Here is a 136576-nt window from a genome sequence, read left to right on the forward strand (position 1 = left end):
AATATAACTAAGAAAATACTTCTATCAACTTAACATAGCCTTGCTAAATATTCAATGGCTCTTCCATTCACTTAACTTTGTTGCCTGAGACATGGAACTAGAAAAGGAATAAAATAATCATAATTTAATTCATGGGTGTTGTTTCAATAACATCTTTTCAAATGAGTCACACATTTCACAATGCATTCTTACAAATGGGTTTGTAAATTTTTCAGCTTGCCCTGATTTTAATTTAAAAAATCAATTAACTGAGTGAAAAAATTGAGTTGTCAAGCTCAATTATCCGTAAACAATTATGTGCTATTTGTATTTTATAAGGGTTAAAGGATAAATCAAGAGGACGAATTCTGCTAACAGTACAGTTTACATTTTTAATGCTACTGAGTGACATTGTGCTGAAAGCAGAGGGCTCCATTCTACAGACTGTAGGAGACACATGGGATGGACAGGCATCCCGGTAGGAAGTTCCCTTACCCAGAAAGGAGTCCCTGAGAGTACAGAAAGGCACCCCGGGCAAAAGAGAGATGTAGGTCACATCCAGACAAACCTGCCCTAAGGGATGGATGGACATTCCAGCCGGAGAAGATTCCCTTCCCGGACGGGAGGCTTTGGGCAAATGGACAGATGTAATAGCCAGACATGATTCCAGTACTTTCCCTGGCCAGGGTAAAAGAAGAGGACAGGAAAGGGAGGACTGTCACAGGCAATAGATGGCAGCAGCCTTCTGTATTGTTGTCTATTCGGGAACCAGATGGGAATGCCGGGAGTTGTAGTCCAGCAGCACAGCCCTGCTGGGGTCCTGGGGCCTCATGTATAAATGGTGCATACACGCAAAAATGTTGCATACGCCCGTTTCCACGCTCACATTACAATGTATAAAAACTAAACTTGGTGTAAAGCCACGCACATTTTCATGCTAGCTCAATCCCTGGTGTACGCATGTTTTCCATTTGGTTTTCCAAATTGGCGGCACCCAGCATCTAAGCAGTGCTTTTGTTCCAGTCTGGTTTCCCTTTCTATTTTAGATCCACATCCCTGACACGGCTTTATCAAATACACTGAAATTAACCGCATATTGTTTATTAGTTTAAGGCATCTGTAATTAACCTGTAACAGTATAATGGTCCACGGAATGGCCAAACTATTCCAAATACCATAGCTGCTTTAGCGTTGTTACTCTCACTGCACCACTCGGAGTATTTATCCCACTGCAAATGAGTGTGGTATCACAGCTGTACAGCAGCTGATCGGAAAGACAATTATTGGGATACAGCATCTAGTACACGCTGCCTCAGCCATGCGCAGAGTCTATTTGAACACTCTCTCATACGACAAACGTTTCAGAGCCTTTCCTGTACGGACCTCGTGGTTCAGAAACAGTTTCATCCCAAGAACTATAAATGCACTCAATCTGTTCAAGTGCTCCTTGTAGAACTGTTTGTACTTATAAGTACAATCACCTCACTGTAAACGTGTGATACAGTTATAATATTGCACAACCTAATCCACTTTATAAATCACGTATTTACACAGTGTTCTCCCCAGAAATTTTTCCAGCCGGGTGGCATGAAAAAGTAGCTGGGTGGGGCGGGACAAGGAAATTTGGTGGTGGGGAAAATTAAATGTGCACTATTTTTATTAGTTAATTATTATTAATTATTTTCCAATGCTCAATATGACTTCCTTTTTTATGTTTTGACACTTTTGCCAGAATATTTTGCCAGAATATTTTTATTAAATTTAAGAAGTATCCAATTCAGGATCCTGCAACCCTAACAATAATTTTAAATAACAATTGTTATGACATAAACCAAGTTATTGTTAAGTTATTGGACTTCTGTGCTCGTCACGGATTGTCCATAACGAACACCATGTTCAAGCATAGGGGTGTTCATATGTGCACTTGGCACCAGGACACCCTAGGCCTCAGTTCGATGATCGACTTTGTGGTCGTGTCGTCGGACTTGCGGCCACATGTCTTGGACACTCGGGTGAAGAGAGGGGCGGAGCTGTCAACTGATCACCACCTGGTGGTGAGTTGGCTTCGATGGTGGGGGAGGATGCCGGTCAGGTGTGGTAGGCCCAAACGTGTTGTGAGGGTCTGCTGGGAACGTCTGGCAGAGCCCCCTGTCAGAAGTAGCTTCAACTCCCACCTCCGGCAGAACTTCAACCACATCCCGAGGGAGGTGGGGGACATTGAGTCCGAATGGGCCATGTTCCGTGCCTCTATTGTTGAGGCAGCTGACCGGAGCTGTGGCCGTAAGGTGGTCGGTGCCTGTCGTGGCGGCAATCCCCGAACCCGCTGGTGGACACCGGCGGTGAAGGATGCCGTCAAGCTGAAGAAGGAGTCCTACGGGACCCTTTTGTCCTGTGGGACCCCGGAGGCAGCTGATAGGTACCGGCAGGCCAAGCGGAATGCGGCTTTGGTGGTTGCTGAGGCAAAAACTCGGGCGTGGGAGGAGTTTGGGGAGGCCATGGAGAATGACTTTCGGACGGTTTCGAGGAGATTCTGGTCCACCATCCGGCGTCTCAGGAAGGGGAAGCAGTGCAGTGTCAACACTGTATATGGTGGGGATGGTGCACTGCTGACCTCGACTCGGGACGTTGTGGGTCGGTGGGGGGAATACTTCGAAGACCTCCTCAATCCCATTAACATGCCTTCCAATGAGGAAGCAGAGCCTGGGGACTCAGAGGTGGGCTCCCCCATCTCTGGGACTGAGGTCACCGAGGTGGTCAAAAAACTCCTTGGTGGCAGGGCCCCGAGGGTGGATGAGATACGCCCGGAGTTCCTCAAGGCTCTGGATGTTGTAGGACTGTCTTGGCTGACACGCCTCTGCAACATCGCATGGACATCAGGGACAGTGCCTCTGGATTGGCAGACCGGGGTGGTGGTCCCCCTCTTTAAGAAGGGGGATCGGAGGGTGTGTTCCAACTACAGAGGGATCACACTCCTCAGCCTCCCTGGAAAAGTCTATTCAGGGGTCCTGGAGAGGAGGGTCCATCGGATAGTCGAGCCTCGGATTCAGGAGGAACAGTGTGGTTTTCGTCCTGGTCGCGGAACAGTGGACCAGCTCTATACCCTTAGCAGGGTCCTGGAGGGTGCATGGGAGTTTGCCCAACCAGTCTACATGTGTTTTGTGGACTTAGAAAAGGCATTCGACCGTGTCCCTCGGGGAATCCTGTGGGGGGTACTCTGAGAGTATGGGGTACCGGCCCCCCTGATAAGGGCTGTTCAGTCCCTGTACGATCGGTGCCAGAGCTTGGTCCGCATTGCCGGCAGTAAGTCGAACCCGTTTCCAGTGAGAGTTGGACTCCGCCAGGGCTGCCCTTTGTCACCGATTCTGTTCATAACTTTTATGGACAGAATTTCTAGGCGCAGCCAGGGTGTTGAGGGGGTCCGGTTTGGTGGGCTCAGGATTGGGTCACTGCTTTTTGCAGATGATGTTGTCCTGTTTGCTTCATCAGGCCGTGATCTTCAGCTCTCTCTGGATCGGTTCGCAGCCGAGTGTGAAGCGGCTGGGATGAGAATCAGCACCTCCAAATCCGAGACCATGGTCCTCAGCCGGAAAAGGGTGGAGTGCCCTCTCAGGGTTGGTAGCGAGATCCTGCCCCAAGTGGAGGAGTTCAAGTATCTCGGGGTCTTGTTCACGAGTGAGGGAAGAATGGAGCGTGAGATCGACAGGCGGATCGGTGCGGCATCCGCAGTAATGCGGGCATTGCATCGGTCTGTCGTGGTGAAAAAGGAGCTGAGCCGCAAGGCGAAGCTCTCAATTTACCAGTCGATCTATGTTCCTACCCTCACCTATGGTCATGAGCTATGGGTAGTGACCGAAAGAACGAGATCGCGAATACAAGCGGCTGAAATGAGTTTCCTCCGCAGGGTGTCTGGGCTTTCCCTTAAAGATAGGGTGAGAAGCTCAGTCATCCGGGAGGGGCTCAGAGTAGAGCCGCTGCTCCTCCGCATCGAGAGGAGTCAGATGAGGTGGCTCGGGCATCTGATCAGGATGCCTCCTGGACGCCTCCCTGGTGAGGTGTTCCGGGCACGTCCAACCGGGAGGAGGCCCCGGGGAAGACCCAGGACACGCTGGAGGGACTATGTCTCTCGACTGGCCTGGGAACGCCTTGGGATTCTCCCGGAAGAGCTAGAAGAAGTGGCCGGGGAGAGGGAAGTCTGGGCATCTCTGCTCAAGCTGCTGCCCCAGCGACCCGACCTCGGATAAGCGGGAGACAATGGATGGATGGATGGATGACATAAACCAAGATGCACAAGTATTGTCGCAGTTGGGAAGAAAAGTGAAAACAATGGGAAAAAAGTGTGGGAAACCTAATGAAGAAAAATTTTAAAATATTCTTCAAAGCCAACTTGCATATGCAGAAGGTGTCTTCAGTTAAATATTTATTCTTCTTTTCTTCCTAGAGGCCCAGTTGTCTGCAGCTTTCCCATAATCAAAGTCCCCAGGATCTGGGCCCTCCAAGGAGATCAGCATGAGATTATTTAGCGTGCTTTGATTCATGCAATTTCTCAAACATGTCTTGATCCTTTTAAGGGCAGAAAACCCCCTTCCCCTTTTTACATTCTGCTGTGCTTACTGGGATCACTAGCCCAACATGAGCTGGTTTGGCTAAATTTGGAAACGACTCTTAGAGCTCTGATGTCGTTGCCATTTTTAGTAAAATCTTTTTTGGACTGAAGTCTTTGTATGATTGACTTCTGATAATTTTTGATGCAACTGTCCATTCTTGCCTGTTACTTTCATATTTTAAAATTGGAGGGCTACCATTTTTGGAGTAATGATCGAAAAGAATTTCAGCAGACTCACTTGAATTGTAAGTTTCTGCATTGAAAACTTTTGAAAAGCTGGAAATAATTGGCATGTCAGGGAATCTTGCATCTAGGTGCTTGACATCTGTCTCTAGGTATTTATCATATATTGCAGTTTTGAATGACATTACATCACTCTGTGTATAAACAATGCGGAGATCTGACCATTCTTCTGACAGACAATGATGAAGGCTTTGAAAATATCTCACAGGAGTGTCTTTCAACTCCATGATGGACAATTTTGTGGTGAGCAAAATTGGCTCAATTTCGGTAAGATTGACATCTTGCCTTTGCCAAGCCTTAGATAAGTTGGACAACAAAGGTAATACATCTGAAAGCATCATCAGAGAGGAAACAAAATTGTATGTTTTAATACATCTGCTTAATCCTTCAGCTGTGATGTCATTTCATTCAGTGGCCTCAGCTATGACACTCCGCATACACTGTCGTAGCGACTGTACTGCAGAGTCATGAGACATCCATCTAGTGTCACTGGTCATTTTCAGCTCAATCTGGGGAATGTTCAGAATATTCTGGATTTCTGTTAAACCAGCCATCCTAACTGAAGAATTTTGGAAGAAATAGAACAGCTGCCTTAAGATGTCATTCAGTTTGGTTAAATAAGGTACAGCAGCTGCTGCTTGGGCACTTGCAAGGGCCAATTGGTGGTTTACACAGTGGCAGTTGACCAAGAGTCCAGATGTTTTATCTTTAAGCAGTTTTCCCACACCTTTCTGTTATCCCAATCATAACAGTCACTCCATCTGACCCTGGTCCAACCAGATTAGCAGTTTTCAGTCCTAGAGTGTCCACAGTCTCACTCAGTTTGTTGGTTATAGTCTCCGCTTTGCCATCAATCATATTGCGGGTTGATACAAAACTAATTCTGACCTCTTTAGTGACCTGGCAAACATATTTAATGTAAATAATTGTTTTACAACTGAGATGTCTATAGTTTCATCACACAGAATACTGAAAAAATTTTCAGCATGTATATTTTTCAGTATGTTGGACTTTATTTCTGATGCTAAGACATCCAGCAGCTCTTGCATTATTCTTTCAGAGGTGTAATGTGCATTTTTACCAACATCGAGATGTTGTAAAAAGGAACAACCCATTTCTTTACAGTGTTCCAACAACTTTTCAAACAACGTTGTATGTGGCAACTCATTTTTTTCCAATCAATACATGGATCTTAGACCTCCCCCAAAGGCATCTCTCTGTAAGTTATTTAACACAGATAGAGATCTTTCAATTTGACCGATTCCAGTTTGCTCTAGTACACGCTTTCTTAAAAGGTCAGCAGAAGATTCAATGTGTGTTTTACTTTTTTCATGGTCCAGCAAGTTTTCTTTTCGAATTCTTGTGCATGGCACATTTACCCAAGGTAACTCCCTCCTTGGTTTGAATATTTCATGCACAATGAGCACCACATACCATTTTCTTTGATCATTAGCCAATCAAAATCTTTAAACCATTGTTTGTTTATGCCGGATAAACGGTGCTTAGATTTATCAATTGGCAGAGTGTGTGCTGAAGAGATTTCCAGTGATGGACCAGCTTCTGCAATGTCTTTGTCTGAAATTGCCACATCAGGAGTTGACACCACACCTTCATTAGTTTGTGGCGTCTCTTTTCTGAAGTAACTGAGCAGTGTTGTTTTCTGAACACTTTGGTAAAACATTTGGAAAAAATTAAAAGTACCAATGAATAAGACTTTTGAGTGAGAAAGTGGGAGCCTGTTGGATATTCAATGCACACTTGCACTACGACAGGGCAAGATATGAACAATAAATGGAATGGCAGATGGGTCACTTTAACAAAACACTCAGCAATTCAGTGACAAAAACTTTCCTCAGGAAACAGTGTGTGCTGCAAGGATTTCTGCGCACTTGCAATATAGATGCAGGTCCGAATATGAGAAAATATAAGAACGGCAGATGGGGTCACTTTAACAAAACCCTCAGTATGAGCAAATATAAAAACAGCAGAGGGAGTCACTTTAGCAAGAACCACAGTGAGTGCTACAAGGATTTTTACACGCAGAGCACACCTAATGCTTAAACAACTGTATATATTGTGACAGATAGGGGGCACTATCGCTCCCTTGAACCCTCAGATCAGATGCCAAACACCAGATAAAAGTCCAATAATAATATTTATTTAAACAATAATGTGCACCAAGCACCCTCCACTTCACAATATTCAATAATTAAACAATACACAATCAATAATCAATTCTCCACTCCCAGACGCGTTGCCACCCTTCCTCCCGATTCAGCTCGCCCGTCTGGGATTTCCCAGAGTCCTTTATAGTCTTTGACCTGGGAGTGCTTCTGAACCCTCAGCCCATGTGACTTTCTAGCACTTCCGGGTCAGATCAAAACCCTTCTTTTTCATCCCGGAAGTACGTCATTTCTTCTGTCCATGTGACTGGGACGTACGTCCGGGGTGTAGGGAAAATAGTCCTTGATTCTCCCTGCAGCGTCCTTTGGCGGCCCCCATGGTATCCAGCAGGGCTGTGAATAAACACTCCATTGTCCATGATTCCCTGCTGGCATTCGGGGCACTTCCACGCTACAGGGAGGGCTCCATCTGGCGGCCTGGGGGTATTGGCCGGGATGAATAGCTGGCCATATCCCACAATATATATTGGTTTGCTATGTATTGAACAAGAAGAGAGCAGCTGTACACTACACAGACTGCACTGATACTGCGAACAGAGACGTCACTTCCTGACGCCCTTTTTCTGATATCTGGCAGGCTGGTTCCACAAGTCTTTTTTTTATTTTATCAGTCCTCCTCTCACCTGCCCACCTCCACATCCTCTTTGCTTGTGAACTGCCGCTCCGTCCCCGCTATTAGCATGTACAGCCCCCTCTCGCCCGTCCACCTCCCCATACTCCTTGCTGCTGTATTAAGCTGCTACACCCCCTCTATTACCATGTACAACCCCCTCTCGAAAGCCCACCTCCCAATACTCTTTGCTTGTGAACTCCACTCCTCCTTGTCCCTGCTATTAGCTTGTTCAGCATCGAGTGATCGGCAATATCCCGCTCTGCACCTCTCCCCTTGCCACTTGTGATCCTGCTTGTAAAGTATTTGCCCACCCGCCTGCTCGTCCCTTGCCATCTCTGCAGATCATTAGATCTGCCTGTGCCTGTAGATCTGCGGCTGTCATCTCACAATGTCATGAAAGATGACAGCCGGGCGCTCAACTAAATTAGCCAGGCGGAGCGCCCGGCTAAAAGACGCTTGGGAAAGCACTGTTAAATATAATGACAATATCATTTTTAAGATGAAATGCAGCAAAATATGTTTATTACATTATATAGATAAAATGTTAACATCATTTAAATAATCTATATTGTTAATAATTAAACATGTGAGGACACAGTGATGCAGTGCTAGCAATGAGCTGGTGCCTCGTTCAGGGATTGTTCCTGCCTCGCGCTGTATTCTTGCTGGGATTGGCGTGACCCTGGATGGATAGATGGATAGAATAATTAAACATGTACTACAAAGATATTTCAATGTTCCTTAAAAGTTTTGAAGAATCGGCGTTCTAAGCTTACAGATGGGTTGACAACTATTACAGAGATGATTGTGTGGCGATTGGGTACTTGGAGAAAGAAAAGGAAGGACAGGAATTGTGGTTAGTACGTTTGAAAGAGACAGTACTGCTGCGATAAATTATTTCATCGAAGGTTGTGCACGGCGCCGCAAGCATCTTGCGTGAGGCATGAACAATCTCTGGACAGGGCGCCAGCTCGTCACTATCACTGCGCCACCGTGTTCCCATGTTTAATAACATGCTTTAACTTCTATCATCATGAAAATGATATCAAGTATACATCTCAGTATTTAAAGTATTCAGAGAGCTGTAATATCATGAATGTAATGGATTCTGTGTCCCGTCGGAGGAAGAGAAAGCCTGTTTAAAGAAGCACGTAATGATTCACACACATAGAGCACATAGAAGAACACATACAACACAAAGCATTTAATGTGCTACTTTAGTTACGATGGTATTTGAGAAACTAGTAAATTAAACGATTTTAAGATGAACTTTATGATGTTCTACTTTAATGACAAAATAAACTACGATTAAAGTTGACATTTCGAGCTTTTTTCCCACTGTGTCCCTATTTTTTTTTTCTTTTCTCTGTACCCTAATTAGCTTTCATATGACACTCAGACAGTGGGCTACAACTCGCCTTTTCACGGCGACTTTGATATCTGACAACTTCTTTTTTATTTTGGGCACTGTGCGACTTTGTGAACTTGAGCTTTCAAGTTTCATCGACACTCTATGCCACTCGATCAACTTCCTTTGTTGTTTATATTACTGTTTAAACCAACAAATAGTACAGTATGTTTTTCCTTGCCTCCACCTGGTATTCGCTGAAATTCTTCTATTTCCCCCCATGTTTTTGCCATTGTTTTTTCACAGAACACTGAGCTTAAGGGCTATTTATATTGATTTGCATATTCAAAGAAGCATAATTTTGGGAGGAGTCGGGGAGTGGCAGCAGGCACGTGCATGTGCGTTACTTTTCACGCTGATCAGAATTTATGGTGCAGAAGAACGTGAAAATTGGTGCATGCACCGATTTATTCATCTGGATTTTTTTATGCGTACACACATTTCCGGTTTTGTCTGTACGCCATGTTTTAGTGTGAATTTCATACACGGCATTATACATAAGTCCCCAGGGGTGCTGCATGGTGGCACTGCTAAGAGATGTGCTGCCCAATTCATGGGACTTCTCTATGGACCTGGAAATATTTACACTGGGCAGTGGCCCTGGCACTGGAAGTACTACTGGGTCCTCAGTAAAAGTGAACACACTCTCTTATACAGGCAAGTTGGAGCTAGGAGGAAGGAAGACAACACTTGACCAGGGAAGGGCAGTGAAGTACAGTGATGAGAGGAGAGATGAGAGTATTGTGGAGAGACAGAAAGAAAACCTGTGTTTTGTCAAGTATTGTATTGAATAAACACATATTTATTTGAACCCAGGACTGAGTTTGTGAGATTGTGTTTGGGGCTCACTGACGGCCCTGTTTCCATCAGAAGATGTTCTCAACTTTTTGATCTTTTTTGGGGTCTTAACAGTTCTTGGTGGTCTTACAAACATGTGTTTCATATGATCAGTGGATTGAAATTTATCAAACTTTTTAAAAATATTGGTAAGAGAGGGAATACTTTCTTCAAATCTGTCCTGGCATGTCAAATGTAATACAAAATCTTGTTTGCAACTCAGATTCAGGTTTTGATTCAATGTAATAATAAGGTATGTCTCAGATCCCTTAATACCACAATGAATGGTATATTAAACAGAGGGCAGTAGATCCCTTGCCACAGAATTTGCACTTGGACAAACTCAACTAATTAAACTACACAGTCATGTGGTGACCCATCACAAACATGTGTCCTCCACCTGTTGCTTTACAGGAGACCAGAAGTGATCCTGGAACATTCCTAAGATCAGTCTTAAAAAGGACTACTGGCCAAGGATCCTGTGAACTTGGAGTCGGCTAACCTTGCACAGTAAAAGAAATCAACTTTCTGATTTGTTCTTGTTTGTGAAAACTCTCAAGTGTTATGGAATGGTTTCATTCTTTAATTTTACTTCATCTTAATAATTCATATTTTACCTTTATCAAAGGCATTCAAAAGTTTATAGGCTCCCAGAATAAGGCTGGAATGCTGGGTACTGCTGACTTCAGATATCCACAAACATGTAGAGCCATCAGCTTTGCTGGTGACTCCTCCCACCCCTTACACTCCCTTTTTAGCCTCCTCCCCTCAGGGAAAAGGTACCAGAGCCTCCGGGCCCGCTCCACAAGACTGTCTAACAGCTTCATCCACCAAGCTGTCAGGATGCTGAACTCTGTCCACTACCTTCCCCCCTTGCCCCCTGCCCCCTGCCCCTGGACCATAATAAGAGTCACTATCTACCAAATACCCTACCTCAGCTGATATTATATAAAGACTCAATATTACATCTGCTGCTGTCTGTCTTTTTGTACATCTTATAAGCTACTCTATAATTCACCTTCTCATTTTTTACCATAATTGGCTTTTGCACTACTGACTATTGCACATTGTACACAGGTCTACTTTACAAGTTCTAATGTTATTTATGTTATACTTTTTATTTTTTTTATATATTCTATTGTAATACAAAGATGAGAGAGAAACAGTATTTTGATTCACCTGTATGTTCTGCATATATAGTGAATTAACAATAAAAGACTATTTGATTTGATTTGAATCTTTAATGTTACGTTTCTTTTTTCTTTTTTTTTTTAAACTTGCTCCACCTAAAATGCCAGGCCAAACCAGAAGAGGGCGCTAGTCGATTACATGGCACACTCATGTGCAAAGCCTTATTCAGGAGGTCATCCTGTTACATGTCTTTTGGATGTGTTTCTTTCATTATTTACTGTTAGTTTGTCAGTGTCACTTTATTAAAGAAACATTTGAGCTTGAGTTACTAGATAATTGGTAAAAACTGTTCTTGATAAAACCAAAAGGGCACTTTGCTATTTTAATTTGCTCCAGCACTCCATTAGTAGATGTCAAGTTTTGCAGAGCAGACTTGTGCCACCAGTAGAATCCCTGCCAGGTAATTACACATTTTACAGGCCACTGGCAGATATTTACATATCGTCTGTTTGCATGGCTATGTTAATTATGTGGTGAGTTGTCTGTTTCCATAGAAACCAAAAAGTGGCAGCGAAGATCCCTCTGCAGGCTGCCAAAGGCTGAAAGCTAAACTTTTTAAAATCTTTTTTGTATGCTTCATTTAAAAGTAGAAAATATATCAGTAAATAGTGATTAAGAATGACATTGTTAGCTGTGTCACAGGTACGTAACATTACTACAACAGCAGATAAGTGAAAATGTGTTACCACTGTTAGTATGGCCCAGGGTGCCAGCGTTTTTGACTGGTTTAAAAGCCCTGTGTATGGATTGCTGCTTCATCAGAATGACAACTGTATACTGTACTAGAAAGAAAAAAGAGAATTTCTGTGCTGAAAAAAGAAGGTTAGAAGAAGAAGTTTTTGCTGTTGAGCCTTCATCAGATGTCTGCAAGATATGGAGTAAGCAGATTAAGGAAACATGGAAAAGAAGGGAAATAACAATGAATTGGGAAAGGTAGCCATTAGTAATAATGAAGGGAGACATTAAAAAGGTAGTTGGCTCTTCAAATTTGGAGGAATTTGTGATTTGAGTGTGAGGATGAGTGCAGCTTCTTCTTCTTTTTTGATTGGTATCATTGAAAACTTGTTAAAATGCATAACCAGAAAGAGCAGAGTAACTGTAGTAATGAGACAAATAGATAGATAGACAGAAAAGGCACTATGTTATAGATAGATAGATAGATAGATAGATAGATAGATAGATAGATAGATAGATAGATAGATAGATAGATAGATAGATAGATAGATAGATAGATAGATAGATAGATAGTGTCACACGCATGCACATGGGAAACAACTAAAGGGCCTAAATAGTAGTAATTCTACGCCAGACAAGGGGGCAGCAGAGTGTGCTAACTTTCTCTCTCAGTCTCTTGCAGACCTTTCTTGGGAAATTCCACTTGGTTTTGACGCAGGTGATAATGTCACTTCCGGTCATGAGGCCCTGATGAAATCATCTGTTCTGGACTCTGATGTATGCACATCATGTTACTTCAAATCACCTTTTTGCAGTTGGGAAACAATATACAGGTGGCTGCCCCAAACCTTTATGATGTCTATGACTCATTCTTACGACGATAGATAGATAGATAGATAGATAGATAGATAGATAGATAGATAGATAGATAGATAGATAGATAGATAGATAGATAGATAGATAGATAGATAGATAGATAGATAGATAGATAGATAGATAGATAGATAGATAGATAATTTTTCCACTGAAATTGTACTGTCTTTGTCCAGTTTTGATGCTTCTGTTATTAAGTGCTTTTGATTATCGGAAGTGGAAGAAGAGAAGTGGAATACACACCCATCCATTGCTGGCAAACTGACGTTTGACCCATCAATGTATCACTTCTGAATTTGGTGAAAAGGGTTAATTAGATAGATAGATAGATAGATAGATAGATAGATAGATAGATAGATAGATAGATAGATAGATAGATAGATAGATAGATAGATAGATATGAAAGGCACTATATAATAGATAGATAGATAGATAGATAGATAGATAGATAGATAGATAGATAGATAGATAGATAGATAGATAGATAGATAGATAGATAGATAGATAGATAGATAGATAGATAGATAGATAGATAGATAGATAGATAGGTAATTCATCCCCTCTTATTCCCTCAGTGAAATTCAGGTGTCCAGTAGCTCAAACACATCAGTAAGAAGTGTTACTAATTATTAAACCAAAACAAGGAGAATAAAACATAAATATAGTAGTAAAAAAGTACAAATGGTCAATTGTTACAATGTCGGAAGGTAGAGTGGTGACAAGGTCATGAATCACTTGGGTTGACAACAGAGTTATAAAATCTTACAGCAGTAGGAACAGATGATCTTCTAAAATGTTCCATTCTACAGCGTATTGAGAGAAGATGACCTAATCCACAAAAATGTTGTGGAGAGGGTGACTGCTATTGTCAAGGATGGCCTGTACATTTCTCCCCATATACTTTTCCACCACCATTGCCACTGAGTCCATAGTCCTAACCAGCATGGAGCCACTGTTTGACAGGAAGACAGCCTGTAGACATAGCTAGATAAATTAGAGAGTTTATCAATCCTGAAGGAGAGTGCAGTGATACCATCATCAATTATGATGGTTCTGATGTGATCCCTGAAAGGTCCTTCAAGCTTTATTCATGTTTAGTCTTTGCAGATACTAGACACTTTAAAGGAAACTCAATAAATGAAGTTCTTGTACAGGTATCATTGTTTAATTAGAATATATTTGTATGCGTTGTGGAAGACTCTGTTGCAATGAAAAATCTGTGATGGAGGAAGTCACTCTGAATTGTGAAATTAGCTGCAGCTTTGTGTATCTTGTGGTCAGTGCTGTTATTGTCTTTGTGTTTTTGAACCATTTTCTGTTTTTTTAATACATAATTATTTACAATTAACATTCTTTATTCCGTATTAACATTCTTTATTCTGTATTTATTTACAGTTGGCAATCACAATGACATGGGTATAAAACAGCCTGTTTTTGAATTCATGACCAGTCTCTCCAACAGTTTTAAGAAAGAATAACAAGTACAACAAGGGCACCAAGATTATGGATTGAGCACATATTTATCATTAACTTGGATGTATAAAAATTTAAGTCAGCATTGAAGAATCCCTAACAGACAGTGGACTTGTACTGGAGCCTTTCAGGGAGAAATCTTGCGTGATCCAAGACTGATAGTGCGCTGGGGCTTATATTTCTGTTTCTTTTTATAGTCCTGTTCAGATTGCCTTTCCCACCTTTTTTGGGTGGGGGCTGCACTCCCTACATGGCAGCTGTGTGGCTTCTGAATTTACTAGTGTAGAAGAAGAATGTTCTCCTCAGCACCATGTATTTTGTGTGTTTAGTAAATTAGAATCTTTATAATAACTATTTTGTAACTTGCCAGTGAGAGACGCTTTGGCTTATGAACTAACAAAAATATGTTATTCCAGGGTTCAGGAGAAATAGTGTCCACATGAATAAAATGTAAGCTGTTTCTTGTTTTTCCCTTTCTCAGAGTGAATGTTTCAGGGACAAGGTCACAAGGCTGCAGAAAATACATGTAGTTTATGCAAGGCGTCTCTCCTGTGCTTAGCTTCCAAAACACAGATAATGCTTAGCTCAACAGACATATTGTTTAACTTTACTGTTTTGATAAGGATGTTCTTTCTGTCTTATTAATCATGAGATGCTGAAGTATAAAAAACCCCTCCTGGCTTTTGATCAGGGTTCAATTGAGCTTTGCGGCAATAAGTTATGCTCTTTTGAATCTCTACTTACTGCGACTCCGAATGAATAAATAAAGTGAATTGAGAAAATATTATCTGTCTGCTTTCCAGTGTGCCTTTTTCGTCCACAGTTTTTGGCGCCCAACGTGGGGCAGGAGACGGGCAGACGACTCCCTGGGCGGGTTCGTCCAAGTGGACCGATTTCCGCGGATCGAGGACCAGCTCCGGTAAAAGTTAGGACTGGCCAACCTCGGGCGTTTTCCTGCGTGGGGAGTCGCTGACCTCCTCCTGACCGAAACGAAAAGCAACTGGATGGGATTTTTCCAGGCAGGCAGAAGGAGTCGCGGTGAGTAGATTCGGGGGATTCCCGTTGGTTTGACTGGTGTGCTGGAAGAAATAGAAGTATACGGGGAAAAGAAAAAAGAAAATAATAATAAAAGAGAATAAAAAATAAAAGCATGCTGAAAGAATAGAGAATCATACCGTATCGACCTAGAAGGGTTTTAGGGATTCATAGAGAGTGACGGCACAGTGTGAATGCTAGTAAGTCATCCCTTAAGAATTCGAGTAGAAAGGACCGAGTGGCACGTTCCTATATGAAGAGGAATAGGGGTGAAAGGGGCAGTTAGAGTACGTGTGAAATTTGGAAGAGGGGAGGTTGATTTCCACTTGTCGACTGGTTGATTCCGGGGACGACAAGTGGGACGAGAAATAATCGGAGATTGAGTTGCTCTCTGTTGAAGGCCTGCCGCTTACTATGGGAAATTATAATGGCACGCCAGTCAAACAGGTCCCCCAGGGTCCTCAAAACTTAATGTTAGAAGGATTATTTTCTGAGAATCACCAGGCTCCTAGTACACCGTCGGGATTGAAAGCGGGTCCCCTAAACAGTTAATAGAGAAGCAGACTGGGTTGGATTTTAAAAGGCATGTAAGAAGTGAAATAAGCAGAGGCGTAACAACCTGCTGGCTGCTGAAGTCAAAACACAAAAAAGACAAGGAAGAATTATTGCTAGCGTTGCAGAAAGTGAAGATAGAGACAGCGCCCAAGCCTGAAAGTAAAAGAAAGCAGACCGAAAAGAAAGACCCCCTATACCCCATAATCTGTCCACCCCCTCCTTACCAAAACTCCCCCGCTTCCACCTCCTGCACCCTCTTCTCCAACAACACCCCTGTTAACAGACGAACCGTCTGGAGCAGGTTTTTACGATGAACAATATCTTTATGACCCATCCTCACATTTTGACCCTGAGGAAGATAATTCAGATCATTCACAAGATGCTACTGGATTGTAATGGCAGAAATTAAAAGAGTCTCCCAGAGCACGAGCAGTCGGTGGACTGCAATTTGTGGAGCTGTTACAGCAGCTGGATAACATATATGAAACAAATGCTGCACAGTGGACACAGGTGCTCCGTCAACAGCTGAGCACCACATGGGCAACTGTAAATCACGGTGATCATACCGGTGTCCCTTGGCATTGGAATGAAGGTCCTTTCCTCGCCCAGTGAGAGTCTTTGAAAGGAGCCCTGGCAGAAAAATATAAAAAGGGCACAAACTGGTCACTAATTTCAGCCGGCTCACCGATTGCAAGATCTGATGGCTAATCACTCTGGGCTAGACAATATAAACGATAGAACTCATGCTGCAGTGCCTCCTTTCATCTCGGGACTGAGAAGTGACATTCAAAGCAAAGTCTGCACGTCCTGCAAAAGGCTGGAAGACCGCAACGTTCGAGGAAGACAAGCGTCATGCAGAGCATGCTGACAGACAGACTAAATTAAAAGAGTCAGAGACACAGACCAAACTTTTGGCTGCACAAATAAATTATTATACTGGAAGAACTGACCTGGCTAGGGGGAGAGGACGTGGAAAATTCTTTGGAGGTCGAGGGCGAGGGCACGGAAGAGGACGCGGGTTCCATTTATCAAACCCTAATAATCCTTTTGCTCAGATGCCTAACCCTTCGGAGCAGACGCCAGCGTCATATGCCTGTTACGGCTGCGGTGAACTTGGACATTTCAGACGCAACTGCTCACACAAGCGCCTCCGTCACCCCCTCTCCCTGAGCCTAATGACATTCCTTGGTCCTAAGAAATATCAGGGACCCCAGCCACTTTTTCCAGTTTCCTTTGCTTACTCGTCATGCTGAAACTGATCTTTTATTGACTTTAATGGCAAAGAAACTGCCTTTGAAATGGACACAGGAGCCATGCGCTGAAGGAGGTTCCTGTGCAATTACAGCTCAGCATTAACAGTTTCATTATTGACTCGTTCCTTTCTGTTAAATCATTTGTGTCCTGTGAAACTGCTGGGATGGGATCTTATGACTTAATTGTCAGTCTCAATTTTCTTTAACTGAACAAGGATTTTTGCTGCTCCATTCCTAAGCTCCTGTGCCACACTTCACACCCCAAGCCCTCTTTTACAGCCTGGACCCTGAACATCTCCCCGCACACCTTCCTCTTGAAAGCCCTTCATTCTTTCCCCTCATGCCTATTTTCCTCACTTACAAGTCCCGGACACCCTGCCTTATACTGCCCAGTATTTTCCCTACTGAAGTGGACACACCTTGGTTAGAATCTTTTCTTTCCTCCAGCACATGCCCTGAAACTTTGCACATTCCATGTATTTTTGTTGTCTACTAAAGCAGTTGCTTCAGTGCACCTCACATATTCACAAAGCGTTTTCTATTTAGGAGATTTGGTTCCCCATGTTTCCTTAGCACTGTGGTCCCAAGGGAAAAAATTGATTATGGAAGGATAGCACACTGAGCCACTGGTGATTTTCTCAAAATCTTCTTTCTGCCCGTACCGTGTCCAGGATCCTCTGTCTCCAGAGGCAGAGGCTGGCATCGCCGCCTTACATTCTGATCTCGTGAGGCGAGGAGCGATTATTCCAATTACATACTTTCCAGTCAACTCCCCCATTTTTTCCTGTAAAAAAAAGGCTGACGGGTCCTATGACAAGTTAACTCTGCGGTTTTTTTCCTAGAACACCTATTGTTCCTAATCCTTCCACTATTCTTTCCACGATGCCCCCGTCCGACCGGTACTTCTCTGTTATTGACCTTGCTAACGCTTTCTTTTCCATTCCCGTGCACCCTGATTCTCAATCCTGGTTTGCTTTTACCTTTCAAAACCGCCGATGGACCTGGACCGTCATGCCTCAGGGATATACTGAAGCCCCTTGTGTTTATGGTTTTGGCCAGAAAAAGATAATAAATTGATACAGTATATAGATAAGAAAAAAGAAAAGAAAAATAAATAAACAACAAGTGCACATGATACTCAGAAAATTGCTATTCTTTTTAGGTGAAAATGGCCATAAAAAAATTGTAGAAGAAAGAAAAAAAAAAAAAAAACTGCAGTTACTTCAAGCTATCGTTAAATATTTAGGTCATGACATTTCTTGCGATACAAGAGCTCTCTCTAGCGGCCGTTTAACCATCATTCAAAACTTTCCAAGACCGGTCACAAAACAACAGGTTAAGTCAGCATATTTCTCTGTGGCTGCATAGCTTTTGGTGGGAATGTTTTCTTGTTGTGGAGTTGTGCTGTGTGTTTCCCGAGATGGATTATTTTTGTTTGCAGTTGGCATTTGGGTCGCCACGGAAATTAGTGTTTCCTTGTTGTCGCTGACCCAGTTCCGCCTCAGACTTTTCCATGATCTGGAGGCTAGCATGTATGGCACCATGGTAGGATGAATTCCTTATTTAAAAGTAGTACCAGCTTGCGGCCTGAGAAGTTGTTTGATTGTAAGTTTTTCAGGAGGAGCACAGCCTTTACAAAATCTAGCTAACACTGCGATCTGGCTGCATGTAGTGATATAGCAGGCTGACAAGGCTCTATGTGATTAAAAAAAATAAATAAATCAATAATTAAATAATAATAAAAATGCATTACTCTCACTGACCATATTCTCGTCCATTCACTGTGTTCGTGGACGAAAAAGGGGGGATTAATGAATGCAGTTTTAACGCAACCACATACAGACAAACAAAGTGCTCATGAGCCCCTAACAGTAAAGGTACCTCACGCCGTTCATTCTATTTTAGTAGAGGATTTAAGACCAGCGCTGGCAAACCGATCCAACATCAAAAACTGATTGAATCCCTCTTAATAGCTATAACTAAACCATCAAAGTTAGCGATCGTTAAATGTCAAGCTCACATAGGAAAACAAGATCCTGTCAGCAAAGGAAACGAATTAGCTGATCACTTTGCTAAACAGGCTGCATATAATAACACACCAATTTCTTTATTCCAACAGAGAAATAACCAGGACCCTGATAATCAACTTGTTTCTTTACAGAGTGCAGCCACGGACAGAGAAAAAAAGAAAATAGTCCAAAGAATGGTCCCTCTCTTATGGAGTCTGGACCCATAGGCAAACTAACAAACCTTTCCTCCCAAAGGCTTCTTTCCCAGGTATGGCAAAAATCGCTCATGGTCTAGACCATGCTGGAAGGGACGCCATGATTCAGGATGTTGAAAAACACTGGGAAGCTGCAGGCTTTTCTACATATGCAGAGCAGTTCTGCAGATGCTGTGCATTATGTCAAAAGTCTAATGTAGGAAAGGGCACCCAGGTAAGTCCAGGTAAGTCCCGCCGTTACACCTAATCCAATGGGTCCGTTTGAACACCTCCAAATGGATTTCATTGAACTAACTCCGTCTAAAGGTTATCGTTATTGTCTAGTAATTGTTGATGTGTTCTCCCGATGGGTAGAACTTTTTCCTGCTAAACACGCTGATGCTAAAACTGTAGCCAAAGCTTTAATCAAAGAAATTATTCCTAGGTGGGGCATACCACAGAAATTGCAAATTGATAATGGCACCCTAAAATCTAAATTAGCAAAAAAATCTGTGAGCAGACAAATTTATCCTGGCCAGACACTTTGCCTCTGGCCTTAATGAGATTGAGGGCAAGAACACACCGGCAATTAGGACTGTCGCCGTTTGAAATTCTGACCGGACACCCATGCCTGTGGGCATGGTTATGTGAAATGTTAACCTGCATACTGTGGACAATGATCTTCTCTCTTGTCTTACAGGTCTCCGAGCTTCTCTGAAAGAAGTCCACGAGCAGGTTAACCAGGCCTGGAGGACTAATCTTCCATCTAAAGACACGCCGATTCCCTTAGGCACTTGGATCCTCGTCCATGACACTCGGAGGAAACATTGGCATCAGCCGAGGTGGAGAGGACCGTTCCAAGTTCTTCTATCCACACCACATGCAGTGAAAATGAAAGGATTGCCCGCCTGGATTCACGCCTCACATTGCAAGAGATGGCACCCTTGATTGCTGTGCTACTATGCTTTCTTTTCCCTTGTCTACTGCCCTGGTCACCTTGACTTTCCTGTTAGGAATCACCACATCAGTACAGGTTGATTTCTGCTCTATTATCAACTGTGGGACTGGTCGACAAGCCCAGTGGACCTGGTCTGACAAATACGTGTGTATGACTGTTACGAAGTATTATTGGGGAAGTAACTGCGACACCTGGCAATGGGTTTTTGCTAACACTGGAACTGAGGACTGGGGTTCTCAACCTTTTGAGGCCCAAAAATACGGTTTGAAAAATCGATTTTCTATCATAAAAGGACATGCTTCTCATAAATGTGTTGACAACCATTGTAACCCCTTGATCATCATTTTGAAGAACTCCTCTTTACATGACTCAGGAACCTATATATTAGGGGCATATGTATCTGGAACAGACCCTTTAGGGAGATTTCTAATTAAGATTGACAATCCTGTTACTAACACCTCATTCTCCTGCACGCACACCCGTCTCCCCAACTTCTGGTTCAGACTTTTCTTCTGTTAAGATTATGAATATTTCCACCCTTTCATCCACTTTTTCAATTGAAACTGGCTATGGCGATCAGAATCGTTGGTTACAGTGGGTATTATATTCGGCTAAGCAAGTAAATCAATCTGATTGCTACGCCTGTGCTACGGCCAGGCCACATTTGGCTACCGTCCCTTTCCCTCTTTCTAATATTTCTGACCCTGTTGGTCTTCCTTGTCTCCTTGCCCTTTTTACCTCTCCGTCCACACCAAAAGACTCTAACTGCATTACACTTTCTCTCCTCTCCCCCCCCCCCCCCCCTCAAATGACTCCCCTGATGTTCCAGTCTCATGAAGGCAATTATACCTGCTTCTCTAGTAATTATAGTTCCCCCTTCCGAGGTACTAATGTTGGTCATATCCCTTCTTCCTTCTGTTCCCAGACTTTCCAGGTTAACTCCACCTCATTTAATTCTACATTATCACTTTTCCTGTTGACACAGTCCACTCCACGTGCTGATGTTTGGTGGATGTGCAGTACATTAAAATTACTTGATATTCTTCCCCCTGTTTGGACTGGCACATGCGCATTAACCCAACTTGATATGCCTTTCCGCCTCCTCCCTTTGAATTCTCCTCGCATGTCGTCCAGCTCTGGCCGACGTCGTCGACCCCGCTCTGCTGACCCCTCCACATTCTCTCTTCACGGCCCTGGCGTTTACTTTGATTCCATTGGTGTCCCTTGTGGAGTCCCTGATAAATTTCAAGCGCGAGATCAAGTTGCTGCCGGATTTGAGTCTATTTTCCCCCAAGTTACAATAAATAAAAATGTAGATTGGATTAATTACTTATATTACAACCAACAGCGTTTCCTGAATTTTACTAAAGAGGCTGTTGAAGGGATACATGAACAGGTTGATAGAACATCTCTTATGACTTGGCAAAATTGATTAGCATTAGATATGCTCCTTGCTGAAAAGGGGGGTGTATGTACTATGTTTGGTGATGCGTGCTGCATTTGCATCCCTAATAATACGGCTCCCGATGTATCAATCACCGTGCTTTGCCAGGTTTAACTGCCCTTTCAAATAAATTAGCTACCACTTCTGGCATTTCTAGCCCCTGGGGCTGATGGCTCAGGTCAGTTTTTATTTCACTGGCCGTTGCTTTTATCATTCTGTTGCTTATGGCCTGCTGTATAGTCCCCCTAATTAGATATATTGTGTCCCAGTATTTCACTGCCTCCGTGGCCAAGGCTTATATGTTACACGAAGAATGCATGCTTCCCATTTCTTCCTCCTTTCCTTCCACTCCTTCCCCTTCTCCTACTCTCTCCCTTGTTACTCCTATGTCACCCATATTTTTGTTGGTTCAAAAAGGGGGGAATGTAGAAGAAGAATGTTCTCCTCAGCACCATGTATTTTGTGTGTTTAGTAAATTAGAATCTTTATAATAACTATTTTGTAACTTGCCAGTGAGAGACGCTTTGGCTTATGAACTAACAAAAATATGTTATTCCAGGGTTCAGGAGAAATAGTGTCCACATGAATAAAATGTAAGCTGTTTCTTGTTTTTCCCTTTCTCAGAGTGAATGTTTCAGGGACAAGGTCACAAGGCTGCAGAAAATACATGTAGTTTATGCAAGGCGTCTCTCCTGTGCTTAGCTTCCAAAACACAGATAATGCTTAGCTCAACAGACATATTGTTTAACTTTACTGTTTTGATAAGGATGTTCTTTCTGTCTTATTAATCATGAGATGCTGAAGTATAAAAAACCCCTCCTGGCTTTTGATCAGGGTTCAATTGAGCTTTGCGGCAATAAGTTATGCTCTTTTGAATCTCTACTTACTGCGACTCCGAATGAATAAATAAAGTGAATTGAGAAAATATTATCTGTCTGCTTTCCAGTGTGCCTTTTTCGTCCACAGTTGTCATTCCTCTATGATATGCTGTGAGCTCCCACAGGAAATTGCGGGGACGATTGTAATTTTCATTTTATTTCATCTGCCAATGCTGCATGTAAATATAATGTGACTAGCTGGTGACCACATTTGGCCAATCTTTATTAATTAGACAACTTTTTAATTTAGGCAATCTTCAGGTCTGAGGATAAAAGGACAAGAGGGGCAGTAAGTGACAGTGCCACACCCTTGACAGATCTTACAAAAAAACATGTATCTAATATTATGGTATGTGATGAAAAAGTGTTGGCTGCATTCCGTGACCATAAGCAGGCCCTCATGTTAGCACCCATATTAATATCTCCTGATTTCCCTTTGCTTTTCATCCTCCAGATTGATGCTTCAGAAACAAGCTGGAGCGGGAGTTCATTCCAATCGGCCCGATCAGAATATCGATCTGAGGCAAGAGATAAGAACTACAAAACCAGTGGACCTCCTCATTTATTCCTATCCAATAGAAATGGAGCTGAATTCGCTCCAGCATTTTGTCAGAGTCAAGATGGGCTCCTAAGGGGTGTATGTGCGCTAGCTCACAAAACTGCTGCCAGTAGGCTTTCTGAACTAGAAGCAATGTCCTTACCTCTACCTCATGTTCTGTTACCTGATACAGTAGAAGAGGAATATTGGGCAGGTTCAGTTTAGCAAAGTTTCTGACTTAAAAATAGTGGATAAATTGGAAAAATTGTTATAATAGTGATATTTTTGGCTCTTTTTTACATTTTTGTTTTGTTGCAGGTGGTGCCACATTGTTTGTAACAATTACATTCATTTGCCAGTCTGTGATTGCCAGCACTGTAATGCATGATATTGTTACACCAGCCTTTTAAAAGTTGGTGACTCATATACACTTTTATCTATGCATCGTCTTATTGCTAGTGGAAGCTAAAAGGCACTTCCATGAAGACATTAATGTTAGGACTTTGTTTTTTCCTGTGTGACAATGATTTGGGTTTTCTTTTTTTGCTTTGCTTTAAGATTCTCTGATTCTTTGACTCTGAGTTCTGTGACTACTTTTTGACTACACCTTTAAATATTTTACATTTCCTGGTTATTTTTTCCTGCCATTTTTTTTTACTTTTGACAGTTCCTGGCGCCATAACAGCATTTGAGTTTATTTTGGTTTTGAAAGTGGCTGCCAAGCCCCCATTACCAATGCATTATAGGACCATGCCCTATTACATTGAATGTCAGCAATTTTGGCTTTAAGGAATAGATAATTATTACAAAAAAACAGTTTTCTTATTAATCTGTTAGAAATGAAAACCTGGACATTATAATTTTTCTCAAATGAAAGGCCAGAATTGTCAAAATACTTCAACCAATGCAAAGTTTAATACTATTCAGTTATTTTATCATATGAATAATTAAAAATCAAAAACTGGAAACAAAATGCTAATTTTAAAACAGAAAAATAAAAGAACAAATTAGCTGAAATTAATAAACAATAACTACAACAAAATTAATTATTCATTTTATGCCACAAGCAGAAAGGGAGGCCTGAAAACCCCAAAAAGCCAAATGTTCTAAGACTGCAAACTTTACAAAAGAGATCTGAAGAACAAAGCAAACTAATGCCTTGGCAAGATGGCTGGGGCAGCAGGGTTCTTGAACAGCCCTGTCAGGTAGCTGTGGCCCTGATGAGTGCAGCATGTTAGAGGTGCAATTAAATAAAAGGCCCCTCTCCTGCATTATAGGGAAAGGGACTGGGAGAAAAAAAATATAATATCACAATGTCAAAAACAGAAAATTGAGGGAGTGGTGGAAAAAAATGCTAAACACAAAGAAAAATGCTATGAAAGAGAAAACAAAAGTAAAATCCTAACACTATGTGGCTACACAGGCTTTATAGTTCTGGATGATAAGGCCAGCTAGATGAACTGATGGTACATGGTGATTGAAAACATTAGTTTAGAAAACTAGAGGAAAGCTTGGGGTTCAGTGTTGAGACTAATAGAGCTTCATGGAAATTCACTTTGAGAAAAATGTGCTGTTAAGGGTAGTGCAGCAAAACTAGTGAATGGTGAGCAGAGCTGGTCACTAACCATCGTAGAAAAGTTTAAAGGATAATCGTATAAACTTCTACTGTAGTTATTTTTTTACTTCCACAAGTTTGGAGGAAACTAGTATCATATTAAGAATGATTTAAAAGCAAAAGCACAATGGTCACCATTGTAGTTGAACTAATTGGAAAATTACACTATTATATATAGATCATGCTATTTGGTGTGTGTCCATAATTCTGTGCTCTGGTAATGAATGAAATCTTGATGGAATTCTATTTATTAATAGGGTACAAAAGAGACATAGAGAACTCTGGTAGCATTCCACCAAAATTGTTGATACCAGCCTAGACCTTGGTATACTATGCGATACAGTAGACCCCCACGAAGTCACACTTCAGAGTTCGTGGCCTCAGTCGTTCACAAATTTTTCCTTAGAACCTAACTAGTAATTGTTAGCAAAAACCGCAAATATCCTCCGCAATTTTTTATGGCTTTTTTTGTGGCAGTACTGCAATGTACAGAGAACACAAAGGAACTGTAAGCACATCTTGGGATGGTGAAAGTAGCCAATCCAAAAGTGTTATTCATTTCTCCTTGCTGCTGATTGGTTGCTGCCCTGTGATGCATCTCCGCCAGATGCAGCTCAGCATTCCCGCATCATTACAGTTTACTGTGTGTAGCTATCTCGAGTGTTTTGCTGAGTGTTCTCATGTTTTCTGTTTTGTTCTTCTTAAAGCCCTAAGATGCCGCCCAAACACCCTGAACCTTCTAAGACATCTGGTAATGAACCTAAGCGCCAGAAGATACGACTCCTCCTTAAGCGCCTGAAGAAGAGGCACAGCCCAAGGAGCTGTAAATCCTCTGCTTTGCTGTGCAGTCATTATCTTCATTACATACCTTCATTGTACTGCACAGCTAATTCATCATCATCATCTTCAATCAATATCATTCATTATTGGTGAGTACCCATACATTTTACTGTATTTTTATTAAATTAAATTAAATTATTATGTATTTACCCTACTTATACCAAAGAAAATGTGCTTGCGTGAATTACAGTACATATAGGGGTAACATCTGTATTTTACATTCTGGTACTGCGGGAAACATAGCAGTACAGTACTGTACAGTATACGGATTTATCTTTGCATTCTTTTTTTAGGGTAATGTATTAAGCTGAGTTTGAAATGAAACTAAAGTGTTTTGGGGGCATATTTAGGGTTTAAACTATAAAAATAGGCATTTATAGGCATTTTTTGACCACATCCAAAATTTGCGGTTTCTCACAAATCGCGGGTGCTCTAGGAACATAACCCCCACAGATTTCAGGGGTCGTCTATACTCAGAAACTAAATGGGCGTTCTGTTCTCCTAAGTTAAGAGATATTTTGGGAGAGTTCTTAGAAGGATCATATTCTCATGGAATTATGTGAATGGTAGTTATGCTTTCTTCTTGGTTGCCAGGTGACAGTAGTTTAGTTAATTACATTTTAGAACATTAGAAAAAATGTGACGAGAACAGGCCATTCAATCCAATAAAGCTTGCCAATCCTATCCTACCACTTTACTTTGTAACTTTGTCCATGTGTTTGTGTGAAGAAAAACTTTATGCTTGTGTGAAATTTACCCTTAACAAGTTTCCAACTGTGTCCCCTTGTTCTTCATGAACTCATTTTAAAGCAACAGTCTTGATCCACTGTACTAATTTCCTTCATAATTATAAACACTTCAATCATTTCAGCTCTTAATCTCTTTTCGCTTAAACAGAAAAGGCTCAACTCTTTTGATCTTTCCTCACAATTAATTCCTTGTAGGCCTGGAATCAGTCAGTTGCTCTTTTTTTTCGTATCCTAAAGACCAAAACTGTACACAGTACTCTGGATGATTCCTCACCAATGCATTATAAAGCTTCAGCATAATCTCTTTTAATTTGTCAGATTTGTTTTTATTATTACTGTTAGGAAGATGAACAGATGTGCTGCCTCACAGCTCTAGGAGAAAGGGTTCAAGACCAGACCTGCTTTCTGTCTGTGTGAAATTTGCACATTCTCCTCTCTGTCTATGTGAGTGTTCCAATTTACTGCTAAATCCCAAAGACACTCACTCCAGTCATGTTAAACGGAGCGTGTGAGCTTCAGTGTACTCTGTAATCAATACTAACAGGAACATACATTTTCATCAGCTATGACTCTGATTGGAAATGCTACATTCAGAAATGAAAGAATGCATCCTTTGTAGAATTCTTCAGATCCTATATGAAATAAAATTCAGTGAAATCATCTCTAGCAAGATTGAGGGTCAGGAGAGGTTGAGCATACCACAATCTAGAGGTTGAAACCAATGGATCACAAAATGCCCAAAAGCATGAAACAGGGTCTCACATGAGTCGTTACATTGTTACAATTACAATGCAGCCAGTGGACATTTCTAGTAGAGAATGTGCCACCCCTTACCAACAGCCATGCCCTAAGGAAACTGCCAGAAAAAATGGCAGAGCTTAAGTCCTTAGTATATGATACAGATAATTGTTTAAGATTATTCTACAATTAACTGGGGAAAGTCTTGGAGAGCAGCTCATGTCAATGAGCTAAGGAGACCTTTGCTTAGTTATATCAAAGTGACTCACACCTACACATTTCTTTGCCACATTGATATGAAACCTGTTATACATCAATTTTCCAACCTGCTGAATCCGAACACAGGGTCACGGGGGACTGCCGGAGCCAATCCCAGCCAACACAGGGCACAAGGCAGGAACCAATCCCGGGCAGGGTGCCAACCCACCGCAGGACACACACAAACACACCCACACACCAAGCACACACTAGGGCTAATTTAGAATCGCCAATCCACCTAACCTGCATGTCTGTGGACTGTGGGAGGAAACTGGAGCGCCCAGAGGAAACCCACTACGCCACCGTGCCGCCCCCAAAACCTGTTATTATAAAACAAATTTTTCCACTTATAATAAGTTTCCAGCGGCACGGTGGCACAGTAGTAGCACTGCTGCCTCGCAGTTAGGAGACCCAGGTTCGCTTCCCGGGTCCTCCCTGCGTGGAGTTTGCATGTTCTCCCCGTGTCTGCGTGGGTTTCCTACGGGTGCTCCAGTTTCCTCCCACAGTCCAAAGACATGCAGGTTAGGTGGATTGGCGATTCTAAAGTGGCCTTAGCGTGTGCTTGGTGTGTGGGTGTGTTTGTGTGTGTCCTGCGGTGGGTTGGCACCCTGCCTGGGATTGGTTCCTGCCTTGTGCCCTGTGTTGGCTGGGATTGGCTCCAGCAGACCCCCGTGACCCTGTGTTCGGATTCAGCGGGTTGGAAAATGGATGGATGGATGGATAAGTTTCCAAATTGCAGCGCCCTAGCAATATAATTTCTTAAGGGCCAAATAAACAAAAATCAGTGGTTGTCATTAGTTTACCTTATGATGGCTTTGCAAGCTTCGTTGAGAAATTTTTGAGACCTGTCTTCCAAATAATGGAGCTACAGGCTTCAGTACACCAAGTATGAATATGAGATGTGGCATGTGCCTACCATTACAGGCATGAAGGCAAGTGGATAATTAAGGAGCTGCAGCCAGCCATACTGTTGAGTGGTGCTGAGCCTGAACCATCTGCTCTGACATAAGGTAGCTCTCATCTTAGACTGCGAGCAGAGAGGCTTAGTGACAAGTGCAGAAAAATGTGGCAAACACACCTGCCACATCTGAAGGAGGAATCCATCGAGCCTACATAATTACAATGGCTGCCTCACTCCCACCAAAGTGAGAAGACAAAAAGCAGTCCCCTATAATAAAGTCGGCTCATGAGAACACGCATATGGATGGATTTGTTTTCTGCACCGCAGGACCGTAAAGCAAATGGCTGATAGTTCAAAGAGTACCACTAGCCCATGGAGCGAGCTTGCATTGTAACTGAAAACATGTATATATGTATGTATGTGTAAACCGTATATTTACTATTCTGCTACAACTTTGTGCTTGTGGAGCTATAAAGTAAAATCTTCTTGCTCAAAATGCTTCACGTATGGTGTAGTTTTAATCTACAGCTATTGTCACATAAGTTTACATTCATTTACAAATGCAGCTCCAAAGGCCAGGACAACATCTGACCATCCTCTTGGTTTGAAACCCACCCCTTCTGGGACATTTCCTATATATTCCCACCCATTCCACCAGCCAAGGACAGGCAATTCATTTACGGACCCAATCCAAAGACAGATGAAGCTCTATGGGTCTGTTTTTATGTACAAGAAGAAAAGAACGTTGAATGGTGTCATTTTGGTGGAATTTGATTTCTTTTTGCTATTTTTATTAAAATTAGATTTTTGCCAGGCTGGTACCCTAACCCTTTAATCCATCTCCAACTCTTTGACAACATATATATATATATATATATATATATATATATATATATATATATATATATATATATATATATATATATATATATATTTTACTGCAAGCTGAAACCAAAAAAAAAATTCAATTTTAAAGTCAAAAGTGGACTGCTTGTTGACTTAGTGTACCCCATATACAATGAATATGAAAGGTCCATAGACTCTTGTTCAAGTATTAGCTTTTGTTGGTTTAAAGACTGACTTCAAGAAAAAACATGGCAGACCTTTTTGACTTTTATTAAGAACTATTAGCCAATAACACTAAAAGAGAAAAATATGCATTTCTAAAAATAAAAAAATAAAAATAAATTTTAATACTTTACATAAGTATGTGCAGCCATGTAACTGAGTTCATATTTAAGCTGTGTGAGCACTGGGGGCACTCAAGCAACCATAACATGCCTTGCCAGTTGAACCAAAGGAAAGTGGACCATAATGGTACAGCGGTGCCAGTATTCTGTCTTCACTTCTTGGCCTGGTCCTTGTCTGTATGGCGTAGTGAATATAGACTGGGGTGGGATACACTGGACAGCTCATGATTAAATACGAGTACGACTCAGTGTGCCACAATACAATTATAAAATGATTCTTGGTACATCTCGATTTTTGACATACAGTATATACAGTAAGTAATGATTTTTTTTCTTACTTTTAAATGCAAAATCATTATTATTCATCATGGAGAATAATACACTTAATTTAATTCCAGTAATACGTTTATAAGCACCAAAATAACAAATGGAAATGCTATTTGTAGATTGCATGATTTGTTGGCTTATTTTCCAGCATTGTGTAGTGTCAGTATGAAACAGGCGTGTGTGCCAATGTTATCTCTCTATTATAAAAAAAAAAAATCCTGGAAGAGAAAGACTAGGGAGACGAGACGTGATCTTCATGTAAAGATCACGGAAGACACTTAAAAGACCCATGAGATGAAAGAGATTGGCCACGGAGCGTCTCGCGGGGACCTTAAACATGAGACTTTGTGCCAAGAGATTGACCCAGGACTGTCTTGCAGGGACGTAGAACATGAGATTCTTGCAAGACACGCCCTGCTTACAACCAATATCAAATAAGACACTCAGTTGTGTCAAGGTTTTGAGCACACACAGATCCAGGGCTCTCAGTGCATACAGTATAAAGCGTATGAGGACAATACGTTATAGATAAAACGTCGACAACTAAGCGAAGAAGAAAGAGCAGCGTGGAGAAAAGAGACTCAAAAGCACTGGAGAGAAAAAAATGCAAAAAAGAAAAAATAATCGAGGTGCAAATTCAGAAAATAAGGAAAATAATAATCAGTCTGGAACAAGTGGAATTTAAAAAAAGCATGTTCAATTGGGTTCAGAATTAAAAGAAAGAGTAAAAGACAAAGTAGAACTTCATAAAGATGTTCAAAAACGTTGTCGCTATACACATGCAGAGCAGGTTAGAGGTTATGAAGCAGCGGAATTCGAAAAGGTCAAAAAAACGATGGCGCGATACACATGCAGAGAAAGTTAAAGAATATGAAAGCAGGAAAAATTTGAAAGTATTGTAGAGTCCCAGGCAGGTTGAAGCCTTTTTTTATTTTGAGTGACTGTTAGGTTCTATTGAGGGAGGGCGGAGTACTGCACGGAAGACTTACAGCGGGGTATTGATTGATGCGGTAAGGGTGTGGGGGGGCTGGGACAGAAGGAGGGGTTGGAGAGGGTGCTAGAAGGTTGTGTTTGGGGTTACAAAGTCGGTGTTCTTTTTCTTGATTGTTCAAGTAAAGCTTTTGTGGGACTTTACTACGTCTGTCTGTTTTTTTTTTTTACTTCTTCTCTTTTCAAGCTGGACGCAGAGGTCGCTACAGTATCATAAAAAGATAGTAAAGATCGCATTAGCACAAACAAAAGGAAATTATTACTCAAAAAAATGGAAAATAATCACCACGGACCAGGTGTAATTGAAAAAACAGCAGGACAAAGAGAGGTCAGAAATAAAAGACAAAGAGTAGAAAACAAAGTAAAACGTCATAAAGAGGTTCAAAAACGAGGAGGCCAAACACATGCAGAGCAGGTTATAGATAATGAAAACAGTGGAATTCAAAAGACACAAAAAAAACATAGGTGCTAAACACATGCAGAGTAAGATACAGAATATGAAAGCAGAAAAAAACATAAACAAAGAAAATAAACATCGCATTAACGCAAACAAAGAGAAATTATTACTCAGAGAAATAACAAAAAGGCGAATAGAGATCAAATATATGGACATAGGTGATATGTCTGAAGTATGTAAATACTGTATCGTAAGGCTTTGAAGTTTAAGTCAGAGAATTTCAAAAACGGGGTTTACCTCACATGCGTTTATTGGTTGCTTTGCAAAAAAAATTCTTAACTGCTGATGATGTGGATCGTTTTGTCTGTGCTGAAATTCCAAACACAGAAACCTGTCCTGAATTATGGTACAAAGACATTAAACACATGTCTCACTGACCTCATTTAAAAGATTCAGCATGTTGGGACTCTAAAGATTCCAAATATTGTTTTTAAAGAAGTTCTGAAATAAAATTGAAACTAATGAAATAGCAGCAATTCAAAGAAAACAAAAATCTTTAAGGTGTTTATCTGGAAAACTAAACACGGGGGTTGGCGAGTGAAGTGAGCAGGGGGCAAAGCCCCCTAGTAGTATTTTATGATGAATTTCAGTGTGTCCTAAACCATTTAATCTAACATAAAGGTGTCCCTATTACTACTGTGTTTCACTTCACCTTTCTCCTCGGTATCACATATTTTCTATCTGGTTTATATCTTGATATAATTTACTTGAATTAACATATTCATATGAAGATGTGTCTCCAGTGTCCACATCATGCCTGGAGGGTGATCACAGTGAGACCTGCACACGTTACTCTTACGATGTAAGTTTTGGGGGTTTAATCGTTTGTCACATTTATCATCTCTCAACCGGACACTGCTATTCGTTAGTCACCACCTCAGCATGTGGTTTAATCGACCCTATCCCAAGTGAATTCACACCTTGTTTTTAATGTGGTCACCTGCTGTCTGAACATGTGAAAGTGGGAGACTCTGAGTCGCATGCTAGGCTTGTTAGGTCTGCTCTGTTTGACTAGCAATTATGCCAGCTGCATTATATGAGATGGGCTACATTTTGTTTTTATTAAGGCATTTTTATTGCTACAGTATAATACCCACTTTGAGTGACTGGTTGTTTTTTACGATAATCGTTTGAAATTTATCGAAGAAAAATGTTATGGATATGCAAGGTAGGAAGACAGATGGATGCATGAATATTACAGTATATTTTTTCTATATTCTTCCCAAACTCCTGTGGTTGTGTGAGTTATAACACTGGATACAGATAAATGTTACAGCACCAACCAGGTCACCCAGTTTTATTGATTTAAAAATAAACAGGGCATGAAGACATATATAAATCAAAACGAGGGGATGATGCCAATCTCATAAAGACTTTCAGATCTGAACTGGAACTTTCTCCCTGTCGAGTGTCAGTCCTCAATGAGATGGCATCTCCAAATATATAGTCCTCTGTCCTGAAGAAGCTGAGTCAGTTGCAGTCATTGGGCATCTTCTCTGTGCTGTGGAAACAGAAAGAGATGCTGCTGTTTGCAACAGCGCCCCCTCTAGTCCAGAAGTGTATCCTCAGACACGCATGCATGACAGTTCATTGTTCTGAGGTCTGTTGCTCCAAAGATGTGCTATGTTGTTATATTTATCCTTTTGTTCACATTGTCCTGTTTTTTATCTGAAATATTTTGTACTATGAATATTTTTCAGTTCATTCATATGCCTATGTAGAAGTCCAGTTATACAGTTTTGTGCATCATCTAAGAAAGAATCATGATGCATCTAAAATTTTAATTCCCACTGCACTAAATATACAGGAGGTCATGTGTCCCCCTACACTGCCACTGCTACTGTTACTATGATAGTGATGCAAAGCACACAGCCAAAGGACAAGAAGGTGACTGTCCTTGAGTGGCCTCATCAGAACTTCATCCCAAATCCAATTCAAAACTCTTTGGAATTACTTGAAATGAGAAAACCATCACCGGTCAGCGTTCAGTTTGACTGAGCGGGAACAGGTCAGGTGAGCAGGGTCATGAAGCTGAAGCAACAGAACTAGAATTCCATATAAAACATGTGTAAATGAATGTTTGTCATTGTCATTTGCATGTGGTACTCTTTTACATCTCCAGATGGCCTGGGAACACCTTGGGATCTCTCAGTATGAGTAGGCAAGTGTGGCTGGGGAAAGGGACATATGGGCCTCAATGCTATGACTGTTGCCTCTGCAACTCTGTTTTAGATAAGCAGTGGAAAATGAGATAAAATGAAATGAAACTGTGTGAGACATGGGGTCAGGCTGAAGCAACCTGGACTGTCATGGAATGGTATTGGGTTTCTTGAACCCTTATGTACTGGAGCTAATGATCAAGTGATTAACACTGGAAAGGAAATGAGAAGGTATTCACAAGTGGAACATTGGTGGATCCATTATGTGTTTAATTTAGTAAAATTCTTACTTAATGCAGGGGGGGCACCCTCCTCGGCTGCTTGTTAGAGCTGTGACTGTGATGAGACATGAAGGAAATCCTATTATTAATTTAAAAAAAAAAAAACACGAAAACTGTAGGGAGTTGGAGTTTGAATAGAGTTTATTGTAGTGAAGTTTTTGGTGGTAGTGTGTGAAGTCATTCCATCTGGTAGAGCTGGTGAATCTAATATAAATGTGGACCAGTGAATGGCAGGTAAGTGGAGGAGTAGGCAGTCAAGTTGTAGGTCACTGATCTCTATCCAGGTCAGCCACATCAGAGCTTCGGAGGAAACAGACTGACAAATTATCATACTGGAATTTTCAGGAACCGTTTTCTATGTTCCTTTAAATTTGATTCCTATAACCTCAGTTGAATGGTTACAATCATGACACCATCATTAAACTTTTTAGAGTAGGACATTTTCCAGTCCTGAGTATATCTCCAGAAAACACCTTGTGTTGCTGTTACTCTTCCCTGAGTAAGTGTGTCTGGGATAGATAGATAGATAGATAGATAGATAGATAGATAGATAGATAGATAGATAGATAGATAGATAGATAGATAGATAGATAGATAGATAGATAGATAGATAGATAGATAGATAGATAGATAGATAGATAGATAGATAGATAGATAGATAGATAGATAGATAGATAGATAGATATTTTATTAATCCCAAGGGGAAATTCACATACTCCATCAGCAGCATACTGATAAAAAACAATATTAAATTAAAGAGTGATAAAAATGCAGGTATAATAGACAATAACTTTGTATAATGTTAACGTTTACCCCCCCGGGTGGAACTGAAGAGTCGCATATTGTGGGGGAGGAACGATCTCCTCAGCCTGTCACTGGAGCAGAACAGTGACAGCAGTCTGTCGCTGAAGCTGCTCCTCTGTCTGGAGATGATACTGTTTAGTGGATGCAGTGGATTCTCCATGATTGACAGGAGCCTGCTCAGCGCCCATCGCTCTGCCACGGATGTCAAACTTTCCAGCTCCGTACCTACAATAGAGCCTGCCATTCTTACCAGTTTGTCCAGGCATGAGACGTTCCTCTTCTTTATACTGCCTCCCCAGCACACCACTGCGTAGAAGAGGGCACTTGACACAATCGTCTGATAGAACATCTGCAGCATCTTATTGCAGATGTTGAAGGACACCAGCAGGGCCGGATTTATATGAAAAGAGGCCCTAGGCTATTCCACTTATGAGGCCCTTTCACCTTCCATTTTTAAGTTTGTAAATTACATGAGAGATAATAAAATACATCATTACTGTGATATATATCAATAAGTTAAATGAAACATGTTGTGCTTGGTACTAACCTATGTGGAAAATTAATGCGTTGATCTTAACCAATACATTTTTATATTTGTTTATTAGTCATATGCGTAGAATTTCTCCTTATTTTCGGTTCAGTGTTTTAGTGTTCACTGTTTTTAGAATAGTGTAATTTTAATTTTGCTAACAATTTGAATGTAGGCCCCTCTTGATCTTGAGGCCCTAGGCTGAAGCCTAGTTAGCCTATAGGAAAATCCGGCCCTGGACACCAGCCTTCTAAGGAAGTATAGTCTGCTCTGTCCTCTCTTGCAAAGAGCATCAGTATTGGCAGTCCAGTCCAACTTATCATCCAGCTGCACTCCCAGATATTTATAGGTCTGCACCCTCTGCACAGTCACCTCTGATGATCACGGGGTCCATGAGGGGCCTGGTCCTCCTAAAACCCACCACCAGCTCCTTGGTTTTGCTGGCGTTCAGTTGTAGGTGGTTTGAGTCGCACCATTTAACAAAGTCCTTGATTAGGTTCCTATACTCCTCCTCTTGCCCACTCCTGATATAGCCCATGATAGCAGTGTCATCAGTGAACTTTTGCACGTGGCAGGACTCTGAGTTGTATTGGAAGTCCGATGTATATAAGCTAAACAGGACCGGAGAAAGTACAGTCCCCTGCGGCGCTCCTGTGTTGCTGACCACAATGTCAGACCTGCAGTTCCCGAGCCACACATACTGAGGTCTGTCTGTAAGATAGTCCACGATCCATGCCACCAGGTATGAATCTACTCCCATCTCTGTCAGCTTGTCCCTAAGGAGCAGAGGTTGGATGGTGTCTATTTAAAAGCAGTCTTCTCCACCACACTGTAGGAACAGCTAAAAATTCTTGATTGTACGGCTGTAATCTGCTACAGGACACCTTCTCTAACACATGGCACAACTAATAACCCTATGTGTTGCATTATTGTGGAGCAATAAATCAATTACTTTGCTGCTGTTTTGAAATTATCTATTGTCTATCAACAGTCATATGTCACCTATTCTGCACACTGGTTTTCATCCATATTGACTCACTACTTCTGACGGCAACAATTTTCTGTCACAGAGTTAATACATGTAAGAATTAATCATGTACAACACAGCTCACAATATGAAAAGATGATTCTCAATTCTCCTTTGTGATTATGAAATATGGCAGGAATAAAAACATAATCTTCTCCTATAATACAACACTAACTTGCCATCTCTCCTGGGAGTGAATCCAATCATTAATATTCTGTGGGGTAAGCAGGAAGTTCTTTGCAGCTGTCATTGCTAGTGGGAGACGCTCTCTGTGCTTCACTCTCATTCTCACCATTGAGAGCACACACGTTAAGGACGGCATTTCTCAAGAATGGCCTCACTGGGTTGAATCTGAGTTTTGTGTTCATTGAAATTTTTAGATTTATTTTTCTTGTTCTTTTATTATTTTGGTGATGCCATTTTGTTTCTAGCCTTGGTATAGTTGAGGCCATTTTGTGTTTTTCTTTGTGTTGCCACAACAATATTGCGTAGTTACTATACCTGTTACCAGTCAATTGAAATATTATGTAATCTTCTCCTGCCTATGTAAGATGGTGGCACACACCCTCTGGCATTAATTCATTAAAACAAGCTACAAAGTTAGTAGAGATCATTAAGATGAACTGTTGAAAGAATATTTCAACATTTCTGTTAAACTATCATTTTTGTTTCAGTGTATTGACTTTGCTGGACTCTTTTTCAGAGTTTGGCATCAATTCTGCAAGCTCCTGTTTATTTCTTTCACCTTCTTGGCATTTCTCTGTGGTGTCTATTATTCTCAGTACATCAGTTCCTTTGCAGGGAGTTGTAACACTCATTAACTGTGCCACTCAGTATTGTACCCAAACCTCTGTCTGTTAGGTAGCAAAATGTCCCTACTTTTCTCCAAAACACCCTTATCACTGATGCCTAACTTTATATTTGCCACATCACCATTTTACACCCTTCTCACACACTTTGTTCGAAAGTCGCACTTCCCACCTTCAGACATCTCTTCACTTCTCTTCATCTTTTATGCACTCACTCAGTTGGTCAGGTTTCTCCCAACACTTCTATGGTATATATCATGTGGCCTTGTACTCATCTTTTCCACTCTGCCTGACACTTCACCTCCAACATTTTCCTTGAGGCCTTTTGCTTCCAATTTAGCTTTCCACTCAGTATCCTCTCCTTTAATTCCACCTCACTCGTTGCTGTCCAAATTAGCTTAAACAAGAGCTTCAATGCCAATCCTTCATGCACTTTTCTTGTCACCATTTTCATCAGTATAACAAAAAGCAATAGACTCAGAGTAGATCACTGGTTTAGCCTCACCATTGCCAGAAAATTTTAACTATCCTTCATCTGCCAGCCTGACCACCATTGATACTTCCTCCTACATTGACATCACCGAAGACATCAACCATTCCTCCACCCCTAACTAACTTTCTCAGCTCTTTCCCACTTGTGTGTAGTTATGGTTACTAAAGGAGGTTGGTGTCAGGAAGGGCATCCAGTCTTCGATGTTTCTGCTTCAATACCCACTTGATGATGAGACACAAAGATGATAGTTGTTCAGTTCAAGCATGAAGTGTGAAGTCATTTACATATACAACACACTGCCTTGGCACTGATATGGCAGAGGACTCCTGCCAGCATTCCCATTGCCATGGAGCTTTGCCAACAACAGCGTCTTTCTGTTTGTATTTTTAGGAGCCTGCTACTAACTAAAATGCTCTGGTCTGGCCAGCACCAGGTTCTGTCCTTTGAATGTTTTAGTATATTTATTCTGTTGTACCGTTCTTTCTGTTGATGACTCTTCTGGATATTCTATTTATTGCATTACAGTAAGCTTAGTAGCTCTTCCATTGGCAAGTCAGTGCCAGTTTCCAGTTCAATAGCCATCCATTGACTGAGCAGGTCACTGATTGATCACTTTATCCAAATGTAAAAACAAATCTTACATAGCCCTATATATAGAATGGTAAAGGTTTGTATAAAGTAAAATATGTCTTCACATTTTCACTTGATGTCTGGACACTTCAGAGCTTTCTTTCCCTGTAAATTATCTCTTATTTTGCCTTTTCCTTTGATTTAAATTTGGAAATGAAACAGCTAAAGGTGAATTCCTGAAACAGCATGGTGAGGCTGAGTGTGCAGTTATTGTATTAGGATAAACTCCCTTCAGTGCTGTGACTGCTGGAGGGCAATGCTATGGTGTGGTGAGTAGTCGGCAGGCAGAATGCAACCTAATCTGGAAACATACATAGAGAAATTGTTACATCTGAAAGAAAACTTGCTAGACACCTCTTTCCAACCAAATGCTCTCTCTTTTGTTTTTTAACAGCACCCTTTTCTCCTCTAGCCTCACCCACAATCCCACCAGGCTCCCCTCATACATGACCAACTATGTATACACCCCATAACTAGGAAAAAAAAACAGGATGCAGTTCTGGAAATAACAGCAATGTTGTGCAATGTATGCAAAAATATATACAGCATATATATATATATATACAATGGAACCTCGGTTTGCGAGCATAATTCGTTCCGGAAATGTGCTCGTAGTCCAAAGCACTCGTATATCAAAGTGAATTTCCCCATAAGAAATAATGGAAACTCAGATGATTTGTTCCACAACCCAAAACTATTCATATAAAAATGATTAATACAAAATATAAAGTAAAATTACATAAAACAAATTAACTTGCACTTTACCTTTGAAAAGAATCATGGCTGGTGTGAGTTAGTTTCTAAACTCTTGTGGGATTGCACCCAACGGGACGACACGCGGAAGAGCGTCCCAAAGCAATCGCAGTCTCCCAGCGCTGTAGCAGTTCTCCGTAAAAGCGATTTCGAAAAGATCGCGGACACACTATAAGCGCCTGCCGTCAATGGGTGATACAAGGAACAAGGAACATTATAAATGTGCAGGGCCCTGCCTGACTGCTGTGTCTGTGTATAAATAACCACACTGTTGCTGTTTCAAGCTGAATAAAGCTTGTGTTGCTAAAGTACTGAGACTCAGCTTCGTGTTTTAGGGTGCAAGACGGGGACTCGCACGTCACAGCACACACACACACACACAAGCGCGCGCAAGCACACGTACACACACACACACACACACACACACACGTGCGCACACAGTCACAATGCTAATGCTGTAGTAAACACTATACGCTCGTACGGATGTTGACTATATGAGTGAGGCACGCTGACTCAGACGGAGAATAGGAGACGATTGCCCCCAATCCCGCAGTGAGAGAGAGAAGAACCATCAGCTCAGTTGTGATCACATGACGCTCAGCAAACTACTCATACTGCAAGACCTCGCTCGTTTATCAAGTGAAAATTTATTAAAAATTTTTGCTCGTCTTGCAAAACACTCATAAACCAAGTTACTTGCAAACTGAGGTTCCACTGTATGTATATATATATATATATATATATATATATATATATATATATATATATATATATATATATATATATACATATATAGTGGAAAGAAGCCCGAACACAGACAGGCAGACATCGTTTCAAGCACCACAACACGTTTATTTACAATACTATGTACAAGTGAATCACACACAACTCCAGTACTCCCCCAAAGTTCAGGCCTCTCTCACTGATGCCACTCTCTCTTCAGGACACCTCCTTTCCTCTCCTCCCGATCTCCATCCTTGTCCGCTCTCGACTCAAGCCACTGAATGGAGGGAGGCGGCCCCTTTTATAATCACCCAGATGTGCTCCAGGTGCCTCCCGATAATCTTCCACCTGCACTCCCCAGTGTGGCGGAAGTACCGGCTGCGCACCCAGAAGCACTCTGGGTGTCCCTGGTCATCTTCCCTCCAGCACTTCCGGGTGTGGCGGAAGTGCTGAGGACCAGGGCTTTCCAGGCATTGGGGAGCCCCCTGGCGGTGACCACGGGCCCCTATAGGGTTGAGCATCCAAGCTCAGTTTCAGTTCACGTGATCCCCACAGCCACCAGGGCGGTCGCCCCCTTGAGGTCTGGAGGAGACATAATCCCTCCTCTGGTCCTTCCGGGCATCCCAGCTGGGTGCCACACCCAGCCTCTTGCCACAATATATATATACATCCATCCATTATCCAACCCGCTATATCCTAACTACAGGGTCACAGGGGTCTGCTGGAGCCAGTGCCAGCCAACACAGGGCACAAGGCAGGAAACAATCCCCGGGCAGGGCGCCAGCCCACCACAGGCACACACACACACACACCCACACACCAAGCACACACTAGGGACAATTTAGAATTGCCAATGCACCTAACCTGCATGTCTTTGGACTGTAGGTGGAAACCGGAGCACCCAGAGGAAATCCACACAGACACGGGAAGAACATGCAAAGTCCAAGCAGGGTGGACCCGGGAGGCAAATATATATATATATATATATATATATATATATATATATATATATATATATACAGTATATATATATATATATATATATATATATATATATATATATATATATATATATATATATATATATATATATACAGTAATCCCTCCTCCATCGCGGCGGTTGCGTTCCAGAGCCACCCGCGAAATAAGAAAGTCCGCGAAGTAGAAACCATATGTTTATATGGTTATTTTTATATTGTCATGCTTGGGTCACAGATTTGCGCAGAAACACAGGAGGTTGTAGAGAGACAGGAACGTTATTCAAACACTGCAAACAAACATTTGTCTCTTTTTTAAAAGTTTAAACTGTGCTCCATGACAAGACAGAGATGACAGCTCTGTCTCACAATTAAAAGAATGCAAACATATCTTCCTCTTCAAAGGAAACAGAGAGTAAAGCAAACAAATCAATAGGGCTTTTTGGCTTTTAAGTATGCGAAGCACCGCCGGTACAAAGCTGTTGAAGGCGGCAGCTCACACCCCCTCCGTCAGGAGCAGAGAGAGAGAGAGAGTTAGAGAGAGATAGAGAGAGACAGATAAAAAAATCAATACGTGCCCTTTGAGCTTTTAAGTATGCGAAGCACCGTGCAGCATACTTAAAAGCTGCACACAGAAGGTAGCAACGTGAAGATAATCTTTCAGCATTTTTAGACGAGCGTCTGTATCGTCTAGGTGTGCGAACAGCACCCCTGCTCACACCCCCTACGTCAGGATCACAGGTAGTCAGCGCAAGAGAGAGAGAAAGAAAAGTAAGTTGGGTAGCTTCTCAGCCATCTGCCAATAGCGTCCCTTGTATGAAATCAACTGGGCAAACCAACTGAGGAAGCATGTACCAGAAATTAAAAGACCCATTGTCCTCAGAAACCCGCGAAGCAGCGAAAAATCCGCGATATATATTTAAATATGCTTACATATAAAATCCGCGATAGAGTGAAGCCGCGAAAGGCGAAGCGCGATATAGCGAGGGATTACTGTATATATATATATATATATATATATATATATATATATATTGTCACAAACTCGAGACAGAGTCATATAAAGGTTTGGGGCAGCGACCTGTATAATTTGGTATCCTGCCTGCAAAGTTGCTTTCTTAAAATATACAGCACTGATGTGCATACAACCGAGTCCAAAACAAGACTGAGGGAATAGGGAAAAGGTGCAGGCTATTAAACGGGGAGACAGGAAGTGAGATCATAAGGATCGGGCTCATGTTCTTCATCCATTGGTTCAAGCCCGGACGTGACATCCCAGGGGCCGGAGCCGGCAAGATCTCCTTCCATTGGCTCTGTCCCGGAAGTGACGTCAAGAGAGCCAGGTGGAATTTCCCGTGAATGGTCTACAGGGAAGGGAGAAAAACAGTCAGTGCACTCTGCCACATCCCGGCATGCCTCAGAACTGCCTTCACTCAAGCCCTTTAGCTACCTCCCATGTGCACGTGTGTGACAATATATATATATATATATATATATATATATATATATATATATATATATATATAAATATATATATATATATATATATATATATATATATATATATATATATATATATATATATATATATATATATATATATATATATATATATTTGCAGCTGGAGATCCACAAAGGGAGAAAAAATGAATAAAGTAGTTTTTATTCCTGAGCTTTCAACCCCTGCCAGGGGTGATGGTTTATAATGCAGGGCGGCACGGTGGTGCAGTGGTAGCGCTGCTGCCTCGCAGTAAGGAGACCCGGGTTCATTTCCTGGGTTTTCCCTGCGTGGACTTTGCATGTTCTCTCCGTGTCTGCATGGGTTTCCTCCAGGCGCTCCGGTTTCCTCCCACAGTCCAAAGACATGCAGGTTAGGTGCATTGGCGATTCTAAATTGTCCTTAGTGTGTGTGTGTGTGTGTGTGCCCTGCGGTGGGCTGGTGCCCTGCCCAGGGTTTGTTTCCTGCCTTGCGCCCTGTGTTGGCTGGGATTGGCTCCAGCAGCGGGTTGGATAATGGATGGATGGATGGTTTATAATTCACAATTTTACTGCCTCGGGGGTTAGTAGATTTATTTTACTTCAATTGTGCCACACCTACTTTTTGTAATCTATAGCAGAGGCCCTCAAAATTTGTTAACATTGTGGCCACATTTTCAAATTAGTAAATAAATAAATGGCGGCTCCATCAGCTTTTTATTTTATGCAACAGACTCCCACCTCAGGATTCTGTAATGCTGTAAACCATCCTTATGAATATTCAAAATTGCACATTGGACATGTGCATAGAATAATATTACTTGGATCAAGACTGAGAAGTGCGTCCTGAAGTTTTGCCTTGCCACATGAGATGCTCAGCAGTCCATCTTTCATTTTATTGGCATTTTTCTGTCACTTTAATAATTATATAGTGTCTTTCACCTCTGTCTATATAATGGCACCATACCCATCATGTACCACATATTTATAGTTTTCTTTCCAACTCCCATCACATGGTGACTTTTTATGTCAGTCATGTTGCTCCATTTCTAACTGGTGTGAAACTGCCAACAACTTTCAGTTTTCTTTTATCTCTGAAATTTCTGTCTGTGCTATGCAAGGTGTTTTATGGGACACCATCAAAATGAAAGAGCAGATCCAGTAGCTGATGCAAACACACACACACACATATTAGTAATTATAACTCCTTCACTGACTTAAACGCTGTTCAAATTATGGACAGCGATAAAGGGAACCTGTTAGATGCAACTTGCTTATTGGCTAGCCCTCCTTCATAGAAGTATAACAGGACAGTAAGGAGGGCCCTGCCTGGCTCCCTACACCTGACATCACTCTTCCCCCTCCCCTCAGCCTGCAGCCTCTGTCTCGGATTAGCTCGAATATATCGCGCCTGCAAGCGAACTATGATTCTTAGCGCAATGAGAGAAGTCGCAAAATCAAGCAAATTCTAGAAAAAAGCCTGATCTAAATCCATTAAGTAGTTCTCTCGTGAAAAGCAGACAGACATACAGTTAGACAGATAGACATACACTGGATTATATATATAGAGAGAGTTTCTCAAAACCAATATGAATGCAAATTAATATTAATATTTCACATGTGTTTTTCACCAAAATAATTTTGTTGTCAAATGTTTACAATAATTACCTGTCCCCATGCACTTTTTAGATGTGTCCATTCCAGTCTATTTCTTTCATGGCTTCCATTTTATTTACTACTGCTTTTGAAGCCCACTAGGTTTAATGACTTGGGATCATCTACTGGAGGCTGAAATGAGGCAGCTGGAGACTTCAAAGCCCACTACAACGTCTGCCTAAAATAATAAACATGTATGTTGAGTTCATGCCAATAGATGAGTTGTCCATGAGCAAGGCGTCCCAAACCTTAATGGAGCCTCACGCTAGTTCAGTTGGGGCCACTAAAACTTCTGTGTGCATTTGCAGATTTTTAGGTTTGTTGTTAATTATTTTTTTCTATGTAATTTATTTCAATATAAATCAACAATCAAATATATACAAATCTGAAATTTAAAAAAGACAAAAAATATTTTTTTATTCCACCCAATTACTGTCCAATGTGACTCGACACCAGTCATGCCAGATGGTGTGCAAATGCACTCAGATGCCTTTCAACTTCAAGTTTGGGAGTGTAAGCACGGTCTACATGATTTTAACTCACATTTTAGTTGTTAAACCAAAAAAACGTAAAGCTATTGAAGTCACTAGATAGGTTTGGAAGGCATTACTGTACATAATACGGTGATAGGAAATGTGCTATATAAAAGATATTAAGGGCACTAGAGAATATATAGGAATAGATGGATATGAAAGGTGCTCTGTAATACACGTACATATGAATGGCACTTTATGTAATATTACAGATAGATTGGAAAGGCATAATAGATGTGAAAGACGCTGAATAACTGATGTATCTTTGAGGTGGTGCGAGAGCAAGGCATCGGAGACCTTCAGATCTGGAGGTGGTGTTATTTTGGACAATCGAGGTAAACAGCATGGCCGAGCATGTTGGGCTGAGTGGCTTGTTCTTGTCACAGCTTTTTTCTAATGTTGTAATGTATCGATGGTAAAGAAACTATATAATAGATACAGAGAAGGTTCTGATATGCAGTGTAAATATACCCTTAGAGGATCGTTTTCTGTTCATGTAAACCCCTCATAACGGAGTGAGGTAAAGCCCCGGCTCCTGACTGAGCGCCATGCGATAAACTTGAACTTGACCCCAAAGCAGCCGGCACTACTGCCAATACGGGGCTCTCGTGTAAGACCACCGCCGCTCGTTCAGCTATGATCTATATGGAGGAGTATTTGGGACATACATACAGAACATACGGTACATATATACGGTACATACATACATATAAGTGCCGTGAAATAAAGAAATAAATGAATAAATGAATAAATAAATAATGTGTCACCATAGATCTACAGTAGAAAGCTCCAGATTTGCAGATCCTCGCCTCTCTCAGGCAGATAGACGAATCAGTGAAGTTCCGCCCGCTAGGTGGCGTGTGACTCCGTCTGGGCGCGGAGGCGGAGGCAGAGGCGGCGTTGAGCTCGCTCAGCATTCGTTGCGAGAGCACGCAGTAGCAGCACCAGCAGCAGCAGTAGCCGATGGAGGAGCGATTTGGATTTCTCTGCGGGGTCGTGGAAGGCCAGTTTGTCTTTCAGTTTACGAATAATGGGATGGCGGGTTGGGAAAGACGCGGTGCAGGTTTTATAAAGTGGTATGTCAGTATTGGCGGGCAGGGTGTGGAGGACACGCAAGTGAGCCTTTAGGTGAGCCGAGAGTCACTGGGTGCACGCCGGAGAGGGACAGTGGTGGGATGTGTGCCAGGCGAAGGGGAGCAAGTAGAAGAAGAGATCAGTGCTGCCCTACTCGGGTGTCGCATCCCTACGCGAAGGAGGAAAAGGCGCAGCCCCGCTGTGGTCATTTAAAGGGACGGATTCGCCTAATGGTCGTGTCAGCCCTTCGACTTGCAGGTGACCTGCTAGTGACAGTGGAGAGTGGGAGTCACAGAGAGCACAGGCCTGGGCAATCTGATGGCTGAAAACTGGCCGAAGGAGCCCATGTCCAAGACATGCGATCCGTCCACTACACGAAGCCAACGGCCTCTTGCCCTCGCTAATGCGTGGCATTGTGCTCGTTAATATACCGCTCTACTCCCATCTTGAACTATCTGATCTGTCCGATGTGTGTGTGTGTGTGTGCGCACGCATTTGTTATTAAGGTAACACAGTCAACCAAAGGAGTTCGCGATCGGGTGTGCCGTTTAATCAAGGAATATGTAGGGCACCGAGGCTGCCTTCACTGCTCTACAATTAATAAAAACAGAAAAAAAACTTCCCCACAAAAACAGTAGAAAGTACAGAAATGAGCATGCAAGATACACGTTTAAAACGCAAAGTGCTAAGAGCCTGCTCTCTTCTAGAGACTGGAATTAGTCGAAGTAATCTGTGCAGGTGTTAAGAAGGAGCTTCACGTTTTAGGGTACACTGGTTTGAGTACAGTTTGGGGGTACAGAAGTGACCCCGATGAATGGACTGGCCCCCTGCTTAATGCCTAGAGTTGTCTATGGTCCTCCTGACCCTAAATTGGTTTGAGCAGGTTTAAAAGTGGATGAATGGTTCTGTATTTGTCTTTGTCAGTCCTGACTGCAGCGGTTCAGCTCCCCTGTTGTGCAATTTACAGTCTGCACATTTCTCAGAACATTTGTTTGCTTTGCTTGCCATTCAGTAAGATTTTTGCTTTACTCACAGGCTGAAGGTAAAAAGAACCATTTCTTTAAGACAAAAGCATGAGTTTATTTGAATGTTTGATACAGATATGCGTCATAATAATCCATAACACCCAGTTAAAAATAAGGTTGGTTAACATTAAGGTCTGCCACGTAATAACTCTGTAAACTTTAAGTCCAAATTTATCATCATATGTACTCAGTGTAGTGAAACAATTACAGCACTTGCATCAGGCCCGGCTCCAGGAGGTCAGGGAGCTGTCTGTGCTAAGCACCCTAAATATCACATTGAAACACCCCACCCACCATCCACGCTGCTGTCTATACTGTTACATGTTGGATTTTTGAGACTTTATGGCACCCCGCCTTCTAGTAGCTCAGATACCCTCGTGATATTTTGGTCTGTAGCTGGGGACGAGCGACAAGCACCACTCAGCCAATGCCAGCATCATGACTGTCTAATATTGTAGTGCCATTCACAATTTAGATGAGCTGTTCATTTAATTAATCAACATGTACTAAATTAACAAGACATCATAAACATATCTAATGACAAATATACAATTAAGATAAATGCAAAACAGAAGACATATCTAATGTAAAAAAATCAATCTCCACAACACTATATTAAATGTGTTCATCTAGTTTGGAGGGTTAAAGTTTGACAGGTAATTCCAGAAAGAGCTGCCACATTTCTCTCATTACCATCCGTTAACCTTGAGCCTGATACTAGGGAGCTGGACCTCCCAAATATTCCAAAGTCCACCTCATTGAAGCTATTCACCAACTGTTCCTGTCGATAAAACTCCTCATTTTAACAATTATAATATCTGGACAACTACTGTTATGACCCATCTCATCTGTTCTATCAAAATCCCCTGCTTGTACTGAAGCTCCAGGTTTGAATATCCCTTATAGTGGTTACTGATTTACTGATTTAATCTCAAAGAATAATTTAATTAATTGTAATTTTGTTGCAAAGTGGCCATTCAGTGTTTATATATGCATAATGTACTCATTTCTATCCATGTATTACATAGTTTATAATGTCCATCTATAAATAGTGCCTATAATATAGTGCCATCACATCTAGCTAGTCTGTCTATCATATAGGGCCTTTTCTATCTATCTATCTATCTATCTATCTATCTATCTATCTATCTATCTATCTATCTATCTATCTATCTATCTATCTATCTATCTATCTGTCTGTCTGTCTGTCTGTCTGTCTGTCTGTCTGTCTATATTAATTTTTCTTTATCTGCTTTGTCGGTGAGGGTGTCAACATATCATAATTCTCTGTGCAAATGACAGTTGGGGTTGTTTTTTTATTTTAAGGACCAGGAGAAAGCTGTAACTAGAGACGGACGTGCAAGGATCAACAAGGGTGAAACAAGAATCGCACTCGAGAGTTCAGTAAAATAAGTTTCCAACCTGAAAAGTGCTACGAAACGATCGCAAGTATTCTTCACAAATGTAGCTGCGTCATTGACATCACACACTACAACCCTGGAGGATTCTGGGTCCTGTTTCTCTGGCAGCCATCAACACCGTTGCCAGAATACAGTGTTGTCCGCAAGAATAAAAGATCGGTGTTGTGATATTCAGGTAAAAATAAGTATGCTTTTCATGCAAGACTTGGATCACAAAATATTTGCCAAAAATGAATTTCTCAGATATTAAAACTCTATAAATGATATGTAAATTGACCCAGACGTTATTCCATCCATCCATTTTCCAACCCGCTGAATCCGAACACAGGGCCACGGGTGTCTGCTGGAGCCAATCCCAGCCAACACAGGGCACAATGCAGGAACCAATCCTGGGCAGGGTGCCAACCTACCGCAGACCCAGACGTTATTGTGCTTGAGAAATTAAACAATTAAATTAATCACAATATTTACTCTATATTTAATTTTTCAAATGCTCCATACCTTGCATACTTTTTTCAGTTGGAAGAAAACTCTGCCTTAAAGGTTTCCATAAACTCCCTTGACTGTCACCCTGTTTCTCCAGATTCATAATTTCCTGTATGATTTGCCGAAGACGTCTACTAAATTGCAATGCTTTTTGTGTACCATCTCACATCAAAATACATAGTGAGGTATTTCAATAACATAAACTCTCATAGATTTAGTCAAACATAACTTTAATTTCCCTTTCCAAGCCCATTAAACCGAATCTTTCCTGTTGTTCTGTTGTAAATAAATAAATGCAACCACAGTGATTGTTTTAAACTTCTTCTGTGTGTCCCTATTTAAATAGCTTAAACTTTCTCCAGAGCTTTGAGATGGTCTTGTAATTTGTTTAAAGCAGGGTTTGGTGTTAGTCCTCCTGACTGCTGAGCAATTAGCGGGGTCCTGGGGCTCAGTGCTGTCCTGTGTCTTTTCTCATCCACACCTCCTTGTGAATTTAGCGTCATACAGGTGGCATTGTGATTTGTAGACATTAAGATCATATCATTATTGCCTGCATATTATTTAGAGCCTTGGGTTTCATTTTAACTTTAATTGTTTTTCTATTAGCTGTCTGAGAAATATAATTTGACACAATAAATATTCTTTAGACTATTCTTTCCGTAACAGTGCAGGAGATGATTGTACCTTGGTGATGTTGAAATCTTGACTTGATTGTTTTCCGAAAGGTCAACACACTGATGGGCTAAGTTGGGCTCAACAGAATGGCCTGTTCTTGTCTAAACTCTCTTCTGCTGTGGGTTAGAACTTATTGTACATATTTAGCTTTCATTTTCTGTGGGACCACCTTTGTTTCCTGTAATGACACTGCTGTTTAACAACCTCAGGAATTTACAAGCACACTTAGAATTTCACTCTTCAAAACATGAGGACGTAAAGCAGCATTGGGTGGAGGACGTCACAATTACACTCTCCGTTTGACGCGATGAAAGCCGCACTCCAAAGACTGCCACTAAACACAATTTCAAATTATGCACCTTATGCATCTGTCAGGATCAGACCCATTCTGTGAGAGATGCAGCCAGCTTAACCTTGTCCACACTTTGTAGCAGACCTCCCAACTCAGATCTTATTGGTGGCATAAATTTTACACTTTGGTTTTGTTTTAGTTTATATGAATTATTTTTATGATATTATTTTTAAGCTGAGATGCCATTTTTTTCTGTGTTCTTACAGACACATCCATGTTACTGACAATTAGGATGTGGATTCCTCTCATGTGTCCAATGAGCTGTTGTGTGTTTGTGTCATTTTGCTGCCACTGTATAACACTGTCAGTTATCCTAATCATTGTATAAACAAACAAAAATTTCTTTGAAATTCTAAAAGTCCTATCAGGGAATCTTGTTTACCCAGTCTTTACTTAACCCTCTTGGTTTTGGCATTCGACCTCAGTTTGCCTTTTTGAAATTCATTTCCCCTCATCAGTTTTTCAGCCCGCACCGTACACATAACATTTTCTGCTTTGTTTTCAGATGCTCAGTGAAGTCCCCTTAAGATGATGTTACGCTACTTGAGTTTTCTAGCCATCATTTAGAGAATTTGAGTAGATTATGCCAGGGTGTGATAACCACCCGTCAGTCAGTCAGTCATTATCCAACCCGCTAATTCCTTACACAGGGTCACGTGGGTCTGCTGGAGCCAATCCCAGCTAACACAGGGCGCAAGGCAGGAACAAATCCCGGGCAGGGTGCCAGCCTACCGGAGAACCACCAGTCATGTCGTTTGAAATACCCAGCAACACAGTCATGAGCAGGTTTTGTTTTGTCTTAAGTTTTTCATTGGACCCCTATGTGTGTGAAAGCTCAGCTGGATGTGCTGTATATTGCATACAATGCAGACAGAAGGATAGAATGTCAGTGGGTGTTTGGGATTACGCAAACAGATTAGAGGTTTGTATATCTGATGTCTCATGTTTGTTATACCAAGACTGAATGTGAAATGGAGAAAGATGGGCCAGGACTACGACTTAACTCTCCATACCTGGGAAACATTTGTACAGCTTGTGGCACTGTTGCTGTCAAAATGTGATACCTTGGAAGCAGGGTTGGGCAATATGGAAAAAAAAATTATCAGAATAATTTTTTTCATATCAGTCAATATTAATATATACCTATATTCTATATATATATATATATATATATATATATATATATAGAATAGAATAGAATAGAATATATACATATATATATATATATATATATATATATATATATATATATATTGTGGAACACGGCCCGGACACAGACAGGCAGACATCGTTAGTACACCCAATGCACATTTATTTACAATATTTAGAACAATAAAGTGCCGCACACAACCCCAGTACTCCCCCAAAGTCCAGACCTTTTCCAAATGCCTTTCTCAGGTCCGCCTCCACTCCTCTCTACCAAGACTTCATCTTCTACACTCCTGACTCCAGCCGGAGGGAAGCGGCCCCTTTTATAATCACCCGGATGTGCTCCAGGTGCCTCCCGATAATCTTCCGCCAGAAGTACCAGCTGCACACCTGGAAGCACTCCGGGTGTCCCTGGTCGTCTTCCCCTCAGCACTTCCGGGTGTGGCAGAAGTGCTGTGGGCCAGGGCTCCATAGGCATTGGGTGCCCCCTGGCGGTGACCATGGGCCCCTCTATGGTTGAGCTTCCTGTGGTCCCCAAAGCCACCAGGGCAGTCGCCCCCTCGTGGTTTGGAGGAGGTGTAATCCCCAGCATTTTGCCACAATATATATATATATATATATATATATATATATATATATATATATATATATATATATATATATATATATATATATATATATATATATATATATATACATACATACATATAAAATCCAACATTTGCGTGTCTGGTCTGTCTGTATGTCTCTCCGCTTTTCACGGATTTAGATGTTTTTTTTCTATAATTTGCTTGAACATTTCGGCTGATTTTGCGACTTCTCACCGCACTAAGTATCATAGTTTGCTTGCAGCAGAGATGTATTTGCGCAAATCCAAGGCCAAGGGCAGGGTGGCAGGGCCCTCTTCACTCACACGCCAGCCACCGTTCGCCACGTGTTGGAGCGTGCTTTACCTCTGCTTATCTAGTGATACCAGTTTGTTCAACAGATATTATCATCTACAGATTGTTAAGGAGTAACATTTGACGTTTTTGAGAGAGAGTTCAGAGCTCTGTGTGTTTTAGAGGGTAGCTGCTGATTGCCAGAGATATCACGGCCACTTGCTCTTCTCTCCCGTCAGAGCTGAACATGAGCAGATACAGTGCCAGCGCTTGATGTTGGAGCGTACCTTCCTTCCACTTTGCTAGAATTACATTTCTTTTTTTTATTGATTTTTAAAGTTTATCATGTTTCAGCAGGGCGGCATGGTGGCGCAGTGGGTAGTGCTGCTGCCTCGCAGTTGGGAGACCTGGGGACCTAGGTTCGCTTCCCAGGTCCTCCCTGCGTGGAGTTTGCATGTTCTCCCCGTGTCTGCGTGGGTTTCCTCCGGGCGCTCCGGTTTCCTCCCACAGTCCAAAGACATGCTGGTTAGGTGGATTGGCGATTCTAAATTGGCCCTAGTGTGTGCTCGGTGTGTGTTTGTGTATGTACTGCGGTGGGTTGGCACCCTGCCCAGGATTGGTTCCTGCCTTGTGCCCTGTGTTGGCTGGGATTGGCTCCAGCAGACCCCCATGACCCTGTGTTCAGATTCAGCGGGTTGGAAAATGGATGGATGGATGTTTCAGCAGTGGGAGACAGTTAGTCACAATATAAATCAAATCACTATTTCTGACAAGTTTAAAGATTCCTCTTTATTCCTAAGCGAGATGTGAAGATATCATAAGGTTAATTTTGGTTTACATATTTATTTATTTCCTTTCAGAAGTTGAACATGACAAATGTACCGTTGAACACTGTACAACTGTTTTTCAAATAAATAAAATAGGTATATATAATAAACTGCGGTAGGCTGGCACCCTGCCCGGGGTTTGTTTCCTGCCTTGTGCCCCATGTTGGCTGGGATTGGCTCTAGCAGACCCCCGTGACCCTGTGTTCGGATTCAGCGGGTTGGAAAATGGATGGATGGATGGATGGATGGATGGATATATAATAAACCAAATCTTAATTCTGACCTGTCAAAAGCTTAAAGTGTTACAGGAGAACATAAACAAAATGCATAACAAAGTTCTTAGGTCAATTCCAAATAGATAGATAGATAGATAGATAGATAGATAGATAGATAGATAGATAGATAGATAGATAGATAGATAGATAGATAGATAGATAGATACTTTATTAATCCCAATGGGAAATTCACATCATACATATACAGTCATACACGGAGCTGCTGAAAAGGCTGCCACTCACGGCGGCGCCGGATGCAAATAAATAAAATAAGTAATACAAAATAAATAAAGTCTCAATTCTGACCAGTCAAAAGCATTCAAAATTTACAGGAGAACACACTAAATTTGTTGGTCAGCTCTAAATTAGTAAAAAAAAAAAGTCTTAATTCTAAAATCTTAAATCTAAAACTAAAATCTTAAAGCTTTCTGGTTTTACAGGAGATCACAAAGTAAATTCTTTGATCAGTTCCAAATAAATAAAGTAGGTATTAATACAAAATCAAATCTAAAAAAAAAATACCTCTATATTGTATGCTTTCCTTTGTATAGATATTTCAGACGGTTGGGAAATAAACCCACAAATAAATAGACTAAAAACATTCTGCATATATCCTTAGTAAAAATTCAAGCAGCTTTCAAATGTAAATGACAGAGAACATAAACAAAATTGACACATTCATTCAATTGTGGCCATTTAATGCTCCAAGGCAAAAAAAAAAAAGAAAGGCACAAGAAGTCCTCTTTAGTGCAGCACTTGCTTGGCTCTGGGACTGTAAAGTTCTGCATTGTGTGCGCTCTGAAGGATGGCACTGCTTCATATGGTACAAAAGATTAGTGGTATTACCTGTCTTTCCTTTCAACACAATTTGTAGTACACACTACTCTGTTTCTTTTTGGACTTTAAATATCCAAAATATCTCCCCACTACCGAATTCTTCTGACCCTTCTCTTCAACAGTGTCATCATCATTTAAGCCTTGGGCTGTGTCCATTGGGGTGTCTTCTTCAGTAACACTGATTTTGTTTGGGTTTTCTGTCGTAATTTTCTCTTTTATCTCGCTCCCACTCCTGACGTAATGCCCTACACGGCTGCTGCAAACCAAACATTAGCACGTGTGCTGCTGCCAGCTCCGTGCTGTTTGTGTCAACCTAACCTGATGTTGCCTGTCAAATCATGGATGGAATGAGTTCTATTGACATTCTATCGATCATGTCTTAAGTTATTGAGGAAAAGTTATTTTATGATAATTATGTTTATTGTTTTATCGCTCAGCCCTACTTGGAAGTTTGAAAATATACTTTAAAGGTATCACAGAGTCCTTTGATTTGAAGTTTTAAAGGTTTAATCTGACATCTTAAGTCAACAAGATCTAGCAACTGCAGTTGTTAGATTTGATGTATTCTCTGACTCAAAGTCAAGTAGGAGTTATTCAGCCTTCCTCATTATCCAGTCATATGACATTGCCTTTGTTGCTGTGGCACTTATTTAGCCATCTTTCATTTTTCAGGCCTTTTCAGGTATGCATTCAGAGGCCAACCCAGCACTTGGTGGTAGTCCATTTCAGGGCACAATCTCATTCACTCATATGGGGTCGATTTAGAGCCATCAGTTAACCTAAGAGTTACATTTGTTAGTCGCTTTCACAGTCATAGTCTGTTTTCTTTGAGCTGAATCAGGAGATGATTAGTTACTTTATTTCAATCTCCAGTTTGTTTGGCTGCGTTTAACACAGCAGTCTTTCAAGTGAACCAGAAGTAACAATGAACACCCCATGGAGATGTCAAGAACTTCTGCATTTGTGCACAGCTGCAGTAATTGGGGAGTTTCTTTACCAAACATGGCTCTGTTCTCAGAATGCCACCTATCTGATATCTGGAAGCAGACATGAAACTGAGGTGCTGTTATAGTAGGTTTTGTTATTTTTAATGTCACTGTTCTCTGTGCCCGCTGTTATGGACTCATTCATATGGGCAGACCAAGTATGGTACACAGGGGCACCGCATCTTCATTTAGTATTGCTGAGCCAAGCACAGGACTAGAGAGCCTAAAGACGGACTAGTATATTTCTGTCTTCTGTCAGCACACTTTCCTTGTTGGGAGAAAGAGAACCGTATATAGGCAGTGTGCTATTCCTGTATTTTTGAAGGTGGGGTTTGAATCCTTTCCTGTCCTTGTTTGGATCCAAGAGAAGGAGCCTGCAAATGGAGCAACCAGAATATTAGGATGGACCTACGACCAACACTTTGAAGCTGCCGGGGGGAAGATTATGTCTTCTGTCCGAGGCCAGGTGGAAGATTATGTCTTCCGTCCGGTTAAAATCCTTTCAGCATGGCAAACAAAAGATGGCAGACTGCGTAGGTCAAGATACCCACAGGCTTGATATGTCTGTCATAAGCTTCCCATTTGTAATACCGCATGAACCCGTAAATAAAGAGCTATATTATCCTTTATGCTTCTCGTGTAATCTTGTAACCGTCATATTGCATGAGGGGTGGGGATAATACCTTTTTTATAATTATTTAAATTTAGGTTAATTAAAATGTCGCAATTCAAAGGAACACATTTCCAGAGAGCTAATGCCTCTTAAGGAAACAGGTGCTGCCTCGCATGTTACAGAAAGGACATGTCTCATCTAGGAGACCATAGAGAAGATGGCAGACAATGGTGAGGCCATACAGTGATGTGCTTCAATTTCACTTAGACAGTAGGCGTATTAGATGCATTTCATTTTACCGTATGAGGTTGTGTATTAACTCTCTAGTAGCCTGCTCTGTGAACGTCACCTCTATTTAGTTTATCTTAAATCACGTCTGCTGTCTTTCGGGCTGCTATGATTTGTTAATAATTTTCATTTTGGAATGTTACTTTCAAATTGATTACATAGCATCTCTGTTAATGTGTCTCCAGTCTCCATATTGTACCTGAACAGTGATCACTTGCAGTGTAAGTTAGGGAATTGGATTTTCAACCATACGGGACACTCACCACCTCTATGTGTGGTTTGATTGACAAGTGAATTTACAGTTTTTGTAATGTAGCCAAGTAATGTATTTGATGGCATATGAGATCAGGTGCTATGCTTGCTGTGAATGACTGGTTCTCATGCAAGCTGTTTTTTAGGAATTGTGTTACATTTTTGTGCATATGTGTATTTATTGGATATTTGAAAGGGCGGTTAGAGTACTGATGCTGCTGTGAGGTTGCCTAATTAGTGGAAGAAATGGTGTAGCGTAACTATCATTCAAAAAATTTACCCATAATGCTTAGTATTTCCTGTAGTGTATTTAGATCGGTCACATGTTGGGTGACATTCATACCTCATGTGAACCGTGCCAGGGTTTGCTTGCTACCGCACTGAGAACATCACTTTTAAAGGGCCATGGTCTTGTTATTTTGGTCCACTCCATAGTGCAACTGCCTTGTTCACATTCTACCTCAACAAACCGCACTATAGGGTAAATCATTCCAAAGTCCAAAATACAATACAATACAATACAATTTATTTTTTGTATAGCCCAAAATCACACAAGAAGTGCCGCAATGGGTTTTAACAGGCCTCTGCCTCTTGACAGCCCCCCAGCCTTGACTCTCTAAGAAGACAAGGAAAAACTACCAAAAAAAAACCCAGTAGGGAAAAAATGGAAGAAACCTTGGGAAAGGCAGTTCAAAGAGATACCCCCTTTCCAGGTAGGTTGGGTGTGCAGTGGGAGTCAAAAAGAAAGGGGGTCAATACAATACAATACACAAAACAGCACACAAGTAATCCTCAATACAGTATATTAGTAAAATAAAAATATTACAAGTACAAAGCAGAATTTAACAGTAGATGATATCACATCATAAGATTTGGATTTGTTCAGAGTCCTGGAGACCTTGGCCATCAAGCTGCCTCCACCATTTGGCCATTCCACAGCTGAGACAGCGCTGGGCCAGCCAATCCGATGAAAGGACCCCTCTACCCGACAATTCCTGTGATCCTCCATCAGAGACGACTTTATCTTAGGCAGGCAAAACAACTTGGTAGGTGGGCCGTGGCACAAAGTGCCACATTTGAGTACTGACAAGAGAAACAGAATAGGTGAGGGTTAGTAACAAATTATAACAATCATATTACTTATGTTTTAGTCCTAATGACCCACAACAGAGGTATGTACAGTTAATCAGCAGCTCTAGTCAGGATATGCTAAACTGAAGTAGTGATTCCTCAGCCCAGGACTGAAAGGGCATCTTTTATAGTAACAGGCAGACCATTCCACCGTTTAGGGGCCCTGTAACTAAAAGCTCGACCTCCCACTGTTATTTTATTCATTCTTGGAATCATAAACAGAATGACATCTTGAGATCTTAATGTGCATTCTGGTTTGTAAGTCATAAGTTTAGACAAGTAACCTTGGCCATTTAAGGCTTTATATGTTAAATGGAGGATTTTGAAGTCCGCCCTAAACTTAACTGGGAGCCAGTGTAAGGATTTAAGAACTGGAGTTATGTGTTCATATTTTCTTGTTCTTGTAATACAACAAAACAATTATAGCACAATTCAAAACAATTGCTCCTAACAAACTAGATTTGAAAATAACTGTGCTGCCTAATGTTGTTTAACTGGAATGGCAGCCTTTCCAAGATTCAATTCTTCTCTTTAAACCTCTGGAGCAGGCGTGGACCCTTAACTTTTACTGTCATGGCTTTTCATGTCACCTCTGCATATTCAGTCATCACCACATCACTACTGATCCCTTTGTCGTTATTATTACCTGTTCTGATATGCTTCCATTAAATTTAAGAGTCGCTGATTACAGACCACTGGACTCAAGTGTAAATGTGCAGTTTGCACTTTTAATTAGTAACAACTATTAAAATATAGGTTCTTCTCTTTTTCAGGGTTTTATGGCCGTCCATGGTCTATGGAGCAGAGGAAAGTACTTTTCAAATGGTAAGTACAGCCATGACACATTTTCTGGGATCGCTCAAGTTCCACTACATACATTTGCTTTCCGATCTGCTTCTCCAGTTTTGGGCCTCAGGAGCCTATTACAGGCCAACTGGTGCAAGCAGGAACTCCACATGGAATGCCAGTCGCACTGAACACTCAAACACATTTAAACATTTTGGACAACCTGCGTGTGGACCCAAACAGGAGGCACAAGCAAAACTCCAAAAATGTATCAACCTGCTTAAAAGAGCAGTGCAGATGTGCAGCACAGTCCAGTTGACTGTAAAGTTTTAAACAGTTTCAGTGGCAGCAAAGAAGTTTGATACCAACACTTCCTTATTTTTGTTCAAACATAAAATTTATGATTCACCACAGGTTATCAATATTTTGTATCAAATAACTGTATTATAAAGAGTGACATGTTTAGCTTAAAGTTACTGTACTGCTAGAACTTGGAATGCTTTTCTACTTGAGAAAGACTGATGTGCTGTGACTATGTGATCATTTGTGATCATTTCAATAATTGGGAGATAAGATGAACAAATAAAGGGGCTTGCAGAATCATAGTCTGGGTCAAAATGAAGGACAGAAAACGGGCAGGATGAGAGCTAAACTACAGGTATAAGTGGCAAAGTTCTAAACTAGAATCACAGTTGAGACAAAAGATGAGGTCAAAACCAACAGGAATAGAAAATTGACTTGAGACTGTCATTCCTAAATTGATAAACTTTTGTATTTTTTGAAAGAGTCCTTGATTCAATTGGCAGATTACTGCAAAAAATTAGATCTAAAGAAGTGAAGAGTATTTATATCAAAATATTAAATCTCCTTTTCCTTATTGTAAGAATGATTGACTTACCAAAAAATTTATATTTACAATTTTTTAGCTTTCTTTAAGAAAGTAAATTTGCTTACCCCAGTGACAGGAATTTTTGCTAAACAAAAGCAAATCAACTCCCATTTAATTTTTTTTGTCTACTTTTTATATATGCATTTTTGCAGCGTACCTGGGAATATGCACTGCCACCTTTAAAAAGATACTGCGTGCCAAAGTGGCATGTTGTGAATCCGTGTCCAGCAGGGAGCGATAATTTGACTGAAGCACCAGGTTCAAAGGTGGGAATCCCACAGTGAAAAGGTTGTTTTGCTTATAGTGCTGTTTCAAAGACACAGCAACAACACAAATCAATCACGACACACGTAATTAGTTTAGTCTTAGCTTGTATTAAAGACTCTTTCAAAGCCACGATCAGCTTCTGTCAGGATACCCGTGTTCAAAGTTGACAGAGGTAAACAACAACAGTTATTTATATAGCACATTTTCATACAAATTATGTAGCTCAAAGTGCTGTACAAGATAAAGAAGGAAAAAAGAAAAATATAAAAATAAGATTAGGCAATATTAAGTAACAAAGAATAAAGTAAGGTCCAATTGTCAAGAGGACAGAAAAAAACAAAAACAGAAAAAACTCCAGAAGGCTGATGAAAAAAAACAAAATCTGCAGGGGTTCCAAGGCCACAAGACCACCCATCCACCACTGGGCATTCTGCCTAACATAAATGATCTCAATCAGTCCTCATGGTTTTCAGGCTTCATGTGGAAGAATCAGATGATGATGATGGTCATGTGGACCTCTGGCCTTCGATCCATCAATGTAGGGACTGCACAGTGCTTTGATTGGGTGGTGGTGGTGCAGATCGCCACCACAGAACAACTGAAAAAACAACAGCAGATAAAGTAGGGGTTAGTACGGATTTTGGAGCCATGAAAACAAATGTATGTACAGAATATCAGTGTTACACTAAAATGAAACTATGAGAAAGCCATGTTGTGGCTGAAAAATGATGAGCTTTTAGCAATTTTTTAAAGTGCTCCACCGTATTAGACTGGCGAATTTCTATCAGTAAGCTATTCCAGATTTTAGGTGCATAACATCAGAAGGCTTCTTCATCACTTCTTTTAAGTTTAGCTCTTGGAATTATAAGCAGACTCTCATTCTCATATGTAAGGTTATGATTTAGAGTGTAAGGTGAGAGGCATTCTGAAATATAGGATGGAATGCAGTGGTTAGCTGTAGCCATTATCTTCTTCTGGTGCTGTCACAGTATGTAGATGTTTAGGTGGTGAAAGGTTTTACAGTGCCGCAATTCAAAAGTCCCAAGGCTGAGCAGTGGTGCTACAACATGTCTGGGATCCAGCTATTGTAGGACCTCAAATGCTAATGTGTGGTTGCATGTTTTAAGGTAATGCTGATAAAATAAACCAACCAGTGTTTAACTCACCCTCCTCCCCATGCAAGAAATTTCTGGGAACAAAGGATAATATTAGTAGGGGCAAGGTAATATTTTCTTATCTCTCTATTATAATAAAAAATCCTGGGACGAGACGAGACTTTTTAGCCTGGGAAGAGACGTGACTTTTTCAGAGAGATACTTTCACATCCTGCAAGGCAAGACTGTGCCAAGAGATTTAAACACGCCCGGGCTGGAACTAAAAGACAAAGAGTAGATGACAAAGTAGAACGTCGTAAAGAATTCAAAAATGTTGGCGTGATACACATGTAGAGCAGGTTAGAGATGATGAAAGTACTAAAATTTGAAAGTCTCAAAAAAATGATAGTAAAGATCGCCTTAGTGCTTACACACGGAAATTATTACTCGGTGAAATAACGAAAGAGCAAAAAGAGATCGAATATATTGTTCGGATTTAAAGTTTAAGTCTAATTCGTGTTGCCATCAGGGAAAAGTAGTGTTTATTCCCAATGAAGAGGCATATCCACGAGAATTAAAAGATTTGTTGTTTGGTGAAAGTGAAATCCACATACGTAAGCGGCAGAGATGCGAAGTGGCTGGCGTATAGCGGAGGCTGGTGGGTTGGCGAGCGAAGTGAGCAAGGGGCAAAGCCCCCTAGTTTGGTAATAATGAAAACAAAAGCATTGGACGTGGTGGTAGCATAATAGGAATAAGCAGAAAAGCTTAAACTTATTTCATATTCAGGTTATAAGAATGAAAAGTGTATAAATACACTCACCACAGTGACACATTGAATATCAACTGAACTTTATGGCTGCCTACTTCAGCCAGCAGTCACATACCTGGCAACAAAGCACAGTAGCCATAAATACAGCCATGAAAAATATGCATCAAATACTGCATCCATAAATAAGTTGCCACCAATATGATGACATCAGCAAAAGGATAAAATATTCTAATTAATCCATATACACAGTATATATGCAAAATACACAAAATGTAAAGTAATGTCTTAAGAAGGCTCTAACTTTCTGATTATTGTTATGTTGTGGCCAGGTTTTATGTGTATTTTCTGTTTTATTGTCATTTTTGTTAATTTTAAATTATTCTTTTTGTTATTTGATGTAATTTCTGCTAAGCTTGTTTATCATTTATAAAGATTCATGTTTGGATTGTCTCTGTAAGTCAGTTTTTCCTCTCCCTTGGTAGACATTTTTGATTTATTTTGGGACTTTGATTACACTTTGAAATCTGCATGTAGGAAGATTTGGGTTGTGGCTCACTTCTTAGGCTGGAGGCTACATTAAAACAGGGTCCTGGCTTACTTTTGTGGTTTATTTTGGAGGCCTCACACTCCCTTTTCACCATGCCCTTGACTTCCAATTAGAGCAAAATGATCCACTCTCAAATTAACAAAAACAACAATAAAATACACATAAATCCTATCTGAAACATAACATGTATAGCACTGGGCTCACATCATTGTTACAAGTGTCTGATTTGGTGTGCAGGGCTGGCAGACACAAAACTACTATGCCTTACCTTACCTCCCAATAGTCCACTTCAGCCTCTAGCTGCTCATGTTTTTGACATTCATATTTAATATTTCCAGAATGGTGGAGGCAGGTGGGTACACTTGCACCTCAACATGCTTATAGCCTGGCTAGATTCTCATTTGCAATACCATCTTTGTGGAGGTCTTCAACTTTTCATGTGGGTTTTCTCTGATTCTCTAGTTTTTTTAGTATAGTTTTTACCATGATCTCGCTGGGTGATGGATTAAAAAGAATATTTTTTCTTTTATGCCATTTGCATTGATAATGTAGTTTTTGAGTTGCAGAGGTCAATAATATAATTGCAAGGAAGAATCACAGTTAAGTAAAACGAAAACAGGGTGTACCCATAAAATATTAATTTAATAAGAACAACCAGCATTCAGAGGTCAAACCCAGGATTGTTGATTGATGTAAAATCATCTAAAACCGAGATTGTCAGGGCTAAACTACCTTACGTGTTTTTTGCTTTATTTTATTAATTTTTTTCCTTTTTCTTTAGTAATTGTTTTTTGTGTTTGTTATTGTTGATTTTTCATTAGTTTGTTAATTGTTTTGATTTAGTCAATTATGTTTCCTTAGTTCTAATGTTCTTTGTTGTTAATTATTATTGGGGTGTTTCATTTTATTATGTTATAGCCCTCATTCAGAAGTATAATGATGATACAGCTATTGTGGTATGTATAAGGAATGAGCAGGAAGGGGAATATAGGAATCTGATTGGAGCTTTCAGTGACTTGAGCCATATGAACTGCCTGGTTCAGCACACAATAAGGACCATGGAGATGATTGTTGATTTCCACAGGTCTAAGCTGACCCTTCAGCTTGTTAACATCCGAGGGGAGGACATTGAGATGATGCAAACTTATAAATATCTAGATGTCCACCTTGATGACAGAATGGACTGTGAAAACAGGTGTCCTCTACAGGAAGGTGCAGAGCAAGCTCTTTTTCCTCAGAAGACTCAGATCATTCAGCATATGTAGTGAAATGTTGTCTTTGTTCTACCAGACAGTTGTTGCCAGTGTCCGCTTTTTTGCTGTTGAAGAAGCTGGACAAGTTGATGAGGAAAGTGGCTCCATGATGGTTAGGCCAGTGGACTCAGTGGCAATGGTGGTGGAAAAGTGTATGGAGAGAAAGGTACAGGCCATCCTTGACAATAGCAGTCACCCTCTCCACAACATTTTTGTAGGTTAGAGAAGTAAACATAGCTGGCATCTTCTCTCACTGCGCTGTAGAATGGAACACTTTAGAAGATCATCTGTTCCTACTGTTGTGAGACTTTATAACTCTGTTGTCAACCCAAGTGATTCATGACCTGGGGCATCGTGCATAATGGTGTTCATAGAATTCACACTAAAACATGGCGTAAAGACAAAAGCGGAAATGTGCGTATGCACAAAAAAATCCAGATGCATAAATCTGTGCATTCGCCAACTTCCATGTTCTTCCGCTCCATAAATCCCGGTCAGCATGAAAAGTAATGCACGTGCACGCCCCGGTTGCCCCACCTCAAGAATTATGCCTCTTTGAATATGCAAATCAATATAAATAGCCCTGAAGCTCAGTGTTCTGTGAAAAAGCAATGGCAAAAGCACAGGGGAAAATAGAAGAATTTCAGCGAATACCAAGTGGAAGCAAGGAAAAACGTACTATTTGTTGGTTTGAACAGTGGTATAAACAACAAAAGAAAGTTGATCGAGTGACAGAGTGTCGGAGAAACTCGAAAGCTCAAGTTCACAAAGTCGCACAGTGCCCAACATAAAAAAGAAGTCACCATGAAAAGGTGAGCATAGCCCACCGTCTGAGTGTCATATGGAAGCGTATTAGGGTACAAAGAAAAGATAAAAAATAGGGACACAGTGGGGAAAAAAGCTCAAAATGTCAGCTTTAATCTCGAAATTTCCACTTTAATCATGTAGTTTATTTTGTCATTAAAGTAGAACATCATAAACTTCATCTTAAAATCGTTTAATTTACTAGTTTCTCAAATCCCATCGTAACTAAAGTAGCACATTAAATGCTTTGTTTTTTATGTGTTCTTCTATGTGCTCTATGTGTGTGAATCACTATGTGCTTCTTAAACGGGCTTACTCTTCCTCCAACAGGACACAGAATCCATTACATTCGTGATATTACAGCTCTCTGAATAATTAAAATACTGAGATGTATACTTGACATCATTTTCATGATGATAGAAGTTAAAGCATGTTATTAAACATGGGAACACGATGACGCAGTGATATTGATGAGCTGGCGCCCTGTCCAGAGATTGTTCCTGCCTCCCGCATGATGCTTGCGGCGCCGTGCGTGACCTTTGATGAAATAATTTATTGCTGCAGTACTGTCTCTTTCAAACGTACTAACCTCCAATTCCTGTCCTTCCTTTTCTTTCTCCAAGTAACCAATCGCCACACAATCAGCTCTGTAATAGATGTTAAGCCATCTGTAAGCTTAGAACACTGATTCTTCAAAACCTTTAAGGAACATTGAAATTTCTTTGTAGTACATGTTTAATTATTCTATCCATCTATCCTTCCAGTGTCACGCCAGCCCCAGCAAGAATACAGTGCGAGGCAGGAACAATCCCTAAATAAGCTAGCACTGTGCCACCGTGTCCTCAGATGTTTAATTATTAACAATATAGATTATTTAAATGATGTTAACATTTTATCTGTATAATGTAATAAACATATTTTGCTCCATTTCATCTTAAAAATGATATTGTCGTCATATGTAAATACACTCTTTATAAAGTGGCTCAGGTTGTGCAATATTATAACTGTATTGCAAGTTTACAGTAAGGTGATTGTACTAATAAGTACAAACAGTTCTACAAGGAGCACTTGATGGACTGATTGAGTGCGTTTATAGTTCTTGGGATGAAACTGTTTCTGAACTGCGAGGTCAGTACAGGAAAGGCTCTGAAGCGTTTTCTGTATGAGAGCAGTTCAATAGACAACATGGCTGAGGCAGCATGTGCTTGATGCTGTATACCGATAATTCTCTTTCTGATCAGCAGCTGTAGAGCTGTGATTCCACACTTAGATACAGTAATATAAATACTCTGAGTGGTGCAGTGAGAGTAATATGGAAAAAGATGATCCAGTGTGGCAACCCCTAACTGGAGCAGCTGAAAGAAGAAGAAGAAGGTGCAGTGAGAGTAACAACGCTAAAGCAGCTATGGTATTTGGAATAGTCTGGCCATTCCGTGGAACATTATATTGTTACAGGTTAATTACAATAAGATGCCTTAAACTAATAAACAATCTGTGGTTAATTTCAGTGTATATGATAAAGCCGCATCAGGGATGTGGATCTAAAAAAGAAAGGGAAACCACACTGGAACAAAAGCACTGCTTTGATGCTGGGTGTTGCCAGTTTGTAAAACCGAGCAGAGAACTTGCATATGCCAGGGTTTGAGCTGCCGTGAAAATAATAATAATAATAATACATTTTATTTATATAGCGCCTTTCCCATGCTCAAGGCACTTACAGAATATAATAAAGAACGGCAGAATGTACAGTATATAGCATTGTACAAACCAGATAATAAATAAAGAAGATTAAGACAGTAAATTCTGAAAAAAAAAAAACCAGACAACATAATTGATGGTCTCGCACACACACACACAGGTTACATGAGCATCTTGACAGAGAAGTAAACTGAGAGAAGGGTAATAAAGTCAAGTAGAGCTAAAAGCCTTAATGAACAGATGAGTTTTGAGTTGTTTTTTAAAAGAATTCATGGAGTCAGCTGACCTGATTAATTTCGGTAGGTCATTCCAGAGTCTGGGTGCTATACAGCTGAAGACCCTGTCACCCATGGAGTGTAGAGATTGCCATGTATAGCATGGCAAGATTGCCAGAATCAGAGGACCTTAGTGGGCGGGCAGGCACATAGTGATGGAGAAGGTCACTGATGTAGTTTGGCGCGAGGTTATTTAAAGCTTTGTAGGTTATTAGTAGGATTTTATATTCAATTCTGTAGGACACAGGGAGCCAGTGAAGACGGAGCAGGATGGGTGTGATGTGCTCGCTGCTGCTGGTTCGAGTAAGGAGTGAGTGGTTTTACCCCAAGTTTTAGGTTTTATACATCGCGATTTCAGCATGGAAACGGGAGACGCAACATTTTTGTGCGTACGCACCGTTTATACATGAGGCCCCTGGTCACCGCTCTACACTGTAACAATTGACCATTTGTACTTTTTACTACTATATTTATGTTTTATACTCCTTGTTGTTTTTAATAATTTGTAACAATTCTTACTGATGTGTTTGAGCTACCGGACACCTGAATTTCAATGAGGGGATCTATCTATCTATCTATCTATCTATCTATCTATCTATCTATCTATCTATCTATCTATCTATCTATCTATCTATCTATCTATCTATCTATCTATCTATCTATGGTCTAGTAGTCTAGGTGCATGGCCAAAGTTAGAGCAAGTAATTTAAGTCCAGACATTTGAGGTTTACAGTTTCCTAAGGTGTGTAATTGGAAGCTGAGGCTCATTGGTGTGGTGTTGCTGTTTCTCAATTGTTCATTTGTGTCACAGGTTACAGCGATGGGGCCTCAACACTTACCTTTATGGTCCAAAGGATGACCTGAAGCACCGGATGCTCTGGAGGGAGATGTACTTGGAAGAGGAAGCAGGTATATTGGATCTGTGTGACACCTTTGCTCTTAATCCCTAGAGACCATGAGTTAGGTAAATGCACTTTTCTAGGCCTTCTTGTAAATTATGCATAAGAAGCTCCAGTCTGTGATTTATGGGGTGCTGTGAAGCTTATCTCTTCATGCATGAAAATCCTGAGGAGAGTAAACAGATAAAAGGTTTTTTTTTTTGGGAGTTTTTCCTTGTCTTCTTAGAGAGTCAAGGCTGGGGGGCTGTCAAGAGGCAGGGCCTGTTAAAGCCCATTGTTGCACTTCCTGTGTGATTTTGGGCTATACAAAAATAAACTGTATTGTATTATATAAACACAAGAGAGCCCATGTGAGCAACAAGGTCCTGCTGTTGCCCTCACCCTCCGTAGGCTGGCCTTTCTTTTTTAGAGAAAAGTCACATTCATTTTTTTTTTCTGTTTTCATCATAATGCTTCTGTAAACATGCTGACTTGTCTTCACACAAATTCCAAGCCGCACAGTACAGAAGCTTTATTCAACAGCTTTCAATCAAGCCTTCCTTGCTAATTAGAGCTTCCCCCCTTTGCCATACAGCCTGACAGCCATTCTGGAGTTCCGACACATACGCACAAATGAGACTATTACAGCTTCACATTATTAAATGTGTCGGCAGGAAGGCTCACCTGAGATGACTTCTTATCTGCCATCATCCTTTCAATTTTTCTGTCCCTAAGAAACCTTGTCTGGTTTCGATGTGATGTGAGCCCAGTGCTGACCTGCAGGAAATAATTAGCAGTCCAGCTCAAGTCTCAGGCTAAAAATGACATGGAACCAGAGAGGGGGCAGGGTGGGCAGCTGCGAAGGCGATTTGTTAAGAGGAGGAAAGGAAGATGTGTCTGTTGCCCTCCAGTGGATATATCATGTATTGCACTTACAGCACAAACACTGTATTTTTTTGATTTCTGGGCCAAACCCTATCCAAGTGTCCATTTTCTCTGGTCTGCTGTGACCACAGTGGTCACTCTTGTGGCATCCCTCTACCCCCAGAATAATACAAAGGAAACCACAAATTTACAAAAATATATTTATTAAATCAATTTGGAGAAGGGAGAACTGAAAAGTGCAACATTTACAAAACCCAGTAATAACAGCCACTGCTCTGTGCCTAACTTTATGGTTTGTCAATTTTGTCTGCCTATTGGGGTTAAATTTTCCACTTGCCCAGCTCCAAATACCACTTCAAACATTTCCCATCTCTGTGATCTCTCTCTTGCTAGTCCAGCCTCTCCAGCTCCCAATAATCAAGCAACTTTCTTGATCACTAAATTCAACGATTATTGGGCATCTAACTGCGAGGAAGCTTTAAACCCTGATTCTAAAGTCATATAGGCCCATAATTAGCTCTTCAGTGAGAGGTGTCCATAATTCTGTGTTAGTGACATCAGACTGCAACTCTTTTTAGCAGATCCTAGTATTCCAGCACACCCTGAGCCGAGTATACTTTATAGGTCCTAGTCTCCAAAGAAGTGTCTCACAAGTTCCAATATAAAACACGGTCTTGGACCATGGTGGCCAGGGGGTTATTGCCACCTCTGCCATTCTCTTCCACACCTTATTTTCTTTGTAAGGAGAAAGTCATGAATGTCTGGCATGGTAGTCTTACCTCTGGTGTCCCAAGGGAAAACTGCATATCTTGATTGAATTCATAAAGTTTCAATTATCATGGTTACAGAGAGTGGAGATGTGCTACATGTTGGTCAGACATGCAAATGAGAATTTTTCTGTACTCTGTACACATGATAATACTGCTACTATGACTACTTGTGCCCAGGCTATATTTCATTCTTTTTGTTGGTAGGGCACACAGCACACATAATTGGTGAACTTACCATCAAGTTGTTTCCATCTTCCATGCTATTGGAGTTTTCTTTTTGCTGTTAGGGCCATGCTGGTCCCTGTCCTTATCTTTTTGAGTACCCACAACCCATCACACTGATTATTTCTTTTTAGAGAAGCAAAGATCTGAATCTTACCTCCAACAGACTTAGAGAAGATGTCAGTAGCTGCAAGGCACAGCAAGCTAGAGTTGCCAACCAAGATCAACCCATGATGCTGCCACCACTTTGCTTCACCATAGGGATGACATTAGGCAGACAATAAGCAGGTCTTCTCCAGATTTAGTGCTTTGAGTTCTGACTAAAGATTTCAATTTTTGTCTCGATCAGACCAGAGAATCCTTTTCTTCATGCCTCCCGCGTCCTTTAAATGTTATTTGGCAAACTATGAGCAGACATTTTACTCAAGAGTGCCTTCCATCCAGCCACTCTGCTATAAATGCCTGATTGGTGGAGTTCTGCTGAGATAGGCATCCTTACAGTAGCAGACTACTCCTCTGTTAAAGTGACCATTAAGTTCTTGGTCACCTCCTTGGCCAAGGCCCTTTTTGCCTGGTTACTCAGTTTGGGCAACTCTAGAAAGGGTCCTGGTGGTTCCAAACTTCTTCCATATCACAATTACAATTTCACTGTGCTCCTGGGAACACTGTAAAGCTTTAAAAATGGTTTTATCCTTATGTACTGACCTGTGTCACACCAGAATTTTATTTTGGGAGTCTATAGAGAGTTCCATGAACTTCATAGCTTGTTTTCGTCATGACATGCAGTGTGAATTGTGGGCCCTTCTATACACAGGTGTGTGCCTTAATAAATGATGTCCAGTCAACTTAATTTGCCATATGTGGCCTGCAAGAAAGAGATTTCAGATTTTGATTGTTAATTAATCTGCAGACTTTTCTGAAAACATGTTTTCACTTTGTCATTATGAGTTATGTTGATTAACTGGGCAAAAACTGCAAATTCATCCATTTAAAAGTAAACATACAATACAATAAAGTGCAAAGAAAGTAAACAGGTCTGAACTTTAGGAATCCACTGTGTGTCCAGTAAGAAAGGAGCCTCACCCAGCAAATGTGAATTAGTCATTTGATAATAATAATAATAATAAATTTTATTTATATTGCACTTTATATTTTAGCAATCCCAAAGTGCTGATGTCAGGATGAGACTGTAAAGTGGGATTGGAGGACCACCCAAATTGTTGCAACACTTTTGTAGATGTTTTAGATAAATAATGGCGTCAAAGCTGCCAAACCATATCACATTTATGGAATGTGTTTGGGAATCTCACTCCCATGGCACTGAATTTACCTTCAACTGCTTGGCTGGGAGTCTGCCTCCCACTGCTATTTTTGATTGTAGTATGTTCATGTCGCCTCACAGTTCACCCACCAGTTCTGTGGAGTTGTATCTTTGCGCTTCTTTCGAATCAAATAGAGAGGTGTTGCAAGTTTTATTTGGTATTGTGGTTCCATCCACTGGTGGATTGCACTTGCCTAGTCTGTGTCCACCATTGTTGTCCATTACTGTACAGTGGAGATCATACAAGTATTCAATTCTTTTCTTTTTTTCTTGCAGTTCACCTCAAGGCCCTTATACAAGCTGCTCATGCCTGTGGCCTGCAGTTCATCTATGCCCTTTCACCTGGCCAGGACATCATCTTCTCCAACTCCTATGATGTGGTGCTGCTGAAACGCAAGCTGAGGCAGGTAGTGTGAAAGGGTGCCTTACATGTCAGCTACTAACCAAATTCATTCCCATGCCAGGGTGTGCCTCTAGCATAGAAAAGCTTACAGGAGTCTTACATCGGAGTGCATCAGCCATTTGTTTTTCATTGCAATAGCAATTATTACACGTGTGATGAATCCACTCCTTTTGTATCATACACAACCAGTATTGGGTCTGGCACCTTTACATCTGTAAGTGCATTTATTGGATTTAAACTAGATGCATGTTTCTGATTTGGGCATATGGGTCAAATCAAACCTCATAGTAAATTCAGCTATTTAAGTTTGCTGTTTTATTTGCCTCCTGACATGCCGAAAATTCATCTGGAGAGATTATTGGGCAGGTAGAGTACCTCAAACCTAGGCGGATGGTGGAAGGTTAAATGTTAACAGTGCTGGATGAGTAGACAATCAACTAATTTTTAGAAAGAGATTTGGCTTATCCTATGTGCACACCTACCCTTCCTCAAGAAAAAAGTGTGTGGAGGACAATCTCCAAATATGATGATGGGTTCATGACCAAGAATTACCTGTAGTAAAGCCCATTACAGCAAGTTGCCCACATCTGGTGGACCAATACACTTATGTGTAAGATCAGCTGCTTGGTGGGAGCTAAAAGGATGTTAGACAGTAATATATGGCTTGTGACATCTGATACTGTACAAATATGGCAGCATCCTCACAATAGTCCATCATTGAAATACAAAAGCAATTGTATAAAAAGAAGGAAATTGTAAAGTCAGCATTGAGAGGTGTGTAGTTATTGATTGTTGAGCTACATAAATAAGTTTAAAGCTCAGTAGACTGTTGCATATCAGAATATCAGAAAAACCACTAGTGAAGCTTGCGAGGGTTTTGCTATACAGTGGAACCTCGGTTCACGACCATAATTCGTTCCAAATCTCTGGCCGTAAACCGATTTGGTCGTGAACCGAAGCAATTTCCCCCATAGGATTGTATGTAAATACAATTAATCCGTTCCAGACCATACAAACTGTATATAAATATATATATTTTTTAAGTTTTTAAGCACAAATATAGTTAACTAAACCATACAATGCACAGCGTAATAGTAAACTAAATGTTAAAACATTGAATAACACTGAGAAAACCTTGAACAACAGAGAGAACTAACACTGCAATAGTTCGCGCTATAGCGCTACCAACCGCCGGCTAAAAACACTTTTTTTAATGAGTTTTAAGCACAGGGAAAAAAATGAACATTTGAAAAAATCCGTAATTTAATAAACCACCAAGAAAAGTAACATTGCAACAATGCACGCTACGAACCGATCGCTGTAAACAGAAGTGAAAACAAAATCAAGCCCAGTGCATTCTTTAACTGCCTTCACTACCTTATGAGTCCAGCCCCCTCTCTCTCTCTCTCGTGCTGCCTCTGTGTGTGTGTGTGTGTGTGTGTGTGTCACGCTCTCTCGCTCTCTCTCTTGCTCGCTGCACAGGAAATGCACAGGGAGAGACTGAACATGTACAAACTGAAAGGGAAACTGGCTTGTTCGTATACCGAGTGTGTGGTCGTGAACCAAGGCAAACGTTTGGCAAACTTTTTGGTCGTTAACCGATTTGTATGTGTACCGAGACGTTTGTGAACCGAGGTTCCACGAGTTTTATTTTTTAAACTCAAAATAAAAGATATTAGAAAGAATATAGTACCCCCCCCCCCCCCCCATAGTTAATCCAATTGAATCCCAGCATTCCCTTTTAAATGAGTTAAATTCTTTCACTGGAATAGATCTACCCAAACTACATAGAAAAATCTTTCTACTGAAACCCTCCACCTGCACCCTTAACCCTATACCAACAAGCTTTTTCAAAGAAGGCTCAGGTGTGTTACTTGCTAGTGTACTTGGCATGGCAAACTCATCCGACATTTGTCGACATCCTGTAGTAGAGGGCAATAATCAGCTGACAACGTCAACAAAACTCATCGCTATGTTATCGGTAGACTGTTTTTGTTAGGAGGAATTTAAGACTTGTTGACTTCATGTCTGACTCCTGTGTGTACGTGAGTACCGAAGAGCAGACAACTGCAAAAATGGTGTTGACATCTGGTGAGAGAGCAAAGAAAATGCGCAAAGCAAAATACTCAGTGGGTGACAGTTTGCATATTATAGCTGCGTTGCTCCGATTTTGATGCAAGTGATCAGGACATTGAACTGGAGATCGAGGAACCGACATCAGCTGATCGAACCCTAGCCGATCGTTCCCCTGCTGATTGGCCCTGAGCTGAGCATGTTCGTGCAGCTGATGCACCTCTGGCAAGGTTTGCCTGGGAAGAATACCCAGACATTGATCCATGAGAGGCAGGCTGACTACTGGACTTCACAAGATGAAGTGGCTTGCTGGTGGACTCAATGGATTACCAGCGGCTTGACAGCTACTTCTGGCTGTTCTTTCCTGAGGCTGCCTTTCAGCTAATGTCTGACAAGACACACAGTTACACCTAGAAATTGTTTTGATTCCCATTAGCTTGCATTACATCCTTGCTTTTTAAAGTGGAAGCCCACAAGAAAATATAAGATAATGGGCTATGTGGGATTGCAAATAGAGATGGGACTGGACTGGTGCTGTAACTTTAGGGAGCACTGTTCCAAATGTGCTCTGTCTCCTGGTGGCTTTGGGTGGATTATGTCACATGACACATGTGTGCTTCTGCAAAGTTTTATGCAGATGTTGTTGCACACAACACCTGATTGTGCTGTGTGCAGCAACAGGTAACTGAAAAAGAGGCACCAGTGCAATACATAGCAGTGCGATATGGCAATGCATGCAATTCTATGCTTTGAACATTACCATATTCTGCAGGACCATACCATGTAACAGATGTGTAATATGTATGTGACATCACATAGTATAGGTTCATACGACATACAACACAGTGACATTTGTCATATCTAAATACTAGGGGCTTAGCCCCCTGCTCGCTTTGCTCGCCAAATTTTCCTACTTCCATTATCTCTAACCTGCTCTGCATTTGTATCGCGCCAACGATTTTGAATTCTTTACGACGTTGTACTTTGTCTTTTTCCAGCCCAGGGCATGATTACATTTCTTGGCACAAAGTCTAGTGTCACTTAAGAGCTGAGAGCACAGGAAGTGTGTTTGCCAAAAGCATTCCAACAACTGAGAGGTTAGATGACCGTGGTTTTGTTTGAAAATGGTTGTAAGTAGGGCGTGACTTGCAAAAGTCATCATCTCACGGGATTTACTTCCTAAAGTTGTAAGTATGACGTGACTTGACCATCTCACGGGACATGAAAGTGTCTCTGTGTCCCTCTTCAAAAGATCTCGTCTCGTCGCAGGAAAAAAAGTCTTGTCTTGTTCAAAGCCTTTTTTTTATAATAGGGAGATGTTTTCTTGATTGATATGTTAAACCATTGCTTTGTGTGCTTTTTAGAAAACTGAGTTTTTTGGAAATATATTCAGCCCTGGGACAAAAGGAAAAAAACAAAATCAGCCCTAAAAGAGTTACAACATTCTATTGTTGCCAACTTTCAGTCAAATTGTACTGATCAGGCTGTACTAATCACAGCTATTCTCTGCTGTATTTTCTGGTTCTTCTGTGGTGGTGATTTGTGCCACCACCACCTGATCAAGGTGCCATGCAGCCCCCAGCATTGATGGAATGAAGGGGGGTGTCTCATCTGTCCACAAGACCAACTTCATCAAATACTGTCCTGTGAAGCATGAAAACAAAGAGCACTGGTTTAGGAACATTTGTTAGGTAGGTCTTTTGGCATTGGAACCCCTGCAGATTTTTTTTTCCTCTGGCCTAACTGGACCTTACCTTCTTAGTTACTTATTCTTTAATATTATTGCCTAATCTTTTTTGTTTTCTTTTCAAGTAACGTTTTCTTTTTTGCCTTGTAAAGTACGTGGAGCTACATTGTTTGTATGAAAAGGTGCTATTTAAATAAATGTTGTTTTTGTTGTTGTTGTATTGTATAGACAGAGCTACATAACTAGTTTTGGCTCCCTGGGTACTTACTCAAGTTTACTTACTCAAGACCTGTGTTAGAAGGTAGACTTTATGTTAACTGTAAATCTCTGACTTTATTAATTCATTTTGTTTGGTAACATCAACAGCAAAACAGGCTTTCAGGATTCTGTTGGTACTCATGGACTTGACAGTTCCATTCATCTTCTTCCATCCTGTGCTGCACATTGTCTAAAATTGTCAGGATTATATTTCAATAGGAGGAGAACATGTTGAGACATTTGGCTCACCAATGGCACATTTTACATTTTAACCAGTACCTTCACAATTACCCCTGGATTATCACTGGTCTTTGGAGAAAAGTGGGGCATTTTTGGCCTACAGTAAAAACGCCATTCTAGTTAAATGATTTGAAAACATTTCAAAAGTAAAAGACTTAAAAGTCTTATGGCATTAAAGAAGAATTAAAATAAATTCTGGGGTCACTCAAACATTGATGTTAAGCAATAGAACAGCCTTTCACTCGAGTCTACAGTGCTTCGTAGTATCAGTAATTTGAGATGCAGAGTCTTCATCTTCCTACATTTTTCCCAATTTTATATGGGGTCGCTATTTTTGACTAGACTTCTCCACACTCTGTAATCTTCATACCCACTCCCATTTAATCCTTTCTCCCTCAGAGATTTACTTATACAATCCATCCATCTCTGCTTTGGTTTCCCCTTTCTCCTTCTTCTCTCAATATCCAGTCTCATGACCCTCTTGCCTACACAGTTGTCGTCTCTTTTTATAACATGGACATACCACTGAAGTCAGTTCTCTTGGATCTTCTTCGAGATTTTCACAACTTTTGCTGTTTTCTTTATCCTCTCATTTTTACTCTTATCCATTTTGGTCACTCTACACATCCATCTCAACATCCTCATCTTAGCTACTTCTAGATTTCTCACTTGGGAACCCTTAAGGGGCCATGTTTCAGTTCCATAGATCATAGCTGGTCTGACTACCATCTTTTATCACATAACACATTAGACAGCTGTTTCCAGTTGTTCCAGCCTGTCTGGACTCTCTGGTGTACCTCACTACCTAATCCACCATCTGCTGTCACATAGAAACCAAGGTATTTAAATTACTTTACCCTTTTTAATCTCTCTGACAACAACTGAGTGCCTCTTTCTCGAAGTTCTCCTTTAAGCAGCGTATAATCCTTCTTCATTCTACTAATTTTAAATAGATAGATAGATAGATAGATAGATAGATAGATAGATAGATAGATAGATAGATAGATAGATAGATAGATAGATAGATAGATAGATAGATAGATAGATAGATAGATAGATAGATAGATAGATAGATAGATAGATAGATAGATAGATAGATAGATAGATAGATAGATAGATAGATAGATACTTTATTAATCCCAATGGGAAATTCACATTCTCCAGCAGCAGCATACTGATACAATAAATAATATTAAATTAAAGATTGATAATAATGCAGGTGAAAAACAGACAATAACTTTGTATAATGTTAAATGTTAACGTTTACCTCCCCGGGTGGAATTGAACAGTCGCATAGTTTGGGGGAGGAACGATCTCCTCAATCTGTCAGTGGAGCAGGACAGTGACAGCAGTCTGTCGCTGAAGCTGCTCTTCTGTCTGGAGATGATACTATTTAGTGGATGCAGTGGATTCTCAATAATTGATAGGAGCCTGCTGAGCGCCCTTCGCTCTGCCACAGATGTTAAACTGTCCAGCTCCATGGCAACAATAGAGCCTGCCTTCCTCACCAGTTTGTCCAGGCGTGAGGCGTCTTTCTTCTTAATGCTGCCTCCCCAGCACACCACCGCGTAGAAGAGGGTGCTCGCCACAACCGTCTGATAGAACATCTGCAGCATCTTATTGCAGATGTTGAAGGACGCCAGCCTTCTAAGGAAGTATAGTCGGCTCTGTCCTTTCTTACACAGAGCATCAGTATTGGCAGTCCAGTCTAATTTTCATCCTAATTAATTAATTAATCTATTTAATTAATCTATTAATCTATTTAATTATTAATCTAATTAATATCCATCCATACTAGCATTTTTGCATTGTTTACAAAAGTATCTCTTCTCACACTAAAATGACTGGAAACGCATATGACATAGACATTGGAACGTACTGAGCATGCACGCATCGGCAGAAAAATACTTGAATGTCAGAAATGTAGCATTCTGTAAATGGTTTGCCTTGTGCACACATATGCAGCACTCAAACTATATAAAACACATTTTAGATACATACAGGTAAGCAACACAGTAGGGTCCATGGAAAGCATCTCCTCTGTGTCTGCTATGTTGGAGTGAGGTTTTCTTTAATAACAGGGTAACCAATCAGGGAATGAGATGCTGCAATGAGCCAGATCCAATCAGTGGACAAAAGGTGAAAATGGAAACCAATGTCTGCATTTTTAAATGAAAAAGTAGTGTGGATATAGTCTTAGATTTGAATCCATGTGACATTAATAATGTCCATGGTAAATATACCTTGTATATAAGTCTAAACATTTTCTGCAAATGTAAGCAGGTTTAAAGTCAGATGGATGAATGGATAGAATGATTTGTAGTTCTTTTATAAGTGTGTATTTTTACTTTCTCGTATACAAAGTATAGGGAAAATATTGCAATCGTTCAAAAATTTGATTTCAAGATTTTGATGAATCTCGATGTTTTACACCTCCCTGAATCCGAAAATACCATTTTTAGAATTATGTCTGTGTGTCTGTCTGTGTGTGTGTGTGAGTGTATATATGTAAACACGATAACTTGAGTACGCTTTCACTTAGGTCAACCAAATTTTGCATACAAATATTAGGTACAAAACATAGATTTCTATCATTTTTTGAGCTATTTCCGCTAACCGGAAGTGGTACTTTTTATTCATGCACCTGCAGAGTCTGCTTTATTCAACTTTACTTTTATAATATATATTATATTATTAATTTGATTTGATTTGTTGTTGATGGTTCTTTAATGTACATAATATAAAAATATAATTATTGTCTTGCAGTTCACTCCTCAAATATCCATCCTCATATCTGAGTATACGAGAAAGTCTAGGGGAGACCACTCCCGATTTTTTATTACATAAACATTAAGCCATTTTCTGATTCCACTTATATGTGTGTTTTTTTCAAGAATACTGTTTTGTATAAATATGAATTTTCTGGGGTGATGCTTTTGATGTAATCTAGCCCTAATTGTGTGACATAACCTCCTCACGGACAAGCCACTCATCACAGGCATTGATTCCCCATCTCATGTTGCACTTTACAGGTGGCAGGCCTCGGGTGTAAGGCCTTTGCCATATTATTTGATGACATTGACCATACCCTCTGCCAGGTGGACAAGGATGTCTTCTCGTCATTTGCTCATGCACAGGTCTCAGTGGCCAATGAGATTTTCCAGTACCTGGAGGAGCCTTGCACGTTTCTCTTTTGTCCAACAGGTATGGGAGACTTTTACCTTCTGATAGCCTGTTAGGTATGATGAGAATCATTCAAAAACAGCTTACGCGTGGGTGTTTGATATGAATTTCTTAATTCTTTACTTGTTGGAAATGTGAAGCGTGCTGTTAAGATTCTACAAGTGACACAAACATATAATCCTTGTCACATATTCTATTTGTACTTAATGAATGCAGTTTTACACTAACTTGAGTCAGGCTTTTGGTTTTTAAGTAATTTTATTTCATGGTCTGTCTCCTGCCCCCATGATAAGTTTATTGGTTGAACTGCTGTTTGATAGATTCTTCAACACTGTTTTACAATGGATTCCCACTTCTTCTGGAATGCTTTATAATTGAAAGGCTCCACTTTCACAAGTACTCATTGTCCTGGAAAGGACTGATGACATACTTATTGTTCTAAACCTTCTATGTTCTTCCTTGTAGAGTACTGTAACTCCCTGTGCTATCCCTGTCTGGCCAAGTCGGCATACCTCAAGACCATTGGGGAGGAACTTCTGCCAGGGATTGGTGTCATATGGACTGGTGAGTTTATGTTTGTGTCTAACAAAAAACGATGGCACTAATGAAAGTGAAACACATTCCTTGAGTGAAGCTTAGAACCAGTCGCCACAACTGATGTATCTGGACTGTCACTCAATAAGAAGGCGCCAGCAACACATCTGTTCAAATCAAAGCTTGCTAATTCCCATATGACTGCTCAGTATGCTGAAACTCTTTTCCTGCCATTGTTGATTTTAAACCCTTAAATGTTGTCTCCTTTACACAATGATTTTGTTGTGTACAATTGGTCAGCCCAAAGTACCTGACTTTTAATCTTAGAGCAGGGGTTTCAAATGCAAAGCCCACTTATCAGTGTTCAAAATGCTTTGCATACTGCACCTGGTGAACATTAAGTTTTCTGAAAGACCACCCTTAACTTGTGTTTCATATATGGATTCTATCCATATTAAATTGTATCTCCAGTTACAATGATATTAATCTGCAGAACACAGCACTCCACAGCTACAAACCTGTAGTTAAAATAAAAATGGTCTGCTCATAATGACACAAGAAAAAATGGAGAAGAAGATTACATGCCTCAGTGCTGAAAATAACTTTTAATTTTTAGCATAATGCCAAAGATGTGACTGTTTCATGGAGGAGATGGTAGCTCAACTTCAGACACATTGCTATTGCCACTACTGTTACTTTTTAAAGTTGCACAATTTCCAGGGTTGGCCCCCTTACTTCAGCCATCTCCCCACACGATTCTTTTAATGTTGCTGTTGATTTTGTGGCTGTTGTTATATGTGGCTAGAAAATGCATTTGTATTTCCACCCAAATTAAATTAGTTCACTCTCCGTTCTATTTCTGACCAACTCAGAATGTGGCTTGTGTGAACCATCACTATCACATTTACGCCTGCCTTTTAATGTGGTCAAGTACCATCATGTTGACATAAATGTCAGGTGTAAGCAAATATTCTTTGCTTTAGCTACAAATTCTTGCCTGTGTTCTGACTGCTGCTGTCACTCAGCTTTATGCACTGACATCATGTCTTCGCTCCATGCTAATTTTGGCCCTATAGCTGCTGGTAACTTTCCTAACCCACTGCAAGGACCAAGACAAGAGAAACTGATAAGATGAGAAGACTGTTTGAAGAGAGACGTGAGGCAGAACATATGATTGTGATGAGCAGATGTGCCCGTGTGTCTTCTTTGTAAAGAAAATGTGGCGGGAAAGATGTTTGTTGATATGTTCCTGACCACGATGGGTATTTAAAGGGTTATTTTTGGCCCTCAATAAACTCGAGTTTAACACCACTGCCTTAGAGTGTTTATCTGACTTTTTTAATGGTGTTGACCTACATAATACTTTCTGGCCTTTTGTTCCATAGGAACAAAGGTGATCTCCAAAGAGCTGACAGAGGAGTCTATCAAGGAAGTGCAAGAGGTGCTGCAACGACGACCACTGATCTGGGACAACCTTCACGCCAATGACTATGACTCGAAGATTGTCTTCCTCGGCCCCTTCAAAGGTCGCCCCATTGGACTTGGGCCACACCTTCAGGGTCTATTGCTGAATCCCAACTGCGAGTTTGAGGCCAACTTCATTCCTATACACACCCTGGGCTCATGGTTTAGATCAATTCACCGGATGAGGAAACACTCAGCCAGGTCAGGTGAGGAATCCAAACTCATACAGAAAGGAAACTAAATTTTCTAATGATGTGAACTTTGAGGCCTGAGAAGGTAGTGTGCATTTCCAAGCATCCGCTTTCTGAACACTCTTAGCTAGTATGGAATTTAAGTTCCATAGTGGTGGATTTCCACTGGTGGATTTAAGTTGAATAGTGAAAAACTGGGCGGCACGGTGGCGCAGTGGTAGCGCTGCTGCCTCGCAGTTAGGAGACCCGGGTTCGCTTCTTGGGTCCTCCCTGCGTGGAGTTTGCATGTTCTCCCCGTGTTTGCGTGGGTTTCCTCCGGGCGCTCCGGTTTCCTCCCACAGTCCAAAGACATGCAGGTTAGGTGGATTGGCAATTCTAAATTGTCCCTAGTGTGTGCTTGGTGTTTGTGTGTGTCCTGCGGTGGGTTGGCACCCTGCCCAGGATTGGTTCCTGCCTTGTGCCCTGTGTTGGCTGGGATTGGCTCCAGCAGACCCCCGTGACCCTGTGTTCGGATTCAGCGGGTTGGAAAATGGATGGATGGATAGTGAAAAACTGCTTATGGGAACACTTGCTTATGCCTGAACAAATGCTTATGAGAATGATTACATCTGAATGTACTAAAGTGGAATGGCAAATCTCCATGAGCTAACAAGCCAAGTATATTTATTTTGTTATATGGAGTCTTTTATTTAGTCTTTATCTCTGTGTACAGCTCACAGATTTAACAAATTTGAAATTATGTATTTATTCCCAAGCAGCGTAGAGCATAAAGCTAAGAAGCATGCGGAAATGAATACAGTGAATATATAGATAATAATAAACACACACCAGAAATTCTAATTTGGACAACCATGGAATAAAAAAATACAGATTTTAAGGCTGATGTAGATGTGTGTGTTTATAACCATATTACTACATTTATTATCGTACTACATTTTGGGGTATAAGAATATGTGCCATTTCTTCCATCTCCACAGTCCAGCAAGCTTCACATATTTTTTGATATTTATTTATCTTTGCCAGTTTTTACACATGGTCAATCTGTGTATAAGGAAGTATTTTCTGCTTAAATATTTTATTTAATTCAATAAGGTGCTACTTAAGCATTCTAGTATATATTCATAAGGCATTTACGAGAATCAGTTACAAGTATACATAGGAACATGAAAGTGAACAAGTTATTTATTCTTTGAATCAAGTGCTATCATCAGACTGCTGGATGATATTTCATTCGGGGTTGACTGCTATCCACTTGCAAAGCTGCCACTGTGCATCGAGCATGATTGCCAGAGTGGCGGAGGTGCAGGGTTTCATCATGTCCACAGGTTGGAAAATATTGGCCTAGATTATCTGGAAATATTAATACATAAGTGCTGTGCACCCCTTCAATATTATAGCTTTTTTTTCATGTGCGGTAAGATGTGTTGTTATAGCTTGTTTAGGGAAAAGCAGGAAGTAAAGATGCTATGGTCAAAATTTTGTATTTAAGAAAGCAATGCTGTATATTGTTGAGAAGATTAGGCTGACATTGAAGAGGGTGAGGCTTAGACAATGCAAAGGGGACAATAGAGACAAAAAGGAGGGAGTCAAATTTGTGGTCTGATTGGTCGGTTGATTGTTGTGAGATAACATGTAATACTTTACATTTATGTCTACCATTTCACTGTATATTGTGTGAGAAAATTATTTGGAGGTAACAATGGTTACGTATTTTGGTATGTTTCCCATATTAAAATATAGCATCTATTTAAGATGTATAAAAGGGTTAATAAATGTCAGTAACCTGTTCAAGCATATCAGGTGAAGGTTAAGTGAATAACAACGACAAAGATGTACTAGGATGTAATGCACAAAATGTACATGGAGTTGATTTAGAAATCAACATATGTCATGTAAACAACAAGACTGGACAGTTGTCATATACAAAGAGATTTCAGGGGTAATAGCTGAACATTATACATATGAGAAGAGCAAGAGTATGGTAGAACAGACTTTTATTTCAATAAGTCACTTGGGGGTAAACCAACCAACCAATCAGAGTAAATGTATGCATTAATCAGCACTGTTATGTTAATTCAGTTGCTTATAAAGTAGAACTCTGCCCTTATTTCTTTGACCATTCTGATAATTTTGTAACAGGCTGTTGTGGTGTATGCTTATTCTTCAAACATTTGCTGAAGACATAATTAAAGACTCGATGGACAGGTTTTCTCCTGCCTGGTTTCTGAATCGAAGAGATTTTATCAAACTTGTCCCAGCAGAGGCTACATTTCTTTCTTTAATTAATATGTTGATTTCTACCAGAATATTACAATATCAGTTATTATCTTAAGGTGATTCCTTGTTTACTGTTATTGCTTGACAAGCTATGGGGATCTGGGTTCAAATCTGAATGAGAATTTCCCCTTGGGATTAATAAAATATCCATCTATCTATCTATCTATCTATCTATCTATCTATCTATCTATCTATCTATCTATCTATCTATCTATCTATCTATCTATCTATCTGTCTGTCTGTCTGTCTGTCTGTCTGTCTGTCTGTCTGTCTGTCTGTCTGTCTAAATCTTGGTGTAGCTTATCCATTTCCTAAACCGTTTTTCCTTTTGGTAGCTGCAGCCTTAGCCCAAGACTGTTCCAGCACCATTGGCAACAAAACAGAATTCTTTCCAGGATTGGAGACCAAATCATTATAAGGAAAACCCGAGCAGGCCTTCACTTGGGAACAATTCAGAGTCTACAGTTAATTTAACATACATGTCTTTGAGATGTGAGAAGAGAACAGAGAAAACTTACATGGACACAAAGATCAGATAGTCACCAGGCTGAGGGTGACACTCGGACACAGACTGTTTCATGTTTAGAATCCAAATACCTGCGCTTCTCTGGAAATTGAAGAACCTCCAAGCTGAAGGAGGCACTGATGGACATTTTTTTCCTTCACTGCTTAAGTAGATACCAACTTGACAAACATCTTACAAAGTTGTAATAGTCCAGCTGCCTGTATAGGGACTGGGAGACACACACATGGAAATGAGCTGCTTAGAGTTTAGAAGCTGTGCCAACTACAGAATGCGGTCCGGTCCTCAATGTGTAACATGAAATTCTCTGATTAATGGCTGACATAGTCACAATTCACAGAGCAGTTTCCCAGCCTGAAACAAAAGTGTGAACCAACCTCCTGACCAGATTAATGGTTCTAGCTTTAGACCAAAGGATAAAATTTGACAAGCTGGCTTTTTACTTTAAGATTGTTTTTTACTAATGCTGTGAAAGGCATTATATACAGTAACATAAAGAAGATTGATATACTGATGGTACTTTTATTTTTGCATTTTTCTACAGATGGCAGTGCCAGTAAAGAGGAGTCTGGTGCATATTGTCCAGAGGAGGCCCTGAGCAGAGCTTTGCAGGACTGGACTGAGGAGATTGGCAAATCTGTACTTCCAGGTACTTAATGTGTGATCCCCAACACTCAGGGAGGTAGACTTGAACATCCCTGTGATGTCATGCTGTGTGAAATTCACTACATAAAGTAAAGTTTAGTCAGTTGCTCCACAAGAGGGCCAGCAGGTGACCATCACTCTGTGACTCAGTATGTCTCAGCCAACACGTGAGACAGTTTAGACATAAGAAGGTGTCATTTTATTGAGCGGTTTTGTCGTGACAACACTTCCAGACATCTAAGCTGAAAATGTGTGACAAAAAGAAAAAAAAAAGCGAGTGGGTGGCATCCAGCCAGGCACACGATTCGATGCCTCCCAGGATAAATGGCAATGCTGGCACTTGAAGACAGGAGGTTGAGTGTATGGTACCAGATGAGGAATAGATTAGTGTTTAATTATAGGCAGGACACGCTTCAGGACTCCTGGTGGGCCAAGATTACACACAGAAGGCAGGAGGGGCCACATGCCTCTGCATGTTCAGAGGAGAGCCAACAGTTTCCTAAATACTGTACAAAGAAGTGATTTAACTATTTGTCAGATACATTTCACCCCTCTTCCTGTGCCCATATAGTATGAATGGTCAAAAGAAGATGAAGATGCCATCCTGTAAATTCAGGCCTCCTTTCTAATTGAAGGTGGTAGATGCACAAATATGCAATATGGCGCCCTCCATGGCAGACGTGTTTGCTCGCTCCACTCCATTTCGTTTTTTGTTTTGTTTTGTGTTTTTGTTTTTTGCCTTCTCCACAACGCACAAATGCCTTGCACTACTATTGTGCAGCAGACAGGCATTGCTGGACATTGCTAACTCACACAGTCCCCTGGAATTTACAGTTTTTTTTACCATCTGAGCTACAGTTCATTGTTCGCTCCCGCAGCCAACATCACAACCACATCCAGGAAGACCCTGTAGCACTGAGCTCGAGTGACCAAGCTGACCCCAGGAGAGTGCTCTGGAGACGGTGACGCAAGCGAGGCAAGAGGGGAGGGCTCCATGCTAGGCTGAAAGCCCGCGCTAGCCGACCACCTCTACCCAGCCTCTTGCTAGCCAACGTGCGGTCTCTGGAAAACAAACTGGATGAGCTAAGAACCAGGATTATAGCGCAGCAGGAAATAAGAGAGTGCTGCGCTCTAATTTTCACCAAGACCTGGCTTTCAGACCAAGTCCCAGAATGCGCCGTTCAGCTACAGACTCATTCCATGCACCGAGGAGATTGCACCGCAGCCTCCGGTAAGACTAAAAGGGGAGGTGTGTGTGTGTTTATTAACAACTCGTAGTGTGGAGATGTACGGACTGTTTATAAGCACTGCTTACAAGATGGGGAGAGTTTACTGCTGAAATGCCGACCCTATTATCTACCAAGGGAATTCACCGCTGTGTTTTTGCCCGCTGTTTACATCCCACCGGCAAACATCAGAGACTTAGAGACGGCTCACCCAGATGCTGTTTTTATTGCAGCTTGCAACTTTAATCAGTGCAATTTACCACCAACACGTGAACATTCCCACCCGTGAGAAGAACACACTGGATCATGTTTACAGCAACATACGCAGTGCATACAGGGCTGCACCCTGCCCCCACTTCGGACAATCAGACCATGTCACTTGTACCTGTACCCAGCCTACAGACAAAGGCCGAAACAAACAAACCCTATCATTAAGCAAGTTAAACTCTGGACCCCAGAGACTGAGAGCACCCTGCAGGACTGTTTTGCTCAGACAGACTGGGATGTGTTTAGGGTTGCAGCCACTCTAGAGGACTCTTCTATCAGCATACAGGACTATGCTGAGTACGTGACTGGGTACATTAGAAAAGAAAAGCCATCACAGCAGCCAAGAGGCAGTACAGAGAGAAGCTGGAGGGCTTCTATTCTACTACTGACTCTGGAAGTATATGGCAGGGCCTAAAGCATATCACAGACTACAGGACCACTACCAGCACAATCAGCTCCATAGACAGTCTGCTGGATGATCTCAACACTTTCTACACCCGCTTTGAGACATGCAGCAACAGCACAGAGTGGAGGCACACACACACCTGGACCACACAATCCCCCTCCCCTCCCTAAATGGTCTCTTCAGGTCAGGTACACAAAGCACTTAGGAAGATCAACCCCTGTAAGGCAGCTGGACCAGCCCTGGGCGGGCTTTCAAAGCATGTGCCAACGAGCTGGCTGATGTTCTCTGCTCCATCTTCAACTATTCCCTCAGTCAGCGCATCGTTCCGTCCTGCTTTAAGACTACGATCATTGTCTCCCTTGCTAAAAAACACCACACACCTGCCTGAATGATTACAGGCTGATAGCACTCACTCCAAACATCATGAAGTGTTTTGAGAGAGTGGTGCCAGCCCACATTCAGAACAGCATACCGGACACTCTGGACCCCCTGCAGTATGCCTACTGGCCCAACAGGTCCACCTCAGATACCATCTCGGTCGTACTACATCATTCCCTCTCCCATCTGGAGAACAATGACTCCTACATCAGGATGCTCTTTGTTGACTACAGCTCCGCCTTTAACATGGTTATCCCCCATAAACTCACCCGTAAACTGTCTGCACTTGGCCTGCACCCCACCCTCTGTGACTGGCTCCTAGACTTTCTGACTGGCAGGCCCCAGTCTGTCAGGATTGGTAATAGGATTTCAGCCCCCATTATCAAAAACACAGGTACGCCACAGGTATGTGTCCCCATCCTCTACACCCTGTTCACCCACGGCTGTGTCACCTCCCACAAAGATAACATCATCCTAAAGTTCTCAGACAACACCGCAGTGATAGGATGCATCACTGGTGGGTATGAGGTGGCCTACAGGAGTGAGGTGGACAGTCTGGCGTCATGGTGTGAGGACAACAACCTCACCCTCAACACAGACAAGACAAAGAAGATGATAGTGGACATGAGAAAGGGGAGGAGACCTCACCGGCCACTGTTCATCCGAGGGCTTGAAGTGGAGAAGGTGAGCAGCATTAAATACCTGGGTGTCTACATCAGTGAGGACCTCACTTGGACACTTACTGTAACACCACACAGCTGGTCAAGAGGGTTCAACAGCGGCTGTACTTTCTGAGGAGGCTGAGAAAGTTTGGTATGTCAACTAAGATCCTCGGCAACTTTTACAGCTGCATTGTTGAGAGCATCTTGACCAGCTGCATCACCGTGTGGTACGGCAACACTACTACTATGGACCGCAAACACCTGCCGATAGTGGTAAAGACTGCTGAGAAGATCACCAGGACCCCACTGCCCTCTCTGCAGAGCATCTACAACTGTAGAGTCTGCAGGAGAACTGCCTCGATCCTTAGGGACCCCACCCACCCCCAACATGAATTCTTCACACTTCTACCCTCAGGCAGGAGGTATAGAAGTATGAAATGCAGGACTTCCAGGCTAAAGAACTCTTTCTTTCCCAAGGCCATTAGACTCCTAAATAACTGACTGGAGTTTATAACCATGGTTCACCTCATTCTATCACACACCTACCTGCACATTACACTTGATACTTCTGTTCTGTTTTTATACTTTATGCTGCCTCTGTTACTTATTATCTATCTGCTACTTATTATGTATGTTTATCTTTATACGTTGGTTTTATCATTTGGTGTGGACAGCAAAGAAAGAATTTCATTGTACAGGGAAACATGTTTCCTTACTGTGCATATGACAAAAAACTTTGAACTGAACTGAACTGAAATGAAATGAAAGGGGGTAATAATAATAATAATAATAATAATAATAATACATTTTATTTATATAGCGCCTTTCCCATGCTCAAGGCACTTACAGAATAAATAAAGAACGGCAGAATATACAGTATATAGCATTGTACAAACCAGATAAATAAACAAAGAAGATTAAGACAGTAAATTCTGAAAAAAAAACAGACAACATAATTGATGGTCTCGCACACACATACAGGTTACATGAGCATCTTGACAGAGAAGTAAACTGAGAGAAAGGTAATAAAGTCAAGTAGAGCTAAAAGCCTTCCTGAACAGATGAGTTTTGAGTTGTTTTTTAAAAGAATTCATGGAGTCAGCTGACCTGATTAATTTTGGTAGGTCATTCCAGAGTCTGGGCGCTATACAGCTGAAGGCCCTGTCACCCATGGAGTGTAGATTAGTGACGGGCACAACAAGATTACCAGAATCAGAGGACCTTAGTGGGCGGGCAGGCACATAGTGATGGAGAAGGTCACTGATGTAGTTTGGCGCGAGGTTATTTAAAGCTTTGTAGGTTATTAGTAGGATTTTATATTCGATTCTGTAGGACACAGGGAGCCAGTGAAGGCGGAGCAGGATGGGTGTGATGTGCTCGCTGCTGCTGGCTCGAGTAAGGACTCTTGCAGCTGAGTTTTGAATAAGCTGGAGCTGTGATATAAGATTAGAAGGGGCACCTGCCAGTAGGGAATTACAATAATCGATGCGGGATGTGATAAAAGCATGGACAAGTTTCTCAGCATTAGAGAAGGAGAGGAAGGAGCGAACACGGGATATGTTACGGAGGTGAAAGTAAGAAAGTTTCTTAATGTGATTTATGTGGGCAGAATAAGTGAGGGAGGAGTCAAAAATGACACCAAGATTTTTTACAGTAGAGGCAGGTCTGATGAGATCACTGCCAAGATGGACTGGGAAGGAGCTCATTTTATTAAGTTGCATTTTAGTCCCAATTTGCAGGAGTTCAGTTTTATTGCAATTTAATTTTAAAGAGTTCTGCTCCATCCAGGTTTTAATTTCACTAAGGCAGGTTGTGAGCTGAGAAAGCTCTGATGAAGTTCCACTTTTAACATTGAAGTAGAGCTGAGTATCATCTGCATAAAAATGATAACCCAATCCATAACTACGGATAATATGGCCAAGGGGAAGCATATAAATACAGAAAAGCAGAGGACCGAGGACAGAGCCCTGAGGGACTCCTTGTGTGACTGGCGCTGAGCTGGATCTACTGTTGCCAAGACTAACAAACTCTTGCCTATCAGTCAGATAGGACTTGAACCACTGGAGGGTAGAAGGAAGATGCTGAAGATGGCAGAATGCAGTCCACATTATTTTGATCTGAGAGAGCTATCAGATTTAGTTTTATGTATCACACCTAAAGAAGAGTGTATGGTGAGGCTAAAGTGACCTACTCATAACCGAAACCCTCAATCTGCCCCCCCAACATGCCAAAGCTGTTTCGTCTCAGAATGATGGCTCAGAATGGCAGTGAATGCCTGAAAGTGAAAAACAGCAGAGTGTGGGATTCAGAACTCTGCCTTTTGCAGTTAGTAGCCATGATACTGTGCTGTCTTGTCAGAATTTTAATTGAAATGAATATCATTTGGGGCAGCATGGTGGAACTGGTCACCTCACAGCTTCAGAGTTCAGGATTCAAATCCTAGCCTTGGTGCTGAATGTGTGGACTTGGCATTTTGTCCCTTTGGGATTCCAACATCACAGAAATGTACAATTTAGGTGAAATGATCACTCTCAATGTTCTGGGTCTTTGTGTGGTGTAGTGGTGAAGACTTTGGACTTCAAACCCTGAGGTTGTGGGTTCAAATCCTGCTACTTACACTGTGTGACAATGAGCAAGTCACTTGACCTGCCTGCGCTCCAATTGGGAAAAACAAAAAAAAAGAAATGTAACCAATTGCATTATAAATGTTGTAAGTCACCTTGAATAAAGGCGTCAGCTAAAAAAGTAAAGATAAATGCAAAAACTGGCTACATCACATCAGAGCAAAGACAGGTAAAGTGGCCTGGTCGTGGTCACACAGTGAATCAGAGGTGGGATTGAATCGAGAACAGTTGTGGGCCAGTTGGGGGAACTCAAGCTTTCTCCAAACCCAATTAACATTCACAAAATGGTGGATTTCTTGTAAAAACATATGGCTTATGCGAAATATAATATGGGTATGAAATATATATGGCTTGTGGAGAAATATAGCACCAAATATTTTCAATAAAGCGAAAGCAAATAACCTGCTGCTGATTAAGCCTTCTTATGCTGTCTCCATCCCATCAATTGTTTGGGTACCCAGCGCACTTACCCATATTATTTCATACAAAGCACTCCTCCAGACTGCTCCCAGCCTTTCTTAATATCTCTGACCTTTCTTCCTTCTGCTAGCTGGACTCTTGCCATCATCTCTTCTGACTCTCGGCTAAATGAAATTAAAATCAGAGTGAGCTTTTCATCTTTATCATGGAATTTCTTCAGGGTTGAATCCCTGGACCACTTCCCTGGTCTGAGAAGACCTCTGAAACTCCTAGAGCCACCTTCCTTTAACTGTCCATGTTGGCCCCAGGTCTCTCAACACTCTTGAAAGCCGTAGAGGCCTGCCCGCCATAATATGCAGCAGAATGATGAGGCTACCACTGCCCACTGCTGCCCTGGATCTGACAGGTATAAATTCTGGTGTCCTCTGGATCACTAAACCTGTGTGAGTGAGTGTCATTGTGATGGACTAGGGCCCTGTACAAAGTTGTTTCCTGCCAATCTGGGATACTGTGTAGCCCCATATAACTTCAAAATTGAGCTGGATGGGTCCGGTAGATGGATGGATATTCAGGAGGTCTATAAGGTGACTTTGATAGTTTGTTAATTTCCTTGTACTAGGGCTGTCAAACAATTACAAGTTTTAACTTCAATTAATCCTCATTATCATGACTTTAATTCTGCTTTCCAGATGTTCTGATTATTTGATAAATTCTTTTACTAATGAGCACGTTAGTGCGCCTGACTCTGAAGCATACACTATCATTTGTCAAGGTGTCTACTCTAATATTCATTAATTATGGGAGCAAACTCCACCAAAAGAGCTGAATTAACAGGAAAGTGGTGAGAGTTAAGCATTTAATGTTATAAATACAAATATTACATATAATGCAAACAGATATAAACATTATAAATATTTCTAGATTTTTTCTAAATGTATTCACCTTAATATAGGACAAGTGTTTGTGCATCTGTGTGTCCATCTGGTTGGTATAGTTAGAGAAAAAAATTTAAAAAGGCAAAATCTGCATAAGAAGTGTAAAGAAAATTAGAAATGAAACTAAAAATACCAAATGAGGGTTTAAAAATAAAAAAATTCTGTTGTCCAATGTTATATGTTGGCCACAATAGCATGGTAGAGACTTTCTTGCACCCACTTGATCCACGTGAACAAGGTGTGATGCTACAATGCTAATGACTGATAAATTTGCAAGGTGGGCAATGGATAAGCAAATATGACAAAAATTCAATATGAACATCGCAAAGCCCTGACATGACTAGTCTAGGGTTGCTAAAACAGGCCAATATGGTAGCATCTACTGCCACATTTTCCTAATGTAACACTTCCAGTAAAACTGTGGTCAGTTTGATGAGCGACATTGAGAGAAAGTGTCAAAAATGGGCGGCTCTATCCAAAGAGGAAAAGGCTACCACAAGGGAAAGGGATCAGGTGAGTATTATTACAGTGATCCCTTGCTATATCGCGTTTCGCCTTTCGCGGCTTCACTCTATCGTGTATTTTATATGTAAGCATATTTAAATATATATCGCGGATTTTTTGCTGGTTCACGGATTTCTGAGGACAATGGGTCTTTTAATTTCTGGTACATGCTTCCTCAGTTGGTTTGACCAGTTGATTTCATACAAGGGACGCTATTGGCAGATGGCTCAGAAGCTACCCAACTTACTTTTCTCTCTCTCTCTCTTGCGCTGACTTTCTCTGATCCTGACGTAGGGGGTGTGAGCAGAGGGGCTGTTCGTACACCTAGACGATACGGACGCTCGTCTAAAAATGCTGAAAGATTATCTTTACGTTGCTACCTTCTGTGCAGCTGCTTCATGAAGCGACATGCTGCACGGTGCTTCGCATACTTAAAAGCTCGAAGGGCACGTATTGATTTCTGACTGTTTGTTTTTCTCTGTCTCTCTCTCTCTCTCTCTCTCTCTCTCTCTCTCTTTGTCTGCTCCTGACGGAGGGGGTGTGAGCTGCCGCCTTCAACAGCTTTGTGCCGCGGTGCTTCGCATACTTAAAAGCCAAACAGCCCTATTGATTTGTTTCTGACTCTTTCTGACAGTCTGTGCTCCTGACGCGCACTCCTTTGAAGAGGAAGATATGTTTGCATTCTTTTAATTGTGAGACAGAACTGTCATCTCTGTCTTGTCATGGAGCACAGTTTAAACTTTTGAAAAAGAGACAAATGTTTGTTTGCAGTGTTTGAATAACGTTCCTGTCTCTCTACAACCTCCTGTGTTTCTGCGCAAATCTGTGACCCAAGCATGACAATATAAAAATAACCATATAAACATATGGTTTCTACTTCGCGGATTTTCTTATTTCGCAGGTGGCTCTGGAACGCAACCCCCGCAATAGAGGAGGGATTACTGTACACCAGACCAAATGGAAACCCTATATATGAAACAAAAAAGCATGAGGACTATATCCATCCATCCATTATCCAACCCGCTATATCCTAACTACAGGATCATGGGGGTCTGCTGGAGCCAATCCCAGCCAACACAAGGCACAAGGCAGGAAACAAACCCCAGGCAGGGCGGGCGCACACACACACACACACACCAAACACACACGAGTGACAATTTAGGATCGCCAATGCACCTAACCTGCATGTATTTGGACTGTGAGAGAAAACCGGAGCACCCGGAGGAAACACACGTAGACACGGGGAGATCATGCAAACCCGGGTCTCCTAACTGCGAGGCAGCAGCGCTACCCACTGTGCCACCGTGCTGCCCATGAGGACTACATTGATTACTTAAATTTCAACCCAAATTAGATGAGTAGCACAGCTAATTTCTTATAAATATACTTTTTGAGCAAAGAATAAGAGAAGATAATATAAAGGGACCAGCTAATTAAACAAGATGACAGACTGACTGATTGTAAAACTGATTAGAACAAAAACCTGCAGCCGCAGGGGCCCCCAAGGATTGAACTTGAGAACGACTGGGTTAGAAGGGTAGTGAAGTAGAAAGTTGGACTTTGGGGATCTTGAAATCTCAACTTGATGTTATTGTGAGAAAGTTAGGTGAATCTAGGCCTGTTTTCGTCACTATCCTTCTAATGATCTAATGTTTCCAAGAAATTATTGCGAAGTAGTAGTATAATGCCCATCCTCCACAAGAGGGCACTGTTGAGCTCTGTGCTTGAATCTCTTTCTCTAAATTAATTTGCAAGTTTATTCATATTCATTCATGTTCATTTGTTCATCCTTTCATTCATTCAAATACAGGACTGCAAACAAATGTGGAGGGTTATAGAAGGTTAGAATTAAGAATAGAGAACGCATCTGCTTACTGATGTTAAAAATATAACTTAAAAGCTGAAAACCAGTGATAGTCTGCTATCTTGTTTTGTGTGAGTACTCAAAACATAGTATATTAGTATATTTAAGTATTTATTTGTTAGTTTGAATATCAAATAACTTAAGGATACTGTAAGTTACAAGATGGAAAAATATAGACCAAAGAATAATTAGGCAAGAAAACAGATCTGTAAGAAGTATTCTGTATTACACTATTATATTGGAATGGAAAAGATTCGTTTTTATTAGCTTTCTTATTTCCAGGCAGACAGACTCTCCCAGTGGAAGACAGGTCCTCAACCAACAGTGAACCAAAGATGTCTGAAAAGCAGGGGTCTCATATAACCACCAGGTGGAGCCATTGTAAATCTTCTATAGATGTGCCTCAGGAGTCAACCGCAGAGGACTGTGAGATCCCCAAAGGTCCTCAAGCCTTTCACTCTTCAGAAGGAAAGAGTGTGCCGTGTCAGAGTAAAGGTGCACCAGATGTGATATCCAATGAAACTGCCACTGTGTGGAAGCCCTGTGAGATAGGAGAGGACAGAGAGCAAGAAACCCAGGTTCTCACTCAGTTGGATTCTGCAAGCCAGGAATTGGAAGCATCTCATGAAACACCAGGCCTGACTGATCTTCGTCTACTGGTGGGGCTCTTCTACCTGCCATATGAGCATGGGGACAAAGCTCAGCACCTTCTGAAGGAGTTCCAGTGGCTGAAAGCAAACAGCAGCTGTATTAGCATTGCTGTCAAGAAAGGCGACCCACAGAAGGTGAGTTGGAAGAAAGGACCGCAGATGAGCTAAGCATCACATTAATGATGATGATTAAAGAGTTGTCATGAGAGGGAGAACATTTCGGCTAAAGGTAAAGGTCAAATGCATTGTGTTCTGGAGAGCTCCATATTTTGTGAAGCTCATTGGCCAGTCATGCAGAGCAGACTTAAAAAGTCAGCATGTAGCGATGGTGTCATTAGATGAGCACTACTGAAACATGATGTGGAGCTGCCTGAACACTTAAGGAGATGGGACCTGAAGTTTCTGGGCTACTCCACTGGCTGCAGAAACAGCTACACCAGTTTTAACTTTCCCAGCATTTGGCCTCCTATCATCTGACTCAGTTCACAATACTGAAAATGTTCTATTGGCAGGCTTTAGACAAGCAATCAGATTTTTAGTTTTACCTATTAAATATGAAGAAGGACCACACTACATAGGGGAGAGAGTGTTGTATGGGGACTAGAGTAATAAATCACAAATTGCCAGCTTAATAAACCACCTCCAACTTTACTGATTTACTCCTGTCCTCCTCACCATTGTATAAAACACTTCATAATAATAATAATAATAATAATAATAATAAAACATTTTATTTATATAGCACCTTTCCCATGCTCATAGTCCACTCCATCTCAAAGTGCTGTACTGGGGCAGTAAAAATGAGTTCTGTATGTCTACAGTGAGATCACTGCCAGATAAAGTAACTTGCTCAGTGCCATGTATGAAACCAGTTGTGGGGTCTAAACCAGCAGTCCTGTACACTCCAGGACTTAGACAGAGAGAGAAGTGAGAAGTACATAGCTTAATGGGAAGAATCATCCATGTGTAATTCATAAATAGACCATTGATGCCATCTCTTGATGATCTATGGTGTTTCATACTTTGAGCTTAATTTGAGTTTAACTTCAACTGTGTTGGTGTAATTGATTAAATATATTAAATACGCGCACACATGCACACCAAAAAAATGCAAAAGTCAAGATCACAAGTGGAAAAAAAATTCAGAGCTTCTAGGTTAGGATATTTTTTAGCACATACAAGGACAGAACAAGAAAATAAAATGGTGGCATTCCTCTGATGGAGGCCAGCAGGAAGAGTGGAAGAAATATCAAAATCAATAGAGAGCAGTCATTACATAAATTATTCAGGAGTACAAAACAACTCTCTCAATGTGTGTTCTGATGACAGTAACTCATCTGAAACAGAGGACTGCTCTTATTGTCACACACACGATGAATTGTACCAGTCCACATTATTTCATCATCTTGAATTGAGGCGCAAAGTAAGAGACACAGAACTTCTTCAACCACCACCAATGCATAGGTAGTGGTGGGCAGTTCATCCAGGACATTGCAGGGCACCTTACTCATTTTGAAAGATGCCCAGGGATCTTTTGTGACCACAGAGAGTGAAGACCTCAGTTTTTTACTTTAGAATTTTTCAAAGATCATCAGATTGTTGATCCCTGGAAAACCATGTCACTCAAAAAACTGAAAAAAATAGCACATTAGGAAAATATCTACAAATACCATACCAGAATAGGATTTATTGTGTAAACCATGAAACATTATAAGAACTTCAACAGAATAAAAACACTTCACCTTCCCTGAGCCAATCTCTCCATCACTGGTTCAATTATGAGCTCTAATGGTTCAATTTCCAGCTTCTCTTGCTCAGTCCGTACCTCCTCATTTCAGTTATTGCATGTTCCCACCTCTGCTGGCTTAGTTCCAACCTCTGCGTCACTGGCCCTGTGCATTCTGTCTGCTCTCAGTTAGTGGCTCAGACCACTTCCTCCACATTCTGATCGCTATTGTTGTCATGTTTACCACTAACACAGCCAACATTAGCGTGCATTGGACTGAAACAACTATGGCGTGGACATTTGGCAAGTGCAGGGAAGGCATATCAACATGTTAACCTGCCAGGAGTTTTTAATGGCCATGATTTCCTTGATCAAAAATCAATTGACAGATTTAAAAACACAGATATTCTCAAATTAAGCAAAGGAAAGCCATGTGAACCTAGTGCCCAACAGGGCACTTCTTGGGTTCCTAGTGTCTCTTATTTTATGGTTTACCCACCTGACTCTCATGAACCACATACTGTAGCAACTCTCCTGTCTCTATCATGATCATATCTCTTCTTCCTGTTGGTAAGCCTTTGTCTGAAACTCTGCTGCATCCTCAGAGGAGGCCAGCTTAGGCTATAGAGGAACTAAGCTAAAGCTTTGCAGAGTTTGCCATGGTGTTCCTTCATCATGGCATCCTGCTGTTTCCATACATGAACACTGTGCTGCTTTCTTTCAGTCTTAACCATATTGCACACCAGTTTCCAAAGCAAATTTCCACTGCAGCCCCTCCCGTTACATTCTTCGCTTCCTCTCTCATCCCATCTATGAGTAGATGGTCATGACCCAGTGAGTTCAAATTGCTTCATTGCCGCATTCCTTTGGTTTCTTTCCAGGGTGCTGTAGCATTTTTCTCATTCAAGTGCTTTTGAAAGTTTCATTGGCGCGGCCTCCACCTCACTGACACAATTTAGTCAACATCTTATTGGTTAATTTCTATTTGGTTGTTGTCTCTCTACATTGGTGCACTCTTATTGTTTGGACTTAGCCTTTTGTCCATGCTTCTTAAAAGACAGTCTGTTCAGAAATGCATTAAAGTGCCCAGCACCAAGTCTGTCCTAAAAGGCACTTTGTCGAGAGAGACATGACAAGTTATCACATCTTTTCCCTCTTTCTCCAGGTGGATGAATGGAGGTCTCGAGCACTTCACTTCAAACAAGAATGTGACAATCTCCTTCATCTGCACAGTCGCATCATTAAGTCGACCAACCGGGCCTTTCTTTATGACCTCTACCCCTATGTGTGGGATGTCCGCAACACCACACTGCTGGCTAAGGCCTTTGTACTGTGGCTAGGTGAGTGAGCCATTCCAACAGCTGTGCTCCAGCTAGGCTGAGATTGGTTGTCCCCAACACACCTAAGTGCCTAGGTAAAGTTCCTTCAGATATTCCTGTTATTTTAGACCTTTTTAAAATTTATGAAACCTTTTCTGGTTAAAAAATTAACTGAACAAAATTCTCCATCTTACCATTTAATAAATTATCCTAGCAATTCTGTTTACCTCCTTTTAATCTCAGTTCTGATTGCTTTAGGCACCTAAGGGTGGACATTTCTGCATAAGTTATTGCAATCATATTATTTTCACATATTTAATGAAGTCAGTCCTTCTTTCCTCTCCTTTGTAAGTACCATGATTCTACTTTACTCAGAAGTTAGATCCCTTATTTCCAGATTTTTGTGGAATGGCAAAAGACTTAAACTAATTTGAAGTTTAATGGTGAAGGGTGTCTCTACCTGGTATGGAATACTATCATAATACTACCTGGCATGGGTTCTGTCATAATGTACAATTCTGTTTAATTTGCTGTATTGGAAAGACTTACTAAACAATTGATCATAAAAGACAGCTTGTGGTTACTGCTGAATATCTCTGGTTTTGGGGTCTATCAGTTCCTCATTTCCCATTAATAGGTAAAGATCAGATAAATAATAATATCAGACACTTCAGATCAGTTTAGATGGTTTACATATAAGAAGGACCAAGTCAGGGGTAACCTGTGGTAATACAGATGTAGGTGAAAGGCCTAACATTCACAATATTAATTCATTTTTTCCCATTTTCTTTCAGATGGCCATGTGCTGAGTGACAACCACCCATTTGGCTCTTGGAGGAACTGCTTTCATTGTACGCACCTGAGTGTCGTGAGGGGGGCTAATTTGGAGGGGAGAGGTTCCTAGCTTGGGAGTTACAAGAGGTGAAGTTGGAAGGACCAATGCAGTCCTCCTCCTCCTCCTCACCACAAGGTGGAAGCAATGACTTTAAATGTGTGAGATGCCAGTAGGGCTTTAAATCCACCTGATTAAAAGACGTGCAGGAGGTAACAAGTCAGTCCACTAACAGACCAGGGCAGTGAATTTTGGGAAAGAAAAAAGACAAGCTATTATTTTTATAGTGCATCTCATGAAGTGTAGTGTAGGATTGCACAGCCATAAAATAATAAAAGTGCAGTGGAGTAAAATTTTAGCAGTAGATTAAAGCCCCAGAGAGAGCTGCAGTCAGTGAAAAAATGGCAAAATGCACTCAATGAACACATTATTAGGAACACCAAACATATTGGGTAGGGCCTCCTTTTGTACTCAAAACAGCATCAGCTCTTTGTGGCATGCATTTCATAAGATGTTGGAAACATTCCTTTGAGATTCTGGAATGTATTAGCATGATCACATCACACAATTTCATGCTGCATGTCCCATTCTGGGCGGCACGGTGGCGCAGTGGGTAGCGCTGCTGCCTCGCAGTTGGGAGATCTGGGGACCTGGGTTCGATTCCCGGGTCCTCCCTGCGTGGAGTTTGCATGTTCTCACCGTGTCTGCGTGGGTTTCCTCCGGGGGCTCCGGTTTCTTCCCACAGTCCAAAGACATGCAGGTTAGGTGGAGTGGCGATTCTAAATTGGCCCTAGTGTGTGCTTGGTGTGTGGGTGTGTTTGTGTGTGTCCTGCGGTGGGTTGGCACCCTGCCCAGGATTGTTTCCTGCCTTGTGCCCTGTGTTGGCTGGGATTGGCTCCAGCAGACCCCCGTGACCCTGTTCAGATTCAGCGGGTTGGAAAATGGATGGATGGATGTCCCATTCTACCAAATTTTGAAGATTTTCTACTGGATGCAGATCTGGTGACAGTGAAAGCCACTGAAGAACATTGAACTAATTATCATTGTATAATCATGGCATTCCCCAGGTTTATTATTCTACTCCCTCACCTTGCGATTAACATACATATGTACACAGATATACACATACACACTGACCCTAACTGCATAAATGCCATATGAATAACACAAGCACAACCTGTCACTCCCTAGCACTTCAAGAGACTTACTTATTATTGGCACAAACAATGTATGATATCTTAGATATATCTCAGATCTAAATATTACTTTGGCTCTGGGTCTTTGGCTATGGGTCATTTATCAACCAATGATGTCTTACTTTACGTACAGTTCCCTCTATCGGATTGAGCTCTGCTCTTCATCTTGATAAATTCCGCAGATCAGAATGTATGGCAAACGTTCAACTACTCAGAGTATTCTTAATACAATATTTACTTTATTACTTCAGTCACTCTAGATATGGAGCGGCTTTTGATCTAGCAATTGATGTTATTCGTAAGATGCTTTCGCTGACGATCATGAAACGGTCACATATCTCTGGGTCTCCTTTTCTGACGTTACCTTCCCTTTCTCTGATGTCCTTTTTGTTGTCGCAGTTTCTTCTCCCCTGTTGGTTCCTCGGACAAGCAATATTTGTTTTTAAATTCGACATGGGGCTTCAGGGACATGTGATATTATACACACTTGATTGGCTGGCTGTCAATATGATGGATGACTTTGTTTACAGTTTTTGATCTGTGTATGCATGTCCATTTCCTAAGCAATAAAGTAATCTGCACAGCTCAAAGCATCACAGCTGCTTCCTGGGCTTCTGCTTCATTTACATAGATGTTTTAAGGTGATTGATTACTGGTACAACTCAGAAAGAGAAGATGCTTTGATGTTAATTGTCCATACAATTTTCCTGTATTTCAGCTCATCTTTTTTTTGTTGTTGTTTTAGCAAAATAATGACAATATAGGCATCTACTGTTTAAAAAAAATGCAGATCTTGCACCACAGGACAGTCATGTTAACAAAACCAGTTTGACACAACTTTTGCTTTGTGTAATGGTGCATTATCGTGCTATTAGTAGCCATTAGAAAATGGGGTAAATTGTAGCCATAAAGGGATGCACATGGTCAGCACCAATACTCAAACAGGCCATAGCATTCCAGCAATGATTGGTTGGTATAAATAGACCAAACGTGTACCAATAAAACATTCAACACACCATCACACCACCACCATCAGCCTGGACTGTTGACACATGGCAGGATGGGTGCATGCATTCATGCTGTTCACACCAGATTATGGCCCTATTATTTGTGTGCCTCATCAGAAATCAAGAGTCATCAGACCAGGCTACTCTTTTAGTCTTCAGCTGGCTAGTTTTCAGGTTTTTGTTTTCTGCACTGTTCTGGGTAATCTGTAGCGATTGTAGAGACTGTTGTACGAGAAAATTTCAGGAAATCAGCAGTTATAGAAATACTCAGTCCAGCCCGTTTGTCACCAACATTCTTGGCACGGTCAAAAACACTAACATCATATTTTTTCCCCATTCTGGTGGTTGATGTGAAAATCACCTGAAGCTTCTAATCTGTATCTGCATACTTTTATTCATTACACTGCTGCCGCACAATTGGTTGATTAAATAATTGCATGCATAAGCAAGTGTACAAGTCTTCTTAATAATTTGCCCACTGAGTGTATAGCAGTATATTGTAACAAATGAGGAGCCCTCCAGACCCTTTTTTTCTGCACCATTTGGGGAGGCGTATTCTTTTCCCACCTCAAAGTAACAGCAAAGTACTCCCTTACTCAGTCTTTCTGTGCCTTATTCATGGCGTCTTCCTCCCAGTTCACTTGTGGGCTGTAGCTTCAGAAGCTGCTCAGAGGGTGGTGACGTGTTGCATGGTGACTGACACATGCAGGTAAGATTTTCACTGTACAGTACTCTGTATATGTGACAGAAATGACTCTATTAATCTATTAAACCTCTACATAGGTCACCTTCAGTTGCCTTTAAGGCCAAGTCTCTCCTCCCAAGTCGTAACTTAGCTCCTCCATTTATGAAGATCTACCCATTGCTGCCACCTGGTGGCTGTGAGGTAGAGATGGTTCAGAAACTTTCCTTTCAATTTTACCTTGCAATCCTGGGACTAATTTCCTGCCGGTGCCACATGATTTGGATTGCTGAATCCATTAAAGGTTTATAAAATTAATCAATTGCATCCATTACAATGAGCACATGCAGATGGTTTGCTAAATGAAGTAATTGTTCACCTACATCCACTTTGAGTTTTAAACATTTTTATCAGCCTTTAAAACACTCATCCACTCCTTAAGGTTTCAGGAGGCACAAAATGAGCAATACATTACAGGAAAGATCATTTCATAAGATGCAAGTTAGTAATAATAAACTCTCAGACTTTCATGCTTACTTCTTACCCATTTTCTTGAGCAGTATCCCTATTCCAGTGGACTTGGATCATTTTCATATATGTGCATGTCTCTCTGATTGCAGCACACAAGACTGCAGTGCAAGTCATCCATTCTTTAGCATGTGTTAACATGACTTGAAGTTCAAAGCAGTGGTGGTCAGTGGGCACTGTTAAGGGTCCAACTCTCCCTTTAAGTTAGAGTCAGGACAGTATGCAGGGATAGTATCAGATACAAGGCAGGAACTTAAGCTGGACATGTAACAGAGCAGTCACAGGGCATGCTCACACATAATAGGAGAAATTTAGATTAGAACACTTAAAGGGCTTGCTATGTTAAACAAACAAAGCCTTGGCTGAGGTCTTGTTAAGCAGCAGTGGGTGACCAAGAGATGCACTGTTGGTAGCCCTTGCTGTAGATAGTGGCATAACGGCTTTGCAAGGCTTATTAAGACCAAACAAAACAGTTGTTGAGGTCTTGTTACATAGCCCTTATTCTTGGCCCAAAAGTTATTCCTTGTTTCAGTGATCTTTAATAACAAACCTGTCTCTGCTTGCCTTTGACTGACATTCACCTTCCCTGCTGTTTTTCTGTGTTCAGGGTGCCGCACTATAGCCTCAGTGGATTTGCTTGGAGTTGAGGTGGAACCCTGGGTCTTTAAAGGAGGCATTTCAGGAGAATTCCAGGTAGGATATGGTGACCATTATTCATTAAAGGTTTGTAAGGTGAACAAGGGTGACAGGTCGAGCAGACTCCAATATCAGAAGAGTAACTGACCTCAAGTGGAGAGTTATGGTTAGTAGCCTCTGGTAGACGGATCCTTTTTTCTTTTTATTTAGCATTTTTAGTCCACTCTCCTGATGTCAAATAATGTGGCCTTTTGTGAATTTTTCATTGAAATTATTAGCTGTATACCTCCAATATTCCAAATACTCCTGTCATGATCAGGGATGAATTTTAGGGTCCCATTGCTTTTTCCGTATTAGGTGCCAAATCATTTCTAATGGTTTGGTCTCCAGGGTTGTGACGTTGAGTTCATTGATGGGATAAAAATACTCTCTTTGCTAATAGATTGTTGTGTCTTGCCTGATTTTTGACTATGATTCTTGCATCTCATCTCGATTTCGGTCACCTCTTTAATATGTTTAATTTGTTTTTGTTTTGCCTTTTGCATCTCCTGGTTCATCTTAAAAAATCTGTTTCCTGCTGAGTCAGGACAACTCCAAAATTGCAGCTAAAAATGGTGGTGCCCGTGAAGAAAATAAAAATCACAAATTTTTTGGTCATTTTTATGCATTTTTTTTTGTAGTGATAGTTGAGGAAAATTTTAATCCCATGTTTTCATGAAGAATGGAGATCAAAAATTCCTGATACAGTGGAATTCAACAGAGACTCAGTGTGAACAACAGCAAACAATATCAAAACGTACATGAAAAGAATTGCTTTATGAATTTGTTTTATGTCATTTGATCCACATGGCAGGAATCAAGTCTTATGTTCACAAAGTCCCAAACACACACACTTTGGCTAAAATACTGTTATGTAAACCATATCTGAAAAATCCTCTAATGTGTGACAGTGTACTGTCTGGCAAGTAAGGCAGTCAAGAAGTTATGAGAAGGACTAGGAGATGGAAAAATGCTGGAACAAAGCTTAGATCCTACAGGCTAGGATCAAGTACCAGGAGGTCAAAATGTGCATCTAAACCAATTCATAAACCAAAATCAAAGTCAAAAATAAAGCTGTAGAATTGTTGTCAAAAAGTTAAGAAGACTGAAAACCACTTATAAAGCTCCTACAAATATAAAAATACGGAAAATGGAAGATGGCCAAAGCCCATCTTTATACTGCCATACTAATGACATCACACGACTCCCATGGCTCCCATTGTCATGTGTTAGTAATGCATATAGCAACTGCAAGCAAAACAGCTCACAATCAGGGTGCCCATAAAGAAAACAAAATGGTGCAGCACCAAGGCTCATCATATTTTTAACACAATGAAAATGATTCCAGAGAAGAAGAGCAATTACAAAAATGAATTATATGTATACAGAATCCTCTTATAGAAGTAAAATTCCTAGAAATATGTGATTATGCGTTCAATATGTGATATATGTGATATGTGAATAGGGAAATATGTAATTATGCATTCATCTCTTGAATGACCACACAAACCAAATCATCCCGTATCCATCATCCACTAGCATTAGTGGCCAGGATTTTGATTTTTTCATCTTAAACATTAATTTAACTAAGACTTTGGTTATTGTTTTGGAATTTGTTGTTTAGGCAATTTTTGACTTTGCTTCTTCCATATTTTTTTCCCTGTTTCATCTTCTGGTCTATTTGCAGTTCTCTCCCTTTCACTATAATGCAGCTGTGTCAGTCAGAGTCCACAGATAGAGGCTTTCAGTTTTATTAGGACACAACTATTCTTATTATCTCACGAGGAACAGGATGACCACTTTGATCTTTTAATATAATTTTCTTCTTGTTTTGAAGATGATGCTGCCATTGGGGACCAGTCCTGAACTTTTCATTCACCCACCACCCCTTTTCCCAGCATCCCAGTCATACAATATTCGCTCATTTGCTTCCAAAGACAAGGTATGGACCTCACTGTGTTTCTGTTTTTTGAATTTTGTGATACCTTGCATTGGGTACATTAAGCTGAAGCTAATGCTTAATACTCAGCTTAAATTACGTTCCATACTGTGTCTGTTCTGTGTATCGCACTCAGCCTCTATCTTGTCTAATGTGACATAGCCATCCTTGGGCCCCACAATTTTTGAAACACGATAAGTCCATGTTTGGTACCCAGTCTTGTAAGGTCATGTGCTTGACTCTGGAAAGTCATTCAGGTGCACTGACCATACTTCATCTTTACCATCTTTAAGGTGACATAGCCTCACTTGGCCCTACACTCTTCAAGGGATGTGGTTATAAACGCCATGTGAGATCTGTGCAGAAGCCATTTCCATATTGGGCCTCTTGGGTCTTTCAGGAAACTCCCAGCACTTTTTGGCTCACACTGACCTCTGGTGTTCTGGTTGAACATTTCATGTTTCCTTCCAGGTCTCAATGTTCACTCTGTGTTGGACAGTGCTGTATGCCACTCTAAGTAATACCTTCTCCAGCATTGGTATGGCATGCTGGGGTTGCCCCTGTGCTCCGTCTTCCTCTTGTTCTTTGCCCTAGGACCCCTTCCCTTTCCTGTGCCACCTTGGCTATTATTTGCCCTGCTGCTAGATATCTTATCATATGCACTGCTGTGAGCATTATTTTCTTTTTATGATGGAGACCATTTCATTTTCTGTAATTTTAGTAGCCTGGTAAATCATCTAGTAATGGTGCATGATGTTAACAGCACTGCTATATATAAAATAATTATTGATGGACATTAGTGGTCCAGCCCAGTCATGCTAATATTACTTTGTTATACCAATGGCCATGTTCTGCGTTATGAAGGAAACACTGTGCACTGCTCACACAGCATCATTATTTTTTTTATTTATACACATTACTAAAGTAATGATTAGAATAACTGGTTTTGACATCAAGCGTAAGTTCATTTCAGTTTATTATTATAAAGTGCCCTTCACAAACACAACACTCTCAAATTTAAAAGTACAATATGTCTAAGCAAAATTTCATAGACACGGATAACCATATTTTTAAATGATCCATTCACTTTGGCAAAAATTAAGTAATAATAAGACTTACTTATAGATAAAAGCTGTTAGCCGATTAAGAGGCCACAGACACGTATGTGAGATTAACTGGCAAATCAGAAAGAGTGAGTGGGTACCAGAGTGAAAGAGCAATGGCTGATAAAGATGAATAATCAAGCAGTTTTCCTTTCAGTTCGGTTATTGCTAGCCAACATTCGAGGATCCAAGACTTTACCTTTTGTTGACATATGGCCAGTTGATGTCTTGTCTCTTCACAGGCAGAGCTGTATCGGATCTGCAGGGAACTCCACCACAAATCACTGGACCCCTCACACAGTCTAAGGAAACACCCTGATCTAACAGGGGACAGGTGGGTGACACACACACAGCTCACACCATTTGTATGGCACACACCCGTATGTAAAAATTCTGGTATATCAGAAGTCTATCTGTTCAATCAGTACCTCTGACCTACTGTTACATTGAGGTGACAATTAACATTCTTCCATGCCATTTGTCAATATTGTAACATAATTTTGTTCTTATATAGCATCACAGAAGAAAAGCACTGCAAAAACTGTTCTTGAACGTCATTAGGGCTAAAAACCACAGAATTAAGCAATAGTGAGTTTTTTGTGGTACAGATGGGGTTATTTAAAGACTAATGAGAATGATGATATCTGAAATACTCTAGATAAGTATTACTGATATTCATCTCATCAACCTGATTAGCCATACATCAGGGTGGTCAAGAAAACAAACAACGTATCTCTTATATATATTTCTCTTCTGGTATGTCCTGCTTCCTGTTCAAAAGCAGTCCCGCCCATACACAGCCGACATGGCATTTCTCAATTCCTATTCCTGCTCTTCCAAACCCTTCTCCACGCTGCCTGAGGCCTCCCATACACCCCCAACCCGCTTTTCTCAATTCCTATTCCACCTTTGGACTACCGTGTTCCCCGCTCCTCTCTCATGACCCCATTGGTGTCACGTCACCGCCCTATATCTAGCCTGACCGCATGACCTTTCACTTCAGCCACGTGTGTGCCTGGGAGTCTTTTCCTTAGCCTGCTACAGAAAGGTACTCTGTCGACCATTGGCACTGGTTTCGCTCCTTCGTATTTTCGTTATACTGCGACGGTTGTTTCCTAAGCCTTTGTTATAAAATGAACGACAGTATCTTCTCTGTCAACGGGTTTTTATACAACTTCATCTCTATTCTGGGATCCGGCAACTGTTTGTTCATTATCTGTCGTCTCCATCAAGACACCTATTCACAACTGCGTCTCTCAAGAAGTATTTATTTCTTCATGATTTCTGAATTCCTTTCTCACCGTTTTCCATTCCTATTCTTACACCACCGTATGCTACGGCGGACGTCGGCTAGTATTGTATATTCCGTCATGTTTATACACTCCATCGAAATTGTTGACTTTTTCAACATATTTGAACAAGCAAATATTAGATCTTCATACAAACAGTAAAGACAGATTAATGTGATATACTTGAATAAAAAACTTTTCAATCATTTATTCAATAAAAATATTATAAAATGTAATGGTCTACTGGGGAAAAAATAAAGGCATCTTAGGCATCAGAAGTTGAAACTTCACTCTTTAATGTGACTTTGGAACAAAGGAACAATGTCAAACTGCCATGAGTATGTGACAAGCACAACAAGCTGGACTTGTCCTATTCAAATGTTAAAAATGATTTAAATGTAAACCTTGCCACCTTTTGGCAGATCTGACCACATTCTGATCCATCTTACTCCAAGCTAAAAGCCTGTTTTTAGACATCAACAGGTTACCACCAGGAGAGTGTACCATAGAAGCGGAAGGCTGAAATGGTCTTGAATGACATCTTCCAAAGGACACTCTGGGAAGTTATGTACGAGTCACATGAGGATGATACCCAGAGATACTCAGCTACTACATCACAGACTTTAGCTTCAACACTATTGTACCATCACATTTCCAAACCTGAATGAGAAGAACTGAGAATATAAATACAATGGCAAGGATGCTCAATGAGTACAGAAGACAAAACTAAGTGAAGGAATGGAAGCGTATGAAGCTAAGATAGAAAACAAACTCATTCAGAATAACATGAAGGGTGTCTGGAAATTAATGGGTTTAATTACAGAACTCAAGCAATCCAGGACTCAGGTGCTAGAAGGGAATATGAATAAAGTTAACACCTTGAACCAATTTTGTAATAGATTTTCTCTCCAACTTCCCTCCAACTACCACCTTTCTCCAATGACCAGTCTCCCCACACCATCCATACTACGTCAACAACTCCTACCACAATAATTGGAATGGCCAGGGACAAGTCCACCATAAACATGGGCTGTCCATAATTGTTAACTAAGTGAGGAGAAACCTGAGGAAGCTACATACAGATGAAGCTGCGGGACTACATGGAATTAATCCTTGACTTCTTGAGGCCTGTGCTGACCAACTTTGTGGTGTCCTCTGTCATCTCTTCAGTCTGTCCCTAAGGCTTCAGAAAGGGCAGCTACTGTGGAAAATGTCCTGCATTGTTCCACTTCCAAAGAAGGCATATGCCTCTTTACCTAACAGCTACAGACCAGTCTCTCATCATGACGACTACAGTGAGGCTGGTCCTGGACTATGTGAATCCTTGTCTGAAAGAGCACCTGGAACGACTGAGTGTAATGCAATTATCTCTCTTCTGTTCAAGGCTGTTTTTTCATCAAAACAAGGCTGGCAGCACTGTAAGGATTACAGGTGGATGAGCCTATGGTGTCCTGGATAATGGACTATCTGTCAGGCAGACCGCAGTTTGTGAGACTCGAGGACTATGTCTCTAATGTGGATGGGAGCAACACTGGAGCACCACCAGGAACAGTTCTGTTTTCTTTCCTCTTCACCCTGTACACCTCAGATTATAAATATAACAGCAGGACATGGACTTTGCAGAACTTTTCAGATGATTCTGCACGTATTGATAAGGGGAATGAGAAAGAGTATAGGAGTCAGGTGGAGAACTTCATCTCTTGGTGCAGTAAGAGTTTTCTGCAACTTAACATCAGCAATCTGTCTATCTACACAGACAAGCCTCTTTTGACCCAGTTGCACTCAGCTGTTTAGTGCTCTGTTCAAAGATGATTTTGCATTCTGACTTGCCCATGTTGACCCCACTGTTATACTTGGCTGTTTATTGCTCACCTGTTACCCTGCCCCTTTTGTCAACAAGCTGTAACTGACTCCATGACCACCTAGATGATTTTTGGGTGGTAGCCCCCTTCATATTAATATTCCAGCTACATTAGCCTGTAATGAATGCCTTCTTTCCCTATCATTTGCACTCACACACAGTACACTGACACCCATCTGCCTGCACATATGATACCATCAGAGATGTCAGGAAGGAAGGTGGACTTGATGGGTCTCCACTCACACGAGATGTATATTAACAGACCAACCACATCTCCAATGGCAGCCTTTTTATTCCATTTCCCCTAATCTGTGATGTTCTGCTCCTTTCTCACAGTACGGTGGGCCCTCTTTTACACTTGAGCCCAGAATACAGCTTTATCTTGGAGGACGACCGAGGTCTATGTGGTTATGCCTTGGGAGTGATGGACGTCAAGTCTTTCATCAAGAACTGTGAAGCCACGTGGTTCCCTGCTATGAGAGAAAAATATCCACAAGCAAGCTACACCGAGGTGAGTGCCCATTTTGACAGAAACAGGCTTGTGACCACCAAAGGAGAAGGTAAATATTTCCTGAAGTGCAAACACTAGCGCAAGGCCAGGCATACAAACAAATGTTTGAAGAAACCACACCACCTGAAGGAATGTGAATCAAAGTTTAAATGTATCAGTCTGGAGTTTTCCCTGTACATTTGTAGGTTCTCCTCAGATATACTCAGGATGTGTGGGTTGTGCTGACTGACCAGTACATTCCATTCAGCTAATTTCAATTCTGATTATTTTTGTATAGTGCTCTTAACTGAGTGCAGGCACAGAGCGCTGTGACCAAATCTCAGGTAAAATGTAAGTATAAATTTTACAAATTGCTAAATACAGAATTAGTACACGTGATGACATATTTGTTTAAACACACAGAAACCATAGTAATTTGAAACTGATAAACATAAGTGGAGGCCAGCATTATCTGCCCAATAATTAATTGTTGGTCTATGGCCTGTTGAAAACATAGTAGAAGAAAACAAGAACTCCAGTCAGCAGCATCCCTAGAGAAAATAAACCTCTGTAGGGGTCCATGGTCAGTTAGAACAGTCAAAGTCAGACACAGTCACAGTGCTAGAGACCTCGGCCAACTAGCTGCCCGCCCCCTACTGGGCATTCTACAGTAGGGTAAATGGTGGGCCCTCCAATCTGATGATAGAACCTTTCCATGTGTTGATTCCAAGGCTCCCAGTATCTCAGATGAGTTTTCCATGGGTAGAAGAACAACTTGGCAGTAGAGCAACAGGACACCGAGAAGTGAAACAGACATGACAGACACCTTGTCCTAGAATTAGGTTAAATGGGTTCAGTCAATAAATAGATGAAGTTAATGTGGCCAGCCCAAAGCCCTCTGAGTGTTCTGACCTCCTCCATTCATGGTTCCCCACGAAGTAAATTACCATGGTGGTAGAAAGAGGCTCTCTAGAGTTCTGGGGGAGGCACCAGTTCACTGGAACCCCACAGAATGAGTGGAGGCACCCCTCCACTATATCTACTTTAGATTTAAAAGATCGTTTATTGTAAATCCTCATAATAAATTTTGATGTCTTAAGGGGATTTAACTGAACTGGTAACATTTAAAATTTCACTTGTTCTCCAAGAAAGCAAATGGACTTGTGGCTGAATATCAAAGAAGTTGATCATATGAGCAGCAGTGGCACAGTCTTTTTCATGTGGCTGTTTGTGAGCTGTAGACCTGATATATTTTAGAGATAAACCAATGGCGGATGCCAGGGAGACACTGTGGATAGGACTGCTGTTGCACAGCTTCAGGTTAGAATTCTTGGCCTGGTAACCGTCTCTTTGTGGTCTGCATGTTCTGTCATGTCTCTGCATATCTCCACTTATCAAAGAGTGCAAGTGAGTGTGTTGTGCATCCCATCCAGAGTGGGTTCCTGCCCTGCACCCAAAGCTGCTGACACCACCTTGATTAAGTACTTCAAGCACAAGAAAGGTGTTATATACATAAAATGTATTGTTGCTGTTATTTATTACTGATTGATCACTCTGAGCCAGCTTTATGTAAGAGTCTGTGCATCAATGGGTGCTGTTTAACGTTTGACTCCTTCCTTGAACTTGAATACGAGGGCTTGTGTGAGTGTGCCCTAAATCCCATCCTGGGTTGGCTCCTTCCTTCCAGGACAGGCTCAGCATATCCTAATTGATGACTTCTTATGGCTGTTTGTCTGTGTGTCTGCCACGTTCTATCCCAGACTGGTTCTTGCTTTGTATACATACAAATCTCCTGGAATAGGCTGCTGTTGGAATAAGCAGATTGGTAAAATAGACGAATGGATGGTCCACCTCTCCATTACCTGTATCCACATTCTACAGTCTGAGAAGCAACAATGGATGAAAGAATGCAGGGCATTATGTAGAGCAATCAGTCAACCTTGTTTGAGTCTATCCCAACAGCCTCATTGCAAAAGTAACCAATCTGTGCGTGGGATGTTGAGTACACTCGCTCAAGCACATGCAGCCACACTCACTGATGGGAAGTGGCAGATAAATAGGATCATTTGTTTTTAAAAAACGGAGACAGAATGTCAGATTGTGTAAATTCCACATGAAGGCTGACTGTGTGCAGTATTCAAACTTCTAGCTGTGAGGCTTCGGTCTTAACTATTGTACCAGTGGATCTTAGTCTCAGCCCTTCAGGTTTTCACTTTTGTCTTCCTTTCACCAATTGTTAGGCCGCTTCATGCTGTATCTCCCTCTCATGAAGCTTTTTCACCTTTTCCAGCTGCAGAAGGCCACCTACCCGGACTCCCTGCTCTACCACTTCCCATCCCTGGTCCATGTGGAGGTCCTGCCAGATGTCTTGGATTCCAGTGTGGCACGCTGCCTTGCCACCTGTCTCCTGCTGGCTCTCAAAGTGAATGGTGAGTGCTGACCTGCCATACTGTACCTGTGTTTGTCATGTGTCCATCAGTTTCTCGGACTGTGACTGTAAGTTCCATTTTTTTCTCTTCAAGTTCCTCCTGCATGATAAGATAATGACGTTTCTGTATGGTTTCTATCTTAACTGTAAGGGTGTTTGACTGGTAACTAGAGTGATAAGCTGTGGCTTTCTTTAAGACAAAGAGTCAGAGACTTGCTGAAATGTTTGCTATGGTGACAGAAAGTTGTAGAATACCTTGAAGGCGGAGAGGCCACCCATTGTTCTTGGCTCTGCTGAATGCATCAGATTACTTTTGCCCTAAGGCATCACCAGCTAATGTCCCTACAAAATAGATGAGACTAAAGTGAACATCCAATGTTAGGCAGGCTGTCAGTTTTGGCTGTCAGGGGCGTTAAATATTTCAGATTGAAAAATAAACTGTGTTGATTAGTTATTTTTTTATCAGTTGATTTAACTGTGTTGATTGTTATGCTATTTGTTCACTAACTTAGTCTAATTTAAACTATCATTTCAAGAATGGCCACATCCTCATGCTGCATCCATTATATTTTTATATAAATTTAAATTCAAAAAGTATTCAGAATCCTTCACTTTTAACACATTGCAGCCTTATTCTAAAATCATTTACATTCATTTTTTCCCACATCAAGGAAACGCTTGATACCTCAGAATGACAAAGTGAAAACAAGCTTTTAGAAATGTTTGTAAGTTTTAATAAACATAAAATACTGACATCTCACATTAGACCCTTTGCTATGACACTTGGCTCAGGTGCATCCCATCTTATTGATCATTGTTGAGATGTTCCTACACCTGGTTTGGAGTCCACCTGTGTCCATTTCATGATTAAGCAAGGCACACAGCTGTCCGTAGAAGGTGTCACCATTGACAGTGAGTTCCAGAGCACAAACCAAACCGTGAGGTTGAAGGAATTGCCTGCACAGCTGAGAGACAGGGTTGTGTGAAGGAACAGATCTGGCAAGGCTATAAAGAGTTTCTGCCCAACTGAAGGTTTCTAAGAGCACACTGAACTCAGTTCTTAAATGGGAGAAGTTTGTTCTTTCTAGACCTGGCCACAAAACTGAGCAATCAGGCTGAGAATGACCATGGTAAAAGGAGACCAAAAACCCAATGGTCACTCTGACTGAGCTCCACAGGACTTGTGCGGAGGTGGGAGAAACCTTCAGAAGAACGGTCATCGCTGCAACACTCCACTAATATGGGCTTTATGAAAGAGTGGACAGACAGAAGTCTCTGCTTAGTAAAGTACACATGGAAGCCCATTTGGAATTTGCAAAAAAGCACCCAAAGGACTCTCAGACAATAAGAAGCAAGATGGTTGATGAAACCAAGATTCAGTGACACATTTGGAGGAAAGCAGGCACTGCTCATCACCTGTGCAATAGCATTCCAATGGTGTAGCACGGTGATGATGGCATCATGCTATGGGGTTTGTTTTCAGTAGTAGGGACTGGGAGACTAGGCAAAGATGGACAAAGCAAAGTATAGAGAAGTCCTTAATGAAAACCTGCTCCAGAGCACTCTGAGCCACAGACTGGACTGAAGGTTCACCTTCCAACAAGACAAAGATCCTAAGCACAAAGCAAAGACAGCACAGGAGTGGCTTAGGAACAACTCTGGGAATGTCTTTGAGATGTTCATCCAAATCCCTGGCATCTCTGGTGACAACTGAAAATCAGAAAATCCCCAAATCCAGGTGTGTGAAGCTTGATGTGCCAAGCCTAAGAGGAGTCCAGGCTGCCAAAAGGGGCTTCCTCTAAGTGCTGAGAGAAGGGTCTGAACACATATTTCAGTTTATTTTTAACATGTGTAAAATTCAAAAATTCTGTTTTTGCTTTGTCATTCTGGGATATTGAGTGTTGCTTGATGTAGAGAAAAATGAATTTAAATGACTTTAGCACAAGGATGCCACAACACAAAATGTAGAAAAGTGAAAGGGTCTGAATACTTTCTGATGCCACTGTATACTGAAGCATGACCATGTCGAAGGCATTTTGACAAACCGTCAAGTCTTTTACAATATTTTCACAGTCTTTCTGAAGATGTCAATGCGTAACTTGACATAAGTATTCAGACCCTTTGCTATGATACTTGAAATCTGGCTCAGGGGCATCTCATTTTATTGATCATCATTAAGATGTTCCTTCATTTTGTTTAGAGTCCATTCAATTGATATGAATAGAAAAGGTTTCAGTGCTCGTATTGTGTTTTATTAAAAACGTAATACTGGAATTAAATGTACTTGCTCCAGGGTGAAGTCCTACCACTTGCCTAGTGCTGCAAGGTTATACTCCAGCCCCTGCTGCTTTCTTGAGAATGTTATATTATTGTAAAAGCTGGGTATTGAATGACTTGGTGATTGGCACTGCTGTCTCCAATCCCCAGGAGACTGGCCACTGTGCATCTGCGCACTCCCCTTGTTCACGTGGCTCAACTCCGAGTCCCATTGCTCCTTCTGTGGTATAGTGGGTCCGCGGCTTCAAAAAAAAAAAGGCCAGGTTTTAAACCCGTATAGCCGTGTCGTTCTCCATGGGTGCGATTGCACGACTGCAGGGAGTTAATGAGGTAGTTGGAGCGAGTTGCACCTGCACGTGTGGGTGCGATCGTTCTCAATTGTTTCATTGGCTTCCTGCGGCTTGTGATTAAGGAGCTGTGCCCACGGAGGCATGGGGAGATGTGTATATATGGATTGACACCAGGAAAGGGGGGATATAGATGGATTGATGGATCGAGAAAGAAAGCAGGAGGTTAAAGGACATGAATGGTGGTTTTGGAAGTACGATCTGGCCACCTGTAAGGAGGAGACAGCATGAGCTGGGGCGCCGCAAAGGAGCGTTTGTTGGTAGCATTCTAGGGGCTAGTTCACCCCACTGAATGTTCAGTTAGAGTGGGTTGAGCAAGGCAGGTGTCCTCCCGAGGGATCTGAGGAGCGACTGCGTGAGCGCGAAGGATGAAGGGGGAGAGCCGACCTCAGACGGTCTGGCAGTGATGTCCGTAAGGAAGCCAAGACAAAGGTCAGCCGAAAGGAGCTCGTGGCTGTTGGGTCTCCGCCGGCTGCGGGAGCAATGGGTGAGCCGGGGAGAATGAGAGACGGAGGTGGGCTGTGATCGTAATAAGAGAGACTGCATTTTAACCTCGGATTTTGATGGATTTATTTATTGATGTTTTTATCCCCAATGAACACTTTGTTTTATGATTTTATTGAAACCAGATTCACTGCGCTTTTTGTTTGGACACTGTTTTGATTGTTTTGTTTTTAATAAAAGCTCTTGGCATTCTTGCACTATCCCCTGGCTTCATTTGAGAATTGTCCTCACTTGTCAGCTCATCTCGGTGACATTACCGACGGTGTCGGGTTCAGGGATGGAGTGGACCTGCATTGTCACACCTTCCATATGCAGTAAGATGTACATTTTACATTAACCGATGACTTGGTGTGAATAAGTTTACCCAGCTATAGACTGGCCTCCCATCTAATGCTTTTGGGAGCTGGAGGCAATCCCAACATCATCAAAGGCAGGTACCAGCCCCAAATTCACCTAAGCATCTTAACACATGGATGGATGGATTGATGGATTGTTCATCTCATAGTTTCTTTAATGTCTGAAAGCTGGCATCCTAAGACCAGCTGATCACCCATTTAATTTTGTGTGTATGTTCTTCAATGCATGAACTGATGTAGTCCATGTTGATCAATTCTAGGGCATGGGAATTAGTTTGGATGCGAATGCGAATGTGTACTGCAACATTTTGGTGCCAATCAGATAATCCTGAATTTCAATTTTTCCCATTTTCTGATCAGAGATTACAAAGTATTTCATTCCCATTTCTTTTGTTTAGCAGACACTTTTATCCAAAGTGACTTACAACAGAGGTCAACATAACTGAGTGTGGAACGAGCCGCTGTACACAGACAGGTTAAAATCACCACCACACGTTTATTTACAGTCACTGTTTACAAGACAGTGCACACAAACTCCAAGGTCCCCAAAAGTCCAGGCCAACACCACACTATGCCTCTTTCTCTTCAGGCCGCCTCCTTGCCTCCTCCAAGACCTTGTCTCTCGACCTCCCGACTCCAGCCCCCGAATCGAGGGAGGCGGCCCCTTTTATAACCACCCGGAAGTGCTCCAGGTGCCTCCCGACAATCTTCCGCCAGCATTCCCCATCCGGGTGTCCCCGATCCTCTTCCCCCCAGGGCTCCATAGGCACCGGGGCGCCCCCTGGTGGTGACCACGGGCCCCTACAGGGCTGAGCTTCAAAGCTCTCTACCCATGGTCCCCAAAGCCACCAGGGTGGTTGCCCCCTCGTGGTCTGGAGGAGGCGTAAGCCCTCCTCCGGTCCTCTTGGGCGTCCTGGCTGGGTACCACCCCCAGCCACGTGCCACATGAGTAAACGTCAGTCTGGGGGACTGTTTAGAATACTGATCATCAATTTTGAACCAAACACTTACGCACATCTGCTTTGTACCCTTTACTTTCATTTTCTAATTCCACAGCATTCCCAATAGTGGAATTTGAGGTCTCACTCTGTTTCATTTGTATTTAGTACATTATCTTTTTCCAGTTTACTGAATATCTGTTGTTATTTATGCCATTATAAGGAGGCAAACAATAAATGGCAGAACACAGAGCTAGAGTCTGAACGTGTCCCTTCTCCCTTTTGTCTCTGCAGGCTCCCAAGGAGTGTTTTGTGAGATGCTGCCCACTGACCAGCTACACCTGGAGTTTTTCACCAAGCTTGGCTTCTTGGAGATTTTCCGCAGCGATGCGGTTCACCACGAGGACATTGTGTTGGGACGACTCCTCTAGCCTGCTCTGCTCAGCCACCCAACCTTTTATACAGCGTGTCGGGGTGGGGAGTTTTTTCTTATTGTTTTTAAACCCTTTTTTAAACCTCACAGGTTAACCCCCTGAGCACTTCAAACAACTTCTTTGAATTTCTGAAACTGAAATGACTGTTGACAATGTCAATGTGGATTGTGAAATGAGTTGTGTGGGTGTGTGTGTGTGTGTATGTGCAGTAACTTCATTCATCGGAGAGCTACAGGAATGTCGACAGCGTGTCACATCTCATGGCTGCAGTGTGCCTCAGAGGGACCCCTCAGTCCTCCAACTTGGACTAGCAAAGTGCAGTTTTTCAAGATTGTGAGGCTTTTAGCAACTCACTTGAAGGAAATGCTTGACTTGTTTCAAACTTGTCAAGTGCCTTCAGGCAGCTGCCATGCCATGCAGAGGGGACTGGGCGGTCTCGTGGCCTGGAACCCCTACAGATTTTATTTTTTTCTTCAGCTTTCTGGAGTTTTTGTTTTGTTTTGTTTTTTCTGTCCACCCTGGCCATCGGACCTTACTCCTTTTCTATGTTAACTAATGTTGTCTTATTTTAATTTCTTATTTTGTCTTTTATTTTTCTTTTCATTATGTAAAGCACTTTGAGCTACTTGTTGTATGAAAATGTGCTATATAAATAAATGTTGTTGTTGTATTTCAAAAAATTGGCAACACACATGTAAAGGCAACGCAACGCTGAGTGACAAATCTACCTTTATGTTTTTATAAGGTGATAGTGTGTGTGCGTTTGTTTAACATAATTAATCAATAAAATCAATTTATATATTACTTTTTTTAATATAAGTTTTTAAAATAAAATTCCAACTGGCCTTTCACATCATCTCATGTGGGGACTGGGGCATTTCGCACATTCACACACTTTTGCACTTTGGCCCTCCGATCAAAGTCTGCATTCATTTAAATTTTGATAAACTGAGATCATTGATTATTGATAGTAAGGTCTAACTGCATTGATGCAGAAATTTGCACATACTGGCAGCAATCAGATTTGTAGAAACTGCAGAAAGTGTTATTATCACGCTTTTTTATCATTTCTTAAGCTAAAATTACAGCATGCATGCCGTTTCTGTGGTTATCACTCATTGCCTTTTCTTCTTGGCTTCTCTTGGTCTGCTCGGCTGGTCATCTAAGCAAATGCTGCATAAATAGAATATAAAGTTGTATTGATACTTTATTGGTTCTGTTGGGTATCTCATTAGCCTACACATAATAACAGCTCAAAAATACACAATACACTAAATCAGCGGGTGCCCAAATTCAGGCTACAGGCCTTCATTCCAACCAGTTTCACTAATCAGTGGGTTACTTCGATGTCTCCACATTCAAATTGTTTAGTGGGCCTTTTTTTCTTTTCTTATTCTGCATTTCGAGAAATGCTGTGTAGTACAGATGTTCTCAATCTTTCTGGTGTCATTACCCAATTTTTTCCATGCGACTCACCAAAGAGAGGGGAAGTCCACCCTGATAAATCTAGCATTTGGGTTATTTGGGGGTGGGGGGAATCCTCCATGGTAAATCTAGCACAGTCTTCAAAGTGTGTGTGTGTGTGTCGGAGGGGGGCTCTTCCTTAGCAAACCTAGTGTGATCGTCAGAGTGGGAGGTCCTCCTTGGTGAATCAAGTGTGACTCACCGCAACCCAATACCATTATAAACAATAGCAACACTGGGCACTCTAATATGGTGTTTCCATTTACTAGAAATTCAGAAATGTGCTTTCTTTGTCATTGTTTTAAACACTTGACTTTCTTTCACCATTTTCATTCCAGTTTACCTTTTTTGGTGGAGTTTGCTCCTTAAATTGCATCCAAATACTGACAATCAGTGTTGAGCAGTGCAGGCACAGTTACAAATGACGCTGGATGTTAAAGCTGAACCACTACCTCAATGTTACATACATGTGTGCTAATTTGTAATAAATGGCTTAACTCAGTGGTCGTTAAGTTCAGTCCTGTAGACCACTTTAACTCCAGTTGTTCATCCCAACCACTTTCTGCTTTTAACAGGTCCCATGCCTTTGTTAAACAAGCTGCTTCCCAGTTTCTCCCTTTTTGTGTCAATTCAGAAATTACAAAATGGGTTTGCTTCATTTTTTGGGGAATGTAGCAACCATTTGTGTGTGTGTCGCATTAATTATGATTCTTTTTTTTGCTTTTTAAGTTTTTTCTCTTCTTACTCGAACCTGAAGTGGAAATTGGCTTAACGTTACAGAAAGGTTCGACCATCAATAAGTCCAACACAGACTTTTTCGGTGTTGGCATTTTAGTTACTCCAGGCAGCAGGACAATGAAGAGAACAAAAATTCTTATTTCATTGCATATCTCAGTGACAGGTCAGTTCTTTTCTAATTTTCTTGAACTAATTACATCACAGTTAATTGACATGTTCTGTCAACATTGATGTCTTCGGCATTGGTAATAATGTTAAGCCAGTGCATTAGGCGTTTTGTCTATAAAAAGGTGCGCTGTATGACATAAGTGGCAATGGCAGCGTTACAAAGAAGCCAACCATCTCACTTGGTGTGACCCTTAAGTCTGCATTCCACACTATTATTTGACAAAATTAAAGGAATCGTGGGGCTGGGATTGATTGTAACTTTAGTTTAACATTTCAGCATCACATATTAATTGTATATTAATTAAATGAAAGTACTTTCATTTATAAATGCAAAATCATTCCGTGATGGTGCCATTTTTTGCAACATGTGCGCAGTCAGTTGTGCAGACTACTTCTTCTTTTGGCTGCTCCCATTCAGGGTTGCCACAGTGGATCATCCAAAATTGTTGTCCACAGACTACATTGGAAAAATCAGTAATCACTGAGAATTGCCTTTTGATCTTGGCCTGCTCACCCTGACCATAAGGAGTACACCTGAGTATTATCTTATTTATTCCCAGGCCCTGAAGTATTTTTTTTAGTGTATCTGCTGGTAAGTAAGGCAGAATCAAGCACGGGTCAAACGTGTGCTGAAAGAAATCTCTCAGTCCAAAAGTTCATTTTGCATGGCTTGGGTCTAAGTCCTTTTGATCAATTGCCCTGTCTTCTTCAGGAATGGACAATAAGAATCCTCGGCTATTACTCACCCATTTGGTAAGGTGGAGCCCTCCCTTGAAACACAGGGCTTAAAGATCTTTGGCCAATTTTATGGCTTGTCTTTCTGTATCAACTGACTTTAAACAGTTATCAACTTAGAAATTGTGCAGCACAGTGTTAACTGCTTCTTCAGAAGCTGTGCTTCTGGCATCCTCTGCTGTTCTTCGTAAAGCATAAGATGCACAAATGGGTAAAGAAGTAGCACCAAAAAGATGTATTGTCATTTTGTATTCCTCTAGTACATCATTTAGATTACTTTCTGGCCACCACAACAGGGAACAAAGAATATCAGTGTTTTCATCTGGAACTTTCACTTGATAAAACATTGATTTGATATCTGCCATTAGAGTGATTGGCTGCTCTCAGAATCTTGTAACAACTCCAATGAGTGTATTAGTTAAGTCAGGTCAGCAACTGTTCATTTAGTGAGAAGTCTTGGTAAGTGGCTGTACCGTCAAAAACCACTCTAATTTTATTTTTATTTGGATGATATACTCCGTGATGAGGGATGTACCACAAGTCAAGTCAAGCTGGGGAGCATGCACTGGTACAACACATTGCTGCACCCACTACACAACGAAAAAACTCGGGATCCTGGTTTGCAACCCCCCAGGCAGACACGCGGTCCAATCCCACCCTCCAGAAATTACCCTCTATCTGCCGCAGCCAGGTGTTACGTGGGCGACCCCTTGGTCTGGTCCCGCCACTCGGGTCCCCAACAATGAGGATCCTACAAGCTGGATCACCCTTGGGGAAACGCGCCACATGGCCATAGTGCCGCAACTGATTCTCCCTCACAATGCAGGTAATGTGCCTCATTCGGGACTCCATGAGCAACTGCTTATTTGACACAAAGTCAAACCAATGGTAACCAAGGGCTTTCCGGAGAGACACAGTACCGAAGGAGTCCAGTTTTCTTCTCAGGTCACTGGATAGCGTCCATGTCTCGCAACCATATAGCAAGACAGGAAGCACCAGGACTCTAAAGACTTGGACCTTCGTCCTTTTGCATAGATATCGGGAGTGCCACACACCCCTTTCCAGCGACCTCATGACCCCCCCATGCTCTCCCAATCCGTCTACTGACTGCATAGGAAGAGTCACCAGAGACATGAGTGTCACAGCCATGGTAAGTAACCTGCAGTCACTGCGGCCCTCCAGGACCCTGATTGATGACCCCTGTTCTAGGACATCCACATTAATACTTTTATGACCCTACTAGCATTCTGTCATGCATCATTGCCATCAACACTTCACCCAGCACACCTACTTTAGTTTTCAATCTCTTTTAGAATCATCTTCATAACCTAAACTCACAATATTTACAAATTTTGGAAATCACACATCCTAGAACACAAGGTTTAACCTGAGTTAAACAAAGCAACCACAATGATCTTCTGAAATCATCAATAAAACAGACTTATTGAGGATAAGCACTGTTGGTTATTTACTGTAAAACTGTCTTACCAAAAGAATTATCTCACGGATTTTTAGCACTTTATTGTATATGAAGTAAAATATAATTAGGATACTTAAGGATAACAAAGGGAGGTGCAGTTGCTAGTGCTGCTGCTCACTGCTATAGAATATTGGCTAGAAATCTCAGCCTGGACATTGTCTGGGTGCTGTTTTCAAAGCCCCCAGTCCCCTATTTCATGGACATTCCCATATCTCAAAAACCCTGTTAGGTTAATGAGTGACTCTAGTTTGGCTCAGTGTTACTGACTTTTTCACATGGACAAATATTAGTTCCTGTGTGTTGTGAATTACAAGTTTCATGAGCACATAAAACTTTTAACTAACGACAGAAGACCATTCAGTCTATCAAGCCCATTTGTTTAGGTAATAGCTAAGCTCTCCCAGTATCTCCTGCCAGATTCTTCCCAAAGGTTGTCAAGGTTTCTGCTTCAACTCCATGTCTCGGTAGTTTGTTCCAGATTCCCATAACTCTCTGAGTAAAGAAGTGCTTCCTGGCTTCAGTCCTAAATGCACTTTCCTTTAATTTCCACTGGCATCCTCGAGTATGTGATTCAGCAATAAATTGGGAGAATTCTGTTGGATCTACATTATCAATGCCATTGAGAATATGTAAATGTCTACAAGTAATATATGGGGGCATTTTTTCCTAATACAGTTTTTAAGGAGTTGACAAATGCAAAGAGTGATACACATGTTTAGAATGGATTAGATAAACTTTATTTTACTTCAGACCAATCCTTTTCGGGCAGACCTCCAGTCCCACACCCATTCTAGCCCAGGCTTTCTGTGAATTCTGCCTTCCTATCCCTTCCATTCGAGGATCTATCAGCCTGTTAATGGCCCTTTCATTTCAGCCCACCTTTATTCCCCCATGCTAGCTAACCAGTACGTTTCTGAGATTTAATCATTATTAGTTTTAACCTGTAGTAAATGCAACTTGTTTATAAAGTGTATATACTGTATTTTTTCTTAATGCATATTTTAATCATCATAATATGATTTCATAATCATACTACACCATCCTCAAAACAGCTGACCTACACTTGGTGTGCTGGCTGTTGGCATATCCAGATCCAGATCCAGTGTGTTCTCACTTTATTGTTGTATGGTTCTCAGTGCCAGGGAGTGATAAAACATCTTTATAACTTTAAGATAATACTATTTTGGTGCAGTAGATGAATTAGTTTATAATTAGGAGCTTGCCTGTGCTAGAAATCTCTATGAACAAAAAAGTTTCTTAGTGTGTTTCTCTTTGCAAAGCCCAAAAATACTTCCTCACAGACTCATGCAGCACAATAATGAAAACAAAAGTTAAGAAGGTACAAGGGACGTTCAAAAAGTTTCCACACTTTTTATAACTCTTGTAGCAGCATGGCTGCTTGGTGCCACTGTTGCTTACCTTTTCCCAATAGACAGATGCAGGACACGGGATAAAAACACCAAGAAGTTGTTTAGTTTTCTTCTTCTACAGTGCCCCAAAGCACCTCCACCACAATAAACAAGCAACAACTACAATAACAGTAGTAAAGCACACAAATCTCTCCTCTACTCCTCCCAGCAAGCTCTGTCCTACTCCCTCCCAACTCCAGCTCGCTTGCTGGGTTCCCATCAGTCCATTAAATAGTCTTTGACCCGGACGTGCTTCTGTCCTTCCAATCATGTGACTGGCTGGCACTTTTGGGTCTAATAAAGAACAGGGATTTTCTTCAGCCCGGAAGTACTTTGGAGCTTCCGTCTTCGTGACTACCTCGTACTTCCGGGCTATAAGGAAAGAATACATCCCCAGGTCCTTTGACAGCTCCTCCTGGCAGAATCCACGACACCCAGCAGGGCTGTGTGTCCAAACTCCATGTCCCATAGCGCCCCACGGGAATCTGGGGCACCAACGCACTCCAGGGGAGCTGCCATCCAGTGTTTTGGGGGAAGCAGTGTTGGCAAGTAGCTGCCTTCCACCATCCTTCTAGTCCAGGGGCGTCCCAGCCGTACATCACACTCTGTTTATCAAGAATTTCAAAAACAAATTGCATCACTTTTCTACATAGTTACCTTCGTTTACGATGCAATTTTCCCAGCGTCATACCAACTTTTTAATGCTCAATTACTAGTCCTCCCGCCTTCACTGTTTCCAACGAAAATATAAAACAGTGGAAACTTTTTGAACATCCCTCGTATAACAAAAAGAAAGGCAAGCAATGTAACATAATGGTAATAATAGGTAGAAATAAAAACATAGGAATATTTTTTCATAAGCAGGTTATATGTACAATATGAGTGTAAATCCTATTAAGCACAGACTACGGCAGTGGTTCTCAAACTGTGGGGCGGGCCCCCCTAGGGGGGCGCAAAGTAACAAAAAGGGGGACGTGAAGATGTGAAAAAAAGTGATGAGGAAGTGAATCTGTCTTCGGCAGTGAAACTGAAATGGTCATTGAAACCGACGGTGATTCTGGAAATCCAAAAGTGAGGATCGGATCACTTGCACATGTGTAGTGTACTGTTTAAATTATTATTCTTATTATTATAAGAGCCTTTTGCTTATCTAAGTTATATCAAATGTTTCCCTCTATATTAGAGCGTAGTCTGTGAGAAGTTCTTCAAACTCCCACAAGCTGAACTGAATTGCTATATTCTAACTATTTCTGGCCACTCTGGTTGCAGATTAGTCTCAGTTAGCGACCTGCCTTGCCGTAGGTAAGGCATGGAAGGCACGCGGTTTCAAACCGACCCTTAACGTGCTCAGTTGTACGTGCAGAGCCGTACGTTTAGAACGTACAGAATGTGAAGTAAAACAGAGAAATAACTCATCCTGAAGTATAGAAACAGTTTAAGTTTAACAAGAAGAAACATTTTTCCTTTTTTTGCCTTTTATTCTACATGTGTAACAACTTATCTCTATTCTTGTGTAGATTGTTCGCTTGAATTTTCACTAAACATTTTAAAATGAAACTGCCTTACCATGCAGCAGCTACAATTATTATTTGTATCATTATTATACTTTCTACACTTCTGACTTTGTACCTTTAGAGTTTTGCATGTTTTAAAGTACAAAGATGAGATTTAATAAAATGACATTTTTCAAGCCAAAAAATGAAACACTTTTTATGTGTTTTTTTTTGAGAAAAAATGTAATGCTAAGGAGGTTAAATAGCATTCAACTGAGAAGCTGGGCTACTAACTTAACATTATAATCAATATGAAGACTAATCTGCTTAGTGTTCACCTTCCTCACAAGTTCAAATACAGGCTTTGTAGCTGCAGTGCCTGTTTTAGGTCCATTATAGCTGCACTATTGGTGCCTAGTTTTAGCACACCAAGCTTCATGGGTCTTTGTCTAAGAGTGGTTCTTCCACTCTTCCTCAATTTAAATGCTTATTCTAAAATGTTATTTATTACATCCTGCCAGGTTTTGAAAAAGTTCTGCACAGATCCTCTAAGTGCAAATTTGATTTTTTCCAGTTTCAAATAGTATATAAAACATCAGTTACCCACTGACTTAAAAGAGGAGAGTTAGGATTCTTCCAGTTGAGCGAGACAAGTCTGCATGCCAATAGTGTAGCGTAAAGGCAATTACAGTTTGTTTAATAATAATTCATTACATTTATATAGCGCTTTTCTCAGTACTCAAAGTACTATCCACACAAGGAGGAACCGAACCCACAATCTTCCACAGTCTCCTTACCGCAAAGCGGTAGCACTACCACTGCACCATGTCCTTCTCCACTTTAAACCCATCTGGAAGAACACCAAACACAGCTGTTAGTGGGTTAGGAGGGATTGTGACACCAAGGCTGTCTGATAGGCATTTAAAGATTTTGGTCCAGAATGATGTTAATGTGGTGCAGGCCCAAAACATGTGACCCAGTGAGGCTGGAACTTGATTGCAGCGTTCACAGAGGTTGGATCTTGCCCTGGAAACATTTTGGACAATTTTAAACAAGGCAGATGCGCTCGATATATAATTTTCAGTTGAATAATTGTATGCATTGCGCATATGGAGCTTGAGTGAATTCTCTGCATTGCTACCTTCCACTCCTTTTCTGATATGTTGAGAGAGAGATCCTTTTCCCACTGTCCTCTTGGATCTTTGAAAGGGAGGCACTGTAAAATAATTGTATACGTTGCAGAAATGCTGTCTGAGTCCATGAGACTGAGCAATATTTTTTCCGGTATACAGTGAGGTGGGAGATGGGGAAAATCAGGCAGGTTCTGTTTAACAAAGTTTCTGATAGTGAAAGAAATGTGCTACTGGAAAGTTAAATTTGGAGAGTAATTGTTCATAGGATACAAAGATGTTGTCTATATAAAAATCTGTAAGTGATTTAATCCAAAATATTTTCCAGATATTAAAAACTGCATATGTTTGAGAAGGCTGAAAAAGGTGGTTCTCATGCAGCAATGCCACAGATAAAAGCTTCTCCGTCTTAAAATACTTTCTACATTGGTTCCATATTCTGAGTGAGTGAAGCACAATTGGGTTATTAGTGTATTGGCGATAACTTGCATTTATTGGGGCACAAAGCAGGGAATATAGAGAAGTATTACAGGATTTTATTTCTATTGCGTACCAAGCCTGTGTATGTTCATCTATTTGTGTCCAGGTTTTTATATCTTGTATGTTTGCTGCCCAGTAATAAAACTGAAAGTTAGGTAGAGCCATGCCACCTTCTGCCTTAGGTCTTTGTAGGGTCGCTCTTTGGATACGTGGATGTTTTGAATTCCAAATAAATGAGGTTATGGTTGAAACTAATGCCTTAAAAAAGATCTATTAATGTATATTGGAATGTTTTGAAATAAAAAGACAAGCTTAGGAAGAATATTCATCTTAACAACGTTAATTCTTTCAGCTAGAGTGAATTGAAGGGTTGACCATCTATGCAAGTCATGCTTAATTTTTTCCATACAGATGGCACATAAAGAGCTTTATGTTTACATGTGATGTTTATTTAAACTGATCTGCGATGACAAAAGGGAAGGTGTCCAATCTAATATTGTATGCTTGAGAATTCACTGGAAAGAACACACTTTTATTCAAATTAATTCCGAGACCAGAGATCTTTTGAAATTCTGTAAGTGCTGTTAAGACTGCAGGCACAGTGTTTTCTGGGTCTGATATATACAAAACCATATCATTTGCAAATAGAGAAATTTTCTGTTCAAGTCCTTCTCTGATAATCCCCTTTATCTGATAAGCATTTCGACAGTGAACTGCCAGTGGTTCAATGGCAATTGTAAAAAGCAGTGGTGACAAGCGCATGTAATGGCTGGTTAGATAAAGAAGTAAACAACTTCTCAATTTTCAGGATGTATGCACAGTTAATGTGCTCACATTTAAGTTATCCACATGATTTTGCATGAAAGATGTTACAGGTTGCTCCTGATTCAATAAACACTTTAGGTTTTACAGCAGTAGGACAAACATTCAGCCTCTCAGACCTGCCATTTTCAGTAACCACAAATGCAAACTCTGTTTGTCTCTCAACACTGTTAACAGTCTGCTTTTTGGAACTCATCACCCTGCACATTTTTGAGAAATGATCTTTCCCACTGCACTTATGATGTGTCTAACCTGGCGTCACTGCCCAAGTGGTCTGTATTTCCACGTCTATAGCATTGCTTATCTGGCTGATTTTTATCAAACTTGTGTCTTTTTCTTTGTTTTTCTCTCATTTTTTGCCTTATCTGCATGCACCACGATTAACAGTTTGGGTTTCTGCTGTCACAGGTGTTGCTCTTCAGTCTTCTCCCTTCAGCTCCTGACCTTCCTCAAGAAGCCTGTGACACACAAAAACAGAGGAGCATTTTTTTACAATCCCGTCTCCAATTTGGTTTTCTGAGTCTCTCAAAATCACAGCCTCTTGCGGCCAGTCTGGGTCGAGTTGTAAACTGCTGCACAGTCTCTCCTGTTTTCTGTGAAACTTCATGAAAAGACTGGTGTGCAAATGCTGCTTTGACTCGCAGAACGAAGTAGTTATTAATGTTGTGTTCTATTTACCTCTGATGTTGGATAACAGAGCTGGGAATGATGTCACACCCGAGTTGAACAGATTCCAATAAACCTTTCTAAAAAACAATATGGATGCCTTCAGGAAAACCTTTGCTGTGTTTGCTCTGTCGGAATACAGACAACTACTTAACAATACATTTTGCTCATCAAAACAATGTAGCAACACGTCCAAAGATAGAGGTTGGAGAGTACTGTGTGAACGACTGATTTTATGAAACAGAAGGGCTAATAAAGAGTACAATGCTACAGCTTTCATCAAAGTTTATGGTGTATGCCGCCATTTGGATTGGCATCATAATCTGAAGTCAGACAAATTCAGACTAGACAGACCAGCCCCAAGTTCCCATAGTTGTGGGGACATTCCAGTTGGAACCCAGAAATTCCAACTTCCTTGATGCAGCATTAGAGCCATGACTGATGCACCACAGTGCTCTGGTATTATTATTTTTTGTGTGTGTGTTTAACTCCGAAAAACAGCAATTCTATTTATTGTGATCCTGGTACGAGTGCCATGTAGTGAGTTCCTCTTAAGTTGGATGAGGAGCCCGGCACACACAAAAAATCTTCTACTCTTAGGAAAAATAATTCTATTAGGAACAGAACCAGACAGAACCTTAGCCCCAATTTGATGTCCTCAGCTCGAGTTGTCTTTTATGAATTTATAAAAGGAAATAACCACCCCAACAATTATTTAAACAAAACAAAAAGAATATATATTATAAATCAATCAAACAAACAATAAACACCCTTTAACCAATCCTTATCAAATCTGTAACAACTAAACAAACACTAATTAATATGCCACCCTCTTAAACACTTGTATAATATACTCCCCAGAAAACGGCGAAACAGAAAAGAAAGAAAGAAAGAAAGAAAGAAAGAAAGAAAGAAAGAAAGAAAGAAAGAAAGAAAGAAAGAAAGAAAGAAAGAAAGAAAGAAAGAAAGCAAAAGAAATGGAAATATACCCTATTTACAGACAGCACAAATATATTCACAGTACATACCCCTATATATACACATCTATATCTATATATATAAAGGAGAGTTGGGATCCGTGTGGCTGTGTTTGTGTGTTTGTGGAGGGACGGAGAGTTAAGGCGGGTGTTGGAGTCACGTGACCATCTCCCCTCCCATTCACCTCATTTCATTCACTTCATTTCGCTCCGAGCTGAGCTCCGCAGCTGGCACGGTCTTGCCGTTCTTTTCCCTTAGTCCTTTCTTCTTTACTGATTTACTGTTTAGTAGACACGGTACTTACTGAATAGTATTTTTTACTTTAGTGTTTCTACTTAGTGTTTCTTAGTGTTTAGTAGATGCGGTGTGCCGGTGTTCCCGGCAGTGTTGCGGTTTAGTGTTACTTTCTACTTCGTTTTTATACTCTAGTGTTTAATAATAAATAATAATAATTCATTATCTTTATATAGCGCTTTTCTCAGTACTCAAAGAGCTAAAATAGTGAGTGATACTTAGCTGATAGCAGTGTAGAAGCAGCACAGCACAACGGAGCCGGTAGGACAGGCGGGTGTGGTAGCGTAGGTGAGCGGTGATAGCAAGCAGCAGAAAGCACAGCAGAAGGAGGAAGCAGGATTTGGATGTTCCAATACACAGCCATAAACAGTAACGCTTGGTAATTTCAGGCGTGATCGTTCCGGAGCCATAAGTCATAAGCCAGGTTAGTATGAACATCAGATCAGTTCCTGGTCGTAGGGTACTGTAAGATGAAACGGGAGCAGATCAGCATAGCGAATATAATCACAGAGACAGATTATCCTGAGGTGCTAGATCGCCAGGTACAAAGAAATGTTCGTAGGTCTCGTCCCGTGATCCACAGACTCAGCTGTTCCCAGTAAAGTGGAGTCCATAAAATCTGTAAATATTAAGCCAAATCCATGCAATTCGAGTCAGCTGTACCCACGAACTATACGTACAATAAACGAAATAAAACAAGCGTAAGAAAGTGCAGAATTAAGGCGAATTTTGCGAAAAGTGTTGTTAACAGAGAGGAGCGGCAACAACAAGCGTGCGCCAGCGTCCCCTCACCTGCTATAATAAAGAAGTTTAGTAGACTTTTACTTTATCTCATTTAGTGTTCTTCCCGGCGGTGTTGCAGTTTTTTTAGTGTTAGTGTCTACTTAGTGTTTGTGTTTAGTGTTATGGAAGGAGTGCTCTTACCACTGTCAGATTTTGCAATGAATGAGTTGGTAAATAATGATTATTTATCAACAGATCACATGAGCAAATTCAACGAAATTTTAGCTGCGCATACAATTTTCCAACCTCAAGGGATTTTGCTAATGTGGACTCCTGACATACCTATAATGCCCATTCCACAAAATGCAACACATATTCAAATATTACCTTCTGCAGCTACTGAACGAGTGACTCACTGGGTGTGTACCTATTATGATGGTGCTGTAATTCATGTCTATCACAGTTTAAACACTGATAAAAAATTCAACCTCACCGAAGAGCAGCTTCGTTTCCTTACAAACCTCCCATAGTTTATGAAGACGCACAGCGACAATTAAATCATACAGATTCTGGTGTATTCTCAATTACATTTGCTGTGTGTATTTCTTTAGGTATTGACCCAAGTGATCAAATTTTTACTATTTCTTCAATGCGAAATCACTTACAAATAATTTTTGTTACTCGACAATTGCTTCCATTCCCTGTCGAAAGTAACCGACGGGCGACACCAATTACAAGTATTCAGTGCGTTCAAAGACCTGTACGAAGTACGGCCACTAACACAGTCACTCATAAAAGGGGAGATGACTCGGTGCAGGAAATGGGTATTGAAACTACCTTTGGAAGACATGCAGTCAACGAGGCGATTAAACGGATCTCAAGAGACGTCTTCTAGTTTGGAAAAAATGTGCTTGGCTGCCAAAACCATATATATATACATATATACACACACACATATATACATACACATATACATCTATACTAATAAAACGCAAAGCCCTCACTGACTCACTCATCACTAACTCTCCAACTTCCCGTGTAGGTAGAATGCTGAAATTTGGCAGGCTCATTCCTTACAGCTTACTTACAAAAGTTAAGCAGGTTTCATTTCGAAATTCTATACGTAACGGTCATAACGGTCGACAATGTCCGCCATGTTAAACTTTATTATTTATGGCCCCATCTTCACGAAATTTGGTAGGCGGCTTCCCTGCGCTAACCGAAACCAATGTATGTACTTATTTCGGTGGTATGACACCACTGTCGGCCGCCATATTGAACTTTCCAAAGGTCTTTGTTACTTAATGGGCCCATCTTCAAGAAATTTGGTACGCAGGTTCCCAACGCTAACTGAATCCTACTTACATACATATATACGTCCATAGCCTGCAGCTCGGTCCACACTCTGAATCCTCCAGGCACTCCTGAGCATAATCTAATTTTGAAGGTTGGGGCACCAATAATGTTACTGAGAAACTTATAGCCACCAAAACTTTGTAATGGCACGAGACTTCAGGTCACATGCCTGCAAAAGAACCTAATTGAGGCAACTATTTTTACTGGCGGTGGCTCAGGGGAGAGAGTTTTTATTCCTTGAATCCCCGTTATACCCTCTGATCTCCCATTTCAATTCAAATGCCTCCAATTTCCAGTAAGGCTTTGCTTCGCAATGACAATTAATAAGTCTCAGGGACAGACCCAACAAAAGGTTGGCATTGATTTGAGGCAAGATTGCTTTTCACATGGCCAACTATATGTTGCATGCTCAACAGTAAGCTCAGCGCACAGCTTGGTCATATTACAACCGGAGGGGCGAACTGACAACGTGGTATACAAAGAGATCCTTAACAAATAATTATTGGTACATTTTCCCTCAGTTTATTATTTAAAATTTTAAAGCAGTACTTCGCCGCTGCGAAGCGTGGGTATTTTGCTAGTACAAATATAAATTAGACACACACCCATTCCCCACACGTACCCCAGTCCCTTTTATATTAACTTTGTTTTAAGTCTCTATCCACAGGGCCTGGGAAGTCTGCGATAAATCCAGCAATCAAATCAGATATGTTCTGCTGACTCGTATACTGTATCTATATGTAAAAGAAGCGATCTCGCCGGCCTGGCGACTGGCGACGATTCTTTTGTTGAAAGTTGAAGTCCGTCTCACCCGGGTGTCTCGGCGTTAGTGTCCGTCCATGGCCAATGCCCGCATCACAAATGCAAAGTAAAGCCGTTCGTTCCGAAGATCCTCTCAGTTTAGCCAGCACTCCTTTTCCGTGTGCGCCCAACCTTTATTATTACGGAGCCTTATATACTTTACCAATAGCTTCTTTTCTAATCACCTTCCCAACTCCTTTTTTAAACAATCTTTCTTCTCTCTCTTTTAAAATACACGCCTCCTTGCCTTTTAAAGTCGGTTCTCCTTACATCACACCAAAGCTCGTTTTGACAAGGACCCATAGGCGTGGTTTGGCCCCCTGCTCTCCTTAAAGAGATATCACTTAAGGCAATATTCCCTCAGACAAACTCTAAAGGGAGCAAGAGGCAGAAACAGTTAAAAGCACACAAAAAATATGTGACAACCGTTTCAGCCAACCTTCAACAATGGAGACACCGCACAATATCTTTGTGTTGAGTAAAAACAGTGCCAAGCACATTGAGGCCTGTCTGTCAGGCTATAGGACAAGTATTTAGAGGTCAGCCTATACCCTCTCTTTGTGCCTGCTTTGCCACTTGCCACTGGTATAGACTGTGCAACAGGAGCTACTCCAGGGCATGTATTGGCACTATTGGCGTTTGACTAACAGTGTACTCAAAAACATGTGTGTGTGTGTGTGAGAGAGAGAGCTATTTCACACTCACCCTGCCAACAACACACACTCAATGATTTTCCTGCTTACTGCTTTCAAACAATCACTTTGTATTTTAGTCATCCTACAGTTAGCTCTGTCGCTCCAAGTTCAAGGTTTGGATTTAGTGACATTCACACAATAACATGCAAATAGAGAAAGTTTAGTGTTGGGAAGGGCATCTGGCTGTAAAACTTTAGCCAAAGCCTTAATAATGGAATCAATCCATTCAGCTTTGGAAAATGCTACGGCACACCCTGTAGGTGACATGCAGGGACCTCACCTGAGCCCTGTGGGAAGTGAGCAAGGGATACCGAGCCAAAGGTGGGCCTGGCTGAAGAGGTTAGTCCAGAAGAAGCAAAAGAAGAAGAAGAAGAAGAAGACAGGGGAGGGGAAAGAAAAGGGTAAGTTAAAGGTAAGAGTGGAGACATTGAATGTTGGGACTAAGACTGGGAAAGGAACAGAGTTGGCAGATTTGATGGAAATGAGGAAAGTGGGAGTGTTGTGTGTGCAGGAAACATGATGGAAGGGGAATAGGGCAAGAGAACTGGGAGGAAGCTTTAATTGTTGTACAATGGAGCAAATGATTAAGGGAGAATGGTGTAAGTATAGTAGTATCCAAAGAACTATAAGATAGTCTTGTCATGTGAATAGGAGGAGTGATAGGATGAGGAGTGTCAAGCTGGGCCTTGGTCAGACTGTAGTTAGTGCTGTTTGTTCATATGCTCCTCAAGTGGGCCGTGAGGAACAGAAGGAGGATGTTTTCTGGGCACAAATGGATGAAGAGGTTAGTGTGGTACAAGACAAAGAAGAAGAGATGCATGTTGGTGATCTAAACGTGCATGTGGGAAAAAGTAGAGAGATGACAGAGAGGGTACATGCAAGGTGAGGAGTAGGGGAGAGGATAGTAGATTTTGCCATGGCATCTGATTTGGGAATACCAAATATACTCGTGTTTAAGTTCTCCCGTGGATAAGTTGGGACTTGATTTTACTGTTGCGGTGGGATGGCGCCCTGCCCAGGATCTGTTCTTGCCTTGTGGCCTGTGCTGGCTGGGATTGGCTCCAGCAGACCCCTGTGTTAGGATATAGCGGGTTGGATAATTGATGGATGGATGATTTTACTGTATAATTTCTGGTATTTTACAATGTTGATCATATAAGTCGAATGCGGAAAACTAACACTATTGGTCCAAGAGATTACGATATGCTAATGCCCACCTGAGAGAGTGACCACAGAGCACACGGTAATACCTGAACTATTCCAAAGCGACGGTTGCACTGTGTTTTTTGTATTTCACACACTCATACACCTTTATCTACGATGGAGCGTTCAATCAGAAGAAAATATGAAGATGGTTTTATATTAAAAGTCGAAGTGGCGAAAGAAATTGGTAAATACGCTGTTGCAACAAAATTTGATGTGTGCAAGACTGGAGGAAGCAAGAAGACGTAAAAAAAACAAAAAAAATGAAGTGTCACATTTTTGAACGGGCGTATAAGTTGGGGTCGGATTTTATGATCAATTTTTCGGGTTTCAAGATCCGACTTACACTCAAGTGTATACGGTAGTTAACACATTTTTTTGAAAATAAAGTAAATCAGCGTGTTACTTACACTGGTGGATTAAGGGAAAGCCAACTAGACTTTCTAACATGTAAATGATCTCATTTACAAGAAATAAAGAATTGTAAGGTCATAAATGGGTAAAGTGTGTCAGTGCAGCAGTAAGTGAAGGTGATGGACTGGGAAACCAGAATCGGCAGGAGAATAAAATGAGAGCAAGCAACACCAAGAGTAAAGTGGTGGCAATTAAAAGAAGAAAGGCTTAAGAACAGATTTAGGAAGAAAGTTATAAAATGGAGTGTAGTTGAGAGTGTGGAGGAATAGAAGGAGAAGAATAGCAAAGTCGAATTAAGAGATGGTGAAGAGGTGTTGGGTAGGACAACAAGAAGGAGCTCACCTGAGGACAAAGAGTCATGGTGGTAGAACAGAGAGTTGCATGATGTGATAACGCCAAAGATGGGGGCAAAGAAGAAATGATACCATTCAGGGATGGAAGAAGACAGAGAAATGTACAGGCACACAAACAAAGAGGCAAATAAGGCAATGGCAAGAGCCAAGGCACAAGCTTTGGAGGACGTGTATGAAACATTGGAGACAAAAGAGGGAGAGAGCACAATTTTTAGAATATAGAAAGCTAGGATCAAGGCTGGGAAGGATTTCAGTCACATAAAGCAGATGAAAGGTTAGCAAAGTATGGTCTTGAATAAGCATGACAGGGCCAAGGACAGATACAAAAGGTACTTTGAAAAGCTGTTGAATGAAGACCATCCAAGGGTAGTATTTGGGGAAGGAGCTGCTCCGAGGCTGATTTGGGTGCTTGGATGATCGCGCATTCACTTGTGCCCCCATTGAATTGTGTAGGAACAGGGATGGCAAACAAACCTCCTGGGCATCCAGGAAGCATTGCATTGGTGTATGGGATGACGGAGGTTTGGCTGCGCACGTTTCTGAGGATGCTGGTCAAAGCAGGCAGGATGGGAGTCAGGAAAAGTGGTCGATTCCGTTGCTGTTTCCACCCACTATTGTAAGCAGGGGAGATGCATAGTAAAAGATGTGCAGGGCTGAATGAGGAGGAACTTACTGCCGATATGGTCTTACCTGGTACTGTGCGACTGTTTAATTTGGATTTTACAATTGTTTTTATTTGCTACCAATCATTTATTGATGCACAGCACTTTTTGGACACAGTTTTGTGTAAATACAAGCACTGAAGCACTTGCACCTACCTCTTGCTGACCGTGTATGTCCCCGCTTGCTCATCTCGGTTTACAACTTATCAACGGTTCTGGGTTCAATCGGCCTACGACTGTTGAGTCAACCCGGACCTTCACACTGGTTATCTACATGAAAATTGAAATCATCAACCATTAGGAACCTATCATAGTTATTGTTATGGATAAGAAGTCTGAGAATTCATCGACAAAAGATACATTATATTTTAGTGGATGATAAATGGTCAGTATATGAGAGAGTGCAATGGTTCTTGAATAACTAAGGCAAGATGCTTAAAATACCGTTACACTTAAAGTTGTTTTGTAATCCACTACCTCTCTTTTCTTGATGAAGAGTGAACAAAATTTGGACGAGTGCCACACCGTCACTGCTGAGTCACTTCTCACAGAAAGTTAGAGAGTTGATTTTCCCATCATTAATAAGATTATACAATGTCTAACTGGTTAAAGCTCTGATATGAAGCAAAGCCATATTGAGGGGTGCGGAAGAGTACAGCAGCATCAAAGTTTTAGGGCAACCTGAGATGGCAATTGAGTCATTGGCATATTTATACTGGGTTGTCTGCACTTTTTAGCTAATCTATGGTTCACGATTATGGAGTTAGTATAGTGCACATCTTCAGGTAAATCCACTGCACATTTCTCAGTGTGGTACATGTTCATAGCATGAACATAGATAGTCATGAATTGTGTATTACCTTTGAGATATTTTCAGAGTAGACCATGCCATCAAATCCATTCACATTCTGAAGAATCATGGTCTCTCCCAAAAAAAAATAATTAAAAAGTTTCCACCATCCAAGAAGCTGATGTTATGCCTGTCATTTACATCTCAACATGGCCAGTGGTCTGTAAACCATAATTGATAAAAGTGATAAAAAGTCCACATTCAAAAGATCCAACGGGCGACATCAAATGCCATTATGACCGTCATATAGTACTAACACCCCAAAAGTCCAGGGGCCTCATGTATAAACGGTGCGTATGCACAGAAATGTTGCGTACGGATGTTTCCATGCTCAAATCGCGATGTATAAAACCTAAACTTGGCGTAAAGCCACGCACATTTCCACGGTACCACATACCTTGGCGTATGCAATTTCTCCGCTCGGTTTTGCAGACTGGCGGCACCCAGCGTCAAAGCAGTGCTACTGTTCCTGTGTGGTCTTTCTTAGATCCACATTCCTGACGCGGCTTTATAAATACACTGAAACTAACTGCATATTGTTTATTAGTGTAACGCATCTGATTGTAATTAACCTGCAGCAATATAATGGTCCAGGGAATAGCCATAGTATTCCAAATACCATAACTGCTTTAACGTTGTTACTCTCACTGCATCTTCTTCCTCTTTCAGCTGCTCCCGTTAAGGGTTGCCACAGCAGATCATCTTTTTCCATATTACTTTCACTGCACCACTCGGAGTATTTATATCACTGTATCTGAGTGGGGAATCACAGCAGCAGCTGATTGGAAAGAGAATTACCGGTATACAGCATGAAGCAGACGCTGCCTGAGCCATGGCAAAACGTTTCAGAGACTTTCCTGTACGGACTTCGCGGTTTAGAAAAAGTTTCATCCCAAGAACTATAAACGCACTCAATCAGTCCATCAAGTGCTCCTTATAGAACTGTTTGGGCTTATAAGTTAAATCACCTCACTGTAAACTTGGGATACAGTTATAATATTGAACAACCTGCGCCACTTTGTAAATCGCGTATTTACATATGATGACGATATCATTTTTAAGATGAAATGCAGCAAAATATGTTGATTATATTATACAGATAAAACTTTAACTTCATTTAAATAATCTGTATTGTTAATAATTAAACATGTGAGGGCACGGTGCCACAGCGCTAGCTAGTTCATGGATTGTTCCTGCATTGCGTTGTATTCTTGCTTGTGCTGACACGACACTGGAAGGATAGACGGATAGAATAATTAAACATGTACTACGAAGATATTTCAATGTTCCATAAAAGTTTTGAAGAATCGGCGTTCTAAGCTTACAGATGGCTTAACATCTATTACAGAGTTGATTGTGTGGTGATTGGGTATTTGGAGAAAGAAAAGTAAGGACAGGAATTGGATGTTAGTACGTCTGAAAGAGACAGTAGTGCTGCAATAAAGTATTTCATTGAAGGTCACGCATGGCACAGCAAGCCTCTTGCGTGAGATATGAACAATCACTGCGCCACCGTGTTCCCATGTTTAATAACATGCTTTAACTCCTATCATCATGAAAAAGATATCACGTATACATCTCAGTATTTTAATTATTCAGAGAGCTGCAATATCACGAATGTAATGGATAATGTGTCCTGTCGGAGAAAGAGAAAGCCCGTTTAAGAAGCAGGTAGTGATTCACACACAGAGCACATAGAAGATCAAATACAGAACAAAGCATTTAATGTGCTACTTTAGTTACAATGGGATTTAAGAAACTAGTAAATTAAATGATTTTAAGATGAAGTTTATGATGTTCTACTTTAATGGCAAAATAAACTACGTGATTAAAGTGGAAATTTCGAGATTAAAGTTGACATTTCGAGCTTTTTTCCCACTGTGTGCCTATTTTTTTTTTGTCTGTACCCTAAGCTTTCATATGACACTCAGACGGTGGGCTACGACTCGCCTTTTCACAGCGACTTTGATATGTGATTTCTTTTTTATTTCGGGCACTGTGCGACTTTGTGAACTTGAGCTTTCGAGTTTCTCCGACACTCTGTCACTTGATCAACTTCATTTTGTTGATTATACCACTGTTTAAACCAACAAATAGTGAGTTTTTCCTTTGCCTCCATTTGGTATTCGCTGAAATTCTTATATTTTTCCCCGTGCTTTTCCCATTGTCTTTTCACAGAAGGCTGAGCTTAAGGGCTATTTATATCGATTTGCATATTCAATGAGGCGTAATTCTAGGAGGATTTGGGGCGGGACAGCAGGCATGTGCGTTACTTTTCACGCTGATCGGGATTTATGTAGCAGAAGAATGTGGAAGTTTGCATACGTACAGATTCCTGCATCTGGATTTTTCTGTGTGTACGCACATTCCTGCTTTTGTGCTTACGCCATGTTATAGTGTGAGTTCTGCGCACGGCGTTATGCATGAGGCCCCAGTTCTTGTGCTTTTCGAAGACTGTTGGGGCTCTTCTTTTAAAAATAAGAAATCATACACCAGTGAAGCAGAGCAAAGAAAAGTTTTGTGGTCAGATGGAAGAAAGTTAAGGTTATGCACAATCAAATCTATATACAGTATATAAAATTCTTTTCACGTTTGAAACGGAAATAACGTATGATCATGTGATATGGAAATTACGTATGAAACAGAAATCCCATAGAAGTGCACCCTGCGTCGCCCTCTCACAGCCCTTCTGTCCGGACTACAGTGCTGAGCCGTCCGCCGCCAGGCGCGTTCCGACAGAGAAGTTTTATTTATTCATCCACGTGACTGTTGCGGAAACTGCTATATTGTAACTTTTTTTAGTTGGCAGTACTTGATAGAAGAGATGAGGAAAACAGCTTTGCGTCTTTCTACTTTTTAACTGCGCCAAGGTGTAAACAATGTGAAGACGAGACCGCCTTCAGGTGCGAGGGGTCGTGAGAACAAAGTGGACGCTGGGAAGCGTGGAACGTCGGCCTGCTCCGCCAAGTCGAGAGCTTCGCAGTTTCGGGCAGCATCCTCTCTTCTAGCACTGTTTGTGACACTTCAAGTCCCCCGTCGGCTCTTGGGAGAGTAGAATTCTTTGCGAATGAGTGTAATCGGCAACATCCAAGCAGGACTCTGTTTGTAAATTGCCCTGCACGACTAATTACTGTCCCTTAAGGTAAGTTCGGGTCACTAAAACCCCACAACATTCAAGGTTGTTTTTGTGATCAATTATTTTAAGAAGTAAATCACAGGCATGTAGTGCAAGGTTGTCAGGCAGAACTTTGGACAATCACATAGAAAATGTAATTTCTATACCACAGCAGTCGCGTAGTGCCTTTTACAAGGGATCTACTACTTACCTGTTGTGTTATAGTGCCTTTAAAATGTAGTTTACCCTAAACCACTCCAGTAGTGCTCAGTGTATCTTTACTTATTAAACAGTAAAACATTAACATTTAAGAACTTATAGACTACATTTTATTTTTTTCCCTTGCAATCAGTGAGCGAAGCCACTGGGTAATCCACTAGTCTCCTATTATGAATTCAATACAATTTGTCTGAATAATGGCAGAGCAGAGAAGTTCAAAGCGCTTTCTAACAATGAACTCTAATGGTGAAGTGGAGGTAAACTGGACTTGGGGCACCTGCTTGTGTTGCTGAAGCTCCAAAAGGCAAACTTCCTTGAGTGGAGTAGCAGATGTATGTCTTGGCCGTCTTCCTTCACTGGGCTGATGCTGGAAATAATTCCAGGTCCAGATCTCAG

General features: G+C 41.1%; 1 protein-coding gene across 2 annotated transcripts; it reads left to right on the plus strand.

The window, feature by feature from the left end:
- Window positions 1–56881: 56881 nt before the first annotated feature.
- si:dkey-183c6.8 (protein O-GlcNAcase) lies at window positions 56882–114476 on the plus strand. 2 transcript variants are annotated; one of them, XM_028802853.2, is made up of 16 exons: window positions 56882–56954; window positions 65323–65420; window positions 68864–68994; window positions 76281–76452; window positions 76897–76995; window positions 78351–78635; window positions 81965–82069; window positions 91634–92136; window positions 94893–95067; window positions 95841–95897; window positions 99899–99984; window positions 101804–101908; window positions 103251–103342; window positions 106495–106669; window positions 108939–109077; window positions 113793–114476. In XM_028802853.2, exons 1-16 carry the CDS (start codon window positions 56926–56928, stop codon window positions 113927–113929), a joined length of 2388 nt encoding a protein of 795 aa, XP_028658686.2. In that variant the 5' UTR covers window positions 56882–56925; the 3' UTR covers window positions 113930–114476. The 2 variants fall into 2 exon arrangements, with proteins under 2 accessions (XP_028658686.2, XP_051784191.1); XM_051928231.1 differs by having other exon boundaries at window positions 108945–109077; window positions 113793–114475.
- Window positions 114477–136576: the final 22100 nt, after the last annotated feature.

Source organism: Erpetoichthys calabaricus, chromosome 5 (genome assembly GCF_900747795.2).
Source record: "Erpetoichthys calabaricus chromosome 5, fErpCal1.3, whole genome shotgun sequence".
Taxonomy (NCBI): Eukaryota; Metazoa; Chordata; class Cladistia; order Polypteriformes; family Polypteridae; genus Erpetoichthys; species Erpetoichthys calabaricus.

Coding starts and splice junctions, on each gene's coding strand:
- si:dkey-183c6.8 (XM_028802853.2), top strand. CDS start 56,926: ATGGAGCAGAGGAAAGTACTTTTCAAATG. Junction 95,898..99,898: donor TTGGAGGAACTGCTTTCATT/GTACGCACCTGA, acceptor TTCTGTGTTCAG/GGTGCCGCACTATAGCCTCA. Junction 106,670..108,938: donor CACAAGCAAGCTACACCGAG/GTGAGTGCCCAT, acceptor CACCTTTTCCAG/CTGCAGAAGGCCACCTACCC.